Source organism: Equus caballus, chromosome 12 (assembly GCF_041296265.1).
Source record: "Equus caballus isolate H_3958 breed thoroughbred chromosome 12, TB-T2T, whole genome shotgun sequence".
In the NCBI taxonomy this organism is placed as follows: Eukaryota; Metazoa; Chordata; class Mammalia; order Perissodactyla; family Equidae; genus Equus; species Equus caballus.
The window spans coordinates 47480100-47615693 of NC_091695.1; the positions used below are offsets into that span (position 1 = coordinate 47480100).

Sequence of the window (135594 nt, forward strand, 5' to 3'; positions counted from 1 at the left end):
TGAGCTAACTGCTGTCAGTCCTCCTCTTTTTTGCTGAGGAAGACTGGCCCTGAGCTCACATCCGTGCCCATGCTCCTCCACTTTATACGTGGGATGCCTACCATGGCATGGCTTGCCAAGCGGTGCCACATCCGCACCCGGGATCCGAACCAGCGAACCCCGGGCCGCTGGAGCTAAATGTGCACACTTAACCGCTGTGCCCCATAGCTGCCGGTTTTTAAACTTTGTTTCATTGTGTGGCGCTTCTTTAATCTGTGCCTTGGTGCTTGAGGCAGTTTTGCAAAACTCTCCGCTGTCCTCTCCTCCATACATAGTTGGGCTCCCCTCATTGCCTCCTTCTGAGGCTCCAGCACATTTCAGACACTGTCATTATGCCTCAGGTCTCGCAGGCTGCTTTCTGTGTTTCTTATCCTTTCATCTTTCTTCCCATTTGCTAACCCTCTCTTCAGCTGTCCCTAAGGTGCTAGGAAGTCATTCTCACCACCATTGAGGTTTTCCTATTTTTTAGTTCTAGAATTTCCATTTGATTCTTTTCCATAATTTCTAATTTTCTGCCAAATTTCTCCATCTGATTATTTAATTTCCTGGACACCATAATTATATTTATAGTAAAGAGATGGCTGACCATTCCGGTATCTGAATCTTTTCTTGGTCTGTCCTCATTGTTTATTTTTTTTTTCCTCTGTTTTTGATCAGTTCTGAAGTTTTCTAGGTTTTCTCACTTCTGATCAAGTGCCAGACCTGTTGCATAAAAAAAGAAAAAAAATCCAAGAGAGATTGCGAAGCTCTGGGTGATATTATCACATTCCACAGAGGATTGGCTTCTGCAAGGGTCAGGCGACCCCACTGACGAGGACCATGTTAATTTAGTCGGGAAATGAGTTGATTCAAAGCAGAGTTTCCATCCTTATAAGGGCAGGTCCACTCTTGGGTCAGCCTTCCTCCTTGAGTGTAGAGCTGCAGGGTCCCAAGCAAGCCTGTGGTCGCCCCCAGGCCTCGAGATACACTCTGTCGATCCAGCCGCGAGAGACGCAAAACTCGCCTCGCTCGACTCCTCTGCCTTTCACCTGCAGAGCTTGCCCTAGGAAGGAGCGACCTCCCGAAGGAAACAAGTGGTCCCAGAGCCTGGCCTCACCTCCCTTGCCCTCCTCTGCTGCTGTCCCTTACAGCCCTGACAAGCCCCTAGGTGTCTTCAAAAAGTCTGTGTGCGTGTTTCAGTTTTCCTAGTCGTTCTCGGCTGACGGTTGGTCAAAATAATTTAGTCCGCCTTTCCCAGAAGCCGAATTCCTCCTCCCTTTTCTATCCTCCAGGAGCTACTATTGTGTTCTGGGAAACTCAGCATACTTTTTTACGGGATCATTGTTCACCATGTCTGCGTGCTTCGTATGGGAGAGGTTTAAGCTCTCTAGTCCTCCAGATTGCTATGAATTATAACACTCTGCTTCCTTTCCTAACCGCGTCCCAGAGGAGTGTAGGAAAGATGTTTACACAGTGTCAGACACTCTCGGGAAAATTGCAGTCGCAGAGAGGCGTTTCCCCGGGGCGTGCGCGTCAGTCTCGGTGATGGGTGAGCCCCTGGACCAGCTGCCCCTAGAGCTACTAAAAGGAAAGGTCTCTGCTTGCATCTTGACCTGACTGAACAGGAGCACAGCTCTGCCCTCTCCGTTGGGTTCTGGAGGAAACATATTCCACCCCTGGGAATTCTTCCCTAGCCCATGAAGTCGGTGACACAGCAGGTTGCCAGCTCAGAGTGGCACACTGAGCAGGGTAGGCTCTGCAGCAGGTCCAGATTGCGGCGCGAGATGCCTGCAGACCTCGTGGCATTGAAGCATCTGCTGAGGGAGAAGATGCAGCGTGGAGCTCGTGGGGAGTCACAATGCAGATTCCTGGGATTGCAGAGGAGGCCACGCCCCCTGCAGCCGAGAACTCTCTACCTCCTGAGCAACATCACCGGGCCCTGGTGGAGATCGAGCTGCCCGCTCTGCGCTGAGTTCTGTTGGGCCCATCAAGTCTCAGGCCCAGGAACTTGGAAATGGTGTTCCCACATCCAGCCCAGGCAGCGGCAGAGGGCACATGTGCATAACAGTTGGTCCAGGCTGCCACATCGCCTGCCAGGGCACCCCCCAGCTGTGTGACCACAGGAGAGCCCCTTTGATGAAGTGAAGGAGGAGGAAGCAGCCCAAGGTCAGCTTCCTGATGGACTGGCTCCATATGTAGGCGCAAGAGGGAAGAGGAGGGCAGCTGCATCACGTCCACCGTCACAGGTGGCCTTGAACTACATCAGAGAAGGAAATTCTCCCCAGGGCGAGGGGCTGAGAGCAGTGCAACTGAGTGTCCTTGTGTGGAAGGAGAAGTAGCCCAAGCTGAGAATATACACAGATTCCCGGGCAGGGACCAGTGGCCTGGCTGTCTGGTCAGGAGCCTGGAAGGAAAGGACTGGAAGATAAGAGACGAGAAAGTGTGGGGAGAGGCGTGTGGATGGACAAATAGGAGTGGGCATGAGCTACAATTCGGGGAGCCCAGGTTCAGGCAGAAACCGAGACAACGTCCCGACTACAGGAGAGGGGCTGCAGGGTGAGGGGTGGGCTCCGTGTGTGACCGTCTGCACCCCCGCCCCCAGCTTCCGGGACAGAGACCTCCTTTCCCTTCAAGAAACAGCCCCTCCTCCACAGTAGCCATCTCGGTGGGCCTGTCAATCGCTGCCTGGTCCTGCTCCCCTGGGGAGTGTGGATCTTGAGGGAAGGAAGGAAGGACTGTCCATTCGTCCCCCAGCCAGGACTCCCCGAGAGACTGGGTCTCGCCCGCTCCTTCAGCTCTTTCTTCGTCTGACCGCTGCCCCTCCCCCAGGAAACGCCTCCGGCTCGGCTTGGCCAGCGCCGGTTTGTTACTGGGAGAGCCTGACCCGATACCCGGGGTTCTGTGATGATTATGCTGGGATTTCCTGATGGCCACGGGTGAGGGAGGCCCTGGAGACCTGGGAGGCACAGGCAGCAGTGGCCCTGGCTGGACCGAGCCCTGAGGCCTCCAGCACTGTGGGCAGTGCAGCACGGCCTTTCTCCTCATGGGCAGTGCGGTGACGGCTCCCAGGAGAGAGGCCAAAGCCAGGCCCAGACATGCCCCCATTTGTCGCCTCTCCCAGGGATGGGCCCTGCGGGGAGCCCAGCATCTCCGTCCACCAGTGGGGTACTGGTTGTGTTCAAGGTGTGCACCATGCGGGTGGACCAACGACCTCGGGCCTTCCAGAGAATAATCCAGGATGACCTCATCTGAAATGATGGAGCCACCAAACATGTCAGAATGTTGCCTGTTAGTGACATGGTCCGATAATCACGTGGGCTTTGCCCGTGTTGGCGTGGGGCTTAAGAACACGGACCAACCGCAGCTCTCTGGATGAATCCACCAAAGGAGAGCGACCGTGGAGTCACCTGGGCACTCCTGGGACAGAACGCTGCCCAGACGGGACTTTCAGGACAGCTGAGGATGCAGGTGTCGTCCAGGACAGGTCAACAGCAGCTGAGGTCACCCGAAACTGCCTCTACGCGTACAAGATGGCGCCCGCGTTGGCCCATGCATGGTGGCGCTCTTTGTAAGAGCACGGCATTGGAAGTGACCCACGTGTCCCTAAGTGGGAAGTGGGGCCTGGTTGAATAAACCATAGGGCATCCACTCAATGGAGTGCTGTGCAGCTGTGAAAAGAGTGAGAGACCATCGTGCGCAGCTCGGCTGGTCTCCAGGACCAGGTGTCCTGACCAAGGAGGGGCAGCCAGGGTGAGACTGGGAGTTGTTTGTTTAAGAAAGAGTCTGGGATGTGAAAAGAGACGTTTAAACAGGAGGGGTGTCAGTCACAGGTGACAGAAGCGATTACCCAGGGACAAGAGAGGAAACAAGCTGGAGGAGCCAGGGATGGAGGGCAGCCTCCCTGAGTGTTACAGCTTCAACCTCACAGTCCTGGAAATGAGTGACACGGTGTAAAACACAATGAAACCAAGGCTCCCAATGAGAGGAAATGAAAAAAGTGCCTCAGGTTGGTGGCTTAACCAGTTAGAAAGAGTTTATTTCAAGCCACTGAAACACAGTAATTTGAGGACGTTGTCCAACTTGATGCAGTGTGTGTTTACGTGAATTGTGCGACTGTGTGTGTGAGTGAGTGTGGGTGTGTAATTGTGTTAAATGCCTTTGGAAACAAGATCTTCCACTTAAGAAAAATACAAATATACAATCTAAGAAGTCAAGAAAAATTTTGAAATCTTGCATTCAAATTGGAAATATCAGTAATTTTCCAGGCTATCTTTTCTTTTTAAAAGTAGGTATTTCTTAAGCCGGTTACAAAAAGACACCGCATGAGTCCGCTCACATGAGGTCCCTAGAGGAGTCAAATTCATCGAGACAGAAAGTAGGATGTGGGTGGCAGCAGCTTGGGGAGAGGATGGGGAGTCCGTGTTTTGTGGTGACAGAGTTTCAATCTGGGAGGATGAAGAATTTCTGGAGATGGATGGTGGCAATGGTCGCACAACAATGTGAATGTGCCTAACGCCACAGAACTGTGCACTGAGAAATGGTCAAGATGGTAAATTTTGTTATGTGTATGTTAGCAAAATCAAAAAAAATTGGGGAAAAAAAATGAATTTCCCAATTCTTTCCATGGAAAAGGCCTAGAAACAATGACCCAACCAGAAGTGATGAGCAGCCTGGCATCCAAAGTGGGTTCTCTAAGTACCCACTAAAGTCCCTTTAAAAGGAACCCAGGATTTTTGGAGAAACGGCTGGTTCCAGAACTAGGATATGACTCATCAAAGTGAAACTAGGAGCTCTGGTTCTCTCTGAACGCACAGAAACCATCAAGGACCACCAGCATCCTTTCAAGGGGACACAATAGTCAGCTCGAAAGTGTCCCCATTGGTCAAAGATGTGACAACTTGGTCACCAGTCGGGATAATAAATACAGCGAATTGAAACGTATCATGGCAGACACACCCCCACGTGACCTCTGATGAGTCACGCTGTTCCATAGTGGATGCCCTTCCCTGGGGTGTGGGTGGGGCCTGTGACCCGCTTCTAACCAATAGGTTAGGGCAAAGGTGAAGGAATTCTGCTAAGGTGATCAGGGTCACTGATCAGCTGACTGAGTCAATCAAGGCGAGATTTTCCTGCTTGACCTGGACGGGCGAGCCCTTCACAGGAGGACCCAGGCCTTTCCTGAAGTTAGAGGCTCAACGATGCTGAGATCCTCTCTCTCTGTTGGTGTCGAGGACACAGGCCACCGTGAATTCTCCAAGTGCAGGGAAATGAATTCTGCCATCAGCCGAACGGATCCCTCCCCAGATGAGAATGCAGCCCCGCACACCCGCTGTCTCTCCCTTGAGGCCCCAGGCAGAGGCCCCGGTCAGTGCGTCAGGACTTCTGACCGCAGAAAGGCGAGATAACAAATGCACGTGATTTTAAACTGTGAAACTTGTGGTAATGGTTACATAGCGATAGAAAACTACTACACACATGAAATATGTTTAAATGATATGTTCAAGTGCAGTAGTTCATAAGGATATTGATAAAGAGATTTTCACATATTGAGGTACATGGGGTAACTATTCGGGTCCAAAACTGATTTGACTTGAGTTAAAGACACCTGACTTAGGGCCTGTCACACACGCGGTGTACACCCCCTTTAGCCATTAAAGAACGCACTCTCTTAAGATAAGATGCATACTTCCCCTCCCACGCCCTACTGGTAACGCCCCATTGGTAACCCCATATTAGTCCCTTTCTCGACATCAGGGTCATGTTGACCTGCTAGTTTGCAACTGAATACCCCTTTGAAACTTCGATGGATATGTATTTGGGTATGTTTAACGTACGTTCTTTGTTCTAAATAGATATAAGGGGCCAGCGTAGTCGTTAAGTTCACGTGCTCTGCTCCAACAGCCCAGGGTTCGAGGGTTCAGATCCCAGGCACGGACCTAGCACCGCTCAGCTCATCAAGCCATGCTGTGGCTGTGTCCCACATACAAAATACAGGAAGATTGGCACAGATGTCAGCTCAGATACAATCTTCCTCACAAAAAATAAACAGATAGATAGATAAATAAATAAATAAATAAATGAAAAGATAGCAGACTGAAACCAATGCTTCTCTGGAATGCTTTCTTCCTTTCTGGAAAAGGCCTTCCTGGGTTATAATCCTTGGTTTGGCTGAAGTAAAACTCAGCTAATCTCTCTTATCTATAGAATGGTTATTGGTTATTTTGCATCAACGATATATATATTTGAAATAATTAGTATTTTTCCTGCTTTCCCTGCTTCAAATATGTGATGTGGGAAAGTGCATCTTTATAACGGAATTCTTACAAATCAATGCTGCAGAAATGCTAGATTTAGGAAATTGCCATTTTGCAGCCCCTGATGAAATCATGGGTCTAGGGCAGTGGTCCATCAACCTAGGGTGATTTTGTCTCCCAGAGGACAGTTGGCATGGTCTGGGGTGGGGCATCAGAGTCAGCCACCCCAAAATGTGTCTCTTTGGCTTGATTATCTTTCAGGACAAAAGACTCTGAAAGAAACCTTGACCTTCCACCTAATTGCCTAAAAGAATTCAAGATAGAAGACCCGTCCCCAGACAGGCCATCACCATAGATAACCCTGGTTACGAGACTGGGAGGATCCTTGCTAAGCCCGCTTTTATCAAAGTTCTCTCTCTCAGGTTACATTGTCTATAGACTGCACAGCAAACATTTGTTTATCAAACATTTGCTTTTCCACCTCTGTGTAAATTGCCTTCCTCCCCTTTGAAGTCCCAAACCACTACCCCCAACATCCTCCTTTGTTTTTAGCTGAAGACTGTATTTAAGGTGGTGGCTTCGTCCATTCTGGCTGAGTTGCCCGGTTTTCCTGGGTTTCCCCCATGTCTACATGTTACTAAACTTTGTTTGATTTTCTCCTGTTATTCTGTCTCATGCCTATTTAATTCCTAGACCAGCTAGAAGGATCTAGAGAGTAGAAGGATTGTCTTCCTCCCCTACACTGGAGACATTTCTGATTATCACAACTGAAGGAGTGCTGCTGGCATCTGGCGGGTAGAGGGCGGGGATGCTGATAAACATCCTACAATGCACAGCACAGCCCCCACAACAAAAAGGATCTGGCTGTGGTGGACTGACCCCCAGGGGACCCCCCAGTGATCTCCACCTCCTGTTGCTCATGCCTTTGTATAATCCTAGCCCCGCAGGCGTGAATGGGACCTGTGCCTTCCTGCTAACCAGTAGAGTGTGGCAAAGGGGGTGGATGTCACTTGTGATTGGGTTACGTCAGTGAAATGCTACAGTCACTCTCTCGCCTGCTGGCCTTGAAGAAGAAGCCACCCTGTGTGAACTGCCACGGAGAGGCCTGTGTGACAGGGAACCACCGGCAGCCTGGAGAAGGCGAGGACCTCAGCTCTATGAACACGAGGAACTGAATTCTGCCCACGACTGAAAGTATACCCTTCTCTAGTCAAATCTTCAGATGAGAACACAGCCGTGATTGCAAGGAACCCAGCGAGGTCGTGCTGGGGCTGCTGAACCACAAAATCTGTGCAATAATATTGCATGTATGCTGTCCTAAGCCGAGAAGTTTGTGGAAATTTGTCACACAGCGGAGAAGATGAATACACGGGTCCCAAATGCCGAGAAGGCCAAAGTGGAGAAACTCTGTTATGGGGCTTTTTTTTTTTTTTTTTTCCTGTAAAGAGCCAGGTGGTAATTGGCTTTGCAGCCCATGTGATCTCTGTTGCAACCCCTCAGCTCCATCATTGCACCCATTGTCTATTACTGTGCAACAAATGGGCACCAACTTAGCAGCTGAAACAACACCCGCTTATTGGCTCACAGTCTGAAGGGCAGAAGTCCAATGGGTTCTGCTGGGTTCTCTGCTGGGGGCCACACAGGCTGAAACCAAAGTGGGCTCCTCCCTGCCAGGTTCTGGGGAAGAATCCACCTGTGGGCCCGTTCAGGTGGTTGGCAGAACGCAGTTTCTTTTGGTTGTAGGACCTGGGGTCCCTTTTTCTGCCTGGCTGTCAGCCTCGGCCTCTCTCAGCTCCTCCCACGTGGCCCCCTCCCTCTCGGCCGTGGAGAAACCTCCCTCCTGTCCAATCTCTCTCCCTTTGAATCTCTCTGACTTCCTCTTCTGGCACCAGCTGGGGGAAAAAACTCCCTGCTCTTAAAGGGCTGGTGAGATTAGATTCAGCCCACCCAGATAATCGCTCTATTTTAAAGTCAACTGATTGGCAACCTTAATTACAGTCTCAAAATTCTTTTCGCCAAGTAACATAACAGAAGCACAGGAGTGACATCTCACGGTATCCACAGTTCTGGGAATTAGGGCAGGAAATCTGGTGGTGGGGGAGAATCTGAGAATCCAGCCTACCACTGCCGTCGTCGTAATGGGAAAGAAGCCATAGGTGGTCTGCCAGCAAACGAGCGGGGCCAAGTTCCAATAAAACTTTATTTATGAAAATAGGTGGCGGGCTGGATTCATCCGGTGGTTACTGTCCTTTGCTGACCCCTGGTCTAGGAAATGTCACCAGTGGCTGCTAAAACCATGAGAACGGCTGATGGGGAACTTGATGGCAGAGGGCTCTGGCTGACCCCACCCCACCCACTGATGAATTTCATATGAGGAGACACAGCAGCCGTCATGTGCCCTCCACCCTGGTGCCACAGGAAGCGCCGTTTCTACCTCTGAAGCAGTCTTGCTGAAAGACCTGACCTCAAACCAATCTGGTCTAACAAGAAACACAGAGTGTGGAAAAACACTTTCCAGGGCAATCTGTGAAATCCAGAATGTTGGAAATTCCCTAAGACAAATGACCTTGTTCCTTCAACAGATAAACGGCAAGAATTAAAAGAGAGGGGGGTATTTATGGATAAAAAGGGGGCTTCAGAGGCATAACAGCAGGGCCCATGTGAGTTCTCTGTGGATTTTGACTCGAAGAAACCACTATTGATGCATTTTTATGCATTTTTTAGCTGTAATGAAGGTATGGTGTCCTTTTTTTTTTTTTTTTTTTTTTTTAAGAATTCTTATCTTTTAGAAACATGAGAAGAGATAGAGGCCCACAGGTGGTGAAGGATGAAGTATTTGTGGGTGAAATAATATGGTGCCTGAGGCCAGGTTTCCTTAAAAGTAATCTTGGGGCAGGCCTGGTGGCGCAGTGGTTAAGTTCGAACGTTCCTCCTCGGCAGCCCGGGGTTCGCAGGTTCGGATCCTGGCTGTGGACCTGCGCACCGCTTGGCAAGCCATGCTGTGGCAGGCGTCCCACATATAAAGTAGAGGAAGATGGGCACAGATGTTAGCTCAGGGCTAATCTTCCTCAAAAAAAAAAAAGGTAATCTGAACAGTGAGTTGAGGGTGGCGTAGAAAACACTAGACTGGCCATTTGGTCATGACTGTTGAATCTGGGCGAGAATTACAATGTTCTCTGTGTGTTTGTGTGTGTGTGAAATTCTACCAATAAAAGATTAGAAAGTATCTGCTTTCCGCTGCCACGTAAGGTCTCTGATGGCCTGGCTGGGGCTCTCAGAGCGGTGTGTGAGTCAGGCCCCTCTCATCAAGGGACCCCAGAGGAACAGGAACAAGGACTCGCTGAGGTGTCCAGGGGCTGGGCAGGGCGGCCAGAAGGGGCCAGCCTGTGAAAGGGGGCTAGTGTGTCTCAGGAACCATTGCAATCATGGGACCCCTCCCCTCCATGTGGCCCCAAGAGGCCCTGTTCATGTTCCCAGGGACACCCGACAGATCTCAAAGCTCACCAGAGACTGCCCAGGACACGGGGCCCCAGAGCAAGGGGCGAGAGCAAACCCAGTGCCCACACCGGGGGCAGCTCACAGGAGCAGCGGCAGACCCAGCAAGCGAGGACAGGTCACTGACAGGTGCTCACTGCTGGGCGCCTACGTGGTGGGCATCTTCCTCCCTCGCTGGCCTGGGAGCTCCCTGCAGCAGGAGCTGCCCCTGCCTCCTGTGGTCACTGGAGGACCCACTGGCTATGTCCTGGGTCCTAGGTGGCTCCAGCATCCTCTGCTCTCCCAGGGACTGGCCCAGACACCCACAGGATCTTGTCGCCTCCCACCTGGGTCCCCTTCAGTGCAGAGCCCTGGCTCAGCTCGGGTTTAGAGCCTGCCCTGTGGGCAGAGCGGCCCTGGCCCGAAGATGTCAGGTCCCGTGTCCCCTGTCTCATGCTGTCTCCGCAGGGATGGTGGATTGCTGCTCCCTCTGCCTGCCCTCTTGCTGAGCAGGCTGGAGTCTCAGGCTGGTTAGCGGTGCTCCCAAACCTCCTACCTGGCCCTCAGGCCCCCTGGCCCTACACCCCGCCCCACCCTATTCTGCCTCAGGGTGGAGAGACCTCCAGAGGTCCTGCCTGCTGTGGCCTCAGCACCCTAGAGGTTCTTGGTGAGTCCTTCATCTGGCAGGGCTGACCTGAGCGTGTTCCCCAGTGTTCAGCCACAGGGATGCCCTTGGCCCCTTCAGCTAGTGAGGCCTCAGTGTCTTTACCCAACAAATTTGTCAGGGAACCGAGGCTTCAGGGTCCCCCATTCCGGGGGGCAGAAGGCTCCTGGAAGAACTTCTTGGCAAAGGTCTCTTCCACAGGGAGCCCCAGACCAGCAGAGTCCTTGTGCACAAGTTCTCGTGCTCCACTCCCAAGCTGGCCTCAGGCAAGTCCACTTGGCTCATCTTTGGGGCCTAATGTCTCCAACACCTGCCCTGGCCTAAGGAGGTGAGCTGTCCTGAGCCCCTGACTCAGGGCTACATGGAGTCGGAGACGGGAAGGAGGAAGGAAGAGAGAGAAGGAAGGAGGAAGGCAAGGAGGAAAAGAGGGAAGGATGACAAAATAGATGGATAGATGTACGAATGGATGGAGGGATGGACGATGGATGGATAATGGATGGATGGGTGATAAATGGATGGATAGGCGGAGGGATGGATGGGTGAATGGATGGATGAGTGGATGGATGGAAGAATGGATGGAGGCATGGATGATGGATAGATAATGGATGCATGGGTGATGGAAGGTCAGAGGGATGGATGGGTGGGTAGATGGGTGGATGGTTGGGTGGGTGGATGGATGGATGGATGATGGATGGATGGGTGATGGAAGGCCAGAGGGATGGATGGGTGGGTGGATGGGTGGGTGGGTGGATGGAGGGATGGATACATGCGTGCATACAGCAAGAGAGGATAGATTAATTGGTAGGAGCTCACAAAGGATGAAGGAAATGACAGACATGAATATACAGGCAGACACGTGGCCCTGTGGGCCTGAAGAGGAATGTGCACTGATGGGAATGACCACTAAACACTCCTGTCACAGTTCTCAGCACTTTCCATTTAGTTCCCAGCAGCCCTTGCAGGTGGGCGCTGCTGTTAGTCCCAGCGACAGAGGAGGAAAGTGAAGTTCGGAATGGTTTCCCAGCTCACTCAATGTCGCACAACTGTGAGGTGGAAGGACCCACACCAAGAGTCTCCAGGCTCCAAGGCTGAGACCCACAGAAATGCAGAAGTCACACAGGACCCCGGAGGTAGGATGGACCCACAGACAAGGAGATGATATTGGCCTGAGATACACAGTAGGGGACCGTCTAATGACCCACACCCCACACCATCCAGCCCTGCCCACACCTAGGCCGGGGGCGGTGGTGAAAATGACCAGGGCACCCCCGCTTCTGGCCACCAACAGGCAGCCTAACTGACCAGCAGCAGGCGACAGTGTCACTATGGGGGCACTGTAGGGCATGGAGCAGCTTCTGAAGCCAGCAGCAGACAGCTCTCACTCTACCCCCGCAAGCCTGTGAGCCACAGCCCCGGGCACCCTGTATGGAGGGCAGGGGTCCGAGGTTGCCCCCTGACCCAGGGCAAGGCCTGAGCCTTCTGGGGTCCCTATACTTGGAGACACTGCCTCCCAAACCCAGGGCCTCACCAGGAACCATCTCTTCACTCTCCTGCTGTTAGCTCATCCCGTGCCGTCACCCCCTGCACCGTGGCCCATGGGTGGGCAGTGGGATGAACTGAGAGAGTGGCTGGGAGCCTGTCAGGGTCTCCAGTTCAGGAAGGGGCTGTGCTAGGGGAACCCCGGGGGCTCCCTCTTCCCGCACAGCCCCACTGGATTTGCAGTTCCTGCCTCCAGGCTGGGCACACACTGCTCCTTCTGCCTGGATACCCACCCTCTCTCTCCCCATCTCCTTTCCCAAGAGTCCTGTGAGGCCCTGCCTAGCCCTGGACAGGCCTCTCCTGAGAACAGGGACCCCCACTCGTGGGCAGGCTGTGTCCCCACTCTGCTGCAGTGTGGGCCTGGGCCCAGCACCCCTGAGCCCCATCTCTATCTGCACCCCAGGAGGTGATGGGCTGCATTGTGGGGTGGGCCTGCTCGGACTCTGGGAGGCCCTTTCCCCAAGGTCAGGGTCAGCACAGGAGTCTCTTGCTGCTGGCTGGGTCCAGTTCAGGAGAGGGGAACGAGGAGGGAGCAGCCTGAGTGGCTACAGGAGGCTGGGGGCCAAGATGGGAGGCTGATGTGAGGGTGAGCAGCGCACCACAGGGCTGGGGCGAGCTCCAGGCCCTCCCTCAGCCTGTAGATGTGGCTTCCACATGCCGACATGCCGACACACCACGGTGGCTGGGGGAGAGAAAGGCGGAGAGTTGGGCTTGGGCTGGGTGCGTCTGGGCAGAGGGCTGCTGGAGGAGGATCGTGCCAGGCCTCCCCCACATCCTGCTGGACAAGGCCCGTTCTGGACCAGGTGCTGGCCATGTTGGACCCCACACGCCCAGTTTGGGGCCCTGGGCTGTGTCCCAGTGGTTAGCAGCAGGGGTAGAGGTAGCCAGGCCCTGGGCTCCCACCTGACCCCGGCCAGAAAATGAAATGTGGGCAGCCTGGGGAGTGTCCACACACGCTAGCCTGCAAGCTGCCTCCTCACAGGGCCAGGGCGGCACCCACAGGGGTCCATGTGTGACTGTCCAGCTGGACAATGGGCGTGTGCAGGAGCCAGCGGCCACTGTGGCACCAAAATTCCTTCCTCCCACGACGGGTCCGTGTGGCCAAGACACAGAACGAGGACAGGAATACTGCTGCTCCAGGAACGTGGGGTCACCTGGGGGGTTCCCCTCAAGAGAGAACGTGCGTGCACATGTGTGTGCATGCATGTGCACACGTGTGTGTGCACGCATATGTATGTGTGCATGGGCCCATGCGCACATGTGAGGGGAGCCAACTGTACTCCTTGGGAGGAAGCTGCGGGCTCTGAGGCCCCAGCTGGGTGCACGGCAGGTGCCTCATAATTGAGCGGGGGAGGCCGGCTTGGCACCCTCCAGTCCTGGTTTACGGGACCTGAGCTCCTTCCCTGGTCCTTCCGCGGCGCCCCAGCCCTGCAGCTGCCCCTCTCAGCCCACCTCTCTGCCATCTCCCCGCCCACCATAGTGTGCCCCCTCCCCACTCCATCACTCCATCACGGGACCCCACCCTGCCTTCCCCCAGTTGCTCTCCATCAGTGGCTATTGATGCTGTGACGCCAAGGACGTGAGGTGAGCCTCTGCGGGGAGAGTGTGGGGGAATCTCTGAGATCAGGAAGCTTGGCTCTTTCAAGCAGGATCCCAGATCTCCCGGGATCCCAGCGAGACCACCTGGAGGGGGTCCCAGGTGGAGGGCCGCGCTCAAAGGGGCCTCAGTTCAGAGGCGTCTGCGCAGCCCAGGCCCCCAGGAGGGGGACTGTCATCCAGGACTGGGGTCCCAGCAAGGTGGTTCTGTGGAGAGTTTTGAGCAGTCAGGGGTCCCCGGACGGGCCTCTGGGAGGAGGAGGTCAGGCGTGGACTGCAGGGAAGGGCCAGGCGAGAGGCCTGCATACGGAAGGGGGCGCCCAGTGCCTGCCAGGCCAGCCGGCGGGCGGGGCAGGCAGAGCTGGTGGGCAGGCCCTCGTGTTGGGGGGGGAGCCGGGGTCGGCAGGAGCGGGGGTCAGGCGCCTCCAGGAGCGGCCGGCGGACAGCAGGGGGAGCTTGGAGCCTGGCTGATCTCAGCCCTGCCCTGGCCCTGGCCCTGCCACTCTGGCCTCCTAGGCAAAGGCACGCTGACAGGGCCGTCAGTCCTCTGGGCACTCGCTGCCTGGGACAACCCCCAGGGACAACCCCTGGGAGGCTGGGAGGACCCGGGGTAGGGCACCTGTAGGGTTGGAACCTGGCTGCCCGGTGCTCAGCTCATCAGCTGCGGACCACCAGCAAGACCCCGGGGCCAGTTCGGGCCCAGCAGAGACCAGCATGTGCTAGGAGGGAGCCAGGGAGCCCCAATGAGCCTCACGGACACCCCAAACCTGAGCGAGGGACGGGACAGGAGAGCTGGGGGCTTCAGGGAAGCAGACTCGAGGCCGGGAGGGGGCACCCGTCCGGAGCTGCGGGGAGGTCTCTGTGGCGGGGAGGGGAGTACCTGAGGGTACCCCACTAGTTCCTGAATCTCTGCTGTGTCACCACTGCCCTTGCACAGTGTGGGGTCCTCCCAAACGGCGAAGGGTCCGGTCACTGTGGCTGAGCTCTGCACCGTGTGTCCCCTGCCACTGTTCCCACCTGACAGCTGCCTCCTAGCAGCCCAGGAACCTGAGAGGTGACCGAGAAGGGGGACACCAGCTGTGGGGCCAGCCCTGGGAGTGACCTTCCACATACCCTCCCACGGCCCCGAGCCCGGGGAGCCCCAGGCCACACTGCCCTCCAGGCTCGCTTCAACACAGCCCACCTGGCCGGCCAAGGGCCGGGACAGGCTCAGCCGCCCCCCCCAACCCCCGCACCTGCTTCAAGGGGCTCCAATGCATCTTGCCAGGAACTGGGTGGGCCGACCACGAACCTGGGAGCCGGGGAAGGGTGGGGCTGGCAATGGTGGTCACAACAGGGCTGGTGGCCAGGCCCTGAGCCCCTAGTGAGGGAGAAGGACACAGGCGATTTCAGGTCCACAGGGAACCGGCTAGGAGGGGAGGACAGCATTGCTCAAGGGGAGAAACCAGGGACCCTCCAACCTGGGGGGCACGCCTGGACCTCCAGGGAGCCAACACAGAGACACCATAGAGAATCAAACCCGCCCCCTCAAGAGCCCGGATCAATGCCACACACACTCCCCCCCAGGCCCCAGAGAGCCCGCACCAGGCCCCTCTCATACAGGGGCCCTGGAGGGTGGGCCCGGGTCCTGGCTCACACTGGGGCTTCTGGGAGGCTGGGGCAACTCCCTGACACCCAGGAGCCCCCTGGGCAGGAAGAGGTCACATGCTCACCCCCTTCACACTTCTGACATGAGGTAGGGGGACAATGGACACAGACCTAGGCCAGCCTCAAAGAGAGCTTGATGGGGAAGGGGCCTGGGAGCAAAGGGCCCATCTTCCTGGGGCCTTCACAGCACCAAGATGGGGAGGTGGCCGGCCAGCCCCCGGCCACGGTCACCACAGGGGGCAGGGGTCTGCATTCCCTGGACATGGTATCCCCCACTGTCTACCTCTGCCCCTCAACCCTGGCCGGAGACCCGGGACCCTGCCCGAGCCGGTGTGGGCAAGTCTTACAGCAGGTTGTTGGCCCCTTTCCTGGCCAGGAGGCCAGTGGGTGGGAGGCTGGGGCAGCCTGGGCAGGAAACGGCAGGCGCGGTGGAGGGGTCTGGAATGTGCATGAAGGCTCCGGCTGGCAGCCTGTCCAGGACATGCACTGTGTGTGGAAAGCTTTGATCGGGTGCCCCCAAACCAAGGGTCCCACTCTCCCCTCCACGTCTGCCTCCCCCCCGAAACCGGTCATTCCCCACCCCCGCCCCCTTTGCTGCTGGTGCCAGCAATACCGGGGTTTGCCTTGGCTTTCAGCCAAACCCTGGAATGTGCCTGCTGGCTGCACGGCGGCTGTTCCTGGAATAGGGGCGACAAAGCACAGCCTGTCTTTGAGACGTGGGCGGACGGGGTGCAGGCTGCTCTGAGCCTCGCATGAATAGGGCACAGAGATGCTGGGAGAAGGATGAATGGGCTCACACAGGCCCAGACACCCATGAATGGGCACCGGGCGTCCAAAGACGCTGTGGAACTTGGAAGTGGCCCCGGGGTCCCGAGACCTGGGACGTGGGCCTCTGTGTGAGAGGCAGGCAGCGGGGGCTGGGCTGCCTAGGACCCGAATGAATGGGGGATTCAGGCGACCGGAGAGGAGAATGTGGGACTTGAATAAGGGTCTCGCCTAACACCCTTGTGGGTGGGGTGCACCGATGCCCGGATGAGCGGGGGGATGGGCTGCTCAGAGGCCCTGGAAATGGGGGACAGAGCACACGTTAGGTTGATGGTTGAAGTCCTTGTTACTGAGACATTCAGAGAAGCGGGCTACAGGCTGCCCAGATACTCAGAAAACTGTGGGCCAGAGGCTTCACTTGAGGAGGGTGCAGCCTGCAGCTGGACCTGGAGGGCAGGGGAATGGGTGGTCCAGGAGCATATCCAGAGTTAAGCGGTGGAATCCAGACATCCGGGGTGACGGGCACCCGGCCCCATCTGTACAGGTGAACGAGGCTGTTGGATCTGCTGACCTCAGGTTTGCAGGGATAGGCAAGCTTACCTCGACCCTCTGAGGACTCGGGACACATCACGCAGAATTAGGGTGGTGGGGTGCCCGGGGCACTGTGCTGCGATGACCGAGACTGGGCAGTCAGACCCTCAGACGGAGGAGCAGGAGCCAGGCTCTCGTGGCAGGACTGCGTTTTCTTAACCCAGAGGCTCCAATGCCTGGGCCTCCCGGCACCGAGACACTCAGTGTGGGGGGCCATGTTGCCCTGATGCCCCCATAAGTGGGTACCAGGTCCCCAGGTTCTCATTCTGATGGGGGATACATCATCTGGGCTACAGAAAGGCTGAAAGGACTAGATGACACTGAAGCCACTCCGATTCTCCAGGGAATGGGGTACAGGCCTCAGAGCCCCAAGAACAGAGTCTGCAAGTACTCGATGGCTGAGGCGCGTCCAGGCTATAGATCCTAAGGCAATTTGGCTCTTCACAGAGTGGGGCACATGAAACCCAGACACTCCGACTAAGGGAGTACAAGACCCAGATGCTCAGTAATGGGGTACAGGACCCAGACACTGAGTAATGAGGGACAGGCCCCAGATGCTCAGACTAATGGGGTACAGGACCTGACACTCCGACTAAGGGGGTCTGGGACCCACAAGACCCAGATGCTCAGACTAAGGGGGCACAGGCCCCAGACACTGAGCAATGGGGCACAGGCCCTAGCCGTGTTGGGGTGGCTCAGCTCTTGGGCAGCACAGGTTGGGTGTGCCAGACACCTGGGCAGTGGGAGGCAGATGGCCCAGCCCACGAGTGAATAGCACATAGAGGGCCCGAGGCAAGGATGAATGGGACACCCACAGGCAGAGAGGGTAGGTGGAGCTCAGAGCCACGCAAACCACAAGAAGGAGGCTGCTGCCCGGCCTGGCACTCAGGCCTCTGTGAGATGCGTCCGTGGGGGATTCAGGCTCCAGGGACCCAGCGAGTGGCTACAGACTGTGCAGGCCTCCTGGTGACCACAGAACAGAGTGTTCCCGTGCCCAGACCTGGGTGTGAGGGGAGAAAGCTGCCCAGGAGTGCAGGTGGTCAGGTGTGACCCCAGGTATTTGCAGGCGAGGGGGAGAGGTGCTCTGATGCCAGGGGTGCCCTGGATGCATAGAGACCCCGAGGGAAAGCGAAGGGGGCCCTCTCAAAGCTCTGGAGGAACCAGGCCCCGTCCACTGGGCCCCAGAGGCCCCTGGGAGATACGATCAGTCGGGAGGAGTGCAAGAAGCCCCAGGAGGGACCCCAATGCCCGGGTCACAGAGAACCCTAGTCCTCTGAAACACAGGCTGGAGTACCAGCTGTTCGGTGAGCGGCCTGCCACACACACGCAGGCAGACGGTGGGCTGTGGGTCCCCCTGATTTCCAAGCCAATGGGGCATAATGTGCCCAGAGACTCCAAGAAGTGGGGTTCATATCCCCCCAAAACCCAGACTCACGGACACAGCACACAGACTCTCAGAAGAAGGGAAGGAACCCCAAAGAGCCGGCACCACCGTGCTGACATGCAGAAGAGGGGAGGGGCAGGGGGACGGGCCGCCCAGACCTCAGATGATGGGGGGCGAGCTCCCTAGGTGCTCAGATGATGGGGTGCAGGCTCCCCAGATCTCAGATGATGGGGTACAGTCTCCCTGGATCTCAGATGATGGGGTACAGTCTCCCCGAATCTCAGATGATGGGGCACTGACTCCCTAGATCTCAGATGATGGGGTGCTGGTTCCCCAGATCTTAGATGATGGGGTATAGACTCCCCAGATCTCAGATGATGGAGTACAGGCTCCCCAGATCTCAGATGATGGGGTGCAGGCTCCCCAGGTACTCAGATGATTGGTGTAGCCTCCCCAGATGCTTGGATGATGGGGTAGTTTCCCCAGATGTTCAGATGATGGGGTACCAGCTCCCTGGACAAAGAGGGCATAGCCTGAATTGAAGATGACTAGGGCACACACACTGAGACCCAGTGAATGGGCATGGGGTCCCCCAATCTGCAGAGGATTGTGGTGAGCTGAGTGCCCGTGTCCTCAGCCATCCAGGCCCCAACTGAACGGGGTGCCTCAGCCAAACGGGGCGCCGACAGCCAGGGTCAGTGCGGACAGGGCGCACACGTGCCATCCCGGCACGTCTCCTGGCTCCATGCCAGCAGCTCCCGACTCCCCCAAGCCAGCGTTTGCCGTGAGTTCCAACCTCAGACATTCCCCAGGCAGCCTCAAAGGAAGCATCCCCATCCAGGAGGCCCGCCAGGGTCTCCATGCAGCTGTTGGCTGCCAAGCCGCGTCTCGGGGGCCGCAGGGCTGGCCCACGGCTGCCAGCTCTGTTTGGTTTTCCCCTTCCTGCCCTGGAACCTCAGACACCGTCTCGCCATGGAGGCGCCCATATCCTGGGGAAGGCACAAAGGCCCTACACAGTGGGGCTGGGGCGGGCCGCACGCGGGGCACACGCGCGCAGCTGCACTCCAGGGCCCCGCAGCCCGGGCGGCCGGCATCATGCCCCGCCCCACCATGCATTTCCCCCAAAGCACAGGAGCCCGCTCACCCAACAGGCCTCCTTCTGTGGCCCCAGAACTGTGCGGGGCTGTTCCTGGCCCCTCTGGGTCAACTGTTTCTTCCTAACCCCCCTCACTGGGAGAAAGACCCGGGCCTCACACAGGGGAACACCTGCCTGGAACCGGGTGTGACCAGCACGGGCACACACGTGCACACATCCCACCTGCTATATCCCCAAAGCCACCTCCGATCCTGGGCCGAGACTCCCGGAAGTCCTTTCCGACCAGCCCTGCAGGTGGCCCTGGTAGAACAGACTCCTGTTAAGCATTAACCAGCTCCATGTCTGGCCACCGGCTGATAATGGGTTTGGGGAGACACCCTGGCCTGCGAGGGCCACTCAGAGCTGGACCCAGGGAGGGACCTGACCCGGAGTGACTGGGCCAGTTAAACTGGCCAAAGCTGAGTGTGGAAGCTCAGATCAGAGGCCCTGCCGGGCCCACTGAAGCCAGAGGTGCTGGCGTAGACTGGAGCTGGACAAGGACCGAGAACTCTGGAGACTGGGCTAGCCCAGCCAGAAGCAAAGGCATGAGTGCAATGACCTCCAGAAGGTTCTCTGGGCTCCAGAAGCCCAAGCAGCCGCAGAGAGTAGTCTGGGAAGAGCAGCACTCAGCCAGCGCTACCCAGCACACCCAGAGCCACTCACCCCTGGGCACCAGACCCCCTTGCGCTTGGCTCTGTGGCAACAGAAGCCATCCTCCTCCAAAGCCACGTGGCCTCGTGACTCAGGACACCCTCCCTGAGGTGTAGAACCTTCTCAAACCAAGATCAGCCTGACCTCCCCCCGTGCTGTCCTGTCCAGAGGTCACTCCTTGCAAGGACGTCACCTCTCTTGCAAGGCCTCTGGGAGGACTGGAGACACCCCAGCCCTGGGGGAACCCCTGGAGTTGGGCCAGAGCCCAGCTGGCCTGGCACCTGGGTCTTGGGAGGAACTCACTCCTAAGGGAGTTCCCCGGCTCCTGAGGGCCAGCACTTCCGGCCCTGAGGTAGGGCTCCCCAAGGCCCTGCCTCCCACACCCCCGCCCCCCAACAAGAAGAATTTCCCAATCGCTGGAGGCTGAGCCAACGCCGGGCTCCGGCTGCGAGCTCTGAGCACTGTCTTCCGTGCCCTGGTCCGAGAGTGAGGCCTGGAGGCCTGGCGGGCCACAGGAAGTGCCGGCATCAGGTGAGAGCTTGCTGCCTCTGAGGCCTCCCACCCTCGACATCCGGGGACTCCTCTCTTCCCTAGGAGGGCCCACAGAAACCCGCTCCCATGGAAGCACCAAAATTCCCAGTTAGACGTAAGGAGGAAGGGTTAGTTAGCACGGGTTCAACAGGTGCCCAGCCCCAGGCTGACAGGGAAGCTGCTGGGCTCAGGGAAGCCGGGATCCCTGACTAGGGGAGTACACAGGGCAGAATCCAGCACCAACTGCATGACAGGTCTGAGTGGGGGGAGTGACCAGGGAGGGCTTCCTGGAGGAGGTGGGCCTCACACAGACCTTGAAGGGAGAGTGAGATGAGGATAGGAAGGAGGGGCAGTTGAGGCACAGAGCAGTGGGAGGAAAGCTTGGCAGCTGCAGGAATGACCAGCTGTGGCGGGAGATGGGGCGGAAGGAGAGAGCCGAGCTGATCTGCAGAGCGGGGATGGATCCTCTTGGGGGAGTGGCTGGGGTGGGGTCTGGATTTAGGAAGGGCACCCCCCGTCTCCCTTTCCCGGGAAAGACGGGCTTAGTACCTAGAGAGGGTTCCCCAGCCAGGCCACGGGACCCAGACACCCAGAGCTAGACGGTAGGAAGGACTTCCTGCCTTCAGAGCTGTGGGCAGGAAGGAGGGCTGCCAGAGGCTCTGTTGCAGAGGGGGAGAAGCAGGTGGCCTCATAGGGCAGGGAGTTGCCCCTGGGTCACCTGCCTGCCTTGGGCACCTGACGCTTTCCCCAGAAGCTGCAGCCTGGAGGCAGGACCGCGGCCGGCTGGCGTGTCAGTGGAGCGCACAGCGCCACCTGGTGGCTGCGAGCCTGTCTGAGCCTTCACCACCACTGGGACCAGCGGTCCTGAGGGACCCCGTGCCTCCACAGGCCTGGGGCCCCTCGGGGGTTGTGAGCGGGATCCCCAGGGTCCTGGATCCTCTCGGGCCAGCCTCCAGGCATTCCCCGTGGTCTTGGGGGGACAACCTTCACCAGGCTGGCCAGGAGCCCTGCTGGGCCAGCAGCACCCAACCCCCCGCGACTCGGTGCCTGCCCCACCCCTGACCTAACCATGATGAGAACGCCAGCAAAGCAGGGGCATGGGGAGAGCTACACACATACACACACACATGCACACACACGTATGCACACATGAACCTACAAGCACACACAGGTATGTACATACATACAGATGGAGATCCTGTGCTGATGACTTCTCGCAAATTCTCAACCATAAAAATCTCGAAGGAAGCTATTTTCGTTCCAGAACACACATAGGCTCTGAAGTTTCAAAAAGTAAAGGTTGACTTCAGGTTCCACGCGGGGGGCCGGGGCCTCTTTAAATCTGGCTTTGTGCAGCTCCCGCGACCCTGTGGGACCTCAGCCGCTCTGGGGCCAGGCCGGGCATCAGCAGCCCCCGGGGCTGCTCCACCAGCCACGTGGGGGCCACTGAGCAAACCCGAAAAGGCCTTCAGAGGAGGGACGTGGAGGCAGGAGGGCGGGCGGTGGACAGAGGGCGTCAGAGGCCTGCGAGCTCCCTGGAGCAGCGTGAGCTCTACCGTGGGGCCTCACCCCGTGGGCCCTCCAGCCAGGCCGGTTTCATCACTTGGGTGGGCCCGTGCAGAAGGAAAACGTGCAGCCTCTCATTCAAGACTGGTTCGAGGGGCTGGCCCGGTGGTGTAGTGTTTAGGCTCGCACGCTCTGCTTTGGAGGTCCGGGATTTGCAGGTTTGGATCTTGGGCACAGACCTGCACCACTTAGCCACGCTGTGGCAGTGTCCCACATACAAAATAGAGGAAGATGGGTACAGATGTTAGCTCAGGGACAGTCTTCCTCACCGAAAAAAAAAAAAGGCTCGAGATGGTGACGACAGGCACTAAACCAAGCATGGGGTCCTTCTCTCTGAGCGTGGGGCCCGGGGTGCAGGCTGCCCCTGCATCCCTTCTTTGTGCTCCACGTCCCCAGGCCTGGCCCTCTGCTCTGCTCTAAGCTCTGATCTACTTAGCTGTAAAAGACCTCACAGGAACAACGCGTACAAAGTCCCTCCAGGGGATGACAGAGCTGGGCCTGGGAGGCAGGACCCCTGGGGCCTGGTCTGCAGATCTGAGGAGGGGACCTGGGGCCGCCCTCCCCTCTTTGACATGCAGTTCCTTCCTCTGAACCGTGAGGGGTCGGGCTGGTTCACGGTTGGTTCTGGGAGTGGAGCAGCCTCTGCTCAGCCCACTGGGGAGAGGGGCGTTGACGCCTTGTGCATTGGGGGTCATCTCGGGAATCGCAGCGGGGCTCCTTTCTCTCCCTCCCCAAGCTCAGCACCAGGCTGGGCGAGGGGCGCAGAGATGATGGGATCTGGTCTGGATGACTGGTTATTCCTGGCGGAGGTGGCCTGGGTTGGGACCCTAATGCAAGAGAGGTGGTAGGCCCTTGTGGGCAAAGAAGGCAGGCCCCAGGTGGCAGGAACTGTGACTCCTGGCTGCCACTGCTCCCGGAGGAGGGGGAGGTGGGGAGGAGCTGAGCCACAGGGAGGAGCGTGTGCGCCTGGGTTCACAGCGCACCCCACTGTGGCACCCGGCCCCCAGCTGGTCCCTGTTGTGGGTGGGAAGATCCAGCCCCAGCAGGTGTGTGCACTCCCAGCCCTGGGCAGGTAGGCGGTGCCAGCCGCACCCTCTTGGCCACCCACGCGCAGGGTGGCAGGGCAGGCGCAGGTCTGGGCAGTCGGGCGGGCTGCTGAGTCAGCTCGTGAGGAATGTTCTGGCCGCTCCCAGCTGCACCCTCCCTTGCTGCCCCCTCACCCTCCTCCCTGGGCGCTGCTGGCCCCACGCCCGTGCCAGGAACACACCTTCAGCCCGGGCTTGCCCCACACAGCCAGCCCCAACTCCTCACCCCACCTGTTCCCCCAATGACCCCAGCAGAGCCCCGACCCCTTAGCGCCCCCATTCCCATGCTCCCAGGTCGCTCCCAGGCTGGGGGCCCACACGTGTGAATATGCTCCATCCGCGTGACTGGCAAACCACGGTGGGCCCGCGGTCAGGGGCAGGGATGAGAAGGGACCTCCAGAATGACCCCCAGGCAGGGCCCAGGGCCCCAGGGGATGGGGGCTTCCTGGAGGAAGAGGCTCTGCAATGAGGAGGGGCAGGGCCCTGCGGCAAGGACCAGGGAGGGCAGCGCCCAGGCTGGCGTGCTGGGCTGGGCTGGGGCTGGGGGCTGGGGGAGGTGGCCAGGAGGCTGGACCTGTGGCAGCTCAGCCAGCACGTTGGCCAAGGCCCAGTCCTCCCTCCCTTGGCTCCACTCAGAGCCCTCACCCCTGGCCACCCCGGGCTGCCTCCTTGCACAGGTGGACCCAGAGCCGGCTGCTGCTGGGCAGTTGGGGCTGAGGGCAGGGGCCCACGGGGCCACCTCCACAGGTGACCCGGCCACTCCAGCCGTCTCCTGCGAGCCAACAGGGCAGAGAGATGGGGCGCCCCCCGGACCCCCACAGCACCCTGGTCCCGGTGAGAACCACGGCTGCACCCGGGCTCACACCAGACCTCATCGCCGGCCTCCCCTGTGAGTCGCCAGACACCCGGGAGGGGCATGGGGCTGGGCCGGTGGGTGGCGGCAGCCGCTGGCCACAGAGACATCTCGGCCTACCTCTGTGCCCCCTCCCAGGGCCCCACTGGGCACCCATTGCTGTGGCTGTTGTTGCTGGCATCCTCGTCGTTTCCTGTCTCCTCTGTGCCATCTGCTGCTGCTGCCGCCACGGCCACCGCCACGGGAAGAAGCCCAGAGACAAGGAGGCTGTGGGCCTGGGCGGTCTCCCCGGCACCACCACCACCCACCTGGTGAGGAGCAGGCACCAGTGCTCCCTGGGGCCCAGCTCCCGGCTGGGTCAGTCCCAGTGGGCAGGCAGCTCAGGGTCCAGGCTCAGGGACTCAGGGCAGCCCAGGGTGGCCAGGGGCAAGCGCAGGCCCTGGGGCTTGTCTGGACTGCCCAGGGCAGAGACAGGGAGGACCTTCCTGCCGGCAGAAGCTGTGAGCAAAGGGGAGGGGGAGGCAGTACAACCGAGGCAGGGGGACCCAAGGCCCAAAGAAACTTGAGTGGCAGCCTCAGGGGTTGGTCCCCAGGCCATGAGGAGCCACAGCAGGTTCTTGAGGAAGGCAGCAGTGCGAGAGAGGGATTTGGGGCAGATGCACCAGTTCTGGCCAGTCCCACAGCTGAGCTGAGGGTGTGAGCCCTTCTGGTGCCTGGACTGGAGATGGACGGTTTGACTCAAGTTGGAGAACTGCTGCCTGGGAGGTCCAGGGCTCTGGCGGGAACACAGTCCCAGCAGCACCCGTCATCCCGACCACCCCAGGTGCAGCCAGATGTGGATAACGAGGGGGACCCCAAGCCATGGGGGCGCCTGCTGCTGTCCCTGCAGTACGACTTCGGAAGCCAAGAGGTGAGGCCCCACTCTGCAGGCCCAGAGGGTCTGCGGGTACATGGAGGGGAGGCCGGCACAGGGCGCGCGGGGGCTGGGGGACGCGAGGCCAACCAGGGAGGGCCCTGTGGCTGAGCCACCCCTGGCTCCCAGATCAGGGTGGGCCTCAAGCAGGCGGCGGACCTGAGACCTGGTGGCCCTGGCGGCACGGCGGACCCCTACGCCCGCGTCAGCCTCTCCACGCAGGCGGGGCGCTGGCACGAGACGCGGGTGCACCGTGGCACACTCTGCCCGGTGTTCGACGAGACCTGCTGCTTCCATGTGAGCTGCGGCGGGTTGGGCCGGGGCTGGGGTCGGGGCCAGGGGCTGGGGCCGGGGGTGGTGGGCCGGGGCGGTGGCCGCTCACACCCACGTGCAGGCGTCACCAGCCGAGCTGCCGCGGAGCAGCCTGCAGGTGCAGGTGCTGGACTTCAGGCGTTTCTCCCGCCACGAGCCGCTGGGCTCACTCAGCCTGCCGCTGGGCGCCGTCGACCTGCAGCACGTCCTGGAGCTCTGGCACCAGCTTGGCCCGCCAGGCACCGCCGAGGTGAGGCCGCTACCACCAGGCCCCAGCCCGGCTCCGCCCAGTGTCCGGCGGGGAAACTGAGGCCCCAGGGGCCCGGCTGAAGCCCACTCTCGCGGCCCGCAGCCTGAGCAGACTGGGGACCTGTGCTTCTCCCTCCGGTACACGCCTGGCTCAGGCCGGCTCACCGTAGTCGTGCTGGAGGCCCGAGGCCTGAGCCCGACGCTGGCAGGTGAGAGCCATGACTGCCCCCTCCGCAGACACAGAGCGGGCCCTGGGCTGGGCCCGCAGACCTGGGACGCCCTTGGCCCCTCTCGCCCACACAGATCCTTACGTGAAGGTCCAGCTCATGCTGAACCAGAGGAAGTGGAAGAAGAGGAAGACGCAGGCCAGGAAGGGCCCGGCTGCCCCCTACTTCAACGAGGCCTTTGCCTTCCTCGTGCCCATCAGCCAGGTCCAGGTGGGTGGCCTGGAGGAAGGGGCGGGCCAGATCTCACCCGGGACCAAACTGACCCCTGTCCTTCTCTCCCTCCACCGCCCCTCTGCCTGTCTCTGCCCAGAGTGTGGATCTGGTGCTCGCCATCTGGGCCCGGGGCTCACAGTTCCGGGCCGAGCCTGTGGGCAAGGTGCTGCTGGGCGCCCGGGCCTCTGGTCAGCCCCTCCAGCACTGGGCGGACATGCTGGCCCATCCCCGGCGGCCCATCACCCAGTGGCATCACCTGCGGCCTGCCAGGGAGGTGGACCGGGCCCTGGCCCTGCAGCCCCGCTTGCGCCTGCCCCTGCCTGGCTCCTGAAACCTCCCCCGGGCCCCCGTCTTCCAGGGATCAGCTGGTCTCCTGGCAGGCCCACTGTAATAAAGCCTTCTCCTGCCATCACTGTGTGTCCTTCCTGAGCCCTGCCTGCACACAACACTGTCAGGGGCTCCACCGTCATCGCCGTGAGCCCCTCTTGAGGGCGGGGAGAAGGCTCCTCTCTGGACCCGGCCAAGCCCAGAGGCCTCTGACCGATGACTGACCCCTGGGTGGCATGAAGAGGCCCCTCCAGGCCCAACAGGGACGATATGGAGAGGTGGGGAGCCCTCCCCATCTATGGGGGCTGGAGGGTCGGGCACAGCGTTGGGGGAGGTGGGCTGTAACTGCCCTGTGGGGACACGGTGGGCAATCAGGAAGCATTTGAGGAGCAGTGACTGTGGAGGGAGGGGACCCCAACACCAGGGGCTGCCCCAGCTCCCTGCAGGGCCCCCAAACCTTCTGGCGGGGGTGGCTGCGGGCCCTCCCCTGAGCGACCAGCAGGGGGCAGCAGATGTCTTCGGAAGCCGCCCTGGGCCTTTGGGGGCTACGGGCCCGGCCGGAAGGCAGCTCTAATCCCGGCACATCTGGACGGCCTCAGCTTTCCTGACCCTCCCCACGGCCCCCAGAGCCGGCGAGCTGGGGCCGCACATCCCCAGCTCCGAAGATGCCAAGTCATGGCCCTCCGGATGCCTGTGCAGGGAGGGACCCGGGCGGGGGGCGCAGGCCCAGGCCGGGCTGGGGTGAGAAGGGCAGTGTTGGGCCTGCCCGGGCAGCCAGGCAGGCCCCAAGGCCCCTGGGGTCAGGGAGAGGTTCCCAGGCGGGTGGCGCCACCAGGCTCAGGTTGAAGGACGAGTTCCGCATTGCGCAGGAAACGGGCCCTTGGGCAGGGGCAGGGCATTCCAGGTGGGGCTGTCTGTCCAGGGCGCCCCTCACCTCCTGTTCTCAGGCAGGAAAGCGGGTCACGTCCAGGGGAAGGCAGCCCCCCACCCCAGAGACCTCTGGCCACTGCCACAGACCCTGAGGCCATGTTTGGGGGTCCAGGCCTTGCCCCGAGCTGGCTTGGAAGAGGGGAGGCACGGGCTAGCTCGTGCCTGAGACGCCAGCCCGGGGCTGTAATGAGCTGCAGGGAGAGGCCCAGGGAGCCGGGGGCCCACAGGGAAGCCCAGTGGGGACTGCAGTGTGAACCCCAACTCAGGGCCCAGTGGGGCCTGGCTCTCGGTGACGCTCAGCTGACCCCTGAGCTGTGCGCCCCACCGTGGCCCAGCGAGGCTGTGCCCGGCTGTCCTTGGGCTCCTTGCAAGAACAACGGAGGCTTCTCAAACTCGTCACTGAGCCCTAAATAGAGCAACCCAACCTCACGCCCCCCCACCAAGACTTCTTGGACTGGATGGCAGCACGCGGCGGGGCCGGGCCAGGCGGCCTGGGCAGGTGGGGAGGTGCCTGTGCCCCCATTGGTCTGAGGAGGGCTCCATGCCCTTTCTGAGATGGGGCCCAGGCTGGGGGAGGCCATTTATACCCCTCCCCCTGGGCCCACCAGCCCAACTCGCTGCTGCCCGCCTGACCTCGCTCCCAGCACTGCTGCCCAGACACTAGGTGAGGCCGGCCCGGCCAGGCCAGCCGAGGCTGGGGAGATGCACTACTCAAGCTAGTCTGCAGGAGGACTTCCCAGGGAGGGGGCCTGGGGGCTGGGGGCCACCGCCAACAGCCCTCTCTGGGGGGACTCCATGGAGCTGAGAGTGACTGGGAGATGCACTGGGACGTGGGCTGGGGAGGCAAGGGTCCAAGACAGACCCCTGATGGCCAGGCTTCACATCTGGGACACTGGAAGGGGATTTTATGGGTCCAGGGACCCCAGTCAAAAGTGGGGAGCAGTTCCTTACATGCACTTGGGCCTGAAGCCGAAGGAGCAGGGCTAAAAATAACTGGGTGTCTCTGGCGGCCACCTGCGCTGGCCCATCCTGCCCCTCCCTTGGGGACAGCTGCAGCAGCTCCAGGCCCTGCCTGGGACATTTTGGGAACACTGTCTCCTCTTACTTCTCACTCCGGGGAATCCCAAGATATCGCCCTCCAAGGAGGTTGGAGCTGGGGGGGCGGCTGGGGAGCCGGGTTAGCGTGAGGTGCTGTCCCCCACCACGGGCAGCCGGTGTCCACGCGGGACGGGGCTGTGGTCCTGACCCTCCTCGACTTTCTCTCCCACAGGCTCTAAGCCCAGGACTCAGGATGGGGGAGTAAGTGTCGCCCCCAAGCCCGGAGCCCCTTCTGCCCCGCCCTCCCCCCCCCTCACCGGGGGCAGGGGTCTCTCTTCTCCCCAGCAGAGGCCCTGCCGCCCTGGTCACCTCCGTCCCCACCTGCCCCATCCTCAGGCCCCAGCACATGGCCCTAACCTCTCTCTTCTCTCTCCCCAATCCCGCCGCCCTCCTGGGACAGTGAGGAGGTGAGTAATTGCCTCGGGTGAAACATGGAGGGGATGGGACCCCCACCCCCAGAGGGGTCAGAGGTCAGAGCTTCAAGACCCTGAGGCCCCAGCCCTCCGCCTCCCCATGAAAGTGCCCCACCCCATCCACCAAGACGCCCATGAAACAGAGGAAGTGGCTGCCGATGCAGGGGCAGGGGAAGTGAGGCTGCGGCCGGACACTGGGGAAGTTGCTTCTTCTTTCTGACTACTGCACCCCCACTCCCTCACCCATCCCCACTGTCTTGGGGTGCAGCCTCTTCTCCCCCCACCTTCAAGGCTGATGTGCCACCTGGGCAAAGGGTCACCATGCAGTACCGTGTCCTGGGCCCGGCTCCCCCCAGGGCCTCAGGAGCCCCCCCAGTCTCAGCTGTCCCCTGGACAGGACCCCCATAGCCCAGCCGGGAGCATGGAAAGGACGTGGGACCCCAGGCCGACCCTGACTCTGCCTTTCCCCCTCTGCCCTGCAGAAGCGCAACAGGGCCATCACGGCCCGGAGACAGCACCTGAAGGTAGGTGCCGCCTCAGGGAGGGCCACCCGGGGGTCTGCGTGGCCGGGCCCCATGGCCCCTCACCCCTGCTCCCCGCACCCTGCAGAGCGTCATGCTCCAGATCGCGGCCACGGAGCTGGAGAAAGAGGAGAGCCGCCGGGAGACGGAGAAGCAGAACTACCTGTCAGAGCACTGCCCCCCGCTGCACATCCCCGGCCCCATGGCCGAGGTGCAGGTACCCCTGGCCCGCCCCACCCCCAGCAGCCATCCTGCCCGCTGCCTCGGTTTCCCCATTGGTCAAGAGGGCAAGCAGCTGGTAACAGCAGGTGGAAGTCAGGCGTCAGGTTGGCCGCCCACCCACCCGCCGCCCTCACCCCCAGGAGCTCTGCAAACAGCTGCACGCCAAGATCGACGCGGCCGAGGAGGAGAAGTACGACATGGAAATGAAGGTTCAGAAGAGCACCAAGGAGGTGAGGGGTCGAGCGGCAGGGCCAGGGGGCTGGGGGGGGGGGGGGCGGCCCGACTGGGTGGGGAGCCTGGCCCCCGGTCCCACCCAGCCCTCTCCTCCCTCCCGCAGCTGGAAGACATGAACCAGAAACTGTTCGACCTGAGGGGCAAGTTCAAGAGGCCCCCGCTGAGGAGGGTGCGCATGTCAGCCGACGCCATGCTCAAGGCACTGCTGGGCTCCAAGCACAAGGTGTGCATGGACCTGCGCGCCAACCTGAAGCAGGTCAAGAAGGAGGACACGGAGAAGGTACGCGGCCTCCCCCCACGGGCTGGCTCCAGGCACGCAGGGTGGCTCCCCACCTCCCCCGGCCCTGGGAGCCTATTCACAGAAGGGAAACTGAGGCTGAGGGCTGTCCCTGGCTTCCCAGTGGGGTGGGTGGGCCCGAACCCTCTCCTGGCCCCAACCTCAGGAGCGGGACCTTCGCGACGTGGGTGATTGGAGGAAGAACATAGAGGAGAAGTCCGGCATGGAGGGTCGCAAGAAGATGTTCGAGACCGAGTCCTAGGCCCCCCGCTGCCCACCACGGCCTGGCCCGGTGCTCCCGGCTCCCAGGAGAGCATGCAGGAGGGGAGGCCGATAGAACTCCACCTAGGAGGACCCGGCTCATCTCGGTTGTCAATAAAGGATTCCAAGCCCCGTGACCTGCGTGGTCTGTCCTGCCCCAGCCTCACTACCCACAGGCCGCCTGGCCACCTCGGGACGCCATGCTCTGGGCAGGCGCCATCACGTGGTGGCACGTCAGTGCTGTCAGCATCCGGAAAGCCCGAGGTTGGGGTCTATGGGGCGTCACACACGGGCGTCAGGATTTCAGGCAGGGCTGAGAGGGCCGTATCCAGGGCTGGAACCACTCCCCCGCAGCCCGCACCCTGGCCTGCTTGGTGTGGTCAGTGGTCACTGGTCAGTCCCCAGGAACTCCCCAGGGCTTGCCCTGGACATGCCCGACCTTGCAGGGCCTGGAGACAGACGGCCTGGTCATGTCTGAGCAGTTGTTCTCGGAATGAGATCTTTTGTGTGTTGTCACTGTCATCCTCCGGGCCCCGCAGGACCCAGAGACCCTCTCTGCATGACACAAGTCCAGGAGGGGCCTGTCGCAGCATGCCCTGCTGTGCAATGTGGGCAGTCCCCCACTCCTCCCAGCCTGTTCCTCCTCAGACCCCAGACTCTGCCATGGGGGACACTTGCAGGCCATCCTGGATCATGCGGCCGTCCCAGAGTGGCTTGTGCTCAGGGGACAGGGGCTTGCCTGCACTGGGGTCTTTGCTCCCCATGGGGGACTGATGACAGGCCAACCTGGCCCCACGCTGGCCCAGCAGGAGGGCCTGCATCTCCTTTTTGCTCAGCTCCAAGGCTCTAGCCTAACTCACACATCAAGGGACGATGTCCCCCCCCCCCCCAGGCCCGGCCAAGGACTGTCACCACAAGGCCACGGTTGTCAGCTTCCTTTGTGAGGGATGATATAGTGACCTGCCAAGGTCCCTCTGCTCAGATCTTTGGTGGGGAATCCAGGGGAGGACAGGCCGCGGCCCCATGATGGAGTGGCTGTCCACCCTGCCCTTGCCCTCAGGAAGTCCAAGCGATTGATCTGCCGGGGGCTGGAGACAGGAAGGACAGCTGCGTCCAGCCTTGGGCTGCCTCAAGGGACTGACCGACGTCAGCCTGCCCTGATGGCCTTCCCCAAGCCCTCCACTGGGGGCCCCGCTCCAGCCCCGGGGGCTGGCTTGTCTTTTGAACAGCTCCCTGCAGGCCCTTGCAACTTGGCGGGCAGGCGACCCTGCAGCTCTGGGCCCAGTCTTGTCAAAGCCCCTGGCCCCGGGCCTGCGGCTCCTGTAGGCAGGGTGCAGGGGACCAAGGGATGGTCCAGGCCGAGGCGTACCCCACACACGGCCGAGAGCGGGCAGGGCAGACAGGGAACCCAAGGAACAGGTTTTGGTGGCCAGGACCCCCAGTGACAGAGGCTGTGCTCACGGTGGACCCAGCAAAGTGAACAGGGCAGCTGTCCAGGGGCCATGCCCACCAGGAAAGGACGGCAAACCTCTCCCGAGGGCAGTGGGGTGGCAGGGACACGGGGGCCAGTTCCCTCAGGCAGGACTTGACTCCATCAAGCTGATTGAGCAGACTCACTATGTGGGGAAATGACCCTTTTTATTAAAAGGCAAGAAAATGTCACAACATTTTCACAAACACAAAATTCTAGATAGGGATTCCGGGGGTGGGGGTCTGTGCAGGGGCAGATGGTTGAAGCACGTAAGTCCACATAGGCCTGGAAAAGCATTGTAATTCCTGGGCGGGATAGCGGGTTTATGGGTGTTGGTCACATTTTCCAATGAATGAATGAGCGAATGAATGAATGAAGTAAGAGGACTGTGCAAACCAAACCAGCAAGCAAACCTCCGACCCAGCGCCGCTCTGGGCCTGGCTCCACCCCTCCACCTCTCTCTGCCACTGGCCTCCCCGGGCCACCCTCGTGTCCACAGCTGGGAGGCTGCATCCACACAGCCACAGAGAGGGCCGAACGGGGCGGTTGGTGGGAAGCAGGTAACCCCACACCTGGCACGTGGTGAAGGCTCTGCATTCTAGAAAGATCTGTGCAGGGTGGAGATTAGGCAGTAAGGAGGCGAGGCTGGAGCGGGGAGAAGGCATAGAAGCCACAGTCATCTGCTGGGAGGGAGGCAGCTGGTGGACGAGAGACATTCACGAGGCAGAGCCCCCAGGACTTGGTGGACCAGGCAGACGGGGCGCCCAGGCCTAGGCCGAGGGGGAAGAGGGAGGTTCCCCAGGGAGGCATCCCAGAGCAGGGGAGGGGCTGACTCTGGGAGGTGAGTTTGGGGACCGTGGAGGTTCCCAGGGAAGAGAGACACAGGCAGCAGGGTGCAGGGGTCCCGGCTGGAGGTGGGGCCTGGGCGTCCTCAGAAGTGAGTGGTGAGCAAAGTCCCGACAACGGGCAGACCAGGCAGAGGAGGCCAACTCTTGCAGTCCCGAGCTGGATGCTGCCCAGGAGGGACCCTGCAGGGAAGGAGGACAGCGCAAGTGCAGGGGCCGCTGCTGGAGGTCAGGGAGGCGCGCGGCCACAGGAAGCCCCAGGGCACCCCTGCTGGGCTGTGGCTGGGACCGGGCTGGGGAGGCAGCCGACTCCAGGGTGGTGGGGCGAGTGGAGAGAGAAGTGGGGAGCACAGAGGGGCCTCTGGAGGCTGAGGAAAGAGGGCTCGGTGGGCGAGGCTAGCTGAGCGTAGGTGGGGGGCGCCGCCGCATGGGCCGGTTTGTGCCCCAGCTCTCTCTGCTCTGCCTGCTGCGAGGCCAAGAGGCAAGGAGCAAACAGCAGCCAGGCCTGGGTCCCCGACAACGTCTTCCCACGAGGGGACCAGGGCTCATGGAGGAACAACGGACTGAGCACGGGGTGGGGGGCGGGTAACAAGTACACAGATGGGCCCAAATGTTCTGGTGTGACAGAGCAAGGAAGTGGGCCAAACCAACAGAAATAGAATAAAATGACTGATGGGGCGGGTCATAAGGGCACAGACACGTACAAGAGACACACGCGGCGTGTCAGTTACACGGACTGAGGCTGCTGTGGGTAGGCGAGAGGACATCTCTGTTTTTAGGAATTAGACGATAAGGTCTTTAGGAGTAGAGGAGCAATCAGGAGAGAGAGACAGGCAGACAGACAGAGACAGAGAGACGGAGAGGAAGCAGAGAGGGTGATGGAGAAAGAGGGAGATAGAGAGACAGAAAGAGGGAGGGAGAGAGAGCAGGCTGACGATGACGCAATGGGCAGGACGCTGATAACAGGTGACGTGTGGTGTTCTTTGTCTCATCTTGAAACTTTTCTGTACTTTTGAAATCATTTCCCCCAAATTAACCTTTTCTTTAAATGTCAAAACAATAAAATTCTTAAGCAATCACAAAAATAGGTGAAGCAGAATCCAGGAAAGAGTGGAGCTGACCGGCGCAGCTCAAGGTGTGGGCAGGCAGGAGCCGAGCCCGAGAGAGGGGCCAGGGCCAGCGGGTGAGGACAGGGGAGCGCAGGCTGAGGGGGCGGAAGGACATGGCACCCTGCTCCCGGGGGTCTTGAGAAGGCTCCGGAGGAGGCCAGAGGGGGTTAAGTGAGTGGGGTCGGGCCAAGGAGACAGGACAGGTTGGGCAAAGGCCAACTTCCAGGTGGTGGAAGAAGGAAGGGGTCAGCGGTCCGTCTGGAAGTGGGTGGAGCTGTGAGGACTAGGATGGGAGTTAGTTCGGGGCTTCCCTGTATCTGTGGGACAGGACTCAGAGGCGGCCTCCCCACCCCCTTTACCTCCACCCTGGCCCAGGGGAAGCCAGAGCAGGGCCAGGGGTTGGGGTAGAGGGGCACAGAGTTCCTTCATGACAGTCCGCCTGCTGGGACCCCCACCCGCAGGGCCTGTGATCCCACAGTGCCTCAGCCTCTCTCCAGCCCAGCCTCACCCTGGTGACCTGTCCAGTCTGTCCTCTCTTTGGTCCTCAAGCAACAGCTCTGTCTGGGCCCAGGCCTGCCTCTGCCCCCGACGACTGACAATCCATGGGCCTCCATGTCTGTTCCTGAGGTCCCCCTTCCTCCCCCCCGACCCCCACTCACTCCTCCTCACAGTGTCTCGACAAGCTGCTGGGCCTCAGCCCGAACCCTCGGCCTCTGAGTCCTTGAAGGCCAGCCTGGGGGGCCTCCCGCCCTGCTGCCCTCTCCTCACTCCAGAGGGAATTTCTGGCAATTCCAGGCTCAGCTCACTGTGGCTGCCCGTTTTCCGGGGAGGAGACCAGGTTAGGTGCAGACGGTACCAGCCACACCCCCACCTCTGGCCCCTAGATCCCCTCTGGGACCTTTCACCCCCCCAGTAACCTGGGTCGTCCTCACCTCAAATCAGAGGCCACAGGGCAGAACCCAACCTCTTCCGCCCACCCCTGCACTGCCCACACCCCAGGGGACACATGTGCTGCACAGCGAGCCCTCCAGACGGCACCTTCGTCATCTGCTCTGCCCTCATCTGTCCCCACTGCCCACCGCTCGGCTCCCGTCTTACCTGACCTCTCAGTGTGTCCACTCAGTGTGGCTGGCTCCCCACCTGGCCCTCCGTCCATCTTCTTCTGGCATCCCTCTGACCTGTCCACCCCCCAGTTCCCTTGTGGACTCCCTGTCCCCATCTGTCCCTAGGCCCTACCCGTGGCTTCCTCCTCACGCTCCTCGTGTGCCCGCGCCAGGACTCCAGGACACATTTCCCAGAGGCCTGTGATCAGGGAGTGGGGTACGGGGCTAACCAGCAAACCCCACAGCCTTCCTCCCAAGGCAGAACACATACAACGCTGGCGACGCCCCGGAGCGATGCACCCCAGGAAGCTGCAGGGAGAGAGGGGAAGCTGCGTGCCGACGTCCCGCCCATCCCCGCTGTGGTGGCGCTCTGATCGCCTCCCTCCCAGCGTCTCTGAGCTTGGCCTGTGACCACACAGCCGCCCTGGATGCCTCGGCTTGGGTTTCCCTCCCCGTCCAGAATCCTCTCCCACCCTGACCTGCTCCTGCTTCGTGCCTCTGCTTGCTGGTGGCCCCACCTGGACCCCCAGAGCGCCCAAGGCACCCCAGCTTCTCATTCCCTTGCCCCCGAATCTCGTAGGTCACTGTGACCGGAGCTGGCGGGCCACCCACAACACTGCTTCCCTTTTCTTCCCTGGCACGCACTTGCAGACAGATGAGGCCATGAGACTGAGTTCTTGATGACATTTGTGTCCAGGCCTGGCCGTGGGACCCCAGCCTTCCCATGGTCTCCCCGCCCCTCCCCTGCCTGCTGGATACAAAGGATCAGCCAGGCCTCTGAGGACCTCGGGGAGGAGGAGCCTGGGGTCCCAGGCAGACTACAGAGCCCCTCCCCACCTGCCATGGCCTGAGAATTGGACGGGAGTGGGAACAAGGTTCTCGCAGTGCTCAGATCCTGAGTGTGGGGCTGTTTGTTACAGCAGCTGGTCTCCTTTTCCCTGACTAACACAAGCCCTGTGTCAGTGTCCCGGGGCCTGCTGTGCAAAAGGACCACAGAGGGGGCTTAAGCCACCAGTACTGACTGTCTCCCAGTCCTGGAGGCTGGACGGCCGAGGTCCAGGTGTGGGCAGGGCTGGTCCCTCCTGAGGCCTCTCTCCTTGGTGTGTAGATGCCGTCTCCTCCCTGCGTCCTCACAGGGTCGTCCCTCTGTGAGCGTCTGTGTCCTCATCTCCCCTTCTTATAAGGACCCCGGTCACACTGGATTAGGGTCTACCCTAGCAATCTCATTCTGATTGATCATCTACAAAGACCCTATTTCCTAACAAGGTCAGGCTCACGGGTGCTGAGAGTGAGGACCAGAGAACTTTTAGGTGACTCATCTCAGGCCGTCACACTCCCGAGCCCGTCTCTCTCCAGCCTCATGCTTTCTCTCTTCAGATCCTCAGCATCTCTCTCCTGGATCCTCAAAACACTCTCCCCCTGCTCTGTCTGCCTCTCGCTTTGTCCCCCCGTACGACCTGCCGAGGCTTCTTGTGAGCCCCCAGGTCCCTCTGCCCAGCCTTTGCTGATTACCTGGGCACAGCATCCCCCCACCCCAGGTACAGGCCCCCTGCCACCCCTCAGGCCCTGGGACTCCCGTGGCTGACGGGCCCACATGCTGACCGCCCGTGACACTCCCTCCTCCAGCGGCTGACCTGTGCTCAGACCTCTGGAGCCACCCTCCACCCTCCGGCCACCCCCAGCCAGTCGCCAAGTCAGACACGCCTTGTTCTCTTCTGACTTGACCTGTTCCGTGTGTGGACCACTTCCCCATTCCTGACCTCTCCTCCTCGCTCACTCTGCCCACACTCACCCGTCCCCTCCCCAGTGTCACTTGAGAATGTGGTCCTGACACTGCCCTCCCTGGGGCACCTGTCCCACCTGAGTCTTTGAGGCCACCTTGTCCATGGACCCAGCTGTTCCTGGACAGTCTGCCTTGATGTCCCACTGACAGTACAGAGTCAACGCATCCCCTGTGTCCCTCTGCCCCGCCCACCTCACACAGACTCCTCCTGGCCTGCCCCTCGGCACCCTGCAGGGCTCGGCTCAGCGTCTCTGGTGCCGGAACCCTTCCCAGCAAAGCTTGCTCCGCCCTGGCCTCAGACTAGCTCATTGCTTCACTTGGTCATTCGCTGTGTCGCTGGACACTGCACCAGAGTTTGGGGGCGCACGGATGGATGAGACAAGGTCTCTGCCCTCCCCATGCAGCCCGGCCCTAGAGTTTGAGTGAATGACACCAAGGGAAGGAACCAGGGGGTGTCTGTGTCTCGGGGAGACTCAGCTCTCCAGAGGAAGGGCCCCACTCTGTTCAACCTGCCGCCCAGCAGGGCACAGGTGGTCTGGACGGATGCTGGGGGCCCCGAGGGATGCCTTCACCTCACGCATGCCTGCTGGTCCAAGCCAAGTGGAGATTAGGCATGGAGGCAAAGAGCTGGCCCTGAAAGAGGCTTGAGAAGGACCAGCAGCCAGGCTGGCGGGTCCAGGGCGTTTTCCTTTTTAATTTTTTTTTTTAAAGATGCGAGAGATTTGAGCACATAAAATGGGATGAACAGGGGAAGAGAGGCTGGAGGGATGGAAAGAGGGACTGTTCAACAGCAAGATGGCCTGGAACTGGTCGGGGGAGCTGAGCACTGGGGAGAGCGTCCCTCGGGACTCTCCTGGAGAAAGGCGTCTCCTCTCTCTTTGGGGCCTGTTTGCTGGGCACACCATGGGAGGGAGGGATATTAGGGTCCCGGGGTGGCCATAACAATGTCCCACGGACTCGGTGGCTTAAACGGTAGACATTTACTGTCTCCCAGTCCTGAGGCCACAAGTCAGAGATCCAGGTGTCAGCAGGGCCTGTTCCTCCTGAGGCTGCGAGGGAACTTCTGGCCCAGGCCCCTCCTCCAGCTGCTGGTGGTTTCCTGGCCATCTATGGGGTTCCCGACCTCTGCCTTCATGTTCACATGGTGCCCTCCCTGCGTGCGAGTCTGTCTCCAAGTTTCCCCTTTTTACAAGGACACAGTCACACTGGCCTAGGACCCACCCTAGTGACTTCATCTTAACAAATGACATCTGCGCAGACCCTATTTCCAAATGAGGTCTCATTCTGAGATGCTGGGGGTCAGGACTTCAACCTATAAACTTGGGGGGACCCAGTTACACCCCACCAGGAGGTGTCAGGCTGCCTCTGGGCCTCTGAGGACGGGCAGGCAGAGGGCAGACAGGAGCACTCAGGAGGGCCCTGGTGTCCGGCAGAAGCTTGGAGGGTCACAAGCCCTTCTGTCTCAGGGGAGATAAGGAAGGTGTGTGAGCCAGTCAGGCTGGGCCTTCAAGTTTACCCTCAGGTGGGGCCGGCTCCCCTGGCTTTCTCTGGAAATTCTTCGTGGTTTTTGAACAGAGGCCCCACATGTTCATTTTGTACCGGGCCCCGTGAAAGAGGGAGCTGGTCCAGCCTCAGGCAGCGAATGGCAGGTGGGGAGGCAGTGTGTAGAGGGCGCCCAGCCTCCATCTGCTCTCCCCTGTCCCGGCGACACACCTAAGCTTCTCAGCTGTGATGTTGGGGCCGACCTCACCGCAGGCCAGAGGAAGGACCTGAAAGTCAGGTCCACCAGGGGTCACATCTCCTGACGAGGCGCCAGATGGGGCCGGCGAGCTGGAGGGCTTGTGCCCTGGGGACGCTGGCCACGATGCTGAGGCCTGGCCCCCGCTCAGATGGACGTCCAACCACCACATGCATGGTTGGACAGCAAGTGGCCCCTGGGAAACATAGAGGGTACAGAGAAGGCAGCAGGCTGAGATCCCGGAGGGGCAGGGCCCTGTGGGTTCCCCTTGCTCAGGCCTTGCCCCATGGTGGCTGGGGCAGGACCCCTCCCCAAGCCCCCTGTCCCAGGTGAGCGAGAAGCCTCCTTGGCGTATGTGGGCAAGGATGAGAGACCTCACCTTTCCCCAAGCTGGCTTGCCCCTTGGTTGGGCCCCACCCTGATGGGTGAACACTCTGGCGCTCTGCCACCTTCCCCCACCCCCGGGCCTCTCTCCTGCCCCCTTTTCCTCAGGGCCCCCTCCAAGTCCCTCTGGTTGGATTTCTCAGGCTCACAGAGGGCCAAGGCTGAGCAAGATGGCCCAGGTCTCCCTTCCCTTCTTGTGGGCCCAGGAGTCAGCCCATGTCTTGCCAGGGAAGTGTCCTCCACCTCGACGGCCCAATGGCAAACGGCACACGGCCCAAGGCCCCTCGGCTTCGGGATCCAGCCCCCACAACCGCCCATCAGCCCTCACTGATTTCTGAGCCTCTGGTCTGGCCACACTCAGCAGCCGAGGACTATAAAGGGTGGAAACAGCCTCGATCCATCCCCTCTGTTTTGCTGGTGCCTCCCAGGGGAGTCCCTCAGCCCCCTGTCCCCCAGGGCCTGGTGACACTCACCGTCAGCGTGGTCAGTTCCTAGCTCTCCGAGCATGGGGGTGAGGGAGGCAGAGTCGAGGGGCAGAGGAAGGGGCTGCAGAGAGACCAAGGGTGCCCAGCAATTGGGGAGAGTAAAGGAAGCATGGAGACAAGACTCGCTTACAGGACGCGGGGCATTTCACACAGGGCCCCAGAAGCTGCCTGGGGAGCACAGACCGGACAGGGGTGCTTGAGAACGTGGCCCCAAGGCCTGCAATGAGGGTGCATCCGTGCTCTGTGACGCACCCAGAAGGTCTCCATCCAGAGACGTGGAGATGCTTAACACGGAGGCACGGGGGACAGCCTCAGAGAGCAGACAGACTCAGAGAGCAGCCAGCACAAAAGAACCTGGAGGCCAGGCCTGCGGGGGCACCCAGGCAGTGTGGGGTCTCCTGTGCAGGCGCCAGGACTCCAGACCATGTGCCGGCCCCCGCGCCCCGGCTCTGCCGTCACACGGTCCCTCTCTGTCACTCCAGTCCCTGTAACTCGACTTGCTTAACGCTTCCTGATGGCTGGGGTTGTTTTTTTTTTCTCTCCTCTTGCACCAACAGATTAAAAAACAACACCCCAACCTAAGCCCCAATATGTTCCAAACCTCAACCTGCAGGCGGAAGGGGGAAGTGAAACCCGGCTGGGGGTGGGGGCTCCGGCCCGCCGCCCGCCCAAGGAAGCGCTGAGCGGCCGCACACACGCACAGCCGAAATCGGCCCAGACGCTAGGCCGATGGCGGAGGCTCCGAGCCACCCCGACTCTGAGGAGCAGGAAGAGCTGCTGGTGGAAGAAGCCACGGGGTAGGTGCCCGTGGGGGAGGCCTCGTGCTTCGCGGTGGTCTGTTCCCAGGGAGCAGGAGTCTTTGTTTGCGTTTATACGAGGGTAACGCTTAACCCAGAGCCAATGGCGCCAAGGGGGACTTGGGTGGCACACAGGCTGCAAGGTGCCTTCCTGGGACCCTGTGTCACCACACGGAGGGGTGGGCGCCTCTTCCGTCTGCCTCTGCAGCTGGGCCTCACTGGGAGAGGCTGGGTTCTTCTCCAGCTGGTGGGATGATAACCCAGGACAAGGAGGGCTGGACACCGGATGCAGGGCCCCAGGACGTGGCCTGCATAGCTGGGGAGGAGCCCAGGCCTCAGGCAGGCAGGGCTGAAGCTGCGAGGACTGGAGGGGGGGTGCCCTGGGCCAGGAAGCCTGGCTGAGAGGGACTGCTCGGCCTTGGGACTCTTGAAGCCCGAGCTCGAGGCCCTGCTGGGCTGCCTCCCCTAGACTGCCCCTCCCATGGTGATGGAGGAGCCCGAGGATGCCCAGCAGGTGCCTGTTCTGAGTACCAGAAGGCGCTTTCGGTTGGGGATGGGATGTGAGGGGGACATGGGCAGGTGCTGCGTGTGGGTTGCCAGCAAAAAGGACCACCCGTGCCACCACAGCCAGAGCTGGGCAGAGAGACCCTGCAGGCCCAGGCCTGCTCGGGAGGCAGCTGTGCTCCATGGAGTGCTGGGCGCCTGGCCTGTGGGGAGGCAGAGGAGAAGGGTCCCTGGCTGGGGAAACGCTGTCGGCAGGCGGCATCCAAGCTGAGCTGGGGGTGGGGTGGGTTCTGACTGCCCAGGGTGCAGGTGCCAGAAGTGGTGGGTGTAGTTGGGTCTTGGGGACAGGCGAGGCTTCGAGGGGCAAACGGATGTTCTAACAGTCAGGGGTTGGGGAGCCATGTGGGGATGGAGACCACTGGCCCAGAAGGGGAACAGTGGGGCTGCTGCCCAGGCCAGCAGAAGGCAAGGACCAGGAGCCCCCGGCTGGAGCAAGAGGGGATGAGATGCCCAGAGCCAGAAGGATAGAGACGGAGCCACCAAGGGCAGGGAGGGGAGGGGACGGGAGGGTTGTATGGTCACCAGGGCCCCACAACCTCAGGGATGACTTGCAAAGTGCATTTGGACCCTGGCTCTTCTTCTGGAGGCTGGTGGCAGCCATACCTGATCCTGCGATGACGCCTTTATTGATAACGAGAGAAATGTCTGCTGTGTGTGTGCGTGTGTGAGCATGCGTGTGCATGTGCGCGTGGGGGAGGGAGGTGGATGGTCACCTTCTCCTTGCCGAATCCCCTATGGGGCCCTGGTGTGGGCCCGGGAGCTGGGCTGCTGGGGAGGCTGAGCACGGCTAGGCAGGCTGGGGTCTGAGTCCGGGTCAGGGTGTGTGTGCCAGGCCGGAGCAATGGCAGCCATGTTGCCCCTCAAGGGGTTGGATGGGACCCGTCGCCCAGCATGAGCTCATGAGGGCCGAGGAGGGATGAGAGGCCACGGCCCAGTCTGTGTGCCCCTTGGGGATCGTCACGTCCCTGGGGAGGCAGGTTGCTCTGTGCACAGAGCAGGCAACTAGGGACAGCTGTGTCCCTGCTCAGAAATGACTCCTCACGTCAGCGCCGTCCAAGCCCTGGGCTTCCCATGCTCCTCTAGCTGCTTCATGCCCATAGAAGGGCACAGCTTGAGCAGCCTGGTCGGGCACCCCCGCCTCCCTCCTTGGCCCCATCCTTGACCTCCGCTCCCAGCTGTCGCACATGCCGAGGAGAGGGAGAGGTTGGGGGAGCAGGGCACGGCCATGGCAGCAGGGGCCCAGGCGGGTGGGCGGTGGGCCGGCGCTCGGCCGACCCCTGGGTGTCTTGGTGCCTGTCCCAGGGCCGGGCTGCACCTGTGCAGGGTCTGTCAGGAGCTCGGGCAGGAGAGCTGGCCGGACACAGCCTCAGCCCCTGGAGCCTGGGTGTCCCGCGGACGTCACCCCCCGACCCGCCCATGCGGTGCGTGACACCGACCTTTCAGAATGAAACTGAGACCTCGGGCCGGGTGGGGTTTTCATTTCAGAAGGTGACTCAGGGAACCGGGGATTTTCCTGTCCAGGGTGAGTGAGAAGTCCCCGACGCCCAGGGAGAGACCTGCGGCCTGGGAAGCCCCCAGCCAGGAGCCCCGAGGAAGGCCAGGGCTCGGCAGAGTCGGCAGTGGCTGGAGGAGAGCAGGCGAGAACTGCCCCCCGGTCCCCACATGCTGCCCACGGAGCAGGGGACGTCAGGGTCTCAGGACATCACCCCCCATGCTGGGCCCAGGGCAGCCTCTGCCCCTCCAACTGGGCAAGTGCACCAACCCCTCTGATTGCTCCAGGACGGGGCCACCTCCCTCAGACTGCCCCAGGATTGGGCCAACACCCTCACATTGGGCCCTAGGATGGGATTGTCCCCAAACAACAGGCTCTCGACAGGCCTTGGTTCCCCTCTCCGCCCATGTGCAGGCTGGGCTGCACCCCCTCCCTCCCTCAGGGTTGGGGTGCTCTCTCCTTGCCTGACTGCCCAGCTGTGGGATCCCACAGAGTGGGGCCAGGGCCATGAGTTCTGGCACGTCTCTGTGGGGCTTCTCTGGTAGAGGTGAGACGTGGCCCCATCCGCAGTCTTTCCCCCGTGGGGAGCAACGGGCCTCGGACCCCAAGGGGCGGTGGGGCAGAGCCCCCACCCAATGCACTGAGGTGGAGGACGCCCTCAGGGAGCCCGAGTTCCACATGTCCAAATCCTGGACCCCCAACTCCTTGGAGGGCCCATGTGCACCCTGACCCTCACCAGGGCCAGACCCGGCTGGGCTGGGTCCTCCCTGTGCCCCCACCCACTTGACAGAAGTCCTGCTGCTCCACCTGCAGATGGGCTTGCCCTGCTCCCTTGGGCCTCGCCCCTGCCACAGCCCAGCCCCCTCCCACCCCACTGGTTGATGGGGATGACCTCACTCGGTGGTCTCCATGCCCCAGCCCTCCACATTCTTTCTCCGTGAAGACATTGGACTGTGTCCTCCCATGCATGGGACCATTCACCACCAAGTGGCAAGGCCACACCCCCAGGCGTCCACTCCAGTCCTGCCCCAGCCACATAGATCTCACTTCCCCACAATGGTCTGGCATTCCCAGCTCTTCCCAGTCCTAGAAGGTGCCAGAATCACTGCAGGCTTTGCATAGACCTTTCCCAGCCCGCCCCAGCCACCCCGCCCCCTCTCCAGTCTTCCTAACCCTCGTCTAGCCCACCCAAGATGGCCACTGCCTTGGGCTCCCTTAGCATCTGCTGCTGCCCATCGTTAGAGCCGGTCCTGGATGACTCCCGGTGCTGCCCTGAACCCTCACCCCATGCAGACTCCTGGCTCTGGAAGTGCTGCGTGCTCTGTCCTGCTCCCTGCCACTCAGCAGCCTAATTTTACCAAGGCACTTCTTCCTGTCTTTCTTCTTTAATCATGTATTCCTGTTGCTAATTTCATGTCAATTCCCTGATTTTAAAATGAATAAATCATTTTCTTAAAAAAAAAAACAAAAGGTCGTGCCCTGGTCCTGCCCTCCCCCCGGGAGAGGCTTGGCTACTCCGACCTTGGAGGACCCTGATTGGTCAGGAGTCGGGTGAGCGGTCATCTCCTGTCCCCAGGCCTCTAACTGCCCCCTCGGCTGCCGGGCAGGGCATGGCCCCGGTCACAGGAGGTTCAGGGACACTGCCTCAACTGCTTCTCCGTGTGCCCAGCTAAGAGGGGAGAAAGGCAGGGACCACCTGCGGGTCTACCCCGGGCAGGGTCTCTTTCTGGCCTCCTGACCCTGCAGACCCTTGGCCTTGTCCTCTGGGCTCCAGGGTCTTCAAGAGAGAGGCCCCAGGTCCCTGCCGGGCTGTGGGCAGCTGGGGAAAGGCCAAGCCAGCCTGGAGGCCTTGGGCGCCCTGAGAACCCTCATCCTCCTGTCCCCCTGAGAGAGCTGACGGTGGGAGGAGCCTGTGGCATGGGAGGGGTGGGACCCCACGGGTTGGAACCCCCCTGCAGCCAGGCTCCTGGGTGGCCCTCCCACACATTTGCCTTCCCAGCAGGGCCAGACTCCACCTGGTACTGCCAGGGCACTCAGCCCGGAGCAGCGGGCAGTGCCAGAGGCCACTCAGGAGGGAGGGCGGACGCGGGCAGAGTCGGGCCCTGGCCCCAGCCAGCAGCAGGCTGTTAGGGTGGAGGAATTAGGGGGCCGCACCCAGGGTCCAGACCTGAAGGCGGCAGTCAGAGCTGGGTCAGGCCTCAGGATCCCCCTGGGGCCTCCTTTTCTCCTCCCCCCAGGTCAGGGGTCTCTGGCGCCCGGAAATGTCCCAGGGGAGGGGGAGGCTGAGCTCAGCCCAGATGATGGATGCCTTCCTCTTGGCCGAGGTCGCCGGCTTCCTCCCGCCTTGCATCTGGACCCTCTCACGGTCCCTCGTTGGGTGGGGGAGAGGGAGAGGAAGCCTCACACACACTCGGGGTATCGCAGACCCCCACCCCTGCTGGCTGGGGAAGCTGGAAATCCTTCCCCTCACCCCCACTCCCTGCCTGGTCCCCAAACGCCTCCTCACAAAACAATCCTAGAGCCACCTGGGGCAGAGCCAGGAGGGTCTCAGGGACCAGGAGCAGGCAGCGGCTTCTCTCTCCTCCACAATGCACTCCTCCGCCTGCCTCCACCTCAGTTTCCCTCAGAGGGTGCCAGAGCACTGGGTGAGCCCTCAGTTGGGAAGATGAGGGTCCTGGCAGCAGGAAGAGGCCCCTCGGAGTCCTCGGTCGGCAGGAGTGGGGCCGTGAACATCGGCTTCACTCTCCTGGGCTCTGGGCTCTGAGCGTCGGGGGAGGAGGAGGATGGGGTACAGAGACCCAGGGGGCATGTCCAACCTCGGCGGCTGATGCCCAGACTAACACTTTCTGGGGTGAGCAAGCCCCGCCCCCGAGGCCTCAGTTTCCCCTTCTGCAAGGTTGGAGTCAGTCATAGCTACTCTGACTGCACGTCACTCCACCGTGCCAGCCTTCACCGAACTCACACCCAGGTTCTCATTGTACAGCCCCGGGAAGCAGGTTCCAGGACGTCCTGTCTCACAGGGAGAAACCGAGGCTTAAAAGTGCTGAAGGTTCTACCCGAGGGCAGCCGTCTTGAGTGACCGGGAGCCAGGCCTGGAGGGGTGCAGGCGGCATTGGCTTAGAGCAGATGCTTCCCAACACTGCTTCCCAGCAGAGACCCGCCCTGGGGAGCTGTGGCCCCATGGGCTCAAGGTTGGGGTGCTGGGGCCCTGGCAGGGCCTCAGGGGGACACAGGGGTGGCTGGGCTGCCCCTCATAGGTGTTTGATAACCCCACACAGAGCTGCCAACGCTCTGCACCCGGAGGTTCTCGCAACACGGGGGCAGCACTTCCCGAGGTCCACCCAGAAGAGGGCCAAGCTCAGAAGACACCCCCAGGGACCTCCCCAAAAAGCAGAAATGGGACGTGGCACTTCCAGAATGAGCTGGTTCTTTCCAGAGGCGTCTAGAAAGGAACCCTCAGCTTCTCTCCCAGCCCAGCTCCATCCAGTTCCCAGCCCCCAGCCCTTTCACATCAGGGAATCCTCTTTCCAGGGACTTCTAACTGACTTCTCTTCTCGAGACTGGGGACCTGGCACCACAAGGCAACTAGCAAGGGCAGTTCCCAGACCTCTCCTGACTCTCAGTGCCCTGAGGCAGAGAGAATCAGGCCCTCTCCTCCCAGGATGAGTTGGGACTGAGAGGCGAAAATGCGGCTTGGGAGTACGCGGCCAGGGGGCAGCCCAGCCAAAGGGGAATCCAGACGGGAGAAGCCAGCCCAGCTCCCGTCCCTCCCCCACACCCACGAGGCTGGAGAGAGGGGGTTGGGGGACCCGTGTGGGGTGTGGGGTTTGTGGAAGATTAGGGGATTGGGAAAGTCAAGCCTCCTAACCCTGCCCGGCCAGCACAGCCCTGCGGTGCCAGACACAGACAGATAAGCGGTGGGTGGAGGGAAGCCCCTGGCCCTGTCCTGGGGCCAGGCCAGTCCTGTCCAAACTCGGTCTGCTAACTGCCTGCAAGCTGGGAAGTTGGGAGTTGGTGGGGTGGGGGAGGAAGCACTGTCTGGTCCCACTGGCTGGCAGGGAGGGGCTGTCTGGAAACCCAGGGAATGTCTGTGCCCCCCTCCAAGGCGCTTACCTCCCCCTGCAGGAGTGGGAGGGCCTCAGGCCTCTGGCCATGAGCCTGGAGCAAGGGCAGCTCTGTGGGGGGGCATGCAGAGGGCAGCAGGGACAGTTAGTTGGGGGTGAGGGGTGACAGTAATAGTGGGGGGTAGCGGTGGGGGGTTTCTACACCCACTTCCCCTCACAGAGTCTTGGCTTCCCCAGCTGCCACAGGGGCTGTGGGTGAGGACAGGGAGAGGGGGGCTGCCCTGCTCCAGCCCTGGTAGGTGGGATCTCAGATGCTGCTCCTTCCTGCTAAGGGGAGAACACAGCCCCCTCATTCCACCCGTGTCTGCGCCCCTCCTTCCTAGATGCAAACTGCTCTTTGACGGTTTCACTTCTGAGGTAACTCAAGGCTGCCTTCTCCTCTTCCTTTTGAGGGTATCCTCCCCTCAAAAGAGAAATGGGACTTGGGACGGATGGATCTAGCCCACTGATTCCAGAGGACTCTAGAAAGAAGCCTTCAGCCTTTCTCTTGGTCCTAGCCCCACCCCAAATCCCAGCTTCATCAGTACCCCCACCACACTGCCACCCCGGCTCTCTCCCTTTGCTGGATTGAGGTACACACAAGACAGATGGATGCTCAGAGCATTTGGAGGCTGCCTTCTCTGACGTCAGAGACATTTCTCTACCCAGAGTCACCCAGGAGCCACTGGGGCTACCAGCCCTCTCACTGTTCATTGCACCTTTCATTGGATACTCCTGTGAGCGTATATTTGTGTGTGTGTGTGTGTGTGTGTGTGTTGTGGTGGTGATAAGAATGTCTGAACAAGAGGATAGAACCCTACTTCTCCAGCTCCTATTTAGGTTCTGTTGGGGCACTGAGCTTACTGGGCCATGAGGATCTTTTCTCTTCTCTTCTTAGGCCACAAGTTAATGAACCATGTGTTAGTCACAGAAAAAAGAAAAGAAAAAAACTCAATAATGGAGAATAAAATGAATGAATAAATTAACAAATGAATGAAAGGAAAGGTAGATGAAGAAAGGTAGGAAGTAGGGACAACTGAATGGAAGGATAGATAATGCATAGATGATGGGTGGATAGATGGCTGGATGATGAGTGGATGGATGGATAGGTGGATGGATGGATGAGTGAATGGATGTTGGATGGATGGCTTTCTAGATGGATGGATGCTGAGTGAATGGGTGGATGGATGGAGGAATGGATGGAAAGCTGATGGATGGAAGATGGTGGATGGCTGGCTGGTGGATGGAATATGGTGGATGAATGAGTGGATAGATAAATGATGGATGGATGATGGGTAGATAGATGGATGGGTGGATGGATGGATGGATGGATGAATGGGTGGATGGATGGATGGACAGAAGAACGTATATACATCTATTTAGATGGGTGGATAGATGATAGATGGCTGATGGGTGGATGGATGATAGATGGGTGATGAGCGGATGGGTGGATGGATGGATGGATGGGTGGGTGGTTGGATGGGTGCGTGGATAGATGGGTGGATGGATGAGTGGTTGGATGGATGGACAGGAGAACATGTGTATATCTATTTGGATGGATGGATGGATGGATGAAGCGTGGATGGATGATGGATGATGAATGCATGGATGATGAATGGATGGATAGATGTATGGATAAGTGGTGGGTGGATGGATGGGTGAGTGGATGGCTGAATGGATATATGGACAGAAAAACATATGCATGTCTATTTGAATGCATGGATGGATGTGTGAATGGATGGATAGATGAATGGATGGATGGGTAGATGAATTAGATGAACTTGTAAGTGGATTTGTGGATGGATGGATGGGTGTATGGTTGGATGAATGGATGGTGAGTGGATGGATGGATGGATAGACAATGGGTGGGTGGATGGATAATGGATGGATGGTTGCATGAATGGATGGATGGATGGATGATGGATGGGTGGAAGGCGGATGGATCGTGAGTGGGTGGATGAATAAATGGATGGATGATGGGTGGATGGATGGCTGGATGAATGGATGAATGAGTGGATGACTATGACAGAAGAAACATATGTGTACCTTTTTGGATGGATGGATGGATGTGTGAATGGATGGATAGATAAATGAGTGGGTAATGGGTAGATGATGGGTGAATGGATGGATGAATGGGTGGGTGAGTGGATGGATGAGTGGATGGATAAGTGAATGGATGGGTGATGGATGGATGAAGGATTGATGTTGGGTGGGTGGATGGATAAAAGATGGATGGATGGGTGGGTGGGTGGACGGGCAGATGGATAGATGGACAGAAGAACATATATATGTCTATTTGGATGGATGGATGTGTAAATGGACGGATAGATAAATGAGTGGATAATGGGTGTATGATGGATGGATAGATGAGTGAATGGGTAGGTGGATGGATGGATGAATGGATGGATGATGGATGGACAGATAGATGAATGGATGGATGATGGATGATTGGATTATAAATGGATGGATAGATGATAGGTGGGTGGAGGGTGGATGGATGGTGACTGGGTGGATGAATGAATGGGTGGATGGATGGATGAATGAATGGATGAATGAGTGGATGGGGAGATGATGGGTGGATGGATGGATGGATAGATGGACAAAAGAACATATGTATGTCTTTTTGGACGGATGGATGGATATGTGAATGGATGGATAGATAAATGAGTGGATAATGGGTGGATGATCCATGGATAGATGGATGAATGGGTGCATGGATGGATGGATGGGTAAGTGAATGGATGGATGAATGGATGGATGATGGTTGACGGGTGGATGGATGGATAGATTCCGGATGAATGAATAGACAGATGATGGGTGGGTGGATGGATGGATGGATGGATGAATGATGGCTTGCAGGATGCGTGGGTGGATGAATGATAGATTGATGGATGAGTGGGTGGATGGGTGGATGGATAAATGGACAGAAGAACATATGTATGTCTATTTGGATAGATGGATGTGTAAATGGATGGATAGATGAATGAGTGGATAATGGGTGGATGATGGGTGGATGGGTGGGTGAATGGGTGGGTGGATGGATGAGTGGATGAATGATGGCTGGCTGGCTCCCTGGCTAGATGGATGGATGGATGAGTAGATGGATGAATGGATGAATGGGTGGATAATGAGTGGATGAATATATGAACGGGTGGGTGGATGGATGGATAAATCGAAGGATAGATGATGGGTGGATGAATGGATAATGGATGGATGGGTGGATGGATGGATGAATGGATGGATGGGTGGATGACGGGTGGGTAGATGGATGGTGGCTGGTTGGATGAATGAATGCATGGATGAATGGGTGGATGGATGGACTAATGATGGATAGATGGATGGATGGGTGGATGGAGGACGGATGGATGATGAGTGGATGGATGGATGGATAGATGGATGGATGGGTGGATGGATAAATGATGGATGGATGATATGTGTATTATGGGTGGATGGACACATGAATGGTTGGGTGGATGGAGGGATGGATGGATGGGTGGATGAATGGGTGGATGATGGATGGATGATGGGTGGGTGGATGGGTAGATGGATAGATAGACATAAGAAGATATGTATGTCTATTTGGATGGACAGATGCATGGGAGCATGAATTGATGAATGATGGATGGATGATGGATGGATGGGTGGATCGGTGGATGAATGAACAGAAGAACATACATATGTCTACTTGGATTGATGGATGGGCAGATGGGCAGGTGGATGGGAAGACAAAAGAACATATGTGTCTCTTTTCAGATGATGTTGGATGGATGGATAGATGGATGGGTGGGTGGATGGATGGATGGATAGAGGGATAGATGAATGACTAGAAGGATTGGGGGTGGACACATGGAATGGAAGTATGAGTGGGTAGATGAATGATGGATGGATGGATGGATGATGGATGGATAGATATATGGATGGGTAGATGGATGGGTAGGTGGATAGATGGATGTGTGGGTAGATGGACACATGGAGTAAAAGTATGGATGGATGGGTGGATGATGGGTGAGTGGATGGGTGGATAGAAAGATGACATAAGAAGATATGTATGTCTATTTGGATGGATGGATGGATGGATGGATGGAAGGGTGGGTGCATGAATTGATGAATAATGGATGGATGACAGATGGGTGGGTGGATGGATGGATAGAGAGACGGATGAATGAATAGAAGGATTGGGGGTGGACACATGGAATGGAAGTATGAATGGGTGGATGGATGATGGATGGATGGGTAGGTGGATAGATGGATGTGTGGGTAGATGGACACATGGAGTAAAAGTATGGATGAAAGGGTGGATGGGTAGATGGATGGATAAATAACTGGACAGATAAATAGAAGGTTCTCAAGACAGGTAGACGTATGGATGGATGTGGATAGAAATTTAGATGAACAGGTAAGGTAAGCAAATATAGAAAGAGACAGATGAACGCAAGCATAGATAGATAGTGAGTAAATAGACGTGAGGCTTGATGCTGGATGAACTATTGAAGAGATATCTTGGTGAACAGCACACCTAAATCAGGAATTATGCATTCACTGTCCTCTCTTCCCAGGACACTTTCTCCCACTGATGTATATAGCTGTCATTTTTCTCAAGAGACTTTGCAAACGAGGAAAGCCTTATTCCTTCTTTTGAGGTTTTCTTTAACTATCATATATAAAACATCAATCTCCTCCAGAACTCTATGTCCTCTTACCCTGAATTATATTTTGTATAGAATTTACCATCATCTGATTTATTACAGTATATATTTACTTGGGGTTTTTTTGCTCCCACTTAAATGTCATCCTTTTGAGAGCAGGGACTTTGTAAATGCTGAATCCCCAGCACCTAAAAAGTTAATACAGTAACTGTTCAATAAATTTGTTGGAAAATACGTGACTAGATGGATGAATATATGAAGATAAATGGAGAGATGAATGAACGAACCGTTGGTCGGATGAGAGATGGATGAGTAAATGGATGGATGAAAATAATAGTAACTAATATTTCTTGAAGGTTTACTATGTTCCAGCAATTATTCTAAGTATTTACTCATTTGGATGGCTTAATGGGCAAAATGATGGTAAATATGTATGTGGAAGGACAAACACGTATTTAGGCACAACTGGATGCATGAGGGGAAGATGGGTGGACATATGGGTAGATGGACAGACAGATATATGAATGGATCTGTGAATGGGATGGATAAATACTAAAATATTTGGAGAGATGAATGAAAGCAGAGATGGAAGAATATCTGGAGAGATAGAAAGATGTATTAAACAACAAACAGATAGTTCACTGGTTGGGTCACTGGGCAAATAGATATACAAATAGACGGTTAGTATATAGGTAAAGTAATTAACATACATTGAGTGGTTATTCTATTCCAAATGGATGCATGGCTAGCTGAATGTTTCTTCTAAGTGTTTTGTATGTATTAAGCCATTTAGATAGATGGATGGACGGATGGATGGATGAGTGGGTGGGTAGATGGATAGGTGGATGGATACTTGCTCATGAAGAAATGCAAAGGCGGGGGCGGGACATGGATATATATGTATTGATGGATGCTTGAATGGATCAATGGAAGGATATGCTGTGTTTATATGGATAATTGAAACAATAGATATATTGAGAAATTGATGGATTGATAAATGATACATGGAAAGACATACAGATATATTTATATAAAGATAGCTATACAAAGAGGATGGATGGATGGAGGGATGATGATCTGAGGATAGATGTATGGATGGGTGGATAATGGATGGGTGAATGGATGGATGGATGGATGGATGGATGGATGGATGGATACATGAGTGGATGGACAAATAATGGTAGAGTTGACGTCAAATACTCTGCCCTATTGTCCCTGTTTGGCCATGCCCTAGTTGTAAAACTAGGAATCCTGGTCACTGCATTTAAAGATCTATTCTTGCCACCTCCCACCCATCAGCATTTCTGACAGATAACTATGCAATTCTAAGTTCTTAGTGACAGGAAACTCCCACCATCCCAAGGTAGCCCTCTTCCCTGTGGAAATACTTGTCCTTATTTTGAACCAAAATATGCCTCAGCACGTTTCATTCCTGGCTATCTGTGACTGGGATCCCAGAACTAAAAGCAAGAGGCAAGAAGGAGATGGGCAGGTTGAGATGGAAAGGAAGCACCAGCTTACTTCCGCTAGGTGATCTGCTGAATGTCTGGCTCACCCTGAGGTCCAGCCATGTGGCCCCCATCTCCTCCTCCTTATTCCACCAGAGTCCTGAGGTCCCCACAGCTCTGGCTGGATGCTGCGGATGGGCAGTGGGTACAGTTCCCTCTGTGGCACACCAGCATTCTCTGGCTCCTCCTGGGTTGTGCTGGGGGAAGGGAGATGCTGTGGGCCCCCTGCAGGGCTGGCCATGGGACCCAGATGACGTGTGTGCAGGGGTGAATCTGAACCAGACTTTCTGACCCTGGCCAGCCACCACCTGAGTCACCGCAGACCAGATCTCCAGGCCCACATGGAGTTTTTCCGACTGTTGCTGACACTTTCAACACCTGCTGTCTTCACACAGTGATTCATTTGTGCGTCTGTTCCCTCGTCTGTCTGATCCTGACCTCACCCTTTGTCCACTCACACATCCCCCAGGTGCTCCCGGCCCTGAGCGCCTGGCCCAGCCAGAAGTCAGACTGGCTTGGGAATCACGACAAGCCATTCCTCTGTGGCTGTGGGGATGGAGGGCAGCAGCACAGGCCGCAGCTCACAGGCACACGGCCTCTCCAGGCCAGGGCTGGGGGGGACAGCAGTTGGCAGATGAGGCTTGTGCTTCTGGCTCTGCCAGGCCCCAGCTCTGTGATCTTGGATCTCAGTTTCCCCGTCTGGGACATGCGGATGTGGCGTCTGCCTCTCGGGGCGGTCGTGAGCGTTGGTGAGCTGGGAGACCCACTGGATGTAAGACCACTCGGCACGGAGCTGGCCCCCCGCAACTCGCCGTGAATGTGAGTCCCGGCCCAGTCACTAGCCACGAGTGTTCTCAAGTGAGTCATGGGGACTAAGCCCAACCAGAGAAACAGAGGGCTGGGCTGCTTTTCCTCGGGCCTTGGCCAGAGGACAGGGGCAAGGGGCCCAGCTGGCTAGGGCACTGTGCTGACCTTGTGCCCACCGGTCACTCCTTGGGAGCATGGCTCCGGGATACCAAACGGCAGAGGCTGTGTTCGTCTCTGCCTCTCTGGGGTCTCCCCACTCTGACCTTCCAGTACAGTTTAATGGGGGGCTGGGGATGCGGCAGCAGCTTCCCCATTTGGGGAACAGAGTAGGCTCCTGGGGTGCCCCGGCCTCCCCCTTGAGGTGATAACAGGAGCAGAGGACTGGGAATGAACAAAGGAAAATGGAGAACCAGGAGGGAGGGGGAGAGGAGGAAGGGAGGGGAGGGAGGGAGGGGAGAGAAAAGGAGGGGGAGGAAGGAGGGAGGGAGACAGAGATAGGGACTGAGAGAGACAGCAGAGGGAAGAGAGAGGAGAGAGGGGCTGAGTGTGGGACCAGCGAGGCAGGTGAGGCAGACCAGGCCCACACAGGAAGGACCAGAGGGCCCAGGATGGGGCAGGGCAGCGGGGAGAGAGGATTCAAAAGACAGACAGGAGAGCGAAAGAGGGCCAGAGAACGGCCGGCCAGGCCAGGCCGAGGGGCAAGGCCCAGGGATGGAGAGGCAGGTTTGGGGCACCAGGCCCCCTGAGAGTGGGGGGAGGTGAGATGAGGGAGAGTGAGGGAGGCAGGGAGCAGCCACGGCCTGGGTTGGGGGGAGGCGAGAGAGGAGCGAGGCAGCAACATGCTGCCCATCACAGGCCTCCAGGTCCTGCTAAGCCCCCAGGCTGCTAGGCTGGGAGGGTTTTCTCTCTGACATTTTTACTAGTCTCAGAAGGAGGGGGAGGTGGAGGTGGGGAGACCACGGGGGCGGAGTAGGGGCTGGGGGGAACAAAAGGGAAGCAGCTGCTAAGCGTCCAACGAGAGACCCACAGGGGCTGCAAGGCTCAGAGACAGGCCAGAGGGCACCTAGGCGCCCAGAGGGGAGGCAGCCAGGGAGACCCCCGAGGCCAGAGGGGCCAGGACGGACAGACAGAAGGTCACAGACAAGCAGACAGAGAGAACAGACAGGGGAGGGGGTGTCAGGGCCAGAGAGAGACCAGACGCCAGACAGAGGGAGAGACAGCTCGGAGGTAGAGAGACAGGACAGAGGGCGGAGGAGAGGAAGGGAGGGAAAAAAAAGAAAGAAAAGGAAAGAAAGAGAGAGGGGGGAGCGGGGGGTCCAAGTTACAGGAGGAGGAGCAGGAGGAGGGCAGCAGACAGGGCCGGCGGGACAGGAGCCTTTGAAGCGCGAGCAGCAGCGTCCCCAGGGCTGGGGTCAAGCCAGGTCGCTGGCCAGGCGGGCGGCCGCCAGCAGCATGAGCAGCTCGGCGCTCCTGAGGAGGGATGCTAGCAGACAGGGCCTGGAGAACCTCCTGAGGTAGGTCCCTCCCGGCCCAGGCTGGGCACGGAGGCCAGGGCGGGGTGCCCGTGCCAGCGCCACCCACAGACGCCTGGCACCCGCCGAGCCAGGGCTGGCGCGGCTCCGCCAGGCCGGCCCTGGGCGTGAGGCTCCCCGAGCCTTTCGCAGGAGGCCGGCCCAGCCCCGGTGGCTCCACAGCCCCTGCGCCGTGGCAGGATGAGGGGTGCGCCAGGCCCGCCGCGCTGTGTGCACACCCGTGTGGGTGCGTGCCCGCGGGCTGGGTCTCCTCCCTGCACCTGGCAGCGCGTCCACCTCCTGCTCTCCCATCGGCACCGTCAGCCTTGGGCAGCGCCACTCTCTGCTCGAAGACCCCTCTCTGGCCCCGCAGGCCCCACCCTGGCTCACGTGCCCAGAGTCAAGAGCGGCTTCCGGGCCTCACCTCTGGTCCCGCCGACCCTCGGGGACCATCCAGTCACCCCTTACGATGATGAAACTGCACTTTGCAGTCACCTCTTCCACACTGCCCTTAGAGCACCAGCCCCGCATGGCGGCCCCGTGGCACCGTTGTGAGTGCTCAGGCCTCAGAGTCAGATCTTCTGGGGCTGGAAGCCTGGCTCCTGCGTCGTCACGCCTCGGGCCAGTGCCCTATCCTTTCTGAGCCTCAGTTTCCTCCTCCATGAAGTAGTGGTATGGTGGTACCTGCCTCGCAGGGTTGTGAAGAAAGCAGAGGCAAAGGGCCAGAGGCTCTACAGAGCTTGGCCACAGGCAGGTTCAGAGCTACTACTCTGAGACATGGCCACTCACTGCCTCCCTCTGAGCCGCCTGCAGTGCTCTTCCTCCTCCTAAGCCCTTCCAGGTATCTAAGGCCCAGTTGAAATGCTGCCTCCTCCAAGCAGTCTGTCTTGAATTTTCCCAAGTAGGGAGCACTGTCCTCCTCTGCCGGGCCTGGTGAGCCTACCGCCCGTCTCCGTGGTGGCAGGGAGCATGCCAGGCAGACTGCAAGCTCCTGGGCCGCTGGGCAGGCCTCTCTCAGCATCCCCAGCTCTACCCAAGCCCTGACATTGGGAGAGAGAAGGCATGCAGGTGGGCTCAGCAGCGTCTGAGCAGAGCTGAGAGCAGTCCCAGCCCCTCTAGCTCCGGCTGGCCGGGTCACTGCAGACACAGGATGACGGCCCGCTCCCAGCCTCACCCTGGCACGGCCCAAGGGCCGCCCCACCAGAGTCGGGACCAGCGGCCAGGTTCGAGGGGGCCTCTGCTGGGCATGCTCCCTCTCGGCACCCCTGCCCGCTCAGAAGGCAGCCCCGCCCTGAGTCATCTCCTGGGTGCCGCCTGTCGCTTCCTGGCTCTGCCCGGCCTGCCCAGCTGGCACGGCTGACCAGAAGACCCTCATGCCGGGCCACGCATCTCAGGTGGGATTTGTCCCTGCCTGGCTGAGATATGTCCTCCCAGGGGTCACCAGTGTCCCCTACTGGGGAGCTCTGTGGCCCAGGGATGGAGGAGCGCCTGGGTCAGTCCCTGGGGCTCATTAGCACCACTTAACAAATGGGGAAACTGAGGCCCAAGTGGGGAACCATCCAGCCCACCCGGGAATGACAGCAGAGCCCCAGGGCCTGGCTGGGCACACGTGAACCTGGTCACAGGAGGACCTGGGCCACAAGCGCCCGTCTGGCTGAGACTTTGGTTCCGTTCTCAAACCAGCGCCAGGCTGGGGAGCAGGGGCACGCTGGGGGCCCCGATGGAGCATGGAGGGTGCAGCTCCAGCTTGGCTGAAGGCTCAGGGTGAGCCCCCAAGAAACTGAGCTGGGGTCAGGTGGGCCTATGGGTGGCTGGCCAGTGGGACAGGGGCAGAAGGAAGTGTCCCTTGAACTCCCCGAAAATGTCCACGGTAGGAGGGGGCCACGGGGTGCTGGGGAGAGTCCTTCGCGAGGAATAACAGAAGCGTGGCTGTCCAGCCACCGTGAGTGGATCGACCGAACCGCACGTGGTGATGCTCACAGACAGGCACCAGCCCACACACCCTCCAGGCCCTTGACCCAGTGATGCTCTGGGCAGTACGCACCCAAGGGACACGTGAGGCCCTGCCAGGCGGGTGACATTCCTGCCACCCTCGCGGTTGTCAGCGTCTCTCCAGCATCTAACAGATCGAACTTCTCGTGGCCCCCCAGACCCTGGCAGACAGGCCCCCTGTCCCCGTTTGACACACAGAAAACCAGGCTCAGAGAGGTAATGCCTTGTCCCAGGTCACCTTGGGAGTGGGGAGCCTGCCACTTCACCCCAAACCTTCACTGCAGAAGCCTGGGCGAGGAGGGAAGGGGGACGTCAGGGGCGGGGCATGACCCCTCTCTGTGACAAGCTCCAGAGAGGCATGCTGGGCGCCAGCAGTGGCCGTGGTGTAAATTGAATCCAGTTTAAGCGGATTAAAAATGACCCTATGGGCCAGCTGGGAAGTCATCCGTGCCCTGCCCATCTTCCTCCACGTCTCAATCTGGTTTATCCAGGGCCTGTGTGGCCACCTGGACGCCTGTGTCTCCCCGTCTGTCTAGGCCCAGCACGAGGCTCCAGGCTGAAGGGCCAGACCCGAGGGCTGACAGCCCACCCTGCAGTGCCCTTGTGCCCCGCTCTGCCCCTGCCCAGGTGGCTGGAAGCCACTCGCCACGCCCCTCCACCCTAGGGTGACTCAGGCTCTCCCCAGGCCCACCCTGGGTCAGGCCAGCGTAGGGGCAGTCAGGGGGCAGCGAGGGGACCCCGGCCTGCTCACTTCCAGAGGTCACCTGGACTCTCGGCCACTTTCCTGGTCCCACAGTCCTTGGGAGCCTGGCTTTGTGAGGTGAGGCCCAGGCTGGCACAGAGCAAAGGGGCTGGCCGGGTCACCCTGGCTGGGTCCTCATCCGCATTCGGGCTCCCGGTCCCCAGGGGAGGCTCTGGAAGCTGGAGGAGGGTTGCTGGGAGCCCCTCTGCCGCCACTCTCGGCGTACGCCCTCCGAGGAGAGGATGGTGCTCTCCGTGGCTCTCCCACCCTTGGGCAGCCAGGCCCAGGAGGCCTCTGGGGACCCCGGGGTGACCAGCAGGGCAAGGGATGGGACCGGCAGCCTGCTGGGCTGGCCTGGGGGGGGGTGGCGGAAGCCAAGCCTCCAAACCACAGTGTCCAAAGGGGCGTGGCTGCCTCGGGCCCACCCAAGGCCCAGATCCGGTGGGTGGGGTGACCCAAGCCCTGGCAGCACCCATGCCTGGTGGGTGGCGCCAGTGCGGGACCAGGTGGTCTGTCGGCCAGAGCCGGTGCTGCCCCAGGAGCCTGGGAGAGCCGGCAGCAGGGGGTACAGGGACCGAGTGGCCCAGCCCCCTGGGCAGGGTGTCAGGGCCGGAGCCCAGAGCGCTGAGGTTCAGGCCGGGCTCCAGCCCCAGCCCGAGAACCAGAGCAGGACAGAGCGGCAAGCAAGCCACGGCTGGGGTGCACCGGGCACCTGGGGGCTCACCCCCCACGCCCCTGCCAGAGCCCTGAGAGAGCACCCCGGGGTTCCTGGGCCCCAAGGGATGGCTGGAGGGGGTATAGCCCCCAGGAACACCTCGCCAGGCTCAGAACGGCTCAGCACAGGTTGGTGGCCACAGGCCGACCCACACAAGTATCCAGGGGCCAGGCCGGCACCCGCTGCACGTGGGCGCTGGGGCGTGAGAATTTCTTGGTGGCCCCTGGGCGTCAGGGAGAAGGATGCAGGGCCCCAGCCCTGGGCACTGAGTGGGATCAGACCCTGACCCACCTGGAAAGGTGAGAGTGTGGCCGTGAGGGACAGCTGCTGGACGGGCAAGGGGAGGTCCAGAGGCGGGCCTGAGGTGAGGCTTGTGGAGCCGAGGCTGGGGGCTAGGGAACCACGGGCCCTGTGGGCTGTGAGACTCTCCTGACCCCAGGATGTGTCCTACCAGGTGGTGGGAGGAGGAAGGAGAAGAAAAGAGAGAAAAGAGAAGGAGTGGAGGACTGAGAGAGAAAACAGAGGTGAGGAAAAGAGAGCGGAGAGAAGGCGACAGCCGCAGGACCCTCACGAAGGCAGAGAGAGGGAGAGAGGGGACCGGCGGGCACGGTGGTCCAGCAGAGGAGGGGCAGAGTGAAAGCAGAAAAGAGAAGGGACAGAGGAGGCAGGAGATGAGGATGCTCACCATCCGCCGAGGTCCCCGTGCAGCAGACCGGGGAGGACGCCCGAGGGCCTGGGTGCGGTGCCGAATCCGGGGGACATTGCAGCAGCAACCAACGTCTACTCCTGACCCTCCGGGCAGACAGGATGGGGCAGGCAGGCAAAGGAGAGGGGAGCAGGGCAGACCAGGTGAGGCCCAGCAAGTGCAACAGGAGAAGGGAACAGGGAGAAGGGGAGAAGCCCACAAGAGGAGGGATAAGGACCCCTGAATGGGCTCCCGCCATGCCTGGTCTCCACACCCGCCCTCGGGGGCTACGGGAGGCCCCCGTGAGAATCTGCACCTCTCAGCCTCAGTTTCCTCGTCTGTAATGGGGTGACGAGAGGATGGCCACGAGGAGCCATGTGCTGGCTGTGGACGGGTCACTTTGCCCCTTTAAAGGGGGCTGTACCGGCAGAGCCCCCAGCTCCTGGCTGGGACCCCAGGGGCAGAGGCCCAGGGCAGGTCGTGCCTGATCTCAGCTGGTGAGACTCCCAGACGTTCACGTGAGTTTTGCGGGCCCACTGAGGCTGCCCCGTCCCGGTCTGTGTGGATAAGGAAGCTGAGGCCCAGGGAGGCTTGGGGTCTTGCCCACTGCTCTGGGCGCCAGCAGCAGGGGTCTGCAGAGGACCCACAGCCAGGGGGTGGCACAACGGAGGCTGAATTAGGGCCAGTCCAGTGGCACAGACCGGCTCCTTCTGTTCTGCTGTGCCCCCCAGCGCCTCCTGGAATGATCAGTCCTGAGGGGTTGGGGGTCAAGGAGCCCTCAGAGAAGGGGCTGGGGGCCAAGAAGGGCATGCAGAGCCTGGGCGGCAGAAACCGCCTGAGGCGTCAGACAGAGGGTCCGGCTGCGCGTGCGCTTGGGGGCCAGAGCCGGGAGCGGACGGACAGGTGGTCGGGCGCCAGGCTGCGGCTCCCGCCCAGGTGGGCAGCCAAGTCTGGAACGACGTGCAGACCCCAGGACTCGACAGGCCCAGAGTCATTTCGGCAATCCCGGGGCGCAGAGCGTACGTGGGGCCTTCAGGGTGTGAGGTGGAGCTGGCTACACCGGGCAGGAAGAAAGGGGAAGGGGATGGCAGAGGCTTCAGCCGGTGCCAGCCCCTAGTCGCGTGTCACGGAACGTGCCAGAGCTGGCCTCCGGAGCGCTCTGAGAGCTGTGCCAGGCAGTCTCAGCCCGCTCGGGAGCGCCCGGCTCTCCCGGAGGGCCGTCCAGCGCTGAGAGGAGACTGGGCTGGACTCAGAGACGCAGCGGGGCTGCCAGGCAGTCGGGCGCCGTGTGGTCAGCCCGCTTGTCCGGTTTCCGGGAGGTCGGCCTGGAGCGGAGCAGCGTGTAGGCGTAGCAGTGGGCAGGGGCGCTGGCTGCGGCAGAGGATGCTGAGAGCCGAGGGGCGGTCTCCCGGGCTGCCACGGCACTCGGGCCAGGTTCCTGCAGCGCTGTGGTCAGTGACTCGGAGGAGAACGGAAAGACCCGCATGTGCAGTGCACAGGGCAGAGGGCCAGCGCCAGCCACAGTTGTGCCAGCTCCAACAGGCAGGATGAACCCAGAGGAGGGTGAGGCCTTGACTCCTGACCCCGTGCCTGAAAGGGCAGGCTGGTCAGAGCAGATGGGGGCAGAGGTGTAGAAGAGCCATGGTGCCAGGGCGAGGAGGCTGACCACGGAGCACATCACAAGAGGTAGGACGCCCAGCCAGAGGGAGGTGACGGGCTAGCCAGTGGGATGTCAAGCTCGGTTCTGGACCCTACTCTGGGGCCGAGGTGGACGGTCCTTGACCCAGCCTCTCCAGACCGAGGGGAAGCCTGGGATAGAGGGGCTCTGGGCCCACGTGTCCACTTTCCAGTCTTGGCAGGGTCTTCAAGGACCCCAGGCTCGGGGGTCTGTGGAGCCAAGCTGTAAAAGAAGATCTGTGAGTGGGCGAAGCCCCATAAGGAAGGTTTAGGAGTCGCGGATGCCCTCAGGCCAGAGCCGTCTGCCAGTGCCTGGGCACCTGAGTGGCTGCCACTCCTGTCACAGCTCCCTTGCCATCGGGCTGTTTGGGTGAACAATGAGGGTCCCTCCAATCGACCTGGACACCTTAGGGGCAAGGTGGAGTGATGGGCAGGCCTGGGCTGTGGTCGCCCCAGCTGGCATTCAGAGCCTGGTCCCCCAGGAGCTGTGTGGGTCCCGAGGGAGCCGTCGTGTCCAGGTCTGGGGTGAAGGTTTTCGCAGGATCCCGAGGCCGGGTGCTGCAATGGGGGCAGGCCTATCCGGGAGCGACCTTCCCACCCCAGAGCCGGGAACAGGGTCTTGCTCATCCTACGTGGGCCGTTCACAGGTGCAGGCAGCGGGCAGCAGCGCCAGGGGCCCAGGGGAGCAGCTCCTGCTAGGGGGCAGGTTTGGGACTGGGTGGGTCTGGAGCAGGTTGTGGGGGGTAGGGAACCCATAGCAGCAGATGCGCCCCCGCTCTCCCCCAAGGTGAGAGAGTCAGGACACGAGGGTTCGCCCACTGGGTCTGTGGGTCACCCAGGAGGGGATGGGCTTCACAGGGGGTCTCCGGGAGGCTGGAAGGAGAAAGGCAGGGCTGTGGTGGGGGCCCCGCTCTGTCTGCTTTGCCCTGCCCTGCCCCGTCCCCTTGGTCGCAGTCCCCCCAGAACGCCTCCTAGATGCCCGCACGTCCGTGTGCTGCCCCTTCCTTCCTTGACGGGTCTCTACCCCTCACCCCTACCCTGTAGGGACATCCTATGAGCCAGTGCCCCCCAAAACAAAGCTTGGAATCGGGGCCTTCTCTGTGGCCCCCAAACCACCCCATGGGGTTGGCGCCGGTTCTCTTGGCAGCCTCTTAGATCTATAAGGGCAGGGAAGAAATCGCACCCATCTTTGGGTCCCTAGCACCTGGCAAAATAAAGTGCCAGAGAGGGAAGGGAGGGACAGGGTAGGGGGAGACAGAGAGGGCAGAGGAGGGAGGGGGAAGACTCGGGGAGGCTACGGGTTTGGAGGAATTGTGACAATAGAGGACAGGCCGGCTGTGAGGGAGATGTGGAACTCAAACCTGGATTGCCTCAGAGGTTATGGAGCAGGTGGCTGACGTCGGGGTGTCACTGAGGAGACCAGGGAGCCCAGCCCAGGGAGGGAGGCTGGGGACGGTGGCAGGGGGGGCTGAGGGCTCCCTGCCTCTCCTTCCCATTGGGAGACCTCAGGCCCAGCACTTGTCACCTCCCAGCCACACTCCTCATCTGTAAGGTGGGGTGACTGCCCCATTGAGTGGGATGAGAACTGAGTGGCACCTCAAGGCTGGCGGTGGGGCTGTCCTAGGCTGGGTGGGGTCTGGAGCTGGTGGAAGTGACTACCGGGGGCCAGTGGGGATGGAACGAGGGCCAAGACTTGGCCTGAGAGGTCCCTGGTAACTGGGGGGCCAGGACAGAGGCCGCCTCTCCCTGGTCTGCTCCTGGGGCCAGCCGGGAAAGACATGCAAAGGGGCGGTTCGTTGTTTTGGGGGTTCTGGGTCAGGCAGCTAGGAGTCCTCCCAGATGAGAGGCCCCAGATGCTGCCCCACTGTGGGAAGACAAGGTGGCATGGGGCTGAGAGGCCCGGCTGGGGCCCTGCAGAGACCACACTGTGATAACTGAGGCCCCACCTGGGCCCCGTGGAGGGGGCGACGCCCGGGCAGAAGGCTGGGGACTCGGGGCTCTGGGCTAATGTCACTGCTGGTGTAAATGGCCCCTGTGGACAGGCTGCTCTGACTTTCGCTGAGGCAGGGCTGAGAGAGGCAAGGCTGCCTGCCCAGGTCACAGGGCATTCCTCCTCCCTGGGGGCTGGGAGCGAGCTGGAGGCCTGGGTGGGGCAGGGCACCCCTGCCCTCCCCTCTGGGGGCCACAACCACAATGCTCTGGCCTCAGGCCATGGGCATGTGGCACATAGGGCTAGCCTCTCTCCTTCCAGCTCTGGGCTCCAGGAGCCTGTGGCTGTGCCTTTGTCTCCCGGGGCACCGGGAAGGGTGCCCTGGAGGCCTGGCCCCTTGAGGACTCCCTCTCTCCCCACCCCTTGGGGCCAGCCTGCACCCCCAGCCTGTGCCCTTTAGGTTGCCATCCTCTCCGTAGATGTGGAGGAAGACAACTTTGCAGACAGATGTCCCCTCCTCCAGGGGGGCTTCCCAGATATGACCTGCCCACCAGGGCCAAGAGGGAGGTACATGTGGCAGGGTGTGTGCCAGGCCTGCCCTGGTGCTGCTTCGGCCTCCTTCCTGGGGGCACAGGTCTACCAGCAGTGCCAGCTGGTGGGGAGCGGGAGCTGGGCCTGCCTGCGGGGGTCTCGGTTCTCACCCTGCTGAGTGGGGCAGCACCGGGGAGCTTGAGGCTGGGCCTACGGTCTCACCCTGGGAAGGGGGTCAGAGACCAAAGCCCCAGGCCCGCCCCGGTCCCAGCCTCCCTTCTCCCTGGAGGGGCTGGGATGCTTCCCAGGCTTCTCTTGCCCTTTCGGCCTCCCTTTGGGCCCCTCCCCAGGCAGCTCCCTCCGCCTGGGGTGACTGACCGCCAGGCTGACACTGGCTCTGTAGTCCCCCCCACTCAGCCCTCCCTTCCATCCCAGGCCCTGCAGCTGCGGGCCTCATCCGGTCACCCCGAGGATGACAATAGCCACCACCCCCCAACGCCTGCCTCCAACAGCCCCCACCCTGCGCTCTCCTCCCTGGTCGGAACCTTCCATAGCCCCCACAGCCCAGCTTAGCTGCTCCACATCGGGGATCTTCCCGAGACCTAAGGTCCCAGGCCCCTGGGTCCTGCCCGGTTAGTGCAGCCCCTCTGGGAGTGACAGCGATGGAGGGGTCAGGAAGGCTGGCACTCCTGCATGCAGGGCAGAGCTGAGCGCTCGGCACGGGTCAGCTCACTCGTCGTCCCATGGGGACACTGAGCCTCCAGTGGTGGGGTGACGGTCCAGGCTGTCGTCCAGGAACCCACCGAGGCTGGGCCTCACCTCTGAGCCCCGTGCACCCCTGCAGACCAGGCCCTGGAGGAGCCCTCGGGGAGGAGAGAGGCCCCACGTTGGAGGGATGGAAGGAGACAGAGGAGGCCTGGGTCTGGAGCCCTGAGGGTCTTGGCGCCCCCGGCCTTTCCCAAGCTCTCATGCTCAGCCCCAGACCACACCCTGTGCCGGGTCACCTCGGGCGCCTGATGCCCCAGCTGTGGCGCCCTCTCCGGTGCTGCCCCCGGACTCCTTAGGGCTTGCTCATCCCCAGGGCTCTCCCCAGGTTAGCCTGAGCCCCTTTGCACTTGCAGTCCCTTCCTACTGACCGTCTACCCGGGGGTCCCCAGGCACTCCCCATGCCACACTTAACTGGGTGCCTCCTCCTGGGGTCCCTACATCTCCCCTCTTGGGGTGCAGGACTGACACCCAGGGAGATCTGGAGGCTGCCAACCCTTTGTCTGCTGCACCATCCGGGCTTGTCCCTTCTCCTTCCTAATCCCCCTGTGTCTTCCCCTTCTCGTCCCAACTGGGCCTCCTTCCAGAATGCTAACCTGACGGTGCCTGTGCTGGCTTGGGATCTGCCAGGGCAGCCCATGAGGGGCTGCAGGGACCCGCTGTGACCTACCCACAGCCACGCCCTCCTGGCCTCAGCCATGCCGAGCGGTCCTCGCTCTCGCCTCACCCTCTCCCGGGCCCACAAACCCCTGCTCATCTTTCAGACCAAAGTTGCCTCCTGGGCTTCCCTGGGCAATGGGGCTTGTCTGCCTGGCCCACTGGAAATGGGTCACCTCCCCCCCACGCCCAGCAGGGCACGGACACACCCAGAAAGGTGCTGCTGGAAGGAGGGCTGGGCCGGGAAGGTGAGTGGGACCAGTGCCAAGGCGGTGGGGGGGCCGGTTCTCTGAAGCCATAGTTCCTGTGCCCACACCCCTGCCTGCAGCAGCCACCCCACTGCCACCCGCCGGCTCACACGGGCTGTGTGTGCTCCTGGCTCACCCCAGCTGCCTCTCTGCAAGGAGGAGTGCCAGCCGGTGCCCTGGCAATGCCACGTCACAAGCCCCTCCCCTCGGCCTGCATTGCACCACCAGGGAGAGGCACCCCCTGAGTGGTGGGGCGTGGGTGGTGCCCAGCCATTGCTCTCCTCTCCTGAGCTCCCCAACAGGGCCCCATCCTCGGCCTTGGGAGCTGCCCTCTGACCACGATGATCGGAGGCACTGATGTCCCACCACCCCTGGACGCCACGCTGCAGAGGCCTCTTGGCGGGCTCACTTCCCTCCACACTCTGTCCTTTCACTCACAGGCTCTGTGGTCACTTGAGGGGCCGGTCACTCTGCAAGTGTCCATCCCGCTCAATGGCATATAAGCCCCTGCGGATGCTAGCCATGGGAGGGGGCTGCAGACCTTGGTGGTCTGCAGGGAGACAGGTGCCCCAGCTCCTGGTGGGGTGACCAGGCCCAGCTTCCCAGGCCAGCTCCCATCAGTAGGGTCCGGAAGACTTGTGGCCAAGAACGTCGTCTGTGGGCCTAAAGGAAAAGTTCCTCCGTGACAGGCCAGGTCCGGCCCGGCTGCCCTCCCTTTGGCCCCCACCCCTAGTGGAGCCCGAAGCTTTCCCTGAGACTCTGAGCTGATCTTTAGGCACCAAGAGGCAGGAGGGGAGAGCCACGAGCCGCCTGTAGGGGGCACAATCGAGGCGGGACCGAGGCCTGATGCCCCTTCCAGAGCCAGCCAAAGGGGCAGGGGAGGAAGGAGATGGGACAGCTGGCAGGGCTGGGCTCAGGACTGGCACCGTCGGACCCTCAGTGGGGACTGGGGGGCTGCGGGGGAAGGAGAGGAAGGGGCTGGCGTCTTGAATCGGGGGCCTGTAGCGGGTGGACATGGCCAGAAGGGGCAGCCCTTGAACTCGGGGACCCCCACCCACTCAGAACAGGGATCCGTGAGCCTGTGCAGGCTCAACGGGGTCTGTGCACGCTGGTGCGCCCGGGTGGGGCAAGGCCCCGCAGCAGAGCCTGACCCCGGGGAAGGAAGGGCGAAGCCCCACTCAGCAGCCCCTCGGGCTGAGCCTGGGCCGTGCACAGAGCCAGAACAGACACAGGAAATAGCCTAATTGCATTTGCGCAGGAACACCAAATCCCTTGCAGCTGCACGCGGGCTGGGCCAGGGGCCACGGGCGGGCCCGGCCGTCGCCAGCGTCCTGACAGCTCCACTGAGCGTGCCAAGGGGTCTGGGCCGCCGGCCGGGTGGGGGGGCGCCTTTCCCAGGCCAGAGGCCCCCACCCCACCCCAGGAGAGCCGCCCCCCTCTCAGTTCCCAGAACGGAGCCCAGCTGTGGATCAGCGAGGGGGTGAGGTCATGGGAGGGGGCCAGGAGGGGCCGCATTACTCACATCCCGGGGCAGGCGGGAAGGGAGGAGGCGAGGAGGGAAGGGGCTGAGCCAGCTCCTTGTCCTTGGGCCCTGGGTCAGGGGCTAGGGGCTGGCGGCTTCTCCCAGCATAGGGGCTGGGGGAGACACTGGGAGCCCCTGCACCCCCACTCTACCCCCCAAGCTCCCTGACTGTGAGGGAGCCACGTGTGGATGGCAGGGGGCAACTGGCGGAGGGGCCAGCCCCTCAGTATGATGTTTTCAGAAAACTCACTTGGCCTCTAGCCCGGGCTGTTGGGGTGATGGCAAGGGAGACCGTGACAGTGTGCTGGGGCCCCCCGGGGGGACTGGAGTCGGTGTTTTGCCCTCAGCTATTCCCACGTCTGAGTCTGCATGTGTACATGGACATCCGTGGGTGCACACGTGTGTGTGCATGGTGTAGGTGGTCGGGCCCACGTGTGGCGCATGGGTGTGTGCCTACATGGGCCTGAGTGTGGGGCTCATAGAGAAAGCATGTGTGCACATGTGTGTTCCTGCCACGTGGCTATGTGCTGTGGGTTCCTGTGTGGGGCCTGGGACAGGAGCTGAGTGCAGGCTTGCGTGGGGCTGTCATGGCCTGGACAGGGCACCATATGTGCCGACCCTGGGAATTGCACATGTCTATGTGTGGGGTGACCAGACACCATGTGGCCTCTGCACCCAGTTGTGCTGGTGAAGGGTCTCGGGGACCTGGAGGAGAGGTCTGGGGGGCGGGAGTGGCTGCTTTGTCTGAGAGCGGCCTGTGAGAGTTCCTGAGACCAGGTCTGAGGGGGTCTGAGGTTCAGGCCCGTGAGCACATGCATGACCGTGGACATTTACCAGCATTTGCAGACTTAGACACAGGAATGCACACGCACACCCCCATGTACCACATGTTGGCTAAAACCCCCTAAACCCCACAAGGCAAACACGTCCGTGGGCCTGTATGGCTTGGACGCGGGAGCGAGGGCAGCAAAATGGCCAGTCTCACCCTCCAGGGGCCCCCTCGCAGCGGGGGGATCCCAGGAGAGGGCACCTTCTCTCCACCCCACAGCCCAGGACGCAGCCCTGAGCTCCCACCCACCATTTAGAGGGGCTGCTGGTGTGCCGAGCCAGGAGGGACCCCAGACCCCCGGTCCGTACAGCCCCGAGAGCACCCCAAGCTCTACCTCCCCAACCAAACACGGCCCCGCGGCCCCCCAGCCGCGGCCCGGAGCAGGAGGCTGGGCCTCATCTGCCGCCTGATGGGAGCCAGGTGTGGGGAATTAAGTGGCTCCCTGGGGCCCGTGGGGGTGGGAGTGGAAGGCACTTCTGAGGAGCGGGGTGGGCGGACTGGGGGTGCGGAGGTCTGAGCAGGCCGTCTGGTTTGCGTGGCTGGAGTTCCATGTGGCCGCAGCGGGGGGAGCAGGCCTGCAGCGGGGGCTGTGGAGGGGCCTGGCTTTTGTCTGAGAGGCTCCGAGGAGGCCTAGGAGAGATTAGATCATGCGCTGGCAGGGCTGCCGAGACCACGGGGCCGGCCCAGCCCGGCCAGGGGACGGAGGCCCAGAAGGAGCGGGCTGCGGGGTCAGGCAGCGGACACGGGCAGGAAGGAACTGAGACCCTGGCTTGGGGCAGTGAACCCCGTAGAAGCAGAGACCGGGGGCTCTCTCTCTCTGGCTCCGGCGGAACTGGGGGAGGCAGGGCCATGCCGGCCAGACGAGGCCTGTGGTGGTCCGAGATCTGCTGGGCCAGGGCCAGAGTGCACAGGCTCTGGACCCCCGTCCCAGGCAGACCTGTGCAGTTCAGAGGGAGGGACCCGGAGCAAGCATGGCTGTCAGCATGCTGTGGGAAGAAGCTCTCCTGGGCATGGCTATGCGGTGGGACTCAGTTTCCCCATCTTTGAAACAACCCAGAGAAACTGCACAGAGTGCTCTGAGAGGGTGGGCAGCAGCGTTGGGTGAGCTGACCCTGCAGGACGCCCCATTTGTGGGGTCAGGGCCAGGCTGGAGGCGGCCTCTTCTCTGGGCCCCCGGCCCTCTTGCTGGGTCACCTTCTCCCAATGTGCTGTGTTCTTAGGGACCAGGAAGGAGCATCGCTGCTGGGGTCGTTGGGGTAGGCAGGTGGCTGCCTAGCTGGGTCTGCTCCTGGCATGAGCCCAGCCCGGCCCGGCAGTCCCCGATTGGCCGAAGCTACAGCCACTTGACTCAGGTGGGATGCGTGGCCACAGCCAGCTCTCCACCCATCCAGGGACCTCTTCTCCCTGCTAGGGGCCAAAGCCGCACTGGCCTATGTCTTGCCTCTGATTAGGTCCAGGGAGCCAGACTGGTGGAAGAGAACGGAGGATCTGATCCCGTCCTCGGCTTTCTCCATGCCTGTCTGGACACGGGAGCCCCCTCCAGGGAGCCTCCTGCCAGGGGGCACGTGCTATCCAGGTGCCCACACAGCCCCAGGACTTCACCCCATACCCGGGGGCACCTTCATGACCATCTCAAGTGACCTCGGCTATAAAGATGGGGAAACTGAGGCACAGAGAGGGCAGGGGCTGGTTCAGCCTTCTCACCACGTGGCCCCCTCGAGGCCGGCTTGCATGGGAGAGGCAGGATGCGGACCGTGGCGTGACTGTCTCTGTGGCCCCCAGGCTCACCACTCAGTGGAGCGTGGAAGATGAAGAAGAGGCCGCGAGGGAGAGGCGCCGGAGAGAGAGGGACAGGCAGCTGCAGGCCCAGGACGAGGACGGAGATGGCCAGTCCCCGGAACAGCCAGAGCAGGAGAAACTGTAAGCAGCTCCAGCCAGCTTGCCTGGTCCTGCACCCCCAGGCAGAGGAGGAAGCTGGTGGTCGGGCCCTGGGCCGGGGTTCCCAGAGCAGATGACACCAAGGAGGAGCCCAGCCCTGGAGCAGGGGCAGGAGACAGAGGGGTTCTCAGGGTGAGGGTCGAAGCGCGGGTGCCAGTGGAGCCTGCCAGAGACATGTGCGGCCACCCCTCCCGGTGAGCCTCCCGGGGGCGCTGACTCAGGCCCTGGCCGCCCCGCGTGGTCCCGGCCCTTGCTTGGACCGACTCTGACCCCAGCTGCGAGGCCCCGGCCTCCAAGCCCCCCGCCCAAGCTCCTCGCTGCCGGTGACTCAGGGAGGCCGCATCCAACTTGGCGGGCCGTGGGCCGGCTCGTTTCCTCCTGCACGGAGGCCCCGCGGAGGGGCTGGGCTGTTTTCCCAATCGTACCCCCTCCTCCAGCCCTGTCTTGCTGCATTTTCTCCTAGTCAGCAGCTCTGGGCGGGGTGGGGTGCTGTAGCGGTCGTGGCCTCTCAGGCCAGGTCCTGGGCCTACCAGGCAGGGGCTGGGGAGCAGGCGGGGAGCCCACCGGGGCCAGGGTCGCAGGCCTGCAGTGGGGGACAGAAGGCAGGGCTCACCCTACCGTCCAGGGAAGGAGCCTACGGGCCAGGGCCCTGGGGGCCCAGCTGGGAGAGCAGAGAGAGCTGTCACCCACACACAGGGACTCCAGGCTGATGGCGGAGGCACAGTTCAGCTCTCAGGGAGCCCTAGACTGATGAGGGAGGCACAGCCCGGCTCTCGAGGAGCCCTAGACTGACGGAGGAGGCACAGCCCAGCTCTCGGGGAGCCCTAGACTGACGGGAGAGGCACAGCCTGGCTCTCGGGGAGCCCTAGACTGACGGGGGAGGCACAGTCCAGCTCTCGAGGAGCCCTAGACTGATGGGGGAGGCACAGCCCAACTCTCAGAGAGCCGTAGACTGACGGGGGAGGCACAGCCCAGCTCTTGGGGAGCCCTAGACTGATGGGGGAGGCACAGCCCAACTCTCGGGGAGCCCTAGACTGATGGGGGAGGCACAGCCCGGCTCTCGGGGAGCTCTAGACTGACGGGGGAGGCACAGCCCGGCTCTCGGGGAGCTCTAGACTGACGGGGGAGGCACAGCCCGGCTCTCGGGGAGCCCTAGACTGACGGGGGAGGCACAGCCCGGCTCTCGGGGAGCCCTAGACTGACGGGGGAGGCACAGCCCGGCTCTCGGGGAGCCCTAGACTGACGGGGGAGGCACAGCCCGGCTCTCGGGGAGCCCTAGACTGACGGGGGAGGCACAGCCCGGCTCTCGGGGAGCCCTAGACTGACGGGGGAGGCACAGCCCGGCTCTCGGGGAGCCCTAGACTGACGGGGGAGGCACAGCCCGGCTCTCGGGGAGCCCTAGACTGACGGGGGAGGCACAGCCCGGCTCTCGGGGAGCCCTAGACTGACGGGGGAGGCACAGCCCGGCTCTCGGGGAGCCCTAGACTGACGGGGGAGGCACAGCCCGGCTCTCGGGGAGCCCTAGACTGACGGGGGAGGCACAGCCCGGCTCTCGGGGAGCCCTAGACTGACGGGGGAGGCACAGCCCGGCTCTCGGGGAGCCCTAGACTGACGGGGGAGGCACAGCCCAACTCTCGGGGAGCCCTAGACTGACGGGGGAGGCACAGCCCGGCTCTCGGGGAGCCCTAGACTGACGGGGGAGGCACAGCCCGGCTCTCGGGGAGCCCTAGACTGACGGGGGAGGCACAGTCCGGCTCTCGGGGAGCCCTAGACTGACGGGGGAGGCACAGTCCGGCTCTCGGGGAGCCCTAGACTGACAGGGGAGCCCTGGCTTAATGGTGTGAGACACAACCTTGGCCTCAGGCTCCTCCAGGCCATGGAGGGACATAGTGCTGTCCTCAAGGATTCTCTGACAATGGGGAGACTCAGCCCAGCCATGGGGTGCTGCCACTTGAAGCCCAGGGTCTGAGAGGGGAGGAGGTGCGGGGGTGCCCAGTCCTGAGCCCCCTGAGCTGCTCTTCCAGCCTCAGCCTGAAGCCCTCCGAGGCCCCCGAACTGGACGAGGATGAGGGTTTCGGTGATTGGTCGCAGAAGCCGGAGCAGCGGCAGCAGCACTCCGGAGCTGGGGAGCCTGTGGATGGCGGGGCGCCCCCTCGGGCTGAGAGTCCGGAGGGGGAGCAGGAGGAGGACAGGCAAGTGGGGGTCCCCTTCCCAGCCAGCCCCTCCAAATGTCCCCGTGGCTGTGAGAGGGGAGAAGAGAGGAAGAGGGCAAGACGGCATGGCGGTCGGGGAAGGGGCTGTGGGAGGGCGGGGAGGAAATCTCATTCCTGGGCTCCCCTGGGCCCCTGGGCCCCATCCAGCCCAGCTGTGGCCTCAGGCCGGGGTGTTGCCACATCAGCACACATCTGCAGCCCACTTACGTAATGGAGGCTCTGCGCCCCCGCCACCCGCCCTCCCTTCCTCCCTCGGGGCTGGCTGATCTCCATTCCCACGGAGGGGAGCAGGTATTTCCAGATGTGCGGCCTTCGAGCCGGCCTTGGGGGGACAAGCTTTCCAGATGTGCAGACGTGTTTGCCGGTCTGAACCCGGGTGGGGTGGGAGCCAAAGCACCCGGGGGGCCCAGGGATGGGGGGCTGCTCCCAGAGCCTCACCCACCCCAAGTCAGGGGTCTGAGCTGCTCTCAGGACCCTGCAGGCTGTGTCCCAGGGCCCACTGTAGTCAGGGTTCTCGCTCTGCTCAGGAGCTCTTTGCCTCAATTGTCACCAGACTTGAGTCTCTCCCCTCTCTGGGCCACTTCTCAGCCCCTTCGAGACCCCGAAGCAGCATTGAGCTCTCACTCAGACCCCTCCTCTTGTTTAACCATCGCTTTTCCATCCCACAAGCAGGCTCCCACACCCCAGGAGCCAGCTGCCTAGCTGGGGCCTGGTCCTGGCTTAGCCCTCTGCCCACTAACTACCCTCTCCGAGCCTCAGTTTCCCCATCTGCCTTTGGGAGTCAGGGCACAGTCTGCATTTCTGAGCTGGGGCTGGGGTTGACATGGGTGGGCTCAGCCCCACCGGCCGCTGCTCCTTCCTCCTCAGCCGGCTGCAGGCCCCACTGTCCAACAGCAGGGGGCACTTACGCTCTTCGGCTGAATCTTGCCGGACTGATCCTCAGAGCCGGCCCCCTCCCTGCCCCCCGCACCTGCCTGGCCCGCACCCTAGCAGCTGAATGGGCCTCTGTGTGTCTGCCGCTGGCTCAGACCCCGGCCCACCTTGGGTGGTGGGTCTGGGTCTTGGCTGGCACAAACACCAAGAGGCCTGAAATCATGGAAAATGCGAGAATTTCCCATCCTCTTCTCCAGGTTCGGTCCCACTCAAATGCAGAGCCACGCAGCTGCCAGCAGGCTGGCCTCCCCTCCCCAGTGCCACCGCGGTCAGCCCCTCTCCTGGGAGATGTGGTCCTAGCTGTGACCCTGCCCTTGCCTGTCCTCCAGCTGACCAGCCCCCAAACCTCCCCAACAGACCCCACCTCACTCCCACTTGCCCCCACGCAGAGCAGGGCAGGAGCAGGCTGCCCACAGAGGACAGGGACAAGCAGGACACGAGGCTGGGGCTCGTGCAGAGAGCCTGGGGACAGGGTCTACCCTCAGCGGGAGGGTGCCCTTCAGTCAAGAGAGGCCTGCCCAGCAGCGATGGAGCAGTGGGCACTGTTCTCCAAGGGGGCCCAGGGACAGAGGGCCGGCTCTGAGGTCCTTAGGCCCATTTCCCCAAACAAGCTGGGGTCTCGGGCTTCCTTGCCACTCAACTGGTGTGACCACCCCCCTCTTACAGATGGGGAAACTGAGGTTTGGAAACGGGAAGGGACTTGAACCAAGCAATCAGATAGCATTCAATCTGATTGCCTCCCTCTTCCTGCCTGCAGGCCCCACCAGCATGGTCCCGGGAACGAGGATGGTGACAAGCTGAGCCCAGCTGGGGTCAGCCTGGAGGAGTTGCGTCTGAGCCATGGGTCAGAGCCCCAGGACGAGACAGAGCCCAGAGGCCCAGAGGGGACCAGCCAGGGCCTGGCAGAGGCTGAGGAGGCAGAGGAGCAGGTGACAGGGGCTCCCCTTGGGGTCAGGGCACACTCCGACCCCTGGGCTGGGTCTGTCTCTGCTGCCTGCATGCTCTCTGAGCCTCATGGGACCAGCCCAGAGGGAGCCAGCTCCCTCTACCCGTAGACTTTGTAGCTCCCACATTCAGAGGATGGTGGGGCTTGGTGACCCTGAGTGATGGGTGACAACTCCCTGGACTCATCAGTCCCTGTTGCTGACAATTCCAGAACTTGAGCATGTCAGGGCCGGAGAGGACCTGAGGCCCAGGGAGGGGAAGGAGCTCCCGGGGGTGGGGCGGGGGCAGGGCAGAGGGCAAGAGAGATGCAAAGCAGGTGGTGGTCATCCAGTCCCATAACCTCATATTCTGTTCCCAGCACCAGAAATGTCAGCAGCCCAGGGCACCCAGCCCCTTGGTCCTGGAGGAGACGACCGAACAGGGCTCACCTCCCCTGAGCCCCAGCATCAAAGTAGGTCAAGCCCCCAAGCCTGCCTCCTTTTCCTCTCTCCCAGACTCCTGGGCAAATGACAGCCCCGGAGAGGCAGCCACACGTCCGCTCCTGCTCTCCGCTATCCCCTCTGCCCTGCTCTCAGCAAATCTTTGAGAAAGAAACCAATGGGTGGTTGGATTGGTGGATGGGAGTGGCTTGGGGATAGAGAGCGGGCCTTGCTCTGGCTCTGAAGCCTCACGGCTCTGCCCACCTTCCACAGCTCAGTGACAGAACCGAGTCCCTGAACCGCTCCATCAAGAAGAGGTATGTCTGACTGCTTTCCAGCCTGGGACATTGGGTTCTCCAAGAGGGGTTGAAAGAGAGGGGCCCAGGGGCTGAGATCCGGGGGCCTGAGAGAACTCTGGCAGGGCCTCAGAGTGGGATATAGAAGCTGAGTGAGGGGGCATGAGTCATGACCCTTCTCCTGTCCTTCAGTAACAGTGTGAAGAAGTCCCAGCCAGCCCTGCCCATCTCCAAGATTGATGAGCGGCTGGAGCAGTACACCCAGGCCATCGAGGTATGATCAGACTCCTCCTCTTCTACTGGATCCCTCCTCCATTCATGCACCCATTTCTCTATCCAACCAACGTCCCTCCATCTAACCAACGCCTCATCCAACCTACACTCTTCGATCCAACTGATACTCCTCCATCTAATTCATATTGCTCCATCCAACCATCACTCCATCGTCCAATCAGCACCACTCTATCCAACCAATACCATTCCATCCAACCAATGTCCCTCCACCCAACCAATGTCCTGCCATCCAATCAACACCATTCCATCCAACCAACACCTCTCTATCCAACCAACACTCCTCTATCCAACCATCACCCTTCCATTCAACCACCACCACTCCATCCAAACAATGTCCTTCCATTCAACCAACACTCCTCCATTCAACAAATACCCCTCCATCCAACCAACACACCACCATCCAATCAACACCCCTCCACCCAGCCAACACCACTTCATCCAACCAATGTCCCTCCATTCAACCAACACTCTTTCATATAACCAATCCTCTTCCATCCAACCAACCTTTCTTCATCCAACCAACACTACTCTATCCAACAAACAACCTCCATGCAACCAATATCCCTCCCTGCAGCCAATATCCCTCCATCCAACAAACATTCTTCCATCCAACCAATGTCCCTGCATCCAGCCAACACCCCTCAATCCCCCCAACAGCCCTCCATCCAACCAGTGTCCATTTATCCATCCAATACCACTCCATTCAACAAACACCACTCTATCCAATCAATGTCCCTCCATCCAACACCCCTCTATCCAACCAATGCTTCTCCACCCAACCAATGTCTCTCCTTCCAACCAAGACTCTTCCATTCAACCAACTCCCCTCCATCTAATCAACACCCCTCCATTTAACCAACACTATTCTATTCAACCAATGATCCTCCATACAACCAATACCCCTCCATACAACCAATGCCCCTCCATTCAACCAACTCCCCACCATACAACCAACACCCTTCCATCTAACCAATACCCTTCCGTACAACCATCACTCTTCCATCCAACCAACTCCCTTCGGTGCAACCCATGCTCCTCCAGCCCTAATGCCATAGGTAGCATGAGGATAGCCCCACATCTGTCTTGTATCCCATCATATCACCTGTGCTCTCCAGAACAAGGGGATTTCACGAGTACACCAAACGGGGAAATGCGCATCTTTTCAGAGTGCCTTGCTTGGGCCCTGCATTGTGACAGCACTCCCAGGGAAATGTGAAGATACAGAGGATGTTGCCCGTGCGCTGGAGGGTCTCACCACGCCTCTCTGACATGGCCCATGTGGCCGTTCACTAAAGCAGTTCTGGGCTCTATCTCCTCTGCAGACTGCTGGCCGGACCCCCAAGCTAGCCCGCCAGCCCTCCATTGAGCTGCCCAGTATGGCCGTGGCGAGTACTAAGAGCCGGTGGGAGACGGGAGAGGTGCAGGCTCAGTCCGCCGCCAAGGCCCCCTCCTGCAAGGTAGGACCCCCTCCTCAGTAAGGAAGGGGGAGACCATCAAGGCTGAAGTCTGAGCAGACAGCAGTGGGGCATCTGAGGGAGCTGGGGTCGCCAGGCTGCCCAGGGGTGGAAAGCTGTGTGCAGAAGGCTGGTTGGGTAAGTGAAGGTGGACAGGGCCACCTTCCTTTCCTGCCTCTTCCCCTGGGCTGTCCCACAAGGAGGCGGGTGGGCAGGCCTTGGGCCCCTGACCAGGCAGGAGAGAAGGGCCCAGGGCTCTGAGAGCCCGGTCAGGGGTCTGTACCTGTGATGTGTCCTTCCTTCTTCCCCCAGGATATTGTAGCTGGAGACATGAGCAAGAAAAGCCTCTGGGAGCAGACAGGTGGCTCCAAGACGTCGTCGACAGTTAAGGTAGGGTCTAAATAGGCTGATGAGGGGAGGGAGGGTCCGGCAGGTGAGAGCCAAGAGGGGCTTGTCTTCAGTGCATCTGGGAGGGCTTCCCAGAGGCAGCGCCATCTCCCTACTGCGGCTCTCACCTTTGCTCTCGGTCTCCTTCCCCAACAGAGCACCCCGTCTGGGAAGAGGTACAAGTTTGTGGCCACCGGACACGGGAAATATGAGAAGGTGCTTGTAGACGAAGGCTCGGCACCCTAGGCCGCCCTTCTCGGTGAGTCCAGGGCAGCGGCCGGAGCATGATTTGCTGTGCATGAAATGTGCTGTTCTGGGAATGTGGCAGGCCTGCTTGTCCGTGTCACCAGCTGTCAGGGCAGCCTCCGAGGGCCAAATGCCCAGCCCCAGAGTCAGCCAGAACCCAGACCCCACTGGGCCTCCCAGCCCCCTGCAGACTCTCGCCCGTCACCCCCATCTTACACAGGACGCGAACATTTGGTCACTTTCCCGGCTGCACCCTGCTCAGCCATTCTCCATGGGGAAGCTCAAACCTCCCTCTGTGGGGGCCACAATGTCCCGACTGGGCTCATTAGGCAGTGAGGTCGTCATGGCCCCTGCAGGGCTTATGTTGGAAGAAGTGGACGGGATGGAGCCCCAGGAGCTGGGGTCCCCGCCTGGTGGTAAACTGAGGGTCTGAAAGGGACTAGAACCTTGGTCTTACCCTCCTGCCCCTGGGGGGACCGCTTCACTTTCTACCGCCCTCCCATCACCTGGCAAAGAGTCAGAAGGATGACCTGCTGCTATGGTTAGACACACTTTTATTAGTGGCCTGGGTCCCAGGATCCATTTATAGCACCCGTGACATCCTGGCCCCTACCGACTGCTGTTCCCCCTCCTGAGTCCAGCTCCCAGGAGCTGGGGCTAGAGTTTTCCCCAGGTCCTTCCGGATCCTCTCCCATTGCAACCGGCCCCCATCAGAGCCTTGGCACTTGCCCTGAGTCAGACCCCAGCTCATTGCAGCCTAGCGGCCCCCAAAGCAGCATGAGGCCTGAGGTCCCATTCACCGCCCCTAGCTGGGCTGTAGCCCCTCCTCAACCACTCTGCTGGGCTGTTCTCCGAGCCCCAGGTCTGAGGATAGGCCCCATCCAGCCATTGAAGCCCGGTCCTGACTGATGCTGAGGCCCTGCCCCTCTCTCTCCCAGCAGCGAGCACCCCTCAAGCTCTGGCCCCAGGTGGGGAAGCAGAGATGGGCAGCTAAAGGGACAGGGGTGCAGGGCCGGCTTCCACCGAGCCTGGGGCTCAGCTCCCCACATCTGTCAGGGCTCTATCATCGGGATGCAGCTAACAGTGCGGGTGACTGGATCACCCTGACCCCTCTGGCTCCACAGAGCAATTGTAAACCCATCCCCAGAATCTCTCACGGTAGAAGGGAGGGGGACCGCAAAGCCCGGCCCCAGAATCCCCCCGTCCTGTCCAGCCTCTGAGTTCACTGAGCAGAGCACCCTTGGGCTGAGTCCAGCCCTCCCTGCTCACCACCTGCAGCCCTCGGGGGCTCCAGGCTTCCCCAGAGACCCGGGCAGGTGCTCCGTGCAGACTGCGGGCTGCTGCCGCCTCCCTGTACCTCCTTGCCCTCCGCCCCGTGCGAGACTCAGGCCGGCCCAGCCCTGCAAGTCAACCCAACCCCCTGCCTCATACAGACTTAGGTGCTTCCCATCTCACCAGAGGCTTCACCCCGAAAGCCCCCACACTCTACCGCCTGCAGACCCCTCCACACCACCGAGGCACGCCTCCTCCTCAACCCCACCTGCTCCCAGCCTCATCCCACCTCCCATCACGGACCTTCACGCCCCCATCCAGCCAACCTGCCCCTCCTGGCACCCCAGCACCCCCAGGTTCCCTCAGCCCCCATCTGGCCCTGGTGCCCTCTTCAGTGGCCACAGCTTCCCAGCTAGACCGTCAGTCCCTCTTGTATTCACCCCCATGGTCCTGGGCCCTGGGGCTGCCCCAGCCATTCACTGCAGCCTCCAGCCTGCCGCCGTCCTGTTGAAGTTCCTGGGCTGGGGGCTCAACTCCAGGACAGGGTGGCTCTTGGGAGGGGGCCTGGTGGCCACCTCCTGCAGCTTCCGGGCATTGAAGCGAGGCCGACAGAGGAAGGGTAGGCGGCTGAGGCCGGCCAGGGTGCACGCCCCGTCCCTGGGCCCTGCCGGGCTGCCACGGGACTCGGCCACCGACATGCGGTACAGCACTGCATCCCACATCCTGGAGGCCCGGGAGACAGGAGGCCGGGGTGCTGGGCTGGCGGGGACGGTCACCTCCTGCTCCGCACGCTCTGGGCCCGGCTCCGGCCCCGGGAATGGGGGCTCCTCCATCAGCTGCTTCTTGAGGCGTATCCAGCCGCTGAGCTGAGGCTTGGGTGCGACTTTGGGGACAGGGCACGGGTGGGGACCTGATGGTGGAGTCGGGGACGAGGCCCGGTGGGGGCTGGAGACCTGCTCAGGCACTGCAGTAGGGCCAGTCGTTGGGGGCTCCTCCGTGCACTCAGCATCAGGGGCCACAGAGGCTGGCCTGTAAGGCGAGAGTCCTGGAGAGTGGTAGGTGGGGGCTATGGGCACCACAACCCGGGTGCTGACTTCTCTGGGCACTGAGGCCTGGAAGCCAGGTGGTGGCCTGGGCACCGGGGACATCTCAGGCCAGGGACTGGCAGTCTGGGCCCCAGTGGGCAGTGGGCGGATATGGGCTACTGGGATCACGGGCTGGGCCCCAGGAAGGCACAATGTTGTGTCTTGGTCCTGGCTCCCAGGCCCCCCATCCAGGGCTGTCTGGGGGTGCTCAGAGATCCCAGCCTGTGGGGACGGCGTCAGCCGAATGTGCACCTGGCTGACGTGGGTAGCCCCCACTGCAGGAGCCAAGACTTGGGCGAAGCCACTGGGGGACCGCGTGGGTTCTGGGGCCGGAGTTACCAGCTGGGGACTCGTGGCCTTAAAGTGAGTGGCCAGGCTCCTGCGCTGGGTGAGGCTGAAGGAGAATGTGGATTTCTGAAGGGGGGACACCACGTGGTGGATGACGGGGGTGTGGGGGGTGCGGGGTAGTGCAGCCACCACGCGCGGGGCCTCAGCAGGGCGTGGGGCCTCCTTGGCAGAGCGTGGGGCCTCGGCAGGGCGTGGGGCCTCGACAGGGCGCCGGGCTTCGGCAGGGCGCGGGGCCTCGGCAGATTGCGGGGCTGTGGTCTCCTGGTCGTGGCTGGCCTCACTCACAGGGGACAGGGAGATGCGGAAAGCCCCCAGCGGGGCAGGGGGCCCGCCCCCAGTCATCTTCTTCCGGGCTGCCTTCCTCAGAAGTTTCTGCAGACGCAGGTTGTCCTTCCCCGGCTTGGGCAGGAGGGGCGGTGGGGGTCCAGGGGGGCCTTGGGGGCATGGGCCAACAGCCTCAGGGGCCATGGAGGCAGCTGAGATGAGCATCGCTGCACCCTGGGGTGGAGAGGGGCAGCCATCAGGTCAGCCCTCCTCACTTCCCTTCCCCCTCCCTGTGGGGGCACATGGTCCCCCTGTTGTGCAGGAGGACCCAAGGTCCAGAGGGGCACAGCCTGACCATCAGAGGCTCTGTTTCCTAAGCACTCAGCACCTGCCAGGTGCGTTCTAGGCAGGTCTGTCTGCATCAGCAACTCTGTGAGGCGGCCCCACCTCACTCTGGTTTGGGAACGAGCCCACAGGGGCCCGAGTGGCTCGGCGGGTGATGGACGAGGGCTGGAACTTGGCTCCAGGCACCGCTGCGTGCACAGCCTGGGCTGGGAGACCCACAGGCAAGCTCCAAGCGGGAGGCACGTGCTGGGCGGGCCGCCCGCGGGGACAGGAAGAGCGCCTGCCCGCTAACGGCGAGGGGCGCCACGCCGTCGCCGGCCTGACCGCAGGCGAGTCCGCTGCAAGCCAGCGGTGAGGGTGGCGGCCAGAGGCTCAGGGAAGCAGAGGCCGCATCATCAGAGGTAGATTTGCCGGGAGGTGGGAGCAATTTTTGCTGACCTATGCTAAATGGGATGTTCCCACAGACATCTCGGCTGGGGTGGTCCCAGCCAAGCCACCCGCCCTGGTTTCTGGGCGCCACGTGCTTGCAAGGACGTTGACAAATGGCGTCTGGGCCAAGCCAGAGGCCAGCCGGTTTAGGGGAGGAGGCAGGCCTGGGGGCTGCTGCCCCTGGGGCCAGCTCTGTCAGGCAGGAGCAGTTCTGCCTAGGGAGGGGCCAAGAGATCTGCTGGGGGCTCACACTCAGGTGCTGCCCACCTCTGGGGGTCCAGAAACCACAGATCTACCTGCGGGGGCCTGCCAGGCTAGCAGGCAAACAGGTGATGGACGGCACTCCCTCCACCTCGGGTCCCAAGCAGAGCTCAGGTCGTTTAGCAGGCTTCCCAGGTGGAGGCCGACACAGGGTTCCGGCTGCTGGAGGGTGGAGGCTGCTCCCGGTGGTGGGAGGGGGTGTGGAGGGCAGCAGGGCTGTGGCCTTCCTGGCACTGCAGCGTCACACTCCCCACCGTGCCTGTGTTTCAGCTTTCCTGCCGCTGCAGTGCAGGCTGAGCTCCCTCCGTGCTCCCAGGGGAGAGTCCAGCCGGATGCCCACCCTGGCCTGCCGAAGAAGCTGCTTCCATCACCTGCTTGGCCTGCCCACGCCCCTCCAACACCCGCCACCACCACAACCTCTTTGCTCCTGGACCCTCCACCTTCTCTCCCCTCCCACTGTCTGACCATGCCCCCCCCCAGCCTGGCTCTGCCTCTTATAAGCTCAGGCTGGCAGCTGGCTAAAGGGACCCCCTCCCCCAGAGAAGCCAAGAACTCCCAAGGAAGGTGCAGCCTGTGCAGAGAGAGGGCATCTGTGGGGGACCTCATGGTCAAGAGCCAGTGACACCTGAGCTGGATGCTTAGGCCCTACATCCTTCTCTGCCCCCTGCTTGCAGACCAATCCATTTTGTGCAATAAAGCTCCTCGTGTGTCCCCATGTGCTGACTCTCTGGTGCTCACTAACTGGGGGAGGGACATGGGAGCCAGGCCAGCCAGGTTGGAAAGGCCATCCCCCTCATACAGTGGTGGGACCCAGGCCTCTGGCTCCGGATCTGGACACTCTGTGTTCTGTCCCATGGGCTTCTGCAGCGTCAGACTCTGGGGTCTGAGGTGTAGTGGCCTAAGTTGGGGCATACACATTGTGTGGGGTCCAATCCTCCTCTTCTAGGACATCTAGGATGCTTCCTCCCTTGACTGGCCTGATAAAAACTTTACAGCACCCAAACCACTGTGCACTTCTGGTCTGTACCCCTAGACTGTGCATCCCCTGAGAACAAGACCCACCTTGGTGTCATCCCCCATCCCAGCACCCAGGAGGTGCTGAGTGAACATTTAGTGGGTAGACAGATGAGTGAAGGATGGATGGATGGATGGATGGATGGATGGATAGACAAAGAATGGGTGGATGGGTGGATGGGTGGATGATGGATGGAGGGATGGATGGATGAATGACAGACGGGGGGATGATGAATGGATAGAGGGAGGGAGGGAACGGGTGGATGTATGAACTGATGGATGGTTGGGCAGGTGGATGGACTGATGTATACACAGACAAGCGAATGAGTCATTGAGGGATGGATAGATAAAGAATAGATGTATGGGTGGATGGGTGGATCTACAGAAGCGATGCGAGATAGATGTGCAGAAACACAGTTGTACAGAGAGGAGACAGGAGAAGAGAAGTAGAGGCGGTCAGATAAACGCGTGCTGCACAAGACAGTGGGTAGATGGTTGGATGGGTGGGTGGATACGTGAGTGGGTAGATGGATGCATGGATGGATGGATGATGGGAGGGAGGGAGGAAAGTAGTAATTTGAGGACGGATGTATGAAAATGAATGGGTGGGTGAATGGACGGAGTGTGAAGCGGGAGACAGAGCCGGGCCATCCTCCCGAGCCCTCCCCCACTCCCTGCTCCTGCCCTCAGGTCTGACATTGAGCACTGCTGCCCTCAGTGCCTGGGGAGCCTTTGAAGAGCAGGCCCCCTGGACCCTTGGCATTCTAGGCCCGGCTCTACTCGGAGCCTCCATTTTCTGAAGTCTTCATGGTCAAATCTGCCTGTCTCCCACAGGACAGAGTAAGTGTGGACAGCTCAGAAGTGTTAAAACTCAACAAAGCCATGGCCACCTGTCCTCACCCACGCCCACCTCTGAGGCAGCGTCCGGGGCTGTGCTCTGCCAGCTAGGGAACATCCTCCAGGGGACACGGTGCTCTCTCCCTTCCCACCCAGCTAGATGGGACATTAGCCGAGGGCAGCAGGCAGAAGCAGCTGCAAAGTCCAGGGCTGGGTAGTGAGCTGGGACCAGAGTGGACAGCATTGAGGGGCAAGAGGCAGTGGGGCAGGACAGAACAGGAGGCAGCCAGCCATGCTTCCCTGATGGACCCAGCCCCTCTCGGATCTTCAGCACCCTGGCCTGGCTTTGGGGACAAGGACACAGGGTCTGTCTCCTCTGGATATTACTGACGCCCACTGCCATAGCGAGCCCCTGCCTCTCAGCGCCTGGGGGGTCAGGGCCTGCCCACCGCAAGATTGAGAGGCTCAAAGGGGCCCCTACCCAAGGGGTACCTGGCTGGGGATGCCCAGGCACTGTCCCTCTGCCATCTGTCCTGCCTGCCTGAGAGGCCCCATCTGACACCCCCTTGTTACCCTGCCCTGGGTACTGAATGCCAGCCCCGCACACAGGAGACAGAGCAAACCGGTGACTATAGATCACGCAGAAGCACCCCAGGCGTGTGGGGCGGCAGCCATGGGGGCTGGGAAAGGCTCATCCCCCAAGCGCTGTGTCAGCAGCTTCTATCTCGGGCCTGGCAGAGCCCAAGCCTGAGAAGCTGGGCCGACTGGGAGCTCAGGCTGGAACCAGCATGGACGCCCAGGTCAGCTCAGGGCTCCTAGAAGATGTTCAAGGTCCCTTGGGCCCCACCACCCCCAACCACGCACACTGGGGCCAGAACCCAGATCAAGAGACCCCTGCCCTCCCCCACCACCCCTGAGAGAGCTGGAGCCAAGACGCTGGGTGGGGGGGCTCCCTCTCACTGCCTCCTCCCTGCTCCCCAGCTCTGCTCAGCTTTGCCAACTTCTGAAGCCCACCCCCTGCCGTGGGCCCCTGGCCGAGGCCCTGCACAGTCAGTTCTCAAACTCTTACTGGGGATGAGCTCAGTCTCCCACCGCACACCCCATCCCTTGCCTCCACCCCAGATCTCCAGGCCCCCTCCAACCCCCAGGGGAGCCCCTGCCCTGACCCCTCTCCTCCCGGCCCAGCCTGGCGAGTGTGGATTACCTGCCACAGGCCCTCGGCAGCCGGTGGCCTGTCCAGCAGTGCCCGCTCAATGCCGTCCGGCCGCAGCACGGGCCTGGCGACCTGAGGGGGAGGTCGCCGATACCCAAAATAAAACCTGCCCAGTCCCTCTGACCTCAGCGCCCGCTGTCTGGCTCAGTCTGCTCGCAGGAGTGCACCTGCCAGAGGCCAAGGCTGCTGAGCGGGCAGGCACCCTCCTCTGCTGGCCAAGCAGGGCCACTGCAGGGGCCGTGCCACCTGCAGGCGCAGCCCCTAAGAACACCCCGGGCGTGGGCGACGAGCAGCCAGCAGCTCCCTGGGGGAGGGCGTCCACAGTCAGAACAGGACTGATGAGCATGGGGCTTCCCAAGGCAAGCTCCAGCAGGCCTGCAGACAGGGCCAAAGGCTCCTGTCCCCACATGGGTACCTGCATCTATGTCTGTGCGGGGTCGGGGCAGGGTGGTTGTCCTCAGGTCTCTTACCAGAGCCAGAGTGAGAGGAACCAGCCTGAGAAGGGACATCAGCACCCACCATGGGGGAGGTGATGGGCCAGGTGGCCCCCCTAGAGCCGCTCAGGATCGTTTTTCGGAAGTAGCTCTACAGATGACCCCACTGGGGAGAATGCTGTTCAGAGCCAGTAAAGCATACGGGTGCGTGTGGCCTGCAGACCCTTACCCATCCGAGGACCTAGACAGATGGAAGGGAAGGCACTGGGCCAGAGAAATTCAGAGTTCTGACCAGCAGGGAAGGAATCTCCCCAGCAGCTCTGGCCTCCAGGGGCTGCCCACAGCCAGGAGCTCTGGGGAGGTAGGCAAGGGAGGGGCTCGGTCCTGCAAGCCGCAGCCTGGGGTCCTGCTTCCCCTTGCGGTGTGACTGTGGGCATGCCCCTGCCTATCTCGGGTCCCTGTGGCCTTATTTCCAACTTGTAGGGATTGGATGAGATACCAATGGAAGCCTCCAGAAGCTCCTGAGGACCCGGAGCAGGCACAGAGCCGGGGTGGAGCTGGGGCTGGGGGAGCCTCCTGCCAGCCATCCTGACACCCTTGACTCTAAGCCCCTGGAGGGCAGGGACCTTGCCCCATCCTGGGCACCAGCCCAACAGCTGTTGTCCTGAATCAGGCTGTTGCACAGACCCCACCATCCGAGCTCAGCAGACCCCTTGTCCTGAACCTGCAGGCTGTTCTCGACCCACCCGGTGCCACGGTTTCCCTAATCCAAGAGGCAGGGCCATCGGAGCTCATGGCCTCACTGGCGAGCATGGGGACCATGCAGGCCCTGGTGAAATGTCTGCCTGTTGGATGGTGCCACCTGGAGTTCCAAGGAAACAAAAGCTGGGCTCCCGGGCACACGGCAGAGGCCACTGTGAGTGGCACGCTGAGCCCAGGGGTAGGGAGAGAGAGGTCTGCAGGGTCTGAACCCCCAAATGGGTAGCTGCTGGGCTGACAGCAGGGACCCTGGCCTTAGGAGGCACCAGTCCCTGGGGGAGGTGCCAGCCCCCTAGCCATCGGACTGGAGATTTCCCTTCCTATTTGTTCTGCAAGCCCCACTGGCATCCACCCGGAGAACCGGGTCTGGCCCTTAAATGGGGCTCTGATGTGATGGGGGAGTGGTCAAGGACTCACCGAGCCCTCCATTCCATGGGGCTCACAGGACCTCAGCCCACTCCGGGCAGCGCAGGCCTGGGTGACGTGGAATGCAACCTGGCTGTGCAGACACCCTTCAGGGGCAGAGTGTGACCCCCTACAGACTCTATTGAGGGAAGGGGCAGCTCGGCTGGGGAAGATGGGCCCCAGCTCTGGGGACCCCGACATCAGCCTGGCCCAAGGAGAGCTCTCGGCTGCACCCTGGGCCACCCAATACCTTCCCTCACCCTCCTCAGCCCATCAAGAAGCGCCTGCTGTCGGGGGAATAAAAATAGGGGCTGACACTTCCCGGGGGAGGACGGAGGACCTGCCTCCTTCTCCAGACACGTCCCCCGTCCTCGCCCCCTCGGGCCGCCTCCTTCCTTGCTATTCCTATACTTGGTAAGGGGCCTGCATGGCACAGCCCTTCCCGCCCGCCCCACGTGCCAGGCCACCCAGCCCCTCAACCCCCGGCCAATGGGCTTCTGGGAAAGATCAAGTGTCACTATAACATGAGGGTGTGAGGCCCAGCGGGCAGTGCCTGAGCCGGTCCTGGCCACAGGGAGCTCCAGCCCTTCTCTCCAGACTCAGCCACAGGTGGGTATTGCCGGAGCAGCTGGCTCAGGCTGGGCGGGGCCTGCGGGGTGCTGGCTGCCTGGCCCGGCTGGCGCCTGAGGTGCGTTCTGGGTCCCAGGGGCTGAGGTTCATGCCATACTTCTGATGTCTTGCCACCAGGCGTGGCGGCTTGGAGCACTCAGGAAGCCACCCCAGGACCCAGAGGGTCTGGGGGGCTGGCATTGAGGGGACACTTTCTGAACCTTGGAATGAAGCCATTCCAAACCAGAACACAGGGGCAGGGGAGGCCAGAGGGCAGAAAGGTGGGGGGGGGGGGGGGTCCCTGGAAGACCAGGGGTGAGGGGGCCGACCCAAGGTAGACAGCCAGAGGGAGATGAGGATGTCGGATGAAGAGGCCAGGAAGGGGCTGCCCAAGCTCCAAGGGCCGCTTGCTGTGGGGGGCTGCCGTTCCCCAGCTAAGCCCCCTCCCCTCCATCTTGGCATTTCCCCGGGGGCTCTACTATGGTGAGGGGTGCCACCACCAGCTCCTCCCAGAAGCCCCATGTGGCCATTGTCTCCAACACTGCCATTTGCATAGATGAAAACAAAGGCAGGCAGCTGTCTAGGTGACCCCAGAAGCAGGTCTGTGGGGAAGGGTGGCTAGGACCCAAGCAGCCTTGGAGACAGCTCACAGAGGTCAAGGACAGGAGTGGACAGGGCTGGGCTGGGGCAAGACAGAGGGAGGAGTGGGGAGCCGGGCCTCTGTCCTGCCTGCCCAGAAAACGTGTCCCACCTCTGCCTGAAGTGGGAGGATCACGTGCACCCAGGAGGCCAGCCTGTGGTCCTTGCCTGACACCCCTCCAGCCTCCCCGCCTCCATCGGGTCAGGGCTCGCTGCCCCTCCTGATGTCCCCCAGACCAGGTGCCCTCGGCCATCCTGGGACGAGATGGGAGAAGAGCCACGGCCAGAGGGGATGGAGGCCAGAGCGGGGGGATGTGGTCAGGGGCCCACAGCAAGGGAGTGGCAGGGGCTCCTGCCTCCTCCAGCCCCCCTCTTGTCACCTGGGAAGGAGGGAGGGAGGGGTGGTGTGTGTCCCCAAGGAGCGCTGACTTCAGAGGCTATTTTCACACTTGCCTTCTGAGAGCAGAACATTACGTGGACAACTGGCCTCCTTCTCAGCTGTCGAAACGCCACCCCTGCTCCCAAGCACAGCCCACCCTGGGCCCCTCCCCAGTGGGCATGGGGGTGGGGGCACAGAGTAGCCCCGAGGTGTTGACTTCAGGGCTTCACTGGGTGGAGGAGCAGGGGCCTGGAGGGGCCTCAGTTTCCCCACTTGGAGAGCGGGCCTTCTCTGCCTCGCATCACAAGAGGCCTCAGGGATACCTTGCCTAGGGGTGCGAGAGCTACTCCTGGAGGCCCCCTCGGACCCGGGCCCGGAAGGCAGGAGGGTAGGACGGAGGAGCACAGGGTGGCCTGGGAGATCTGCCGGGAGGCGGGGGGCTGGCAAGACACGCGCGGCAGCTGCCCGCACAGCCCCCTCCCACCGTCTTGGGTTTCTGGGCAGAGACGTCTTGGCTAATTCGGGTGCCTATTTCTGGACACCTCAGCTGCCACTGGCTCCTTAAAAATAACCCACCCCTGGGCGAGGGCCAGGACCACCCCCTCTTGAGGCGGCTGACAGGTGTCGGGCCCCAGCAGGGTGAGAGGTGGGCACAGCACAGCGAGGCCCGGGGTTCTCCCCGCCCCTGCCACCCTACGGAGAGGAGGCTGTGGTGGGGGGCCAGCGGCCAGGGGCTGAGCCCACCAGGAAGGTTCAGAATGAGGAACAGTGAGACCCCAGCTGTGGACGAGACAGGAGGCTGGAGCTTGAGGGCGCAGCAGAACCCTGGGAAGAGACTCGAGGCTGGGAAAGGGCTGCCTGGCTTCCTGGAGGGTTGCAGAACTGTCTTGGTTAATTTTGCACGGAGCTTAAATTGCTCTGGGAAAATCAACATTCTTGACAGAGACTTTGGAAAACTGTTCCCACCTTAGCAATGCGATGTAAACGCATTTTTAGGTGATGAACTTGTGTTTTTCTTATACGAAGCTCCCTAGGGGGGCCATAACTATTGTCTTCAAGTTAGCTGTAACATGTTGTCGGGAACTTTGTTTTTTAAAACCCCGGGCCAACATTCTGATGCAGCTGCTCGGAGCGCTCCCAGGCCCCGGCAGCCTCAGGCGTGTGCGGTGGCCAGCTCGCAGAAAAACGGTCCCCGAGCGGGCTGGCCTGGCGCCGGCCGCACCTGGACACGTGCAACTAGGCCCCAGCACAGAGCTTCCCACAGACGTTGACAAATTCAAGGCATCCACGGTGCCTGGGAAAGCAGGCTGAGGGAGGAAGATGGGGCTGGAGGGAGGGGGCTGTCCATCCAGTTCTGGCAGTGCGTGGGTGCCTCGCATGGGCTCTGGGCTGCGGGGGCCACAGAGAAATAGCCCAGACCCTTCCCCATGAGCTCGGGCTCAGTCTGCCGTCCGGTGGAGCAAGGGGGAGACAAGGAGACAGAATGGCTCATGCGGTCTTGTGATTTTGGAGGAGGGGTCTACAGAGGGCCACCCAGGGGACCCTGCAGCACCCCCAGAAGAGAACATGGGGTCCTTGCAGGAACCATCAGTCGGGGAAGGGAGCTAGGCTCATACCAGGAGGAAGGGCTCTTGTGGGGATGGTGGGACGGGAAGACCAGAGAAGGTCCAGCCTAGCCATCTAGGGGAGCTGGGCTCCGTAATCTCGGGGGTCTCAGAGAGCGCCCCCCAGATTCAAGGGGTGAGACCACCAGGAGGCACGTTTTGAGTTAACATCAGCAGGACAGCTCCACTCTCCAGAGCAGCCTGGATGGGCCTCCAGGCCTGGACCAGCACCGTGCATTCTGGATGACCCTCCTCAGGGATCCTACAGAGAGGATGTCTGCCCTGGGTGGGGGTGGACGCCACGCTTCCAACATCCCATCCAGCTCCAGCATTCCAAGCTCCAGGCTGGAGCCAGGCCAGGAAGGGGGGCGGGTGGGATCCAAGGCTGGGGCCAGGAGGGCTGGGGGGGCCTCGGGCCTTGGAGGAGGCCCCAAGCACAGGGGTGGGCCCGCCCAAGGCCTGAGAGTTGGCCCTCGACCCCTGTCCACAATGTCCCCTCACACCCCCAGCTCCGAGAGCCCACCCCAGCCCCCATACCAGCACTTCTGGACCAAGGCAACACTCCTAACTCCTGTCTCGGTCTCCCCCCACCCCGCAGAAACAGCCCACCCACCATGTCGGACGAGGAAGTGTGAGTACCAGCCTAGCCACCCCACCCTGCCTTGGGACCCCCGGACCTCGCCGTGTCCTGAGGCTAGAGGACCTGCTGGTGTTTGTTAGAAACCCAAGGGGGAAAGCCCACCTCACTCTCCCCCTCTCTCTCTCTCTCTCCTACAGTGAACACGTCGAGGGTGAGTGTCAAAGCTCTTTTCTCCCTTTGCACCCACCTCTAGACAGAAAGCTCCCAGGTGGGAAGGGCCGTCCCACTTGTCCACAGCACATTTCTCCTTGGGAACGCCTGGCCTGAAGCCCTAGATTTTCCACGTTTGGTGGTGGGCATCAGAACAACTTCCCTCTGCAAACGGGCTCCCCACTCCTGCCCCTGAACCTCGTCCATCCCTGAGACGTGGTCCCATCCAGACCCTGCCTGGACACCCCCTAGCCTGCACTGCCGAGTTATCCAGGGCAGCACAGCCCCGAGAGAGCTGGAGGGTTGGGGGGGCCTCCCGGTCCTGGCCCTCTCTGCCGTGCTCCCCATAGTAGGACCTGGGCGTCCGGGGCCCCAGACCTCCCACAAGCCGCTGTCATCGTCAGGGCCTGTCGTCTTCCAGCACCCGGCAGCCTCCTTTGGGTCTGAGGACCCCCGGTCCCCATCTGGGACTGTCTGGGGATGGACCTGCTGGGCCTGGTCCTCCTCTCCTTCCTGGCTCCTGGGGTGGCTGCTAACATGCTCCTCTCCTTTGTTCCCTCCCATTGCAGAGCAGTACGAGGAGGAAGGTAACTCTGGCAGCCCCCAGAATTGCCCCTACCCCCCAACCCGGACCTCCCCCCTTAACTCGGCCCCTTCTCCTGCTCGATGCTCTCAGCCTCATGCCCATGGGCCTCTCGGGGCCTCCGTGAGCTCGTCAATTAATGGCCATCGTCCTCATCATTAATCCCCATTGGTCATCACTGCTAACTTCTCTTTAATTGATTAATAGACATTAATCGATTCTCATTATAATCATTCATTCTCCTTACACTCATCATCGTCCATTAATACTTCATCCTCGCTGTGTCCGTGGTGTGTGGAGTTGTCTGGGATTTGTCGTTACGACTCTCACCCTCATTAATATCAACAGCCTGATTGTGCAGGCCCTGCCTGCGTCTCTCTCTCCCTGTCTCTCTCTCTCTCTGTCTCTATGTCTCTCTGTCTCTCCTTGTCTCTCTGTTTCTCTCGCCCTATCTCTCTGTCTTTCTCTCTCTGTTTCTCTCGCCCTATCTCTCTGTCTCTCTCTCTCTGTTTCTCTCTCCCTATCTCTCTGTCTCTCTCTCTCTCTGCTTCTCTCTCCTTATCTCTCTGTCTGTCTGTCTCTTCTCTCTGTCTCTGTTTCCTCTGTCCCTCTGTCTCTCTTTGCCTCTGTGTCTCTCTATCTCCATCATCTCTCTGTCTCTGTCTCTCCTTGTCTCTGTGTCTCTGTCTCTATCTCTATCATCTCTCTGTCTCTTTGTCTCTCTCAGCATCCATCCCTCCCCCTCCCTTCTGGGGCAGTAACCTTCAGGGGTGACGTGGCGAGCCCTCCCTCCCTCCCCCCTGGCGTCCGTGGGGACCTCCGGGTCGTGCCTGGGCAGGCGTGGAGCTGGGGGAGCCGCCGCACCTGGGCACCATGAGGAGAGGCGGTCCCCGTCCGGGAGCTCCTCCGAAATCCCTGGCACCGGCTCAGCCTTGGGAACGCTTTCCCGCGGTTTCTCCGGGCGGGCTCTTTCTCCTGTGGGGCGTTCTGGGTGCTATGTTTTGAAAATATTTTGAAAACATTGCTACCCTAACAACATGAGCAGAGCAGTTCTTTTTCTGCTGGAAAGGTGGAGGGACTCTTGTCTGAGCGGAGCAGAGGTCTCGGGGAGCCGCCCCTTCCCTGGGGAAGGTGACAAGGCAGCCCAGCCGGGCCCCTGCCTCCATGGCCTCCAAGACCCACACAGTGTCAGAGCCACCCGGTCCTCATGGACATTCCCGGGGGTGGGAGTTCGGCCGAGCAGCACGGGTTCTCTTGTGGCACTCGGGTTTTGTCCCCTGCCTCTCTTCTGTCTCCCACAGAGCAAAACTTAGCGAGACTCTCAGACACTACGAGGCACAGACACTACGGTGTAGGGGGCAGGTGGCACGGTCCTGAGGCCAGCCTGGGTCCAGGCCTTGGCGGGGGCAAGGGGCTCAGAGTCTCCCAGGGCCTCGGAGGAGGTGGCTCTGCAGAGACAGGCCCAAGGCCTGAGGGTCCCAAGGCCCCCGAGGCTCCCCGCCGGGGGGCAGCGGGTGGTGGGCCGCTGCCGGCCAGCAGGGCAGGCCTGAGCCTCTCCGTGGCCCGGCCTAGAGCACCCACTGCCTCTTCTCCCAAGGGGCCGGCCTCCTTTCCCCGCCGCCCCCAGTGCGCCCCACTAACTATTGTCGTTGTTCCCTCTCTCCCTCCTACCCCCGCTGCTCCCACCACTGAAGAGGCCCAGGAGGAGGAAGGTAAGTGGGGTCCAGGACCCCAGTCCCACGACCACCCTCCAGCCCCTCTGCCCCCACTGACTCTCACCCTCACAGCGACCCCAGCGTGCCCCCGCCCCCTCTAAGGATGTGCAGTGTGCTCCCGGCCTAACTCTCTCCTCTCTCCTCCCTGCCACCCGCACACCAGCCGCCCCTCCGCCTGCAGAAGTCCATGAAGAAGGTACGAGGGCACAGGACTTCTGGTCCCCATGTGGGGCCCAGGGCCTGGCTGGAGCTCACGCAGGGTTGGGGAGAGCACAGGGAGGCACTGAGGCACCAGCCAGCCAAAGGACCCCCACATGTGGCCCCAACATAACCCACTAACCACGGCCGATGCTTCCCCAGAGCTCTGGGCACCCCGAGGGCTGGGCACTCTCCCAACATGGGCTGGGCTGCAGATGGGGGTCACCCCCAAGCAGAAGGAGAGTGGGTCAGTGGGGGGACTACTGGACCAGATGTGGGATGTGGCCTGGCCTCTCCACCCTTGAAATGAGCCCTCCACCCCAGGGCGGGTCACTGGGAGCCCATGGTGGTGTCTGACGCCTCGATCGGGTCAGGGCCCCAGGTCAAGCCTCAGGTGACATGAGGCAATGGAGGAAGACCCCTCACAGCCTGCACCCCGAGCCTGGGCCATCAGCCCCAAGCTGAGGCCCTGACCACTCCCTGGTCACCCCTCGAAACTGCTCCCGTGGGCTCCTTCCTCAGGATCCGGGTGGACGATGGGATGGGAGGGTGTGGAGTCCTGTGCTCAAATGGGTGGACAGAGCAGCTGAGGGCCAACGCCCGGCATCCCCACTCCCCTGGAGGCTGGGAAAGATCCAAAGGGGGTGGGTGCCCCGCTGTCAGGTGGCAGGAAGTTGGTTGCCCTCTGGGCTACAGGCCCCACCCATTAGGGCCTCTGGTGCCATGCCACGGGGCCACAGCCCCACGAATGGGCCTCTGTGCCCAGGCCAGAAGCCATAAGCCCCTGTAAGGAAGTCCTTCCAGAGACCTGAGGACAGGCAGGAACAGGGGAGGTGGCAGGAAAGGCATGGGCCCTGATGTCCTAATGACCAGAGCAGTGATGTCACCACAAAGCAAGCTCCACCCCGAGCCTCAGTCTCCCCATCTGCAAGGCAAGGACAGGACTTGGGGGTGATAGCGCCCCAGGCCAACACTGACCGTGTCTTGCTCGCTTCCCGCACACTCCTCACCCCTCGGCCTCGGCCACTGACCCTCCCGAGTGGTGACCCGGCTGTTTCCATTAACCTCGGATCCTTTCTCCTCTGACCTCTGACCCGCGGTATTGCCTCTTGTTCCATGGCCATCCTAGTCCATGAAGTTCATGTACAAGGTATGTGCCATGACTGCAGTCCTGTGTGGGTGCATGTGCACACACGGCCGTGTGTGGTGTGAGCAGCAACCCTGGGCCACAGGGAACAAGAGGGCTGTGTAACCCACTGACCGGGCAGGCCTGCTCGGACCACCGCCCTGCCCCTCCCGCCGCCCCTGCCCTCGGTCTCGGCTCCGAGACTCACAGTTGCTTCTCTCTCCCCTCTCTCCACCACGGCGCTGCTTCTGCAGAGGAGGTCCAGGAAGGTATGGCCACCCCCCACCCCAAGGCCAGAGCCCCTGCTTCCTCCTCCCGTCCTCTCCTCCTCCCCACCTCCCTCCCTGCGTGACTCTAGCCACCACCTCTATGGGCTGGGGACAGGTGGGGACAGGTTAGACCTAGAGTGTTGGCTCACGCAGGCCTGGCTGCAGGGGTGCAGGCTTCCTCCTGGGCCCCCTGACAGAGGGCATTCAGGGGTGGGGGGATGAGGCCCTTCCTGGGCCACCAGCAGGAAGACAGGAGCAGCCAGCCTTGAAGCCAAATGCAGAGCCCAGTGTAGGACTTGAAAGGGGTGCAGGCCTTGGGGGAGGATGGTGCTGGGGTCCACTGGGACCCTCCGGATCCACCAGAGTGGAGTGGAGAAGAGCAGAGGAGGAGAGGCAGGGCAGGAGGCTTCTGCCTTGCCCCAGATAGCAAGCCAAAGAGGGGAAAGTAAGGGAGGTGAGGCTGAAGGGAGGGTGGAGGGGCGAGTGGGGTGAAGCAGAAAGTCAGGCTGAGGCCCGAGGTGGGGACGGCGGGGATCCGGAACAGCCAGGGGCCTTGCGTGCAAACGAGCAATCAGTCAGGTCCCAGCATCCCACCCATCGCCTGGGCCAGAGCCAGACACACCCGGTCGAGAGGAGGCCCCCTGGGTGGGCCTGACCTCCCCGCAGCAGGGCTGGCCGCCCCCGGGGTTGGGGGTGGAGGTGAGGAAATGCGGTTCAAGTCAGGGGCCTGAGTGGGGGAGCTCTTCTCAGCCCCTCCACACACACGACGCCTCCCAGCTGGGCCTGAACCCTGAGCACAGCCCCGGAGCTGTCTGTCCTCCCTTCCCTGGCCTCAGCGAGGCCGCAGTAAGACAAGGGACGTGCCGGCCCGAGGGTTGGGTGGAGGATGCTGGGCTGCACAGGCAGCAGGCGTCCAGGGAACAGGGAACCAGGAGGAACCCTGGAGGGGCTACAAGGTCATCAGGTCACCCTGGAACCAGCCCTGAAGCCGAGTGACAGACAGACAGGAGGTGGGGGTTTCGAGGCCGCCCCCCCCACCCCCCCGCTAGCCAGCTGCCTGGGGGGCTTTGCTGCATGGCCCCCTCTCCTCCAGCTCTCGGCCTGCCCCTCGCCCTCTGCCCTCCCTGGCCTGGCGGCCCCACCAGGTACCCCTCCAGCGAGGTCCCTGAAGAAGGCCGGGTCACCTCAGCAGCCCCTCTTCTCCATCACCAAACCCTTCCTTCTGCCCCTGGGCCAGGTTCCTGCTCCTAAAGTGCCCCATGGCCGCCCAGCGTCCCAGAGCATGCAGCTCCCGCCCCAGGGCATGCGGGGAGAGGGCGACCTCAGGCCCAGGCCCACCTGCAAAGTTGAGCAGAGCCAGTGGGGGCGGTGGGGGGCTGTCTGCGGGAGGGTGACGGGTTCCTGAGCAAGTGAGGGATCTAAAGCTGAGGGAGGTGCCAGGGAGAAGATGAGGCTGGACCCCCTTCCCCCTGGACAGGGCCTGGGGCTCAAAGACACTTCCTCACCGGGCCTCCTTGGGTTCAGACAAGCTGAGGGCCATAAGAAGTGTGGATGGTCTTGTCATCATCATCAAAGGGTCCAGAGCAGGACTGAGGGACAGGAGGGCAAGGCCCGGCCAGACCAGCTACAGACCCCGGGCTGTGTCCAGGCCAGCCAGGACCACCCCAGGGCACCGGGGGGATAGGGATGGTCAAAGGAAGCGGCCCCCACGTGAAGGTGGCCAGGTCATCCAGGGCAGGTCAAGGCCTGGTCTTGGTCTGGAGGTTCCAGCAGGGACCTCAGGCCACCCACCGCAAGGCAGACCTGGAGGCGGCCCAGGGAGAGGTTGGGGGGGAGCCCATCCCACCTCTGGAAGAGGAACCTCTTAAGAGTCAGAGATTAGGCTGCCTAGGGGGGTCAGGAGCCATCCCCCACCCCCAACCCCCACCCCCTACCCAGGGTGAGCCAGCCTAGGCTCCACGGCCCGCTGCTGGGGGCTCGGCCTGAGGGTTCCCTTGCCTGCCTCCAGCTCCAAGGCTCCAGTGTTGGGGAGGGTCTCAGTTTTCCAAGTGGGACCTGGCGACCCCCAGGGGAAAGACTCACAGAAGCCAGCAGCCAGCACCTGCAGGCTTGCTGAGGTCCCTCGACTCACTGCCAGGCCTCCTGGGTCGGGTGGTATCCCCCAGGCCCTCCCGCTCCACAGTGAGGTGGCACCAGCCCTCCATCCCGTCCCCAGACAGCACATCTCTGGCCCCCAGCTCAGGGCACTAAAGGGGTCCAGGCCAACACGCGCCCAGGGGAGGGGGAGTCCAGGCGCTGCCCCCTGTGGCCCCATGCCTGCGCCCCCGGCTCGCGCCCCCAGTGCTGCCCCGCAGCCTCGCCGGCTTTTCTCTTGCATGTGCGCTTACACCCTGAAGACACCGCGGAGGAAGAGCGAGAGGAAGAGGAAGGTAAGGGTCAACAGGTCCCCAGCCGCAGTGACCCTGAGACAGACAGGACCCACCCTCCTGGTGTCTGCCTCGCTGGCTCTCCATCCCTCTCCCTCAGTCTGCCTGTCTGTCTGTCTGTCCTCCTCCTCTGCTCCCTCGCTACTTCTCAGGGCGGTGGCGGTGGCGTGCATTTCCAGGGCTGTGCAGGTGCCCTCCTGCTCCCGAGCTTCTGCCAGCACGCAGGGGGCGGTCAGTGGGGGCGGCCAGCAGACCAGGACGGCAGGGGTTGCTTCCTCCACTCTCCCCATCAGACCCTCCTTTGGCTCCTTCTGTCCTCCCCCGACCCCAGTCCTCACTTTCCCTGTCCCCTGAGGATGCATACTTCTGGCTTCCTTCCTCCTTCCCTTCACCCCTTCTCCCTCCCAGTGGCCTGGTCCCCACACTCTGAGCTCTCCTTCTCAGATCCCACAGGGACTTTCTCAGGTCCAGAGTGGGGACAAGACCGTCTTCTCCCTGCTGGGTCGTGTGGGTGGGTGGTGAGCTCAGCTGGAGAGGCGGGTGGCCCTGCTGGCTGCAGCCCAGGAAGCCCCCGGCTGGGTGGCCCCCAGGGGCCATCAGCAGGAGTGGGCGCCGAGTTTCACCCCGTTTCTCTCTCCCTCTCCCCATGCCGGTGCTGCGGTGACCAGAGGAGAAGCCAAGACCCAGGTGAGTATGGGTCGGGGTAAGGCCAGATGTGGAGTCGGGGGGTGAGCACAGGGCTGGGAGGTGAGCCTGGAGGAAAAGCCAGAGTGTGCAGGCTGGATGGGGACCAAGGTCACCTGGGGAAGCGACGTCCCAAAGGGCTGGGACTGGGTGCCCCCAGAGGAAGACCATGCATTTAGGCTCAGTGAGGGGTGAACTGGGACCCAAACCCCTGGAGAAAGTAGCCTCTTCTTTGCTCCCGGTTTTGGTGTTGGAAGTTCTGGATCCTCGAGGAAGGCACATTATGAGGATGGGATTACTGGGGCCAGCTGGTGCCTTCCCCCACAGGCGGGGTAACACCTCACCTGGGTGGTCACCCCCAGGGAAGGGCAGAAAAGGGCTCTGGAGGGTCAGTAGGGTGTGGTTCTGCCCGGGGTCACCCAGTGTAGGCAAGGATGACTTCCTGCAGGAGGAGGCTACAGGCCCAGGAAGGACAGGGTACAGGAGCAGGGGAGATGGGGTTGAGAGACGGAGGCACCATGGAGCTCCCTCTTGCCCCCTCTGGACCCTGCCAGCCCAGCCACGCTGTGGGGGGGTCTCCCAGGACCCTCCAAGTGAGATACAGGTGAAGGTGGGGCAGGCGGGAGACAAAACCCACTTCAGAACAGTCCCTGAACCGACGGATTCCAGGATCCACCCTCTTTCACGGCGCCGGGGCCTCGGAGCCCCTCTGGGGGACCAGAATCCTTGTTGGGAGGGGTCTTTCTCTCCTTTTACCTACTTGTGAGCATTTCAGAGATTTTTTTTTTTAATCCGGGGATTCCGACTTTTCTGTTTTTGATGAGTAAACACAAGCCCTGTCGGTCATTCATCCCTTATCCCTCTGCGCGGTCTCGCCCGCACCTCGCTTCGCCCGGGGCCAAGATACCAGCGGGCGCGCGCGCGCCAGCCCTTGCCCCTGGCGGGAGCCATCCGCAATTCTCCGAAGGAGACCGAACCGTGGATGGGCATGGCCGGCATATTTCCTCCCGTTTACTTTATAGTTCAACGATTTTAAATAAAGCTACCCCATCACAAGATATTTTCTAGCTAAAAAAAAAAAAAAGTTTGTGTTTTCATTATGAAAATAAAACACTTCATTAAAGAAAATTTGGAAAATACGTAAAAGTCCAACGAAGAAAAAAAAAAAATTCATCCATAACTCTCCCACCCAGCCAGCCAGACTGCAGAGAAGAGGAGAAAGAAATAAAAAGGCTTATTTCTTCCTTCTCTTTTTCCATGCATCGGGCTCGGAAAAACAGATTTAAGCTCCGAGCTGTTTTTCAAGCATCGTACTGTCTATACAAACTTGAATTCTGCTTTTTTAGAATTTAGCACTATTCATAAGTATTTTTCCATGTTTTTACATAGTCTTCTTAAATATTTTGAATGGCCACATAATATTCCGTCCATTGGACAAGCCGTCATTTTCCTAACCATTCCTCTGGTGCGGGACATTAAGACTTGCCTCAATATTTTACTATCATAAATAATGCTGGGTGGAAAGCAGTTTCTGTCTTTGGGGTTATTTCCCTAGGCCACATTCCCAGAACTGGAATTACTGGGTCAAAGACTATGAACGTTCTGAAGTTTTTGACATCCACTGCCAAATTGCTTTCCGCGCAAGCCCTGCCAGCGCGGTCTCCTACGTGGACGTGAGCGGCTCCGCGCCCCACACCCGTCTTCCCGAGCACAGCCACGGGCTTTCACCTCGGCCACTGATGGATGGGAAAAGGCCTCTCGGGGCTGTTTTCATTTGCATTCCTCTGATTGCTCCAGGGGAGCCTTCCCTCGTGTGTGAACTGCTCCTCTTTCTTCTTTGAGAATTGGTAGCTTATGCCCTCTGCCCATTTATCTCACGGAGGCGTTTCTCTGTTTTCTTAATCATCGGTTTGCATAAGGATATAAGTCTTCTCTGTATTTGCTGAAAATATTTTTCTAGTCTGGGTTTTTCACCCCCCTTTCAATTTTTGCCTTTCTTCACATACATAAGTTTTTCATTTGCGTAGCGTCATCTGGCCATCTTTCCCTTCGCGGGACCTTCTGAGCTTAGAAAATCCTTTCCCGCTCCAGCATTTTGATCGATATTCAGTCCCACTCTCTTCTAGGACTTGTTTTAAAAAATCCTTGTTGTTATTTTCCCTCTTGGCTCCATCTGGAATGTGCTGGGGGGAGGGCGCAGCCCTGATGGATGGTTACAGCCGGATTCAAGAGGGGACCTCTTTTCTTCTTCAAACTGCTTTTCTGCCCAACCTCCCCCTTCCTTTGGGTCCCCAGAAAGAAAGATTAAAGAGGTGCCAGAGAAATGCAAAGGCAAATGCCCCACCCCCACCCCGGGAGGGCCTGAGGTGACCACCCAGCCTTCTGGTCTGACCTAGCCGCATTCGCTTGTTTGAGAAAGAAAACGAGGGTGACCTTCCTGGACAGATGGGGCTGAAACAGCCCTTGCGATGTCCAAAAGTTGGTAAAACAGAGGGACACTAAGAGGTTGAAACCTCCTCAAGGGGGTCAAGCCCCTCTGGGGATGGTGGGTTACACATCAGATTGGAACAAAGGCCAAGGAAAGCGCCCTGCGCCAGGTGGCAGGGCGAGAGGGCTGGGGGGTGGGGGGGAGTCCGCCTGGGGCCAGGCCAACTCTCCAGGTGGGGTCTCCACTTGTCCCTGCTAATGAGCCTCTCTCTCTTCTTCAGACTCACTGCTCCTAAGATCCCGGAGGGGGAGAAAGTAGACTTCGATGTAAGTTTATGGGACCCATCAACACAGCCTCCACCCCACCCCTAACCTTCAGGCTCCAGCCGAAGAAGGCTTCTCAAGGTCATCTCCTCTCAAGAAGCCAGAGCTAGGGTTTCCTGGTTCCAGACAATTCTGCTTTAATTCATTCCTGGACCAGAGGAAATTCCTCCAGGAATAGACATCTCTCTTCCCTCCTCCCCCGATCCGTCCTTCTATCCATCATCCATCCGTTCATTCAGCGACCAGTTCATGCACTCATCCATCTATCCATTTCTCCACCCATTCATCATCCATTCACCCACACGTCCATCTCTCCATCCATAATCCATCCACCCGCCAAAGCACACCATCTCTCTGTCCATCCTTCCATCCACCTATCCATCTACTCATCCACTCACCCGTCCTTCTATCTATCCATCCATCTGTCGATCTACCCATCCACCCATCTGTCTATCCAACAGAGTATCTCACTCACCAGTTTCCTCTCTGCCTGGCGCATGCAGGGCATCCCTGAGGAGGATGACAGGGCCAAGTCAGAGTCAGTGTTGTTGACCTTAAGTAAGACCAAGGCGCTGATGACCTTAAGGCTGAGCAGGACCTGGACTCACCCGTGGGGTGGAGGGGGCACTGTTCCTGTCCTGTGGCTCAGGGATCAGGCAGCCCCTGGGCTCCCAGAAGGGCAGGGGCCATGGGGCCATGGTGAGGTCAAAGGGTCCTTGCCACTCTCAGCTTTCCTGGTGGCCCGAGGAGTCAGGGCCTCTCTGCTGGAGCAGGGGAAGGAGCTGCTTGCTGTAAGGGGGGCCAGGCAGGGCCGAGGTTCGAGAGGAGAAGTGGGAACTGATGGTCCTCTCCCACCCGCAGGACATCCAGAAGAAGCGCCAGAACAAAGACCTCATGGAGCTGCAGGCTCTCATCGACAGCCACTTTGAAGCACGGAAGAAGGAGGAAGAGGAGCTGGTCGCCCTCAAGGAGAGAATTGTGAGTCCAGGCGGTTCCAGGAGCGGGCAGGGGCTGATGGTCACTCTCAGGGAGCCCGGGGTTGGCAAGGCTGGGCTGACCCACTCCTCCCGCCGCAGGAGAAGCGCCGTGCGGAGAGAGCTGAACAGCAGAGGATCCGTGCCGAGAAGGAGAGGGAGCGTCAGAACAGACTGGCGGTGAGGCCTGGGCGCCCCTTCCCCACTCCAGGCCCCGAGCCAATGACCGCAGGCCCAGAGAAATGCCAGGGTCTCTGACCCTCCTTCTCCTGAGCTTCCCCCTGACACTGGCCAGTGACCAGAGCCACTGGCTAAGTTCCCCATGTCCCGCAGAACCCCTGCAAGAGGGTAGACCCTGACCAGGACCTGGAGCTTCCAGAAAGTTCCGAGCCCAGGGCAGGTCCTTGAAGCCTACCCAGAGAAGGCAGCCCTGGCCCACCCCTGAAGGTCTTGGGGATGGGGGTCTCCACAGGAGGAGAAGGCACGGAGGGAGGAGGAGGAGGCTAAGAGGAGAGCTGAGGACGACCTGAAGAAGAAGAAGGCTCTGTCATCCATGGGCGCCAACTACAGCAGCTACCTGGCCAAGGTGAGTGCGGGGGCTCAGAGCCTGGGGACTGCCTGGCATCTGTGTGCATCCCCAGCCACCCGCCTTCGGGCTGGGCAGTGGGGCGTCTCCCTCCTGAGGCCAGGCCCGTCTGCCGTGTCCCCTCAGGCTGACCAGAAGAGAGGCAAGAAGCAGACAGCCCGGGAGATGAAGAAGAAGGTTTTGGCGGAGAGACGCAAGCCGCTGAACATCGACCATCTCAGCGACGAGAAGCTCAGGTGAGGGAGGGCGTCACCCCGGAAGGGGGCCCGGCGGCCCGATGGCCCAATGGCGCTGGAGGAGCATTCTTGAATCTGCCAGCCTCGTGGCGCTCTGTGAGGCCACGGGGGCCCATTCTTGGGGGTGGCTGGAGGAGGAGAGCGGGTGGCCTGGGCCCTGCCTTCCAGGATTTATCCGGCCACGGCTCATTTTTGCCATCTTCCCAGGGACAAGGCCAAGGAGCTGTGGGACACCCTGTACAAACTGGAGACCGACAAGTTTGAGTATGGGGAGAAGCTGAAGCGCCAGAAATACGATGTGAGTGCAGACCCCACAGCTCGTGGCCTGCTGGGGCGGCCACCTCCCCAAGTCCCACTGACTGGGCCCCAGAGAATTCCATGCGGGTTGTCCCCATGGATCCTTGGCCGAGGACACTCTCCTGCTGGGACCACAGTTGAGGCCATCCTCCGGGCTGGCCTCTGCCCGTGAGCAATCAGCCCCCTGCTCTGGGGGCCAGCAAGAAGGAGCAGCAGGGCGGAGTGGCCGTGGGGTCCAGTGTCTGAGGCGCCTGGGGCTTGTAGAAAGTCCCCAGTGTCACGAGGTCACCCCAGGGTGGCACTAACCTCCTCTGGCACTGAGCCGTCCTCCCCTCACAGCCTTCTCTGCAAACCCACGTCCCAGCCATGCTGGCCCAAGACATCTGCTTCCTTAGAGCCCCTGGGGGCCTCACCTGGGTCCCCTAATCCTTACCTCCTCACCCCAACCCTGTAGCTGGGAAAGGGGTTCTGGCTGGGCTTGCTGGGGTCTGTGACTTTGCTCCCCCGGGGGTGGCTGCCTGGAGTTGCCTGAGAGGGACTTGCAACTCCAAACAGCACATGCTGATCATGTCCCCCGGGAGGTCCACATGGGACCTGGGAAGGGAGTACCGGTCCTGGCCACCAACCTGCTCCATGCAAACGCAGACACCTCCAGCTTTGCCATCAGAGACGTGGGTCCTGCCCCTTGCTCTCCTCCAGGGTCCCCAAAGGAAGACAGTTACACTCGCAGGGCCTCTCTCACTGCCGTCCCTGCCAGCCACCGAGACAGAGGGTGCCCGGGGCACTGGGACCGACAGCTGGGAGAATCCTGGCTCCTTTTCAGGAACCCTGCGCTCTTAGTCAAGTTGCCTGGTCCTTCTGTGCCTCAGTTTCCTCGCCTCCAACAGAAGGAAGACCATCACCCCCTCCCAGGGCTGCCCCCAGGAGCACAGGCCTCTCTGCAGGCGGGCAGGGTCCAGGCATGGGGGACAGTGCTGTTCTCTCAATGCTCCCCGGGAAGGCCGGCCTGCAGCAATGGGCTTCACCCATACAGAGGCCAGACAGGCCCCATTCGTGTCTGCGGAGCTGAGTTAGGGCCACTGTCTCCTGACACCTCTGTGCACAGCCCACAGAGGGCCCCTGGGGGCCAGCCCAGCACACAGCAGGGCCCCAAAACCTCAGCCCACGCCCCTAGCCCCGTAACCATCTTGGTCTTTCTAGATCATGAACATGCGGGCCAGAGTGGAGATGCTGGCCAAGTTGTAAGTAGCCAGGGTCCGCCCTGGGCCAGGCTCGTGGGGCACGGTGCACGGCCAGCCTCTCGCATGGCAAAACCCTGGGCCACTGAGGATGCTGCAGCGGCAGGCACGGACATGACAGGAGCCTTCCTGCCTCCTCCCTCCTGCCTACAGCCCGATGGCTTCTGAGGCCACCTGCTGTCATTGTGGGCAGGCGGGGAAGGGCCTGGCCTTCCCCCAGCCTCCCGTCTGGGCGGTCGGAACGAGGGAGCAGGTGGGTCAAGAAGCCAGAGGCCTCAGGGCTCTGAGCTCAGAGGCCACTGGAGAATCTGGGGCTCTGTTTGCCAGCCTCACCTCCTGCCCCGTGCCCGCTGCCCGCATCCTGCCGCGGGCTGGAAGGTAAGTGGCCAGCTCCAGAGCTGCTGTGTGTCATGGCTCAGGTCTCCAGTGCAGGCCACCAAAGGTCAGAGTCACCAGCCAAAAGGGACGGTGGCCTCCATCCAGAGGAGCCAGGACACAGTAAGGGAGTGAGTGGCCCTTGTGAGGCACTGAGGCCTTTTGTGGAGGGCGTGCCGGCCCACGCCCCGCCTGGCACTGCTCGGACCAGCCACGGTAAGTCAACTGTGTTGTTTACAGATCATCAACCTCAGAAGCCGCATCGACCAGGCCCAGAAGCAGTGAGTAGCCCAGGCTGTCCCGTGCTCTGCACCGGGCACACAGCCCCATGGGGACGGCTGCCACTGCCCCACCGGGGGGGCTCAATGATTTTAGCCAGTCCCAGTGGCAGCTGGCCCTCAGCAGAGCGGTAACAAGACTAACCAGCCAGCCACTCGTGCCAGCATGTTGGGGCGCTGTGCCCCCAGACGCACAGCCTCCTTTCTCCCCCTACCCCAGAGCCCAGGAGGATGGCAGATTGGGGGCAGGCCCCGCAGGAGGCCCCAGGGTGTGGGTGGCTCTGGGCAGCCTTCAGAGTGGCCTGGCAAAGCCAGGCTGGACATCTAGCAGTATGTCACCACAAAGCTGACCTGGAACAGCGAATCAGGAGGCCTGGGCTTTGTCACCAGCCCCTCTGAGACCCTGGCCGGAATCACTGGTTCTTCGGGGCGGTGAGCCCTCTGTCTGTAAGATCATCCCCCGGGGTCCATGGGACACACAGCGGCAGTTGCCCAGAAGGGCCCAGAGCAGCCTGTGCCTCACCCACCCCAATGGCCTGGGCTCTGTGTCGCCTGCCCTGGGATCTGTCTCTGAGCCTGGCCAGTCGCAGGGCTGGCTCACACTCCAAGGAGCACAGGGTCCCCAGGACTGCTTGGAGTTGGGGAGTTTAGTGGGATTTTCCTCCCTTTTCCACCGGCCCCTGCCTCCTTGCTGCTCCCAGCCTCCTCCTCCCTGGAGGGGAGAGGCTAGGGGGGGTGACACCCCCCTCCTCCCTGGGCTCTGCTGTGCAGAGCAGAGGGTGACTCAGTCCCCTTGGAGAGTGGGCCATTCAACAAGGTGTGCACATGTACGAATGTGTGTGTGTGTGTGCATGTGCATGCATGTCAGATTCTCAAGCTGGTTCCTGCAGAAGGACACGGGCCACGTGCACGGCCACCAGCACCAGGCCTTGTCCTGAAGCCAACCTTGGGAACCGCATGGCCTTCTGCACCCAGAAGCTGTCTAAAAAGGGCCACCCACCTCACCCTAACCCAGTTCCCAGCTCCCTCCTGGCTCACTGGTGTGCCAAGGACCTCAGACAGATGGGGCAGGTTCCTGAGGACCACCAACCCTCGGAGTTAAGACCTTCTGACCCTGGGGTCCTGGAGGCCACGACTCTGGAGCAAGACCAAGGCCTCCCAGGTCCCGAGTCCATCGGGCGGGGACTGCCGACCTGGAGTGAAGGACCAGAATAGCCCACTGCCCCCAGCCTCTCCTCCTCCAGGAGGCTGTAACCCGGGGCGGGGGGGGGGGGGGGTGGAGGGGGGTGCTACAAACTCTTACGAGGCCAAATTAGCTGGGAAGATGATAGCCATCTGCAGAGACAGCTTCCCCAGCGGCTAGGGGTCTTCCCAAATCGGGCCCCTCAAGTCTGCTGTGGCCTGTGCCCTGAGTCCCTCGGGCAGGGAATGGAGGGAGGGGGAAGGGTGCCCAGGCTCGCTGCGCCAGCCCCTCTCCTAACCACACTAACTGCCTTGGCACAGAGCCGCCCAGGCCCAGCCGGGCAAGGTACAGGTGAGTCGCCACTGATAGAACTGGAGCTGGAATGCGTGCCGGGGGCTTTGGGAGCCAGGCCGGGCCCCTCGCCCTGACAGCAGCCTGGGTGGGCAAAGCTGTCAGGCTGGGGGTCTGCCAGGGTCCAGGGAGTAGGCTCAGCCAGGGTCCTGGACACCCTGACGCTCAAGACCAATTTGCTTCCCATTTACAGCAGCAAGAAGGCCGGTGCCACCGCCAAGGGCAAGGTCGGCGGGCGCTGGAAATAAAGCAGCCCAAAAGGCCCCCCAGGACAGAGACCCTTGGCCCGCGCAGCCCACATGGCAGCTTCCGGACCCCAGGCCTGAGCACCGCCCTTGTCTCTGTCCCTGCTGCCCCCATGCCCTGGGGTCTGTGAATAAAGCTAGCAGACTCCCCTCCACCAGGTGTGCGCTGGCTCGTGGATGGGGCCCCTGGAGTGGTGAGGGGCGCTGAAGGAGGGGGCTGAACCGGGCAGGCTGGACATCGAGGTGGCTGCTCTCCACCTCCAGGGCCCAGGTGAAACTGGATGTTCATCTCAGGGGTCAGGGGTCACGGGAGATGCCCCAGCTGTGGCCCAACAGTGCCATCCACGGGCGCGGGGCCCAGGACCCCCACCCGGTCTCTATCAGCACCTTCTACTTCTGTCCACGGGCTTTCACCCCTAGAAGCCCCTCTGTTCTTTGCCCCTCAAGCCCACACACCCCTCAGTCCTCCACGTCAGCCGGGGTCTTCACTCCACACGAGAAGCGACCCCCCCCCCCCAACCCCACACCGCGATCAGCTCTGAAGCTGGTTTGGGGCAGAAGAGTTTTGCCTTTGGAGGGGGTCCGGCAGGAGGGGCCTGGCGCCCAAGGGCAGACTCCACCAACGCCCCCCGGAAATGTGGGGGCCGCAGCAGAGCCGGGTGCGCCCCTCGAGCCCCCTCTGAGGCCTCGCGCACGCAGAGGAGAGGAGCAGAGGCCCATCGCAGGGGCGGCGGGCCGGCAAACAGAGTGCTTTCTATACTAGGAGAGAACAGTGCCCAACTGTGTAACACACTCGAAACTCCCGACCAAGTAGAATTATGGAAAATATAAATCACAAAAATTGGACCAAGACGTCGAGCCCTGCACAGCAGGGTATTCACGGAGGAAGCTCTCCAGCCCGGAACCACCCCTCGGGAAGGCTCTGCAGAGCGAGGGAAATGGGGAGCGTCCTCATCCGGTCTACCACGGGGTGCCGGCAGCCCGACAACAAAGTCAGGCCCCCAGAGAGCACGTGCACACATGTGTGCACCCCAACGTACACGCACATATCCCTGCCCCTCACAAACACAGCTTCCTGTGTGGGGGCTCACCTCCAACATACCCCACAAATACACAAGCACACACGTGCCCCCCGCCCACGTACAGAGAAGCACACAGATGCCCCCCCGTGCATGCACTCCCACTCCACACGAAAGAGCCCAGCACAGTCAGCATAAACATGCCGGTGAGCTCCATCTGCCTCATGGCAGTAATGCAGGACAAGCACCTTAACGCAGCAAATCCTGGGATCCAGGGACCCCATATCACCTTCCCGCAGCATCGCCTTGTTCTCACAAGGCAACTGAATAGCACAGAATCGACAGAGGCAGAAGCTGCCCTGGGGGGAGAGAGTCTGCACGTACGGGTGGGAGATTCAGTTCACTGAGAGTTGTGCAAATTCACAGTGATGTGAGTTTAACGGCAAGTAGGAGTTTAATAGAACAAGGACAATGAACAAGTCCGGGATCTGGGTGGAGACTGCAGAACACGTTTCATAGGCCCTGATAGGTCGGGATGCTCAGGGCGTTGGGGCAGGTGCGCGAGATTCCGACAAAACAATTAGGCTTCGCCAACGGATGTTGACGGACGGTGAGGGGATGCTGGTCCTCCAAACTAGAGAGTGTGTGAAATGTTGCAGAAGCTGACCATACACTGGGACTCGGAGCAAGTTTCCAGCTTCTAACAGGAGCGTCCCAGCCGACTGTCAGCCCTCTGCAGCCAAGTCAACCTAAGGAAGGGAGCTTATAGGCACACGTTTAGAAATGCAAACACATGCCGACTGTCCGTGGGTCAGAGAGGAAATCGGAGCGGAAAGCAGGAAGCACTTCAGAGCTGAACACCAAGGCCAGGGACCCGAGGAAACCTGGGCGCAGCCGAGACACGACCTGCAGGGAAATTCTGGGGCCCGGAGGCTTGTCTTAGGAAAGCAGGGGAAAGACCCAAAGTTTTAATGAGCTAAACTTGGAATTCAAGAAACTAGAAAAATGAACCAAAAATTAAAACCAAGAAAAAGAGCAACACGGAAATAATAATTTTTAAAAAAGAGAGAGAAGAAGATAGAATAAAACCCAAAATCGATGGAGAAGAGCTACAAAGTCAAAAATTGGTTCTGCAAAAGGACAAATAAGACAGTCCAACATCTGGCATGATAATTATGCAGAAAGAGGAGAAGACGCAAAGAAACGATATGAGGAGGGAAAAAGGACCACCGTGACAGATGTTGCGGACATGAAATTGGTAATAGAAGAACACCATAACAAACTTTGGGATGATATACTTGAAAACTAGATAAAATGGCCAACTTCCGGGGAAAATATGACTTCCTGTATTGACCCAAGGCAAAGTACGAAACTTGAATAAACCGATTTCGTTTTAAAGATGTTGAACCAGCAGTTAAACATCTCCCCACCAAAAAACACTAAGAATTCTGAAAAATTACGTCATGACCAAGGGGCTCCTCTCCAATGAGAAGACAGTTTTACCTTGGAAAAATGGCTGATGTGGCAATTCACACATCAGAAACACTCTACAGACGTCGACATTGACCACAGTGGAGCCATTTTGCAATGGAGTCGGAGCTGCCTTTCCGGAGAAAGTGCTCGCTGTCTTGAACCTTGGACTGGGCCAAAACTTCGGACTGGGCCAAAACATCAGCTGTTTTACAAGCCATTGTCTGAGACGTCAGCAGGAGAACGGACATCCTGATCACGAAGACGCAGGACTGGGAGCATTTTGAAGCTAAAATTAATAAGTCAATCAATGTTTATCCAAGACCAGTTCTCTGCCTCCGACTCCAATTAAAATTCTTTATAAGACAACCTCCCTTCTTGGCCTTTAAAACGCCCTTTTGCTCCCTGGCGGGACATGTTTTGGGTTTCTACGTGACTCCTCATCTCCCGAAGTGCCATGCTAATTGCTCAAATAAATATCCGCTGTTTAAAATGTAGTGATTTTTCCTCAGTCGACAAAGGCTAGAAAAAAAACTGATGAAAGACTACATAGCGTATGAGGAAAACTGTAGCAAATTAAGGATAGAAGATAATTCTCTCAACCCAAGGAAGGCATCTGCCAAAAACCCAGAGCAAACAGCATGATTAAGAGGAAAATGGGAGAAGATTGCTTTTAAAACCCAGAGGGGAGCAAGGGTGTGGTCCAGGTGGCCCAGGCAGGGCTGCGGGACAGGAAAAGAAACTTTTTAAAAAGGGGACTAGTAGACAAGAAAGAAACTATCTTTTCTTGCCTATTAGTTCCTTAAAAACAAAAAAACCTACCATTTTCCACAACCAAATAAACGTCTAAAATGAAATCCAAGAAAAGGTACAATTCTAAATGATTGGGATTAAGATGAGTTCAGTCCGGGTACACGAGAGCACAAGATAGAAAAGTCGAGAGTTAGGAGACAATGTGAAAGACACCATTTATAACAGAAATGTAAAACATATAGGATAAGAATCAATCTAACAGATGACGCGCAAGACGATTACAGAGAGAGTAAAATAACTTTATGGAAAAGTGTGGCAGAATATCTAAGTGACTGGCAGGGGTGACTAGGTCCCATGAGAGGAAGACGCAATATCTTGAAAACGTTCGTTCTCCCTACATGAATCTATGAATTCAGGGCAACTCCATTACATTCCAATGGGGTTTCATATGTAAACTGACACTGATTCTAAAATTCATATGGAAGGAAATGGGCTGAATAACCAAGAGAGTGTGGCGAGAAGACTACAGTTGGAGATTTGTGCTACCAGCCGTCCGCGCGGGTGCGGTGGGTCCCTAAGGTGCTGGGAGGTTGGCTCCCCGACAGACACAGGAAACAGCCCCACACGCGTAGGGGGCCTTGAGTGGCAGATGCGGTGCCAGGAATAACACGGAAAAGATGGTGCTGCGCCAGCTGCATAGCCACTGAGAACAAACACAAGAGCTGTCCTCCTTCGCATCAGCCGCCGCAGATCAGTTCCTAGTCGGGGAAAGACTAAATCTGAAAAGGAAAACATCCAAACCTTTAGCAAAAAAACTCTGGGAGAGTGTCAGAAAGCTCTCCTAACAGGGAACATTTCTTAAACGACGCACAACACCCACAAACTGGAAAACAAGAGATTGATAAATTCAACAAGAATAAAGTGAAGTGAAAAAACGAAAAAAACGTAAATTCTCTGTGTCAAAAGACACCATCCCTAAGCCAAGTGCAAATGCAAGCCGCCTCTTGGGAGGAGATCTCTGTGACACGCGTCACCGATGAAGAATTGTGTTCAATGTGTAAGGAGCTTTCAGGATGCCGCTGGGAGAGAGGCGAGCGGTTGAATGGGAAAATGGGCAGAGGGAACCATTACGCAGGGCACACAGAGGGAGCCTGCACGGTCGGCAAATGGATGAGAGGGAGAAGTGGGAGATCGGATTTAAGCCCAAGAGGCCGTTAGGTAGGGGAAGGAAAGGCTCGTCTTTAGAGAATGCCAGCGAATAAATGCGGATGGAGGGACAGAATTAGAAAAGCTCCACGTGCAACCACAAGTGTCACAGTGGGCTGAGGCAAGGAGCACGAGTGGCTGCTAAAATGACTGGGGGAAAAGTTAATGGAGGCTGACTATTCAGTCCCCCAGTAACACCGGCCCCTTACTTACAAAGTGCAAAAGGTTTCTTGAAAACAGAGAAAACTGGTGGACAGGGCCTTAACCGAGTGACCAATCCTAGCATCGCCCATAGCAAGACGACAGATACCATGTGTCCGCCGATGAGCCCCATGAGGACACAACATCACTGAGGCGATATTCGGGCCAAAAAGTTCAACCCAAGTCTAATCGTGAGGAAACTGTCTGACAAACCCAATGGCGGGACCCTCTTTAAGACAACCGGCCTAGACGCTTCAAAGCTGTCACTAAAAGCCAAAGAAAAAATAGTTGTGGACTGCTCCAGGTTGAAAGAGACTACAGGGAATGGCAATTAAATACAATGCAGCAGCCTTGATGGCAAATCACATCAGAAACAAAAGGGATAAGGCACACTTTGAAGCCCTGGCACATGGTGTCATGGCGGAGGAGCTCCTAGCTCCAACAACGCTCCTGTCTGCAGCTCGCTGTCCAGGCTCAGGAAGGAAGGGAGCTGGGAAGCAGATGGCGCACGATGAAGTCTAAAGGTGGCCAGCACCGCAAGGGAGCTGCGCGTGCAGCGTGGGGAGAAGGTACAGGGAGAGGATGTCTCGGGAGAGGGGTTCAGCCAGGTCGAGTCAGCATGAAGAGATAGATGGGCTCCTCTGCCGGGTACCAATGACTGTCGGCATCTACGACAAAGTCAGAAAAGTTCCAAACCTTCAACTCGAGGAGAGTAGATTGGCCAATGGTGGTGTATTCCTAAATGGATTCTATGCAGTTATAACAAATGGCCTCCAGCTATAAGCGGCCGCTGGCAAAGTTCCTAAAACACAGCCTTGGGGCTGAGTAAGTTGCACAAGGAAAAAATACAGCATGATACTACTTACATAAAATTTCTTCAAATATGAAAATAAATTATATACACCTGGATGTGAGAAATACCCATTTTGGATGAATGGTCCCCTTCGGGAGGGCAGGGGGTTCCATTGCAAAGTTACCCAGGGCACGAGACGGGGTCACTGTGGTGAATTTCTTAAGCCAAGTGGTGGGCGGGTAGATGCAATTTCTTCCTATTTTTATTTATTGCCTTCTGGGTATCTTGAAGAGTTTACAATCGTTAAACACCAGAGAAAGGACGTTTGCTGAAAGTTGATCTTTCTTTCTGAGAACACAACAAAACAAAGCTCATGAAACTATAGAAAACTATAAATAAGCACTTCCTTTATCTCCGCACGCTGTGGGACATGAAGACATTCTTGTCGGAGACAGGAACCAGGCCAGGGTGCCTGCTTTTACCATTATGTTCAACCCTGGGCTGGAAACTGAAGACAATGAGAAAGATGTTAGACGGAAATGAGATGTACAACTTCTGGAAAGGAGGAGACCAAAATACCACATTCCTGGGAGCCCCCAGAGAGTCAACGGAAGGGCTTTCAGAATAAATGAGAGGATTCAGGAAAGTGGCCAGATGCAAAACACATATTTCAAATCAACATTTTTTATTATTTTCTAGCAATGACCGGTTAGAAGATAAAGTAGAATTTTAAAAATGTCATTCTCAAACAAAAGAAAACAAAAAAAGAAGGCATTAAAAATGCTTCCTCGTAACCCTCTTAAGAAATGTTCAGGGTCTGTAGGAAGAAAACAAACTTTAATGAGAAACATAAAAACGAAATTTGAAAAAAAAAAAGAAACAAAGGAAAAACATATCATGTTCTTGGGGAGGGAGTTTACAAAAATCAGTGCTTCCCAAATTAATGTGTAGGTTTGCCAGATTTTCAACCGAAATTCTAATAGCACTTATTGGAGGGTGAGGGGTGGGCCGGGGTGGGGACGTAGTTGGCAAGATGAACCTAGAAATTCATATAGAAGGAAAAATAGGAATAGCGAAAAATTTTTGAAAATTAAGAGCAGATTTCAGAAGTGAAGGTAATCGAGCTGCTGCACGTTGAGGGCTCCCCGCAGACCAACCATCAGGGGAAGCTGCTTCATCTGCGTTTGCGTTTTCCAGAAAAGCCAAGTGAAGCTCAGAGTTAAGCAAGGTCTCAAAGTCACATAGCTATGAAGCCACAGAATCAACTACAGATCATGCCTTGTTACTCTGCATATGCCACTCTGACATTGTAACATTTATTCCACTTCTACAATATTTATCAGCACGATATCGTGTAAACATAAGCCTCTGGGAGCATCTCACTGGGGGAAAGGGGCATGGGGTTGGGATGTTTAAGAAAGGACGTCAAGAAAACCAGATATGTATGGAGCAGGAGAGAAAGGCAATGAGATTTTCACTCCACGCCAAATACAAAAATACATGCCAGGAGAATTAGAGAGTTCAATGTGAAAAAAAAAAGTTGTTCGAAATAAAACTAGGGAAAAAAGTACGTGCACATTTATGTGCTTTCGTGCTGGGGAAAATTTTCTAAGCTTACAAACAAAGGAAGCATCGTGGAAAGGGAAAGCTCACTAAATGCCATTCCTTAAAATTTTACTTTTCTGTGTATCAAAAATATTTATCACAATTAAAAGGGAGACATCCACTTCTGGCCAAGATGGGGCAACAGGGACCAGATTTAATTCTCCGGCCTGAAACAACCTAAAAAACAAAAAACAGGTAAAAATACCTGAAACAATGTATTTTTCAAGACAGTGGCCATCAGGCAGGGAACAATGGTCCCCGGGAGATGGGAAACAATCAGGTTGAGTCTTACAATTGCTCTGTTTGCTTCCTTTAGAGACTTTCCAGGCCTCAGCGCAGGAAGAAGGAACTGAGGGGAGCCCAACAGAATCCCTGAGTTGAGGAAAGAGAGCTGGGGGTCTAAGGAAACCAGGCAACAGAGTTCACAGGACAGAGCACCAGAGAGGAGAGCGAGCCCAGGGGCGACCCTGGAGGCCCACAGATTGCTGGGCACCGAGCGGGGCAGCAGCGCCTGGAAGGGAACTGTCCAGGGCTCCGAAGAGAATCACTGGAAAGGCTTGGAGGAACCAAGGCCTGCTGCTCACACAGGGCTGGGAAGAGGGTCTGTGCCCACCCAGCGGACTAGAAAAGCAGATAATTCACGGGGCATCGGGTTCTGGGAAAGTTCCCGCGGCGGCAGTGGGAATAATGAAGGCTGAATGGAACTCTGCAACAGACCCTCCTTACAAATCAGCAAAACAAGACCTGAAGGGATCAAACTGCGTCCAGATAGCTTAACTGCATCCCAGATCAAAGCTCTGGAATATTTATAGAAATATAAAAATATCCCGCACCCACTAAGGGAAAATTTACAGTGTCTGGCATCCGAACAAAAATTATCAAACAGGCGAAGGAGCAGGAAAATGTGATTCATAAGGAGGAGAAATATCAATCAATCAAAACCAACTGTGATAAGTTAATGCTGCGAACCAAAACCCTTAAAGCAACCACTAAAATAACAAAACAGAGTTATAGCTAAGAAGCCAACAAAGACAAAATGGAATAAATAAAACTCTTGATTAGTGCAAAAGAAGGCAGAAGAAGAGGAAAGGGGGGGGGGGGAAGAAGAGATGGGACATGAAGAAAGCGAGGGACGAGATGATGGAGTTGCTCCTGAACACGCCGGTAAGTCTGTTAATTGTCCAAGGGTCTAAACAGCCCACTCTAGAGGCAGAGATGGTCAGATTGGATTGAAAAGCAAGACCCAACGAGGTGCTGCCTAGGAGAAACACTTTTTAAATATAAAGACACAAATAGGTTAAAAGGAGTAACAGAGCTTCGAAACATACATCTGGAAAAAAAAAATGATACAACTGAAAGGAGAAATAGACAAATCCACAACTATAGGCAGAGATGCCAATCTCTCTCTCTCCATAATGAATTGGACAAGTGGGCAGAAAATCAGCAAGGATGTAGGAGACGTGAACAATACTGCCAACCGACTTGACTTGGTTGACATTTATAGAGCATTCCAGTCAAAGACACATTCTTTCCAAGGACACATGGAACATTTACCGATATAGACCATGTTCTGGGTCATAAAACAGGACAATCAGTTAAGAAGGATTTAAGTCACATAAATTATGTTCTTTGACCAAAATGGAATTAAAGAATAAATCATAACAGAAAGATATTTGGAAAATTCTCAAATCTATGGGATCTAAATAACACGCTTCTAAATAATCCATGAGTCAAAGAAAAATCAAAAGGAAATTAGGAAGTATTTTCAACAGAAAGAAAATGAGAATGCAACACATGGGAACTTACAGAGTGCAGCCCAGCAGGACTTGGGGTGAACTTAGGGGTGAATCTGTGCCTATGTCACAAAATAAGAAGGGGCCCAAACTGACGCCCTCGGCTTCCACCTAAAGGAACATAGGAAAAGAAACACAAATTAAGCCCAAAGTAAGCACCAGGAAGGGAATAATAAAGATCAAGCAGAAGTCGATGAAATAGAAAACAGAAAAACAGTAGAAAAATTAAGAAAATCAACCCAAAACTAGGTTCTTTGAGGATATCAATAAAAATGGATAAATCTCTAACCAATCTGATCAGGAAAAGATGGAGAAAAAAATTACCAATATCAGGAATGAGGGAAGTGACATGACTACAGGCTGTATAGGTAGTAAAAGAATAATAAGGTAATATCATGAACAACTTCATGCCAATAAATGTGAAAGGTTAGACAAAATAGACAAGTTTCTTGAAAAACACAGAACACCAAAGCTCAGTCAAGAAGCAATACATAATCTGAATAACCGTACATCTATGAAAGGGTTGAAAGGATAGTTAAAAACTTTCCCGCAGGAAAAGCCCCAGGGGCAGAGGGCTTCACTGGTAGATTCTACTGAACATTTAAGGATGAAATAATAGCAATTATATACAAATTCCTCCAAAAATTGAAGAAGAGGGCATACTTTCCAGTTCATTCTAGGAAGCCAGCATGACCTTGATACCAAAGCCAAAGTCGGTAGAAGAAACCTACAGGGCACTAGCCCTCATAAACAGAGATGCAAAACTTCTAAACACAAGTTTAGCAAATAGAATTCAGCAATATATAAAGTGGATAATACATCATGACAAGTGCGGTTTCTCCCAGGAATGTAGGGCTGGTACAACGTTGGGAAATCAATCAGAGTAATTCACCATATTAACAAACTAAAACAGAAAAAACACAGGATCATCTCAACTGGTACAGAAAAAGCATTTGAGAAAATTCAACACTCATTCCTGATTAAAAGAAAAAATGCTCTCAGTAAACTAGGAGTAGAATTTCCTCCACCTAATAAAGGGCATCTAATGGTGAGAGATGAGGTTTTCTCGCTGAGAACTGGAACAAGACAAGGATGTCTGCTCTCAAGACTTCCACTCAACAGTGTGCTGAGGTCCTCGCTGGTGCAATTAGGTGAGAAAAAGTCATAACAGATTGGAGAGAAAGAAGGAAAAGGGCTTTATTAGCAAACAACCTGATCCTCCAACCCAATGGAATCTACAGGAAAAGCTGCAAGAACTAGTAAGTGAGTTTAGCAAGGTTTCAGGACGCAAGATCGATATACAAAGTCGATGGTATTTCTGTAACATGGCAATGAACAATCAGATGTTGACATTTAAAAAACACCACTTTCTAAGAGTATCAAAAAATAAGGATAAATCTGACAAAGGGTATGGAAGAGGTGCACATTGAAAAATACAAAACATTGCTGAGAGATAGGAAAGGAGACCTGAACAAGTGGAGAGGTATGCAGTATTCATGGATTGGAAGACTCCATCAATGATGTCAAGATGTCAGTCGTCCCTAAATTTCATCTACAGATTCAATGCGATCCCAATCAAAATCGTGGCAGGTTTTTTATGTAGAAATTTACACACTAATTCTGCCACTCAGATGGAAATGCTAAGGGCCTAAGGAAGCCAAAGCACCCTGGAACAGAGGAATAAAGTCGAGCTACCACTGTAAGAAATAGTATAAAACTAGAGTAACAAAAACAGGGTGGTCTTTGTGTAAAGAAGTTCAGACGGATGAAAGGTACAAAATAAAGAGTCCAGAAATAAATCCACACGTGGGCAGAAATGATAGCTTTTCCAAAAAATCATGCTGGAACAACTGGATATCCACCTGCAAAAAAGAAGAAGTTGGATGCATACCTCATACTACATACAAAAATTAACTTAAAATGGATCATAGACCAAAATATAAAGGCAGAACTACAAAAACATTGGAGAAGGTCTTTGCGAATATAGATTAGGCAAAGGTTTCCAACACCAAAAGCACAACTCTTGAAAAAACAAATGGGTGCGTTGAAATTCATCAAAAGTCTTTAAAATTTGCTCTTCAAAAGTCATTGTAAACAGAATAAAAAGATAACACAGGCACTGGGAGCAAAACTTTGCAAAGTCTATGCGTCACAAAGGGCTGATCCAGAAAATACTGTACAAAGAACTCTTAAAACTCAATAATAAGAAGACAAACAACCCAATTTTTAAATCTGGGCAAAAGATTAGAACAGGCAGTTGACTAAACAAGATAAATGAACAGACGTCAGTCCATGAGAAGATGCACAATACCATTCGTCACGGGGAAACACAATACAAAATCACAGGATACCACTAAATTTACAAGAACGGCTAAAATGAGAAAGACTGTTGAGACCCGATGCTGGCCAGAATGTGGAGGAACTCCACGTCGCCGGTGGAAATATAAAATGATAGTTTGGCAGTATCTTGATTTTCAAAAAGTTAAACATGCACCTGCCATGTGACCTAGCCATTCTCCTTGTAGAATTTCCCCATGAGGAAAGGAAATGTTTGTCCTTACGAAGGCTTTCACATAGATGTAAATAACAGCTTTATTTTTAATTGTCAAAAACTGGAAACAACCCAAAAGTCCAACAACAGATGAATGGATAAACAAATTCGGCTGTATCCATATCGTGCGATCAGAAGGAATGCATGGCCGACGCACGCAACAGCACGGACGCGTCTCAAAATAGCAATGCTGGGAGAAAGAAGCCAGGCAGAGAGGAGTACATACTATATGCTTCCATGTATATGTATAGAAAACTCTAGAAAATGCAAACTAAGCAGGTCATTGGTTGCTTGGGAACTGGGGGGCAAGGAGGGATGGGAGAAGGGATGGCAAGGGCCCCAGGACACTCCTGGGGGTGACGGGTGAGTTCACCATCCTCACGGTGGTGATGGTTTCTCCGTGTCTACGTATGTCAGAATTGACCAGACTCTCTCCTTTAGATGTGCGGTTTATCATAAGCCATCAACTCGAGCCATTTTTTAAAAAATTAAAAGGCGAATGACAAACTAGGAGAATGTTTTGAGTCAAATAGGACAGACAAAGGGGTAATATATTAATACATCAAATGCACTTGGAAATCCATAAGGAAAACATTAACACCCTAGTTAGCTTGCCGGGGCCGCCATAACAAAGTCTCCCAGACCGGGCGGCTTAAACCACAGGTTTTGATTGTCTCCTGGTCCTGGAGGCTGGACGGTCAAGGTGTGGGCAGGGCTGGTTCCCCCTGAGGCCTCTCTCCTTGGCGTGTAGATGGCTGTCCCCTCCCTGTGTCCTCACAGGGTCGTCCCTCTGTGCGTGTCTGTGTCCTCATCTCCTCTTCTTATAAGGACCCCGGTCACACTGGATCAGGGCCCACCCTAGTGACCTCTCTCTACCTTAATCACCTTTTTAAAGGCCCCATCGCTAAATCACATTCTGTGGTGCTAGGGGTCAGGATTTCAGTAAATGAATTTGGGGAGACACAGTTCAGCCCATCACACACCCTCAAAGGAAAAAAAATGGGTAAACAACATAGAGAAGTTACAGAATCAGAAATACAAATGACCAATAAACGTAAAAGAAAGTGCAAACCCTTGTAACCAGATAAGTATAAACACAATGAGACACCATATCGACCCCTGGGTTTATGGGCCGCTCACAGTGTGCTGACCATTTGCTCTCAAGTGTCAGAGCCTGGCTGGAGATGAGCCCTCTCACCCTCCAGGGACCAGCAGTGCCTCAGGGAAGCCAGGATCCAGTATCAAGCAGGTGCCAGGAGCCCCTGGGGAGGGAACCAAGGAGCCCACGGGGTGGCATCCTCAAGCTGGACCACGAGGGCAGGCAGATCCCATGGGGGCTTGGTCTGGACATGAATGGCAGACACCCCTTCAGCATGTCCAGCCACTCTGGTCCCATTGTACTAGTCAGGCAACCTCAGCTCTGGGCGTGTGGGGACCTCCAGGACGGGGACCCGGCGAGGTGCTGGGGAGGGGTGAGTGGACCCTCCCAGCCTGTGGCCCTAGCCTAGGCTGGCCTGTCTGTTCCAGTGCCAGCCTGACCAATCTGACCAGCAGCCACATGCAGGATCACCTGACATTTATCGAGCCTTCCATTCAGAAAGGAACCACCCCAGCCATGCGGGAGGCACTGAGGCAGGACGGTCACCAGCGAAACTCAGGGTCACAGGGACCCGGGCCCTGAGGGCTGGCTCACTGTCCCAGTCCTCTGGAACAAGAAACCCAGGGGCGCCTACCCTAAGAAGGGGTATACGTGACCCAGACGGTGAGAACACAGAGCTGGCGGAGGGAACATACGTGACCCAGACAGTGAGAACCACAAAGCTGGTGGAGGGAACCAGGCCCAGTGGAGCCAGGAAGAGAGAGGCAGGAGGGGAGGGGAGGGGGTGTGCAGGGCATGACCTCTGTCCAGAGCTGGGGGGAGAATGTCCTTTCCACCCTTTTCGCGTCCTTATGGCTGGGCTAAGAATAAAATTGACGCAAAACCAGATTAATAGGAGAAACACCCAGTTGAATGCGTACGTATTAGAGATCATAGAGACATGATGCTGGGAGAGGGAACAAAGCCGGCAGCATATATATCTTTTACACAAAGAAACAATAAATTTGTGTGGAATTGACAGGACAAAGAAACTTAGATTCAAGGCACGTAATTAGGGAGGAATTTAAGCAGAGTTGAGGCTTGAGGCAGTAAATTAGCAAAGTTTGTTTATGCAGCTTCTCAGCCCTGAATTCCTCCTCGCTCTGGCGATAAGGATGCAGGGAGCACCTTTCACATGGAGATTTATTTCCTGCATGCACGGGGACCAGAGACAGGGGGGCAGAATGCCCTTTTCGCTTCTCAACTGACAGTAATTCAAAATAATCAGTAAGCTATTGTGGGATATTTGGGGGTGGCCTGCCCTGGGCCCCAACCCCCCCTGGGAAAGGCCGAGTGAGTTTTATGCAGGGGAGTGGGGGCCCCAGCCCGGGGAAGGGGTGAGGGGCCGGGGACCCGTGGCAGGGAGAGGCAATTCTCCCGTGAGAAGCAAGGAGGCCCCAGGCAGGAGTGGCTGGCGGGAGGGGCTGCCTGGGAGAAATGTTTGGTATCTCCCATGTTGCAAAAACAGCCTGCGATATTGCGATTTGTAAGAAATATATATTTGGTCTCCGTCCATAGTTTCTGGCTCGCAGCTCTTAAAACCCTTGGAATTTCCTGAGTGATAAGAGCAATGGGAGCATCTTTAGTTAGAACATTTGGTCTGTCGTCCTCAGTTGCTGAAATTACTTCAGACCCCTGATGGTGACAAGGGTCTCTTGTTCCTCCTACAAGCCCCCTTTCCACCACAACTGGGTTTCTGTTAATGAGGTGACTTTTGGAAACCCCATAAGGATGGGGACTGGTTTTTGGGGGAAAAAATTGTGATCGGAGGGTGGGAACTTTCAGCCGCCCCTGCACCTCTGAGGAGGGGAGCAAGGCTGGAGGGCCAATCCATCACCAATGGCCAATGATTTAATCAATCGCGTCTGCGTGATGAGGCCTCCATAAAAACCCGAGAGGGCCAGATTGGCAGAGCTCCCGGCTGGTGAACATGGGCAGATTTGGGGAGAGCGGCGTTCGGAGAGGGCATGGAACCCCTCTCCCCGCTCTAACAGGCATATCTAGCAAGCCAGCTGCACAGGCTTAAAGTCAGCACAGAAATCCGGGCCGTGCTGGGAGCAGCCGTGCAGGCCTGTTAGAGTGACCTTGCAACCCCGCATCTCGTGACTGAAGACACCAGCTGGACAGACCCACAGCAGGAAGAGATAACGGGTACCTCGCTCCCACATCTCCCAGCTGCATTTCTTGGAGATTTGAGGGGAAGCGTGAGGACCCCGGTCCTTGCCTCCCTCCACACACAGATAACACCAACATCACAAGCCTTGCTGACGTATGCCAGAAAGCTCTTGGTCTTGTCGTCCTTGAAGCAGATGACTATTCGACGTGCAACTTCTTTCCTTTCAACGAAGCATGAACATTGCTTTGTTAAAAAGAATAAAAACTGCCCTCAGACCTGTACACCTCGGAGCAGCTCCTCAGAACACCCATGGAGTTATTTCTCTGCCCTTGAGTTCCTCGCCTTGATCATCAAATAACCTCCTTTAATTAATCTTTACCCGACTCTTTATTTCAGTCGACAGCACACTTTCCCCACACCTCGCCCTGTGCACGCTTCATCTGGCTGTTGCAAGTTACATCTTTTTATAATGAACCAGTGATCTAGCAAGTAAATGTCTCTGAGTTCCGGGAGCCGCTCTAGCAACTTAACTGAACCCGAGGAGGGGGCTGTGGGAACCTCGGCTTCACAGCCGCCCGGTCAGAAGTACAGATGACAACCCGGACTCGCGGCTGGAGTCTGAAGCCAGGGTGAGGCTTGTAGGACCGAGCCCTTCACCTGTGGGATCTGACAGTGTCAGAGCTGAGCTGAACTGCAGGACACCCAGCTGGTGTCCGAGACTTGCTTTGTGGGGGAAGACCTTCCCCCCGTATCGGAATGTGATGATCAGAACCCTTATAGGTGCCGAGAATCACCCCGTCCCCTTCTAGAATATTCTTTGTTTCTTACAGTCTCACAGGGGTTTCAGTGTGAGGAGGCAGATTTCCAGGCACGTGTATGCAAACAAAAGTGCCCCTGAGCCTCTGTCTGTGTCCAGTGCCGCCTCCTGCCCACGCACAGGGCACACCTACCATATACGTGGCAGGTACACGTACATAGTTATGCAGGTTTTTGCAGCCCAGTGCAAACCGAAGTCAAAGTAGGGAGCCAGGAGCAATAGCTGTGCTGTTCTTACAAAGCAGTTCAGAATCAGTCATAGTTATCAATAAAGATAAGGGGGAGCTTTTCAGTTGCCCCCCACACCCTTCCAGCTCCCCAGCTCCCTCTTCCCTTGCCAACCTGGTTCCCTGGTTCCCCAGAGCCGCCAGAGACTAGTCTGCGGGCATCTCCCTGCCCAGCCCTCATGCTTCTGGTAACCCAGGGCTAGCCAGTGCCATGGCCCCTCCAGGATCCCCTTCTCAATCCCAGTCCCCGCTCACCACTTCTGCCCTTAGGGAGACCTTCCATGAAGAGGAGGTGGCAGAGGGAAAAGTGCCTTTCACCCAGGGTGGCCAGGGGCCTGTGAGGGCCAAGGGCTAGTGTGCTGCACCACATGGGCTCCCTTGCACCCCTCTAGCACATAAGCCTGCTCACCACAGGGCCTTTGCACATGCTGTCCCTTTGCACTTGAAATGCCCTCTTCTCAGTGAGGCTCCTCTGACTGCCTCATTTAAAATTGCAGCTCCCTCCCACCTCCCGTTACCCTTCCCTGTATGTATCTCCGATGTATCTCACTTATTTACTTAGGTTCCATTTGTCTCCCTCGGGAACATGTGCTCCGTGGAGACCGAGACCTTCACCTATGACTAAGTGAAAGAAGCCAATCTGAAAAGGCTACAGACTATATGATTCCAACTCTATGACTTTCTGGAAAAGGCAAAACTATGGAGACAGTGAAGAGATCAGGGGTTGCCAGGGGTTAGAGGAGAGGGAGAGGTGAAAAGGTGGAGCACACAGGACTTTCAGGGCAGTGAAATACTCTGTGTGACACTGGAATGATGGATATTGTCATTATCCGTGTGTCCAAACCGATAGAATGTATACCACCGAGAGTGAACCCTAAGGTAAACTGTGCACTTTAGCTCATCACAATGTATCAGGGAAACTAGACTTTTGGTGGCAAACACAATGTAGTCTATACAGAAGTCCAAAGCTAATGAGGGACACGTGAAATCTATACGTTATAAACCAGTTACCTCCATCAAAAAAATAATAATGTATTGCTATAGAACCATCAGTTGTAACAGATGTACGACACCAGGGCAAGATGTTAATTTTCCCGGAGACTGCGGAGGGGGGAGTATTTGGGAACTCTGTTCTTTCTGTGCAATTTTTCTATAAAATTCCTCTAAAAAGCCAAGCCTATTAAAAAACAGAAAAACAGTCCTTTATCAGAACTTCAAGTTTAACTGGGCATCCTCCACTTTATCTGGTAAGCCCAGCCCTGTGGAGCCACGCTGTTGATTTCAGGACTGGGGCAAGCAAAGCCGTGATGGGGGTGGATCTGATGACGCAGGGGAAAGAGGAAGAGAGAAGGGCCACATGCTGTTCCCCAGGCGTCACAGCCTCAGCATGGGACCCACCTCGGCACTCAGAAATCCCAGGCCTGATGGGGAGGAATCCAGTTGGCAGATAATCAGAGAGGCAGGGACTGAGTGTTGAGTGGGTCTGCACAGTTGAGACCGCATCCCTGCCCCCACCCTCACTGAGGACCTCAGGTCCCTGCTCAGAACCCTCCCCCTCCCCTTGGAGCGGCAGCGCCCACCAAAACCAGCACAGAGTCCACCGACTGCCCTCTCCCATCAGCCACACACAACTTTGAACGCAACTTTCGGCCACATCTCTGAGTGCAACCTCACACCTTCAGGGAAGAAGCAGCCTACTGGCCTCCAACCCTCCAACCCCCATTCTCCAGCTCCATCTCTCTCCCCACCCCCCTGCAGTCCCTCTCCTTGGGCCCAGCCAAGGTCACCTGCCAGGCTCAATGGGCCCCGGCACACCCTTGTGCAGCTCTGTCCCCTCCACCAGGTCCTCCTCCACACTGAGCCATGGACCCCCTCCAAGCCGAGCATGGACCACCTCCACCCCACAGAGGGCCTGGAGAACAGCAGGGGACAGCCCTGCTCTCCCCTATTCCTTCCCCAGCAGACAGGCTTTCCCCTACTGTCACAGCTAACCTGTCTCCAGTGCCCACTCCTCATCTTCAGAACCTTCATCCTCGGTGAACCTACTTATGTCATTTCCGTCATCAAACACACCAAGAAGGAGGGCACCCAGCCCCATCCCCATGCCAGCTCCTCAGGAACACAGGACCGGCCCCTCCTCATGTTCCCCCTTTTCTCAGCCTGGGGCAGCCACCAGCTGCAGCCTCCTTGCCGCCCTACCCGGGCTCCCATCCCCACGCTAGAGGCCAGTCCCCCTGCCTCTCTGCAGTGCAGAGACCCTGCAGTGCAGAGACCCTTCCCCTGCTTCCGGGGTGGGGGTGGGGGGTCCCTCCTCTCCCTGCAGCTTGCTTAAGGTGCTTCTTCACTGCCCCCCCTGCTCTGAAGAGCATTTGAGGCACTGTGGAGTGCAGAGAGGAACAAGCCAGTCTGGTGCGGGAGACGCAGCTAAAGGGATTTGAGGAGAGGCCGGAAGCCAGGGAGTAGAGGAAACCCAGGAAGAGTGGGGCCCGGGAGTGGGGAGGTTGCAGCCCTCTCCTTCTGCCGGTGGGCCTGCTGTTTGTGGGGGAGCGGCAGGGGGCTCCAAATTGGGCTCTACAGAGGGGGGTCCCCTGAGTGGGGGCTGTGGGGAGGCTGGAGGTGGGGTGGAGTGGGCAGCAAGGCTAGGACAGGCCAGTGGCCTCACTGGAGGAGCCTGGCTGGGGTAGCCTGGGAGGGGTGGCAGGGGATGGGGAGAGTGGCCCAGCACAGGGAACCCAACCTGGCTGGCCAGAAGGGCTGGGAGGGGAGCCTGGGGTTCCAGACCAGGGAGGGAAAAAGGAACGCGGCCAGGTGGAGAGAGGTGCCTCAGACCAGAGATAGGAAAACTCCCCTCCCTTCCCCCCTGCCCTCCTCAGCCTCCCAGTTCAGCCAGCAGCCAGCCCGGAGGGCGGCAGGCTCCGGCCCAGGGACCTACAGCGTGTGGGCACTGGGCACCGGCGTGCGGGGCGTGAAGGGCTACAGACGCGGGGTGCTGGGCCCTGGGGGGAGGGAGGGGGACACGCGGGACTGCGGGGGTTGCTGCGGGACACGGGCGGGGCGTGGGGAGTTCTGGACGCTTCCGGGGTGTGCGGGACCCGGAGTGCAGGGCGGGAAGTGTGCGGGTCGGGTGCGGGGCGGGGATGCGGGCCAGAAACGCAGACTGGGTTGTGGGCCGGCGCGGGCCGGGTGGGGGCCAGGCACGGTGGACGGTCACGTCCGCGGCTCAGGTGCAGTCAGGTGCGCAGGGCGCGGCGGGGCGGGCGGAGTGTCAGGCGCCGGCCAGGTGGCGGTCAGGTGCGGCTCAGGTGCTGGGGCGGGGCGGTGGGGGTGGGCGCCGACCAGGTGGCGGTCAGGTGCGGCTCAGGTACGCAGGGCGGGGCGCTAGGGGTCAGGTGCCGGCCAGGTGGGTGTCAGGTGGGCGTCAGGTGCGGGCAGGTGCAGGCCGGGCGGGGGCCTGCGCGCGTCCTCCCGGGAGCGAGGGGGCGCTGTGCCCGGGGCCGCGCGGGCCGTGCGTGCCCCTCCTTCCGCCCGCGGCCCCGGAAGCGGCGATGGCGCGGAACGTGCTGTGAGTCGGGGTGCGGGGCGCGGTCACGGTCACGCGGGGGCCCCGGGCCCCAGAGCGGGTGCGTGCGGTCTGAGCCTGGCGTCCTGGCAGCTTCGTCCCCGCCCCACTTGGCTGCTTCCGCAGACGTCCCTGGGTCCCCCCGCACAGGAACGGCCACCCTCGGTCATGTCGTGTTGAGGGGTGCAGGCCCCGTGCCGACGTCTCCCCCAGCCCCCTACCGGCCCTGTCCCGCGCTGCGTTCGCCCCCCGCCGCCTGTCCGCCCCAAATTTAGGCAGGAAACACTCATGCTCCCCGGTGAACACCAATGACCCCGTGAAGGAAGGAATGAATGAATGAATGAGTGGATGCACTTTGGCCCCCGGGGGGGGTCTGGGGGCAGCGACGTGTTGTGGCCGCGCTGAGCCGGTGCATCCCGTGCAGGTGCCCCTGGAGAGCGAGTATGGGCCCGGGTGTGGATTTGAGGAGGGCAAAGGCCGCAGCCACACGGGCCTGCGTGCAGGGTCGGGTGGACGGGAACACTGCTTCCCTCAGCACGAGGGAGATGTGGGGCGCGTGAGGCCCGGCCTCCACTGAGACCCACGCCCTTCATCTTCGAGGAACCCGGCTCCAAGTGAGGCCATCCCGAGGCCAGGAGCCCATGCGATGGGGAGAGAAAGCAGGACAGTGCTGGGCCATGAGGCCACGTGGACACTCACTGGCCAGGGAGGTGGGAGGGGAGCTGGCAGGAGAGCTTACAGGACTCGCTGGCGGAGGGACGGGTGGGGTGAGGGAGAGGGTGGGATCAGGGGTGAGTCACCCTCGGGGCCACAGGGAGGTGGGCTGGGGGCAGCGAGCCAGGTGGTTGTGTTTGGAGGAGGGAGGAGAAATCAGAGTCTGCTTGAGATCTGTGAAGTTGAGGTGCTTGACATGGTACTGGCCTCTGGAATGGGATGGGGGAGTGGGATGTAGGCCAGAGCCCCAGGAGAGCCACGTTCTGGAACCCAGGGAGGGTTGTCAGCTGCACTGGTTGTTCAGTGCGGACGGGTCCAGGCCTCAGGCAGGGCCTTGGGATGGGGCTGATGCTCAGCCCGGGGGCACAACAGAGGGTTTGGGAGACCCTGGACTCGAGAGCAATAGCAAGACTCAACCCCACACACTGGGCCTCTCTCCACCCGAGCTGAGCGCACCGCTCAGGCTCGGGGAGATCGAGGGGTCTGAGCCAGGGCCCCATTTCCACAGTTACCCAGTGGGCCCTAGTCTTTGCCCCTTTTCAGTGCTGCAGCTGGTCCCCAGAGGAATAAGGGAGCCCCCTGGGTCGCCCAGACTCCTACGAGAGGAAAGCCAGGTAGGCTCTATGCCCCCGGGGCCCCGGAAGGGCCAGCTCTGTGGTCACACTGCGCCCAAGGAGGTTCTGCTGGGACAGCCGTCTGCTGCCTTGGTCCCCGCAGACCCCAGGCAGATGTTACCCAGCCATTCAGTTCATCAGGCCCAGGTGCTACCGGTGACCCGGCCTGTGCCAGGGGGCCCGAGCCCTGCCCTCAGAGAGCCCCGGCCGCTCCTTCCCCAGGAGGCTGAACAGTGCTGTCCAAACCCCTCAGGCTCCCACGCAGCCCTGCTTCCTCCAGGGCGTGCCCCCAGGCCCTCTGAGCCCCGGCCCCCCGTAACCTCCCCACACTGTTGAGGCTGAGAGCCGGCCTGGGATTTGGCCTCAGTGAACCCCTGCCATAGTGCTGGGTGCCCCCCAAGACCAGGGACCATGTGCAGTGCCAGGCGTCGGTCACCAGGGCTACGCATGAGACCCTTGACGGCACCCTGTGTTCCTGCACCCACCCTCCACCAAGATCCACCCCCTGGGCTCTTGGCAGACACTTCTCAGACCCTGCAGGCCTCAGGCCCCTCCCTTACCCCAGCCCCGAGGCCCGGGTGGGTGCACTTGGCAATGTGTCCTCCTTGTTCCCCAGCCCAACCCAGAGCACTGGTCCCTTTGGTGGTGGCAGTGGGTCGGAGCTGCAGATGGTGGCCACTTGCACCTTCCTAGCTGCCTCTGCTCGCTTGGGGGCTTTTTGGGGTGGGGGAGGTAGTGCGGTTGGTGACTGCAAACACCATCTTCCTGAGCCTCTTGTCCTGCATTCCTCACTCCCCCGGGGCGGGGGGAGGAGATGGCGCTCCCCCACCCTCGGGGAGAGAGTGCAGTGACCCCGGTCTGCTGCGGGGTTAAGCTCGCGTCAGCAGCGAGCTGGTTCTGTGTGGTTCCACCTCACCTGAGCAGAAGGGAGTGGCGGTGATTGGTGCCGTCTGCAGGCCTGCCCCCTGTGGGGCTCCGGCCTGGGAAGGGTGATAGCCATGCGGGGGCCGCGTGCCTTGTCCATCACTTTGAACAAACACGTCTCTGAGCCGTGCCGCCAGCCTGTCTGGAGGGCTGGGGTGGGCACACGCTCTGCTGGCCTCTGTTTGTTTTTTGAATCGTTCATCGGCCTTTTCCAAAGGCTGGCCTTGGGGGTCAACGGCCCGCTGTACCCTGAGTCGATGCTGGGGTTGGGGGAACTGGCCGCCCACGCGGGGTTGAACTATGTGCTGAGCGAAGGGGGCTGCAGGGACCTCGGGGCAGTGGCCTGGGACAGCGGCCCCTGTTTGCTTCCTGCCCCTGTTCACATTGGTGAACAGATGGGGGTCTTTGGGGGTGTCCCGTGTTCTGAGTGTGATGCAGACACACGTCTCCCTCACAGGTACCCACTGTACCAGCTGGGCAACCCCCAGCTACGAGTCTTCCGCACCAACTTCTTCATTCGGCTGGTGCGGCCCGGCACGGCCCAGCCTGAGGACACCGTGCAGTTCCGGATCCCCATGGAGTAAGCCCCCCAGGAATCCGGGCTGGGGAGCACCCCCAAGGGCCTGCAGTTCTGGCCATGTCACGGAACCCGGCTCACAAGCGGGGCTTCTTCCCGCTCTGAAAATCCTTCAGGCAGCTCCGGGCTCTGCAAATATTGACTGAGGGCCTGGTGTTCGCAGAGCCTTGGAGGAGCCTGCACCGGCTCGCCTCCCCGCTCCCTGCACCTGAGGCGGCCTAGTCTAGCCGAGGCCTGAGCCTGGCTGCTCTCTCCGGAGGCTGGGCCGTGACTTCAGAGCTGCTCCCCTCAACTTCCCAAACCTCGGTCCTCCAGGTGGTTCCTTCACAAAGGCCCCCAGTTACAAAGCGACACATGGCCCTGTCACCCACGCTGCAGGGTGCTGCTCTGAAGTCTTAGGATGTGACTGTCCCAGGCCAGGGGCCCGGGGGGTTGGCTCGAGCTTCTGTGTCAGCCAAGGGCCTGCTCTCAGCCTTCAGAGGAGGGGGCAGGAGGAGCTGCGGGCCCCTTTTGATGCCCTTTAAGGTGTGGAGGGAACAGGGACCAAATGCACCAATGCCTCAACCATCATTTCTAGGAGAGGACCTCGTGCCAGGCAGGCGGGCAGCTACAGACAGGACCGGCTGTAGCAGGCTGGCCTCCTGGCGGCCAGGGGCACTCACAGACCGTTCCTGCCCCTGGGAGAGCAGTGTCTGAGAGAGCAGTGTCTGGGAGCTTGGCCCCCATGAGCGTGGGCCAGCGGGAGGGTGAATGGAACTGGGGACCCGGTCCCTCCGTCACCCCACATGATGTGTTGAGGACGGGAGAGTGCTGGGCGGGGACCAGTGGTCTCAGCCCCGGCTCCCCCCAACGCAGGGGTGAGGCTGTGCCCCTACCTCCCACCCTCGGCCCGCAGCCTGGCACCTCTTCCCCCGTTGGCGGGCTGCTTTTTATCTCAGCCTTCTTTTCCTATGTGCAGGATGACCAGGGTGGACCTCAGGAATTATCTAGAGCGTATTTACAACGTGCCCGTGGCCGCCGTGCGGACAAGGGTGCAGCACGGTGCGTGCCGGGGTGGGCTATGCCCTGTCTCGCGTGTGGGCTCTCCCCCAGGCTGCCCTATGTGGCTGTCCCGCGTCCTCCTTGCAGCCACTTCTTGGGGTCTGGTTCTTGGCACAAGAGGAAACTGAGGCCCAGGGGTTGAGGTGACCTCCTGGGGTCACTCTCCCCAGGGCACATCTGGGACTGGAACCCGGGTGGGCCGGCCCCACAGGCTGCTCTGAGCACTGCCCAGGACCTTGGGCCCCCAGCCCGCCCACCAGCCCGCCAGCCCCACGCAGCCGCTTCCCCTCTACCGCGGAGGGAGGTCAGGTCAGCAGAGTGCTTTCTTCATTCCCCCAACCGGTTCTCCCTCCTTCCTGTTGACCCTGTCCCCCTGCGTTGTAAATCTGACGACCTTCAGTCTGAAGTGAGGACGGCCAGCAAGGGCCCTGCCCCGACAGACAGGAGAGATCAGTTTCCTGAGTTATTTTAGACACGCGGGCTCCTAGCAGAGCCGAGGTCCCCAGCCCTGGTGCCTGTTCTGCAAGTGTGGTGTGTGCATTGGAAACGGGCACATTCAGGGTGTGACGTGCTGTCGTCTGTGGGAGACCCACTGGCTCCTATATGTTCCCTTCTTGAGAAAGTGGGTTTTTGGGTTAGATGGACTGAAAGTTTCGTGCTGGGAGTAAAGCACCCCCCCTGCCCTCCACAGGTTCCAACAGGAAGAGGGATCACAGAAACGTCAGGATCAAAAAGCCAGACTACAAGGTGGCCTATGTGCAGCTGGTGAGTGAGCTCTGGGGCAGAGTCCTGAGCCCCGGGCTAAGTTGTCACTCCCCTGACCTTGGTGGAGGACATGCTTCTGCATCAGCTGCTGCCGAGGGGCCCAGGAGGCCTCGAGAGGCAGGATCTCAAGGTCCACAGCTGGGGCAGAGCCTGCCCTTGGTTCTTGTCCACCGTGAACCCCAAAGGGAGCTGGGGTTCAAAGCACACTTCATCTCGTGGGAGGAGACGGGCACGGGGCATTTTGGAACTTCTGGCTGGCTGGCTGCGTGGTGCCTTTGGACTTGAATGTGCTGTGGGCAGAGGCCAGCCCACCCAGGCCTCGGGGGTTTGGGCTCAGACAGAAACCAGACCCTGCCGACCATCTCAGGCTCCTGCCCTGGAGAGCCTGTCCTTGGACAGGCCCGGACGGGAGGCCCTTAGTGCTGTGAGATAGAAGTTGCCGCAGGGCCTCGGTCTCAGAGCCCAGACGGTTTGCTGGGCCCTGGAGTCCTGGCTGAGCCCCCTCCCCTCTGGACTGCATTGTGGGACTCCAGCACATTCTGCCAGGTCCTCTTCACTGTGCCTCCTGCCTGGCCAGGGGCTCTGGGAAGAGGGGCCAGGACCCCTTCTGAGCCTTTACTGACCAAACCCAGAGCTGCGGAGAGTAGGGCACACATTTGCAAAGCCCTGTTTCGGGCTCTTCCTTTCCCGTGTGTGGTGGGACCCCAGATATGCCTTCTCAGACTGGCTCTCAACCGAGAACGGGCCGCCGGTGCTGGCGTGGGCATCAAGGTCGTGGTCTGCAGGCAGGGTGGCCTCTGTGGAGACCCTCCAGGGACAGCTGCCCACAGGGCCCATTGACAGCCCCCCCGCTGTTTGCAACCGTGGGGGGGCTTCCTCTGATTTCTTCTGATAACCTGTCAACAGCCTGCGCCGAGCCCGGTGGCGGCTGGCCCGGCCACTAGGTGGCAGTAGCGTTATTGCAGACACAGCCCGGCCACAGCCCTATTCTGTGCGTCAGGAGGCAGTTTGTCGAAAGACCAAGTCAGTGGGGCAGTTTTTCTGAAAAACAGGCCCCGTTGTTCTGAACAGGGGCTCCCGTCATTATTTGGCCTGATATTTGCTGTGCGTAAAATGCGCCAATCCAGGTGGAGAGAGCTGCCCGGCCTTATAAAGACACCCGTGTCCTCCGTGCTAGACCGGGCCATCTGTCTTTGCCGTGGCATGCGGGCTGACATCCCATATATCGGCATTCACCACGAGGCCCTACAGCAGGCAAGCCGTCGTTACAAGTGGCTTTTGAGTCATCTGAGCCCTCGCATTTTTCCCCGGGCCCCACCCCACTCGTGACAGCCGAGCTCGGCAGCCCTCAGACCTGCTATCTGCAGCTGCGCCACGTCGGTTCTTCCTCTGAAATCGAGGTGGGCGGGCTGAGGCGGCACAGCTGGGAGCAGGGTGTGCCCCCCTGGGCAGGTGCCTGCCCCTCTGAAGACGTCCCTTCTCTGTCCCGCGTCTACTGAGACCGTCCTCCCCCCGATGTGTCCCTTTGGGCCTGTCCTGGGGCTTCTAACAACAAAGCTAATTGTAAAGCACACAGAGACTCCAGCAGAAAGACAAATTAAATTACCGAATTTATTTTGAGTTGGCTGCTGCGGAGAAGCCGGCCCGCATGGTGGGAGATCCACATTTTTCCCTACAACCTGATAAACATCCCTTTGGCCCTGAGTCCCCGGGCCCTCGCGGGCGCCCGGTCCCCAACACGACAGAAAAAGCCTTGACCTGCCGCCGGAGCACATGCTGACGCTGCTGCCCGGCGGACGGCGCGGCCCTACCGCCTGGGGCGCAGACAGTGGCTAAGGGCTCTCAGGGCTGCCTGGCCCCGCCGGCTTCCTCGCTGTTCACCGTGACATTTTTCCCCTTTCCTGTTCTTTCTGCCAGTCAGCTCGCTCACTCCTCTCTCGAAAGGCTGAGGGTTTTACTTGTGAGAGTACTAGGTGGGTTCTCTAGAAAGGGGCCCCCCCGGGAAGCGGGGCCTGACCCCGGGAAGCTTCACTCGGCACCCACCAGTGGCTCTCGTCTTGGGGGAGAAATGAAGCATTTCTCTCCCCGGCTTCCTCCGTTTTTTCTCAAGTTATTGCAAGTCGCCTCTTTGTATTTATGTCTTAAAATGTCATTTTATGTTCCCCCACCTCAGAAATCTAGCAGAGTCACGTCCATATATGAAACATAAATCCCCCGTTCTGGGCAGTCAGCCCTGCATGTAAACCGTTGCCCTCTGGTATTTTAAAAAACAACAAAAAAAAAAGAGTTTTGCAATGTGGAAGATAACCCCCTGCAGGCCGACTACTGCGCGCACCGGCACTGCTTTTCGTCACTCGGGGCCTGCACCCCGAGCTGCAATCAGAGTTTATAAACCTCCCGTTCGTTCCCGGGGCGGAGGACGTGGGCTGTTTCAGATCATGCTTGGCCGCCTGCCCAAATCCAAATTTCTTTACAAAACAAGGGTCTGCAAGAACCCAGCCCGCTTTACTGATTCTACTTATTAAAATTTTCCAGATACGGAGGCCGCCCTCCGTCCTCCTTCCCGGTGTCTGTTTCCAGACGCGGCCCTGAGAGCGCCCGGCGCCCGCCCTCCCCACCCTTATCTTCCGAGCTGCTTCGTGAGAGTCAGCAAATAGTTGAAACGGCCCCTCATGGTTGCTTAAGTCCCCAGAGAGCAAGCGATCCTCCTCCACACGAACCAGGGGGCCAGGCTGGTACCCCGGCCCATGTGCTCAGGGGTCCGGGTTGGGATTTGGCCGACAGTGACACACTCTGAACTTTTAGTGAAAGATGTAAAACCAGTTAACTTGCAAAGCCGGTCTTGATTTATAGACTCTGCATCTGTACATTTCTTTGTACGTTACATGCGTTTTATTTGCCAAGCCCTGAGCGGGAGGAGGCCTGGTGTTTCATGTGGGTAAAGGCCTTTAGGTATTTTGCATGGAAGAAGTTCCAGCGTGGCACCAGACGTGATTTTCCTGTGCCCGCTCCTGCCCCTGGTCTGCCCAGGCTGCCCCGAGCCGGTGGATGGGCGCTTTGCTGGGCTGCTGTTAATGAGGCCCCCAGCCCGGTGCAGACTCCACTCCACAAGGAGATAATGTCTATGAAAAGGGGCATTGTCCCAGAGTAATGGTTTCCCGCTGCTAGATAAAAGCCAGGGGCCCCAGGGCCGACCGAGCTGTTTATTTTCCAGGCAGGGACATTGCTCCAGAGATGCTGGCTGCTTGTCTGTCCTGCGGGCGTGGGGCGTGGGTCAGGAGCAGCACGGGGGCGGGCAGGTCTGTCCAGCCCTCGTCTCGGAAAGCATGGCGGCTGCGCTCGGCCCTGCTGGAGCATGCGCCCTCTCTCCCCAGGCACACGGACAGACCTTCACATTCCCAGATCTGTTTCCTGAGAAGAAGCAGAGTGAGGGCAGCACCGCTGTGGACGAGGACATCCAGGACAAGTTCCTGGAAGAGCAGAGGGAGAGGCAGAGGCACGACCCTCGGCGCGGGGGCGTCCCCAACTGGTTTGGCCTGTGACGGGCCCCAGCTCTGACAGCTCTAATAAAAATCTCGCTTGTGGAGAGACGACCACCGGCTCTGTTCCCTCTGTTCCCCATCTCCCCACAGCAGGCCTGAGGCCTCGCCTGCTGGTCGTGGGGGCTCCCACCACCCCCCCACCCGAGCGCCGGTGGCAGCCTGGCCGAGCTCCCCCTGGAAGCCACTGTACACTCAGCACACGGGCAGTGGGTGGGCCCTGGGACCCTGGTGACCGTTGGGCTCACACGACCATGTGTCTGGCTCTGCTCCCGTGAACCTAAGGCAAGACCGGGACCCCCAAAGGCAGACAGGCAGGCCAGGAACCCTGTTCCAGTAGGGGTAATGAGACACACCCGTGAAAAGCACCCAGAAAGTAACTGTGAGCGGCTCCACTTGAGATTCTGTAGTGAGGAGGGGTGAGCGTGCGTGTCAAGGGCAGAGGGCAGGGTGCGTGTGCTGGCTGTAGGAGGGAGCCTGTCCAGGCAGAGGTTCCAGTTAGGCACGATCGGTAGGTCTCTGATCGGGGCGGGACCACAGGAAGTGGTTTTGAGGAGAGAGCATTAATCCGTGGAGCTGAGGGCCGTAGGATGGAGGCTGGGAGGCCCAGATCTGGGAAGTGCCGGGTCCGAAGGCTCGAACACAGGAGCATGGTCAGTGGTCATCAGCACCGTGGGAGCGGATGAGGTGGGGAAGGAGACGGCGTCCAGAGGCCCATGGCAGGTGGGGTTTGAGATGGCCGTGTCCCGTGGTGTCCAGGCGGCCTGGTTCCCTGCATCTCAGGTCCCTAAGATCTGTCTGCCGCTCTTACTTTGTTTTTTTTAATCGAGCTTTGCATTAAAAGCCCCACTGGGCGCCCCCGGAGATGCCAGCACATGGCGGCTGCTCCGTGAATGTGTGTAGAAGGAGTGAAAGCCATATGGTTTGTTAGTACAGTTTGTGAAGGAGTCTGCCTGTCGGTTTGCTGCTAAGAGAGAGATTGGACCTAGAGATTTGGGGAGCAAGCAAGAAAGGGTTGTTGACGTGCTGGGGAGAATCAGACCACATCCCCCCCGGGGTGGGACACGGATGCCACGAGGCCTCAGGGCCCCCCAGAACCCCATTCTGGAGTGCTGCCTGCTGTGGTCTGAGCCAAGCCCCGGCTCTTCCCTCCGCCGCCAGGGGCTGCCTCCGGGGGCCTCGCAGGGAGAGACGGAAGTGGGGAGCTAACTCAGCCACCCCCTCCACCCCGAGGGACACCCGGAGAGCGAGGACAGCGGGTCAGCGCCGGCACGTAGGCCTCGCAGCTCCCCTCCGCCTGGAGGGTGAAGGTCCGGGCAGACGCCACCCTTCAGTGTTGATTTAAAGTGACGGGGAAGGTCCGGAAGGAGACTGGAGGACGGAGTCAACGGTATTTTCCTTAGAGAAATAATTCATGGGGCCCTGCGGCCCTGAGGACCCCAACTCGAGGCTGGGAGAGGAAGCCCATCCTTCATCCACTGCACGCCCGGCGCTGACCGCGCCGCGCACCCCCGGACACAGCCCCAGCTCCTCCAGCTGGCCTCAGCCTGCAGACCCTGCCCGCAGCCCACCCAAGGCTCTGCTGTCCTCGCTGTGCTCCCAACGTCCCCCCGTAGGCCTGGGCATCCTCTGCGGCTGCTCTTCTTGCCAGGGGAACAGGAAGGGGCCTCGAGCCTCAGCGTCCCGGTCTCCGCAGCACCCCAAGGGCCAGCAGAACCCCTTCTCTGCCCAGCGTCAGCGCCTTGTGGGTGTGAGGGTGGAAAGGAGGCAGGGGGAAAGGAAGGCACTATGGGACAGGGCTGGGCGGAAAGTGGAGGGAGTGCCGGGTGGACAGGGAGTATGGGGTCGGGGGCTGCCGTGCAGGACGCCCAGGAATCCAGGAAGGGGCCTTCAACTGGGGGGGCTACTGCACCCCCATGCCCAGGCACAGAGCATTTAGAGGGGGCTGGCTAGAGGCTGCCCGGTCTCCCGGGCCGCTCCCTGACTTGAGGCTTGGGGAGGGAGAGGACCAGTGTCTTGGGCGATCTGTCTCTGCCCCGGAGACAATGGGCCCCATGGTTGGCTTCTCCGTGACTCCATTTCCCCTTTTCTCAAACAGCTGGGAGATGGCAGTCCAGACTTCTGGTCCCAGCAGCCTCACCCCATAGTGATTACCCCCGCCTGGGGACCAGAGGAGGGTCTCCCAGGGGCCCCCTAGCGCGGGCATCATCCTCCCACTGACGCCTGGGGAAGACCCCCCTTGTGACACAAACAGCTTGTCAGCTCCTGCAGAGGGAACTGGAGTAGACCCACTTTTGCTGGACATCCTCACGTGGGGCCAGGAAAGGGAGAGGGGCCCTGACCCAGTGGGTCTGGGGGCTCCCCGTCTTGTGTGGATGGTCCCGCTAGGAGCTCCTGGGCCAGCTCCTGGGGGAAAGTAAACAGACAAAGGAGGCAAGTGAGAGCCCCCAGGGCTGCCCGCCGCCACCCCCGCGCCCCCTCACCTGCCTTGTTCATTTGTGCCGTGTAGGAGGGGGCTCTGTTTACTTTGCAAGGGGGAATGCAAGACCCAGGCAACTCAGGTTGCAGCAGGCAGAGGAAGGGGCTGCAGGGGCAGGGGGCCCCTGCCTGGCCCCCTCGGGGCTGCACCGGGCTCTGCTGGAGCCGGACGGCCTCGTTCCTGCTCTGTGCTGATGAGTTATGGCTGCAGCGGGCCCCGCTCGGTGGCCCGCAGGGACGGTCCCAGACCCCCCAGCAGCTCCAGGTGAGGCCCAGCCGCCCAGGGCCACCGGGATGGAGCGGAAACCCATCTGGCCACAGTCTCTCTGTCAGCGTCTGGTTTTCCTCTTCAAGGACCCGCTAGTCCTCCCCGAGGCTGCATCACGTTGTCATCCCAGCTCCAAAGGCATCGCTTAAGTAACTGACTGCAGGTGACAGCCCACGAGCTGGGGAGGTGGCCCCCACCCCACCCGCCCAGCCTGGCTCCTCTGCCGGGAAGAGCCCACAGGGCTTCTGCAGCCTGGAGCCCAAGTCGAATTAGAGGACATCTGCCCACCCGGGGCTCCCCGTCTTCTGGCCTCTGTGAGCCCTCCCCAGCCCCGACAGGGCCCCCAGCCCCTAGCAGGGGACCCAAGACCACGAGCACAGGAGTTCCTCTTGTCCCACACCCCCAGGTCTTAAAATGCAGAGGAAACTGAAGAAATCACATCCCTGGAAGGTGGCTCTGGTGTGACCTGATCTTGGGGTTCCCCTCCCACCTTCCGACTTTCATGTGATGCTAAACTCTGTTAGTGAAGGAATGAATGAGTGAATGAATGAATGAGTACATGAGTGAGTACGTGAGTGAATGCATTCAGCAAGTCAGCTCGACCAGACAGGAGACCCCGCCGGCCTGTCCCTGGGAGTCTGAGCTTTGGGTCAGGCCTGGGTGACGTGCCTGGCTGGGCACCTCTGCCACCGATCCCTGTTTCCACGGAAGCTGGAGGCTGCCACATCTGACTTCCGGCTGTCGTGACGCAGTCGCCTCCCTCCCACCACACAGGGCAGGAAGGGCTGGGCGTGGGAAGTTCTTTTCTTAGTTTCAAGCAGATTTATTGAGATATAGTTCATATACCCTACATTCCACCCATTGAAAGGGGCTCTCTCAACGTCCCTTAGTTTGTTCCCAGTTGTGTATCTCTCTCTGTGATCGATGTTAAAACATTTGCACGTCGCCCGGAAGCACGCAGCTCCCCTTCTCAGGCACGCCGCCATCCCCCCACCCCCAGACCCCGCCAAGCGAGTCTGCTTTCCGTCTGTGTGGATTTGCCTCTTCCGGACGTTTCATAGAGATGGAATCTGCAGCGTGTGGTCTCTTGTGATGGCCTCTTTCACTCAGCGTAATGCCCTCCAGGTCCGTTCATATGGTGGCGGGTGTCAGAATTTCCTTTTTAAGGCTGAGTAATATTCCACATGTGTATGGACCACATTTTGTGCATCCGATCGTGCGTGAAAGGACGCGTGTGTGGCCGTGCACAATGTGCACTGCTCCCACATGTCAGGGGGCCTCAGGCCGATCCCTGAGTCACCGTGCATGCGGGTGACCATCCCATCTTTGCAACTGACTGAAGTCCCTTCGGGACAGGGAATCCTCCTCTTTGCACATTTCCACGCTCTCACAGGGCTGAGCTGGGACTCACCCCATGGCAGACAGATGCACACACGGCAGGGAAGCCCCCTCCATTTCTGCCAGCAGCCCCTGCGATGCCCAGGCTTCCCGGGCCAAAGGGCAAAGGCATT

The 135594-nt window shown here is 59.5% G+C and overlaps 6 protein-coding genes across 39 annotated transcripts; 5 read left to right on the forward strand and 1 right to left on the reverse strand.

Moving 5' to 3' along the window:
- The first annotated feature begins 20115 nt into the window (after nucleotides 1–20115).
- On the forward strand, nucleotides 20116–26096 carry SYT8 (synaptotagmin 8). Of its 6 annotated transcripts, none has more exons than XM_023654665.2 (9): nucleotides 20116–20249; nucleotides 23578–23789; nucleotides 23892–24064; nucleotides 24577–24663; nucleotides 24796–24963; nucleotides 25061–25228; nucleotides 25331–25436; nucleotides 25531–25664; nucleotides 25765–26076. In XM_023654665.2, the coding sequence occupies exons 2-9, from the start codon at nucleotides 23696–23698 to the stop codon at nucleotides 25996–25998; spliced, it is 1164 nt and encodes a 387-aa protein (XP_023510433.2). In that variant the 5' UTR covers nucleotides 20116–20249; nucleotides 23578–23695; the 3' UTR covers nucleotides 25999–26076. The 6 variants fall into 6 exon arrangements, with proteins under 6 accessions (XP_023510433.2, XP_070085119.1, XP_023510434.2 ...); XM_023654666.2 differs by lacking the exon at nucleotides 20116–20249 and adding an exon at nucleotides 23046–23258; XM_070229018.1 differs by having other exon boundaries at nucleotides 20131–20249; nucleotides 25531–26096.
- A 40-nt stretch (nucleotides 26097–26136) lies between these two features.
- On the forward strand, nucleotides 26137–30087 carry TNNI2 (troponin I2, fast skeletal type). 5 transcript variants are annotated; one of them, XM_070229024.1, is made up of 7 exons: nucleotides 26137–26272; nucleotides 28195–28227; nucleotides 28918–28959; nucleotides 29045–29173; nucleotides 29319–29408; nucleotides 29516–29692; nucleotides 29856–30087. In XM_070229024.1, exons 4-7 carry the CDS (start codon nucleotides 29051–29053, stop codon nucleotides 29949–29951), a joined length of 486 nt encoding a protein of 161 aa, XP_070085125.1. In that variant the 5' UTR covers nucleotides 26137–26272; nucleotides 28195–28227; nucleotides 28918–28959; nucleotides 29045–29050; the 3' UTR covers nucleotides 29952–30087. The 5 variants fall into 5 exon arrangements, with proteins under 5 accessions (XP_070085125.1, XP_070085123.1, XP_070085126.1 ...); XM_070229022.1 differs by lacking the exon at nucleotides 26137–26272 and adding an exon at nucleotides 26592–27588; XM_070229025.1 differs by lacking the exon at nucleotides 26137–26272 and adding an exon at nucleotides 27277–27423.
- Nucleotides 30088–32259: 2172 nt separating this feature from the next.
- LSP1 (lymphocyte specific protein 1) lies at nucleotides 32260–80433 on the forward strand. 7 transcript variants are annotated; one of them, XM_070229028.1, is made up of 12 exons: nucleotides 32260–32494; nucleotides 39426–39665; nucleotides 68372–68509; nucleotides 70552–70719; nucleotides 72431–72602; nucleotides 72977–73069; nucleotides 73311–73354; nucleotides 73526–73607; nucleotides 74950–75084; nucleotides 75394–75471; nucleotides 75625–75727; nucleotides 79989–80433. In XM_070229028.1, exons 2-11 carry the CDS (start codon nucleotides 39598–39600, stop codon nucleotides 75712–75714), a joined length of 1068 nt encoding a protein of 355 aa, XP_070085129.1. In that variant the 5' UTR covers nucleotides 32260–32494; nucleotides 39426–39597; the 3' UTR covers nucleotides 75715–75727; nucleotides 79989–80433. The 7 variants fall into 7 exon arrangements, with proteins under 7 accessions (XP_070085129.1, XP_023510441.2, XP_023510442.2 ...); XM_070229026.1 differs by lacking the exons at nucleotides 32260–32494; nucleotides 39426–39665 and adding exons at nucleotides 67209–67317; nucleotides 68041–68165; XM_023654673.2 differs by lacking the exon at nucleotides 32260–32494 and having other exon boundaries at nucleotides 39240–39665.
- On the reverse strand, nucleotides 76252–82947 carry PRR33 (proline rich 33). Of its 2 annotated transcripts, none has more exons than XM_023654672.2 (2): nucleotides 82774–82947; nucleotides 76252–78917 (listed from the first exon to the last, which is right to left on the reverse strand). In XM_023654672.2, the coding sequence occupies exon 2, from the start codon at nucleotides 78906–78908 to the stop codon at nucleotides 77463–77465; it is 1446 nt and encodes a 481-aa protein (XP_023510440.1). In that variant the 5' UTR covers nucleotides 78909–78917; nucleotides 82774–82947; the 3' UTR covers nucleotides 76252–77462. The 2 variants fall into 2 exon arrangements, with proteins under 2 accessions (XP_023510440.1, XP_023510438.1); XM_023654670.2 differs by lacking the exon at nucleotides 82774–82947 and adding an exon at nucleotides 79754–79989.
- Nucleotides 82948–84877: 1930 nt separating this feature from the next.
- Nucleotides 84878–104071, forward strand: TNNT3 (troponin T3, fast skeletal type). Of its 14 annotated transcripts, none has more exons than XM_023654678.2 (18): nucleotides 84878–84989; nucleotides 88210–88242; nucleotides 88389–88402; nucleotides 88971–88988; nucleotides 90679–90696; nucleotides 90863–90895; nucleotides 92027–92047; nucleotides 92278–92292; nucleotides 94689–94721; nucleotides 95387–95405; nucleotides 98111–98156; nucleotides 99015–99131; nucleotides 99230–99307; nucleotides 99600–99713; nucleotides 99840–99949; nucleotides 100157–100247; nucleotides 101447–101487; nucleotides 103865–104071. In XM_023654678.2, exons 2-18 carry the CDS (start codon nucleotides 88226–88228, stop codon nucleotides 103917–103919), a joined length of 840 nt encoding a protein of 279 aa, XP_023510446.1. In that variant the 5' UTR covers nucleotides 84878–84989; nucleotides 88210–88225; the 3' UTR covers nucleotides 103920–104071. The 14 variants fall into 14 exon arrangements, 13 of the variants coding, with proteins under 13 accessions (XP_023510446.1, XP_023510445.1, XP_023510450.1 ...); XM_023654677.2 differs by lacking the exon at nucleotides 101447–101487 and adding an exon at nucleotides 102100–102140; XR_011423761.1 differs by lacking the exon at nucleotides 94689–94721 and having other exon boundaries at nucleotides 101447–102140.
- Nucleotides 104072–122726: 18655 nt separating this feature from the next.
- MRPL23 (mitochondrial ribosomal protein L23) lies at nucleotides 122727–131391 on the forward strand. Of its 5 annotated transcripts, none has more exons than XM_023654703.2 (5): nucleotides 122733–122838; nucleotides 125873–125995; nucleotides 126951–127033; nucleotides 127725–127798; nucleotides 131173–131391. In XM_023654703.2, the coding sequence occupies exons 2-5, from the start codon at nucleotides 125991–125993 to the stop codon at nucleotides 131338–131340; spliced, it is 330 nt and encodes a 109-aa protein (XP_023510471.2). In that variant the 5' UTR covers nucleotides 122733–122838; nucleotides 125873–125990; the 3' UTR covers nucleotides 131341–131391. The 5 variants fall into 5 exon arrangements, with proteins under 5 accessions (XP_023510472.2, XP_023510471.2, XP_023510473.1 ...); XM_023654705.2 differs by lacking the exon at nucleotides 122733–122838 and adding an exon at nucleotides 123009–123166; XM_070229034.1 differs by lacking the exon at nucleotides 122733–122838 and adding an exon at nucleotides 123140–123224.
- The last annotated feature ends 4203 nt before the right edge of the window (nucleotides 131392–135594 follow it).

What these genes read in the sequence shown, in the direction of transcription:
- SYT8 (XM_070229018.1), top strand. Translation starts at nt 23,696, where the DNA reads ATGGGGCGCCCCCCGGACCCCCACAGCACCCTGGTCCCGGTGAGAACC. An exon ending in CCTCATCGCCGGCCTCCCCT is followed by an intron (nt 23,790 to 23,891) that starts GTGAGTCGCCAG and finishes GCCCCCTCCCAG; the next exon opens with GGCCCCACTGGGCACCCATT. An exon ending in ACGAGACCTGCTGCTTCCAT is followed by an intron (nt 24,964 to 25,060) that starts GTGAGCTGCGGC and finishes ACCCACGTGCAG; the next exon opens with GCGTCACCAGCCGAGCTGCC.
- TNNI2 (XM_070229024.1), top strand. Translation starts at nt 29,051, where the DNA reads ATGCTCCAGATCGCGGCCACGGAGCTGGAGAAAGAGGAGAGCCGCCGG. An exon ending in GCCCCATGGCCGAGGTGCAG is followed by an intron (nt 29,174 to 29,318) that starts GTACCCCTGGCC and finishes CCTCACCCCCAG; the next exon opens with GAGCTCTGCAAACAGCTGCA. An exon ending in AGAAGGAGGACACGGAGAAG is followed by an intron (nt 29,693 to 29,855) that starts GTACGCGGCCTC and finishes CCCCAACCTCAG; the next exon opens with GAGCGGGACCTTCGCGACGT.
- LSP1 (XM_070229026.1), top strand. Translation starts at nt 67,237, where the DNA reads ATGCGCTGGCAGGGCTGCCGAGACCACGGGGCCGGCCCAGCCCGGCCA. An exon ending in CAGAAGGAGCGGGCTGCGGG is followed by an intron (nt 67,318 to 68,040) that starts GTCAGGCAGCGG and finishes GCCTCTGATTAG; the next exon opens with GTCCAGGGAGCCAGACTGGT. An exon ending in AACCGCTCCATCAAGAAGAG is followed by an intron (nt 73,355 to 73,525) that starts GTATGTCTGACT and finishes CCTGTCCTTCAG; the next exon opens with TAACAGTGTGAAGAAGTCCC.
- PRR33 (XM_023654672.2), bottom strand. Translation starts at nt 78,908, where the DNA reads ATGCTCATCTCAGCTGCCTCCATGGCCCCTGAGGCTGTTGGCCCATGC.
- TNNT3 (XM_023654678.2), top strand. An exon ending in GGGAGAAAGTAGACTTCGAT is followed by an intron (nt 98,157 to 99,014) that starts GTAAGTTTATGG and finishes TCCCACCCGCAG; the next exon opens with GACATCCAGAAGAAGCGCCA. An exon ending in GTGGAGATGCTGGCCAAGTT is followed by an intron (nt 101,488 to 103,864) that starts GTAAGTAGCCAG and finishes TCCCATTTACAG; the next exon opens with CAGCAAGAAGGCCGGTGCCA.
- MRPL23 (XM_023654705.2), top strand. An exon ending in CAGTTCCGGATCCCCATGGA is followed by an intron (nt 125,996 to 126,950) that starts GTAAGCCCCCCA and finishes TCCTATGTGCAG; the next exon opens with GATGACCAGGGTGGACCTCA. An exon ending in GCGGACAAGGGTGCAGCACG is followed by an intron (nt 127,034 to 127,724) that starts GTGCGTGCCGGG and finishes TGCCCTCCACAG; the next exon opens with GTTCCAACAGGAAGAGGGAT.